This window comes from Neoarius graeffei, chromosome 25, assembly GCF_027579695.1.
Source record: "Neoarius graeffei isolate fNeoGra1 chromosome 25, fNeoGra1.pri, whole genome shotgun sequence".
In the NCBI taxonomy this organism is placed as follows: Eukaryota; Metazoa; Chordata; class Actinopteri; order Siluriformes; family Ariidae; genus Neoarius; species Neoarius graeffei.
Genome location: NC_083593.1, coordinates 18674791 through 18818969, shown reverse-complemented (window position 1 = coordinate 18818969; position 144179 = coordinate 18674791). Strand labels below are relative to the sequence as shown.

The following is a 144179-nucleotide window of genomic DNA, read 5'->3' as shown; positions in this document are numbered from 1 at the left end:
TGCATGGTTGGACACTTCTTACTTCAACAGATATTATGATTATTATGATAACAGGTAAGCCCATTGGGCGTTAGGTTATAGCACCACCACCTGGCCAAGCAGGAAATGTGCCAGAAATTGGCAGTGCCTTAACTGATTGATCTGACACTTTACAAAATATTGTGTATTATGATTGTGATGATATTCACATGTGTAATTCAGATGCCTAGCACAGTGCCACCATCTGGCCAAGCAGGAAATGGGGAAAAAATGTTCAATTAATTGATGGATTGATCTGAAACTTTACAAAATATTGGATATCATGAGTCTGATGATATAACATACAATTCTGTGCACACTCATACACACACAGTCATATGCATATTTATGCGCATACACATACACTCTCACAAGTATGCACTCACATGCACACGCAATATCTATGTACTCTCTTTCACACACACTCTCTCTCTCTCTCCCTCCCTCTGACAGACACACACACACAATAATAGCGGAGCTCCAGCGGAGCACCATACCTAAGAAAAAATGGTAAACCCATCGAGTTGATTTTTTGTGGTTTGTCCATGTCTGTGCACCACCAGTCATACATACCGCCTAGTGGTCAGTGTTAGTAATTATCAGTCATACACACCACCTGGTGGTCAGTGTTAGTAATTGGCAGTCATACACACCGCCTAGTGGCCAGTGTTAGTAATTACCAGCCATACACACCGCCTAGTGGCCAGTGCTAGTAATTACCAGTCATACACACCGCCTAGGCAAGGCAAGGCAAGTTTATTTATATAGCACATTTCATACACAATGGCAGTTCAATGTGCTTTACAGAAGTAAAAACAAAAACAGTAAACAATAGAGAAATAAAATTACATAAAATAATTTTATTTTTATTCTAAAACAATTAATTAAAATAATTAAAAGAAAATAAGAATTAAACAATAGTAGAAATAAAATAATAAAATGCCAAAAAGAAAAAGGAGAAAAAGAAAAAGAAACCAGCAGAATAAAATAGAATAAAGTTAAAGTAAATTTAAAACATGCAGAGAAAGTAAAGATTATAAAAAAATGTAAAAATATTAATTATTTAACAGAAAGCATCTGAAAACAGCTTGGTCTTTAACCTAGATTTGAAGCTGCCAACAGCAGGAGCATTTTTAATGTCCTCTGGCAGTTGGTTCCATAGCTGTACTGCATAGTAGCTAAAAGCTGCTTCACCACACTTTGTTTTAACAACTGGTTTTAATAGTAAATTTTTCTGTTGCGATCTGGTAGATCTGATTGGGTTAGGCCGCTGCAACATATCAGAGAGGTAATTGGGCCCTGTACCATTTAGAGATTTGTATACCAGCAGCAATACTTTAAAGTCAATTCTGTAGCTTACTGGAAGCCAGTGAAGGGACCTTAGAATTGGAGTAATGTGCTCTGTTCTTTTTTGTTCGTGTGAGAACCCGCGCCGCTGCATTTTGAACCAGCTGAAGTCGTTTGATGGTCTTTTTTGGCAAGCCTGTGAAAAGGCCATTGCTGTAATCAACCCTACTAGAGATGAAGGCATGTATTAGTTTTTCCAGATCATTTTTTGACACAAGTCCTCTTAGTTTGGAAATGTTTTTTTTAGGTGATAAAATGCCGTTTTAGTGATTGCTTTCATGTGACTGTCAAAGTTTAGCTCGCTGTCAATGAAAACACCAAGATTTTTAACCATTTCTTTAGTTTTAATCCCTTTTGTGTCAAGAATAGTGGTAATCCTGAGTCTTTCATCTTTTTTCCAAATAGAATTACTTCTGTTTTATCTGTGTTCAGCTGAAGAAAATTTTGTGACATCCAGCTATTGATTTGATCGATACACTGGTAGAGACATTCAAGGGGGGCATAATCATTAGGTGATAGAGCAAAATAAATTTGGGTATCATCTGCATAGCAGTGATACAAAATTGAATTTTTATTGATAATTTGCCCAAGTGGGAGCATATAAAGGTTGAAAAGTAATGGTCCAAGAATCGACCCCTGGGGGACACCACAGGTCAAGGGCATTGACGTTGAGGAACAATTTCCCAGGGTAACAAAGAAGCTTCTATCTTTTAAGTATGATTTTAACCAATTGATAACTTTACCAGTCAATCCAACCCAGTGTTCAAGTCGATATAGCAGTATGTTGTGATCAACAGTATCAAAAGCTGCACTGAGGTCCAGTAATACCAAGACCGATGTTTTGCCTGTATCAGTATTAAGACGTATGTCATTTATAACTTTAATCAGCGCTGTTTCAGTGCTATGATTGGCACGAAATCCTGACTGAAAATTATCAAAATGGCTGTTTGATATCAAGAAGGCAGTTAATTGATTGAAGACAATTTTTTCCAGGATTTTCCCGATGAATGGTAGATTTGATATTGGCCTGTAGTTATTTAACACTGAAAGATCCAGATTATTTTTTTTAAGAAGGGGCTTTACAACAGCTTTTTTTAGGGACACAGGAACAACGCCAGTCTCCAAGGATGTATTTATAATTTGAAGCACATCTGTAATTATAAGATGAAGAACAGACTTAAAAAAGTTGGTGGGCAGAATGTCCAGTTCAGATGTTAAGGAACTGAGATTTTGTACAGTTTTTTCAAGAGTCTCATAATCAATTAAACAAAATTCTGACATTGTGTTAAAGTTATCTATCTGTGTCATTGGTGATTGCAGTTTTTCAATTTTTTTGCAACTGAGATATATTATGAGAAATATTCTGCCGTATTTTATCAATTTTACCTTTGAAAAAGGATGCAAACTCATTGCATTTATTAACTGAGAGAAGTTCAGGTGCTAATTGTGGTGGGGGATTAGTTAGCTTCTCTACTGTTGAAAATAGCACACGGGCATTGTTCATATTTCTGCTGATGATGTTGGAGAAGAAAGACTGTCTTGCTTTACGAATTTCATAATTATAATTACAAAGCATCTCTTTATGGATTTGATAATGGATGTGAAGTTTAGATTTGCGCCATTTTCTTTCAGTCTTTCTACATTCTCTCTTTAGCAGTTTAACAGCCGGGTACTGCTTCCATGGTGCTTTCTGCTTATCATTGACTCTTTTTATTTTGAATGGAGCAATATCATCCATAATTTGGGTCATATTTAAATTAAAAAATTCCAGTAAATCATCTACAGAGTCTGACATTTTGGTTGAGTTCTGAGAGAGAGCTTGCTCAAAAAGAGCACGTGTTGTCTTTTATGACTCTCCTACCTATAGTCGTTGAGCTATTCTGAATGTGAGGAGACATAGAAACTTCAAAGAAAACACAGAAATGATCAGATAAGGCCAGGTCAACAACAGTATAAGAAACAGTAAGACCCTTTGTGATGACGAGGTCAAGAGTATGACCACGAGAGTGGGTCGGTCCCTGTACATGTTGTACCAGGTTAAAGTTATCAATAATTGCAAATAGTTCTTTGGCATAAATGTTATCAGTATTATCTACATGCAAGTTAAAATCCCCAGATATAAGACGACAATCAAACTCTAAGCAAATGACTGATAACAGTTCACCAAACTCTTCAAGAAAGACTTTGGCTGAATGTCTCGGAGGCCTATAAATAGTTAATATGTTAGGAGAGCATGTAACAAGTGCACATAAGTGTTCAAAGGACATAAAATCACCAAGTGAGGATTGTTTACATTGAAAAGAGACTTTGAATATATTTGCGATCCCTCCACCTTTCCCTTGTCGGGTAACATTCAAAAAAATTAAAATTTGGGGGAGCTGTTTCGATAAGGGTGGTAGCACTATTTGCTTGATCCAGCCAGGTTTCAGTTAGAAGCAAAAAATCAAGATTGTGTTTACAAATAAGATCATTAATTAAAAATGACTTGTTTAAAAGTGATCTAATGTTCAGAAGAGCTAGCTTTACAGAAATTCTAGAAGGTATATTTGGTTGTGCACTCTGATGCTGTTTTAAAACAGGAAGGAGATTAGATTGGTTCACCCCCAGGGTTAAATGTGCTCTATGTTTTCTGTTTCTTATCAACACAGGAATAGTGTCAACATCGGGTCCCAGCTTTTTTCAACACTACATCCATTTGCAGGGACCCAGAGTACATCAAACAAGACTTTCTAAATGTTCCATTTGGTTTGAGGGTGAAAGGATTGGAGATGACATGTATCTTTTGGATGGTGAAAAAGATTTGTAGCCAGCTGAAAGTCCTGGATGAACACAATTTTGATGAACTGGGTACACTGCTTGTCGCGACAGATTTGGGCTGGAAAAAGAAAGTGTAGCCATTGGGAGCAATTTTTTCATGCTATTTGGGAAATCCATCCGAGGAGAAGTGGAGTCGTCTGTCCTTGAATGTTGGGAGGTCTGCAAGTCAGATGTTTGTGTGTCCTTGATGACGACTTGCAAAGATGATTGTTTAGGCTTTGTAACTATGTCAGTCTGCGACATCTTATCAACTGTTTTCCTCGGTGCTGGCTGAGAAAAGATTGCAAGTTTGTAGTGATCTGCTAAGACTTTGGCTCCAATCCAGCTGAGTTCAGTGCTATTTGGCTTGTAAAATTCTTTGCGATTCCAAAAAAGGTTAAAATTGTCTTTGAAATTCATACCAAATGAAGAACAAGTTTTTCCAAGCCAGGTGTTAAGACTGAAGAGTCGAGAAAAAGCAAAACTTCCTCTCGCTGGGAGTGGGCCACTGATAAAAGATTGAATTCCAGTCTTATAGAGCTCAGAAAAAAGTTTTCTGAAATCATCTTGGACAAACAGCTGTTCTCTGAAAACATCATTTGCTCCCACATGCACAACAATACGTTTAATAGTTTTATGCTCGGACATGAGTTTCAAAATGCTGTCTTTGGTGTCAGAGATGGATGCATTTGGAAGACAACAAATAATCATCTCATAACCTTTTAATTGTCTTACAGTGGAATCACCAAGAACAAGGGTTGTGGGATCAGGTGGTGTTACGAGCTGCTTTTTGCCTTTTCTCACAGCTCTTCGATCTTGGTGTGATCTCTTTTTACTATGTGTTTGTCCGCTTGACAAATCCTCTTCCACATCCCTGAGGCATTCAAATTTGTTCTGAAGCCTTATGGGCTGTGGATTTTCCATAGGATTGTAGATCCTATTGTAATTTGTAGAACGAGCTGGTGTTGAAGTAATTACTCTTCTGTTTTTGTTTTTGGGCTTAGCATCCATCATTTGCCAGTTTTCAGTACTCACAGGTTGAGTTATGAATTCTTCCACTTGGTCTGCAATGTCCTCAGTCTGTCAGAGTGCAATCTCTGCATTCTCAGCCACTGTTGCAGTACTCCTTTCCTGAGATATCGCTTTTAATTCGTCCGTCTTTGGCAGAGCATTAATCTTTGATTCCAGAATAGAAATCCTCTGTTCTAATTCCATGCATTTTCTGCAGGATTTTTTGCTTCCTGGCATTAAAAAAAAAAATAGTGGAAATTAAATTAAAATTAAATTAAAAGCTTATAAAGATGAAAAATAAAAAAATAAAATAGTGGAAATTCAATGAGAAAGTAAAGTATAGAAATAAATATTAAGAAAGCAGGAGCAAAGCAAAGAAGCGTCCTACTCGCTTGAGTAGGAGGAGCAGAAGTTCCACTGGCCTAGTGGCCAGTGTTAGTAATTGGCAGTCATACACACCGCCTAGTGGCCAGTGTTAGTAATTACCAGTCATACACACCGCCTAGTGGCCAGTTTTAGTAATTACCAGTCATACACACCGCCTAGTGGCCAGTGCTAGTAATTACCAGTCATACACACCGCCTAGTGGCCAGTGTTAGTAATTACCAGTCATACACACCGCCTAGTGACCAGTGTTAGTAATTACCAGTCATACACCCCGCCTAGTGGCCAGTGTTAGTAATTACAGTCATACACACCGCCTAGTGGCCAGTGCTAGTAATTACCAATCATACACACCACCTAGTGGCCAGTGTTAGTAATTGGCAGTCATACACACCGCCTAGTGGCCAGTGTTAGTAACTGGCAGTCATACACACCGCCTAGTGGCCAGTGTTAGTAATTATAATTGGTAGTCATACACACCGCCTAGTGGCCAGTGTTAGTAATTGGCAGTCATACACACCGCCTAGTGGCCAGTGTTAGTAATTGGCAGTCATACACACCACCTAGTGGCCAGTGTTAGTAATTACCAGTCATACACACCGTTTAGTGGCCAGTGTTAGTAATTACCAGTCATGCACACCGCCTAGTGGCCAGTGTTAGTAATTACCAGTCATGCACACCACCTAGTGGCCAGTGTTAGTAATTACCAGTCATACACACCGCCTAGTGGCCAGTGCTAGTAATTACCAGTCATACACGCCGCCTAGTGGCCAGTGTTAGTAATTATCAGTCATACACAACGCCTCGTGGCCAGTGCTAGTCTCTTCTTCTTCTTCTTTAGCAGTCCGTCGATAACGACGATGACACGGGGAGGGGCTTGTGCCTATGGCGGATGTGGGAGGACATCCCAATTGCTGTCTTAAATGTCCTGTCGCAGATGACACACCTGTAGGTCGCTTCAGCAGGTGGAGGTGCTGGTTCTAGTTTGCGCTGCCTCTTTTTTGACAATAACTGAACATTTCGTTCCCTGATAGCGCCGGCAGCGCCGGCCACCACCTTCCTCCAGGTCACACGATCTTCAGCTTTCACCCTCCAGTTTTCGTATTCATTAATGTTCTTCAGGTGCCTCTTGAACACGTCTTTGTAGCGCAGCCGCGGTGCTCCTACTTTCCTTGACCCTTCTTTCAGTTCTCCATAGAAAACAGCTTTTGGTAGTCGGCTGTCTTCCATGCGTGTAACATGTCCTGTCCACCTTAGTTGACATGTGGTGAGCATTTCCTCAACACTCTGCATTTCTGCCCTTTCCAGTACTTCAAAATTTGACACGTGATCTTTCCATGAGATGTTCATTAGTTGTCGGAGATGTCTCTGCTGTACTTTATCAAGACTCTTAATGTGGCGTTTATAGATGGTCCAAGTTTCAGAGCTGTACAGAAGTGTTGGCATTATGATGGCTCTGTAGACTTTCATCTTGGTTTTCAGATGGATTCCTCTCTGGTCCCATAGACGACTTCTCAGTTTTCCGAAAGCTGATGCTGCAGATTGGATTCTTTTTGATATTTCTATGTCTATACTTCCACTGTTGGAGATAGTACTACCCAGGTAAGTGAACTTGTCTACTTCAGCCAATGGAGTACCATTCAGGAGCACTTTTCGAGGATTCAGCTTTGCGTTATAGGTGTCTTGGATTAAAACTTCTGTTTTCTTTATGTTGATTGTTAGTCCGAATCTTTTGGATGCTTCAGCAAAAGCTGTCAGTAGATCTTGCATGGCCTGAAGACTGTGAGTTACAAGCGCCGAATCATCTGCAAAGAGCAACTCCTGAATCAGTAGTTCCCGTGTCTTGTTCTTTGCTTTCAGGCGCCTAAGGTTAAAAAGGTCTCCATCACTTCTGGTTCGAATGTAAAGGTCACCAAGTTCTTCTGGCATACTTTGTAGGACTGCAGTAAGGAAAATAGTAAATAGAGTTGGTGCAAGAACACATCCTTGTTTCACGCCATGCCCCACACTGAATGGGTCTGAACAACCATCACCACAGCAGATGCTAGCAGTCATACCATCATGGAAACTGCATAACACTCTGATGAAGGTTTGTGGACAACCGTAACAACTTAGTAGCTTCCATAGGGTCGTGGCCAGTGCTAGTAATTACCAGTCATACACACCGCCTAGTGGCCAGTGCTAGTAATTACCAGTCATACACACCGCCTAGTGGCCAGTGCTAGTAATTAACAGTCATACACACTGCTTAGTGGCCAGTGTTAGTAATTACCAGTCATACACACCACCTAGTGGCCAGTGCTAGTAATTACCAGTCATACACACCGCCTAATGGCCAGTGTCAGTAATTACCAGTCATACACACCGCCTAGTGGCCAGTGTTAGTAATTACCAGTCATACACACCGCCTAGTGGCCAGTGCTAGTAATTACCAGTCATACACACTGCCTAGTGGCCAGTGCTAGTAATTACCAGTCGTACACACCACCTAGGGCGGCACGGTGGTGTAGTGGTTAGCGCTGTTGCCTCACAGCAAGAAGGTCCGGGTTCGAGCCCCGTGGCCGGCGAGGGCCTTTCTGTGCGGAGTTTGCATGTTCTCCCCGTGTCCGCGTGGGTTTCCTCAGGGTGCTCCGGTTTCCCCCACAGTCCAAAGACATGCAGGTTAGGTTAACTGGTGACTCTAAATTGACCATAGGTGTGAATGTGAGTGTGAATGGTTGTCTGTGTCTATGTGTCAGCCCTGTGATGACCTGGCGACTTGTCCAGGGTGTACCCCGCCTTTTGCCCGTAGTCAGCTGGGATAGGCTCCAGCTTGCCTGCGACCATGTAGAAGGATAAAGCGGCTAGAGATGATGAGATGAGATGAGACACACCACCTAGTGGCCAGTGTTAGTAATTACCAGTCATGCACACCGCCTAGTGGCCAGTGTTAGTAATTACCAGTCATACACACCGCCTAGGGGCGGCACGGTGGTGTAGTGGTTAGCGCTGTCGCCTCACAGCAAGAAGGTCCGGGTTCGAGCCCCGTGGCCGGCGAGGGCCTTTCTGTGCGGAGTTTGCATGTTCTCCCCGTGTCCGCGTGGGTTTCCTCCGGGTGCTCCGGTTTCCCCCACAGTCCAAAGACATGCAGGTTAGGTTAACCGGTGACTCTAAATTGACCGTAGGTGTGAATGTGAGTGTGAATGGTTGTCTGTGTCTATGTGTCAGCCCTGTGATGACCTGGCGACTTGTCCAGGGTGTACCCCGCCTTTCGCCCGTAGTCAGCTGGGATAGGCTCCAGCTTGCCTGCGACCCTGTAGAAGGATAAAGCGGCTACAGATAATGAGATGAGATGACACACCACCTAGTGGCCAGTGTTAGTAATTATCAGCCATACACACCGCCAAGTGGCCAGTGTTAGTAATTGGCAGTCATACACACCGCCTAGTGGCCAGTGTTAGTAATTGGCAGTCATACACACCGCCTAGTGGCCAATGTTAGTAATTACCAGTCATGCACACCGCCTAGTGGCCAGTGCTAGTAATTACCAGTCGTACACACCACCTAGTGGCCAATGTTAGTAATTACCAGTCATACACACCACCTAGTGGCCAGTGCTAGTAATTACCAGTCGTACACACCGCCTAGTGGCCAGTGCTAGTAATTACCAGCCATACACACCGCCTCGTGGCCAGTGCTAGTAATTACCAGTCATACACACCACCTAGTGGCCAGTGTTAGTAATTACCAGTCGTACACACCACCTAGTGGCCAATGTTAGTAATTACAAGTCGTACACACCGCCTAGTGGCCAGTGCTAGTAATTACCAGTCATACACACCGCCTAGTGGCCAGTGCTAGTAATTACCAGTCATACACACCGCCTAGTGGCCAGTGCTAGTAATTACCAGCCATACACACCGCCAAGTGGCCAGTGTTAGTAATTGGCAGTCATACACACCGCCTATTGGCCAGTGTTAGTAATTACCAGTCATACACCCCGCCTAGGGCGGCACGGTGGTGTAGTGGTTAGCGCTGTCGCCTCACAGCAAGAAGGTCCTGGGTTCGAGCCCCGGGGCCGGCGAGGGCCTTGTGGAGTTTGCATGTTCTCCCCGTGTCCGCGTGGGTTTCCTCCGGGTGCTCCGGTTTCCCCCACAGTCCAAAGACATGCAGGTTAGGTTAACTGGTGACTCTAAATTGACCGTAGGTGTGAATGTGAGTGTGAATGGTTGTTTGTGTCTATGTGTCAGCCCTGTGATGACCTGGCGACTTGTCCAGGGTGTACCCCGCCTTTCGCCCGTAGTCAGCTGGGATAGGCTCCAGCTTGCCTGCGACCCTGTAGAAGGATAAAGCGGCTAGAGATAATGAGATGAGACACCCCGCCTAGTGGCCAGTGTTAGTAATTACCAGTCATACACACCGCCTAGTGGCCAGTGCTAGTAATTACCAGTCATACACACCGCCTAGTGGCCAGTGCTAGTAATTACCAGTCATACACACCACCTAGTGGCCAGTGCTAGTAATTACCAGTCGTACACACCGCCTAGTGGCCAGTGCTAGTAATTACCAATCGTACACACCGCCTAGTGGCCAGTGTTAGTAATTGGCAGTCATACACACTGCCTAGTGGCCAGTGTTAGTAATTACCAGTCATACACACCGCCTAGTGGCCAGTGCTAGTAATTACCAGTCATACACACCGCCTAGTGGCCAGTGCTAGTAATTACCAGTCATACACACCGCCTAGTGGCCAGTGTTAGTAATTACCAGTCATACACGCCACTAGGTGGTGTGTATGACTGGTAATTACTAACACTGGCGACTAGGCGGTGTGTATGATTGTTAATTACTAACACTGGCCACTAGGCGGTGTGTATGACTGCCAATTACTAACACTGGCCACTAGGCGGTGTGTATGGCCTAGTGGCCAGTGCTAGTAATTACCAGTCGTACACACCACCTAGGGGCGGCACGGTGGTGTAGTGGTTAGCGCTGTCACCTCACAGCAAGAAGGTCCTGGGTTCGAGCCCCGGGGCCGGCGAGGGCCTTTCTGTGTGGAGTTTGCATGTTCTCCCCGTGTCCGCGTGGGTTTCCTCCGGGTGCTCCGGTTTCCCCCACAGTCCAAAGACATGCAGGTTAGGTTAACCGGTGACTCTAAATTGACCGTAGGTGTGAATGTGAGTGTGAATGGTTGTCTGTGTCTATGTGTCAGCCCTGTGATGACCTGGCGACTTGTCCAGGGTGTACCCCGCCTTTCGCCCGTAGTCAGCTGGGATAGGCTCCAGCTTGCCTGCGACCCTGTAGAAGGATAAAGCGGCTAGAGATAATGAGATGAGACACACCACCTAGTGGCCAGTGTTAGTAATTACCAGTCATGCACACCGCCTAGTGGCCAGTGTTAGTAATTACCAGTCATACACACCGCCTAGTGGCCAGTGCTAGCCAGTAAAGAAATAAAACAAAAGAGACTGGCTAGGATATAAGAAAATTCTACAACCCAGAAACAGATGGGAGCTCCGCTTTTAGGCAGTGCCTAAATCTACAGTATATATTAGTGACCTGCCATCATTGTGCATTTTGTTGCAGACATATGAAAACTCTGCATGTACACACACACACACACACACACACACACACACTGCAGACACAGGAAAGCTAAGAAGACTTAATATTACAGCATGAGATAGAGATAAGGAGACATATGTATAGTTTTGGACATATATAAATGTACATTTTCACACCACAGAAACACACACACACACACACACACACACACACACACACACACACACAGTCTTTGTCTGACTATCTCTCATCTGTCAAGCAGTCATGGCATTTGCAGCATGCACATCACCTTTGAACATTTGATGAATATATGACATGTGACTGTTTTGTTGGGTGGCGGGATGTCCTGGGTTGTGGAACCACACGTGCGAGGGCCCGTCAAGGCCGCTAGCGGCTTTAATTTTAGTTTAGATTTTAATTTCATATTTTAATCTCCTGGAGGATCCTGAGTTGGTCTTGTTCATCTCCTCAAGGGTGCAGCTGCTTCGATCCACAAACCGTGACCTTCCAACAGGAAGAGCTGCCAGTTGCACTCTCATACAGGTCACCAGCACAGCATAACACATCCACCAATTCAGTGCAACACATTGAAGAAATGCATGGGGGCCTGACTGGAAAGTGGTGTGCTGTCAGATATGATGGAGATGTATATCCAGGCATCATCCAGACTGTTGCTGCTGACAGCTGTGCACAGGTAAGAACGATGAGTCGTATTGGAAGCAATAGGTTTTTCTGGCCAATGCGGGATGATGTAACCTGGTACCAACCAGCTAATGTTCTTGGTCTCATCCCAGAGACTCTGCCAGTAACAAAACAGCATGTGGAAATCAGTGCCTCAGTTTGGCAGGATATTTGCCAGATCCTTGATCAGCAGAACTAAACGTTAAATCATTTTCAATAACTCAGAATCAGTTGAGTTCATGGAAACATTCCATTTCACATACACATTCATACAAACATTCAATCCTCAGAACATGCACACTTTTTTTTTTAAATCTGCTTATATGTTTTGTCTATGTGGATGACTTTCTCCTACCCACACACATAAGCATATAGCTGTTCAGCTGTTTCTGGTTATGACGTTACCAGTGGCGTTGTTAGGTCCTATCACTCGAGGCTATAGCCCTGGGTATTTTGAGCCCAGCCCTGGGTATTTTCACCCTCGAAAAGAGTAAGAGATTAATAGAAAACAACTGACTGAAACAGATCGGAACTTAACTAGCAGCATCCGAAGGGGGCTTTAAAAATGACTAAGGGCCAGCAAAAAATGAATTCCTGATGATGGAAAACACAATTCATGGCATTTTGCAATGATGAATAATAAATTTAGTTCATGAAGTCATATGATCTGTTATGTGGTATGATTAAGTAGTCATATGCATGGCAATTGAAACAATCAAATATAATGAGTTATAGTCTGTTATCTCAAAATAAGTTACATAAATTGAGATGTGGTGGAAATTACATTTTTTATGACACTTGAGAAAAATGGGAAAAGAAATAACAATATTCCTCAATCATGCAAATGTGCCCATTATCATATTTTGTTACAAGGCAAATTAATGAAACTAGGAAGAATGTTAAAAGTGTTTTGAGAGTATTCTTTTCTTAAAAGTTGGCAGGGCCAAGAGTTGAAGTAACACCCACACCTGGTGGGTGGGTGTCTGTCTGTCTGTCTGTCTGTCTATCTATCTACCGTATCTATCTATCTTGCTCTGAGGCAACAGTGCTAACCACTAAACCACCATGCCGCCTGATGTAGAGGTCAGAAAATAGAAATCTATAACAAAGTTTGTATTTTTTTTTAAAAAAGGGTGCCTCAGACTTTTGCACAGTACTGTATGTGCCTTTATGATTCATCTATAGCTCAGGATTACTTTGGCAAACCTTTATCAAGGCCCACAATATGGAGTTTCATCCACAAATGCCAGTTAAAATTTTACTGTGCAAAAAGGAAGCCTTATGTTAACTGTCCAGAGGCACCGTCGACTTCTCTGGGCTCGGAGTCATCTGAGATGGACCATCACACAGTGGAAATGTGTATTGCCATCAGATGAATCAGTATTTCCAGGTCTTTTTTGTAAGAAATGGACACAGTGTGCTCCAGATCAAAGATGAAATGGACACCGTGTGCTCCAGACCAAAAATGAAAAAGACCATCCAGACTGTTACCAGCAACAAGTCCAAAAGCCAGGGTCTGTCATTGTATGGGGTTGTGTCAGTGCCCTTGGCAAAGGTAACTTACACTTCTGTGATGGCAGCATTAATGCAGAGAAGTACATTGAGATTTTGGAGCAACATATGCTGCCTTCAGGATGGCATATTTTCCAGGGAAGTTTCAACAAGACAATGCAAAACCAAATTCTGCACACATTACAAAGGCATGGCTGTGGAAGAAGAGGGTGCCCGTCCCCTCTGTCCCCAATACAGAATGGGTGGTGAATTCTGAAACAAAAATAACAATGACAACCCCGTACTGTTGCACACTTTAAGATCTGTTTGCAGGAAGAATGGAACAAAATAACACCTGAAATGTTTCATTACTTGACATCTTCAGGCCCTAAACATCTAAAGTGTTGTGAAAAGGAATGGCAAACATTATAATGGTAAATGCTTTATTGTCCCAACTTTTTTTTTTAAATGTGTTTATTAAAAAAAATCAAAAACATATGAGGTAAAACATCAAATAATGTGCTGTTGTATTGTTTTGAGTGCAATACAGGTGAAAGATTGAAAACAGTGATTTGTAAATCATTTCAACATACCATCCCAACATGTTCTGATTTGCGGTTGTACGGTACATCGTCTCTTGGTGATTTTGAAACCCTGCCTCCTGGTGAGGAAATCACAGTTGATTATTTGATCTGGTGGAACAATGCAGTCAGTCAATGTTGCTGATGGATAATTTAAAAAGCAATATCATAGTCTAGAGCCACTGCCCTACCAGTCCCCCAAATGAAGGCCCCAGGCAATACCACACCACTTTCTAATCCCACAGTCAAGGACTACTGCATGGAACATCTAATTAACCTATTAACAGGTTTCTTAAACAAAGTACAAGCAGTTCAGCCAAAGAAAGCTGAGTAATTCCATTGTACAAGAACAATCAATGCCTCAGACCTCAACAAATCTAAATTCAGATAAACCTGTTGACTCGGGGACACACAGGTCACTGCCTTTTACTGCCAAGTAAACCCACATTTGGGGAAGGTGAGGGTAAACTAGAACAAAATCCCTAACAAATTGATGGAATTATTGTATCTTGAACAATTACATGCAGATAAATGCAAAGTTTTGTAGATAGCCATGTAGTACTACAAAACAGACAGAAAACACAACCGTAAGCTGGTTCATACCTCGGTCACCACTGGAGGTCAATATAATTTGCAGAGTATGCTTGATTCTGGTCCCATGGCTTGCAATTTTAGAAGAGAAGCTCTTGGAAGCAGGTGTCATCTCTGAAAGAAAACTGTTTAGTGAACAAATTTGTCTTAATTGCATGTGGCAGGCAGCAGTCACAGCAAAGGTACATTTATGATGGAAACAAAGCTCGAGGAGATGAAATGTGTCATTCTAGTACTGGTGGTGCCTGGGCATTCAGATGTGATTAAGCAAAAAAAAATTAATACTTTGTTTAGGGTTTCATGCTGTTTTGAGTTTGGCTCAGTAGGTAGGGATTTTTAATTAATTTTTTTTTTTGAGAGATGATAAAATAGGGTCGGGTTTTAGAAAATTTTTTTTACCCATATTTGTAAATCTCATCTCATCTCATTAATCTGTAGCCGCTTTATCCTGTTCTACAGGGTCGCAGGCAAGCTGGAGCCTATCCCAGCTGACTATGGGCGAGAGGCGGGGTACACCCTGGACAAGTCGCCAGGTCGTCACAGGGCTGACACATACTGTAGACACAGACAACCATTCACACTCACATTCACACCTACGGTCAATTTAGAGTCACCAGTTAACCTAACCTGCATGTCTTTGGACTGTGGGGGAAACCGGAGCACCCGGAGGAAATATTTGTAAATATTAGTAAAAATTGTTTTAAATACACAAACTTATATTCTGTGACATTCTACTTTAATATCACAAGTACCAGTGCTAAAAACTTTTTCTTTAAAGCCTTGGAGGTTCAGGATATCTAAACTAGCAATGAACCATGTCATGAAAAGATTTAACTGAGTTTTGATGCTGTCACAGTCCTGAATTAACTCTGATAAATTGCAGATTTTTTCTGTCCAAAAATAATATATGTTGGCATCAATAGACCACCTTACCTGGCAACTTTTTTGCTGGGCAGAGAATAATTGGCACGATGGGATGTAGCTTTCATCATGATATCAAATGCATTGGTTTGTGCTATCTTGTTTGGGGGTTCAGCAGCTGCTTCAGAATCATTTTGTATACATTTCAACTTCAAAACTTTTAGATTCTTGCAAACACCGAACACATTTTTGAGTGGCTGTCTGTACATTTGGTCAGTGTTATCCAACGTTGTCCATGGCCCTTTAGCTGATTCTGACATTGATATCTCCAGATTTGTTGTTGACAAACATGCAAAGTCAGATTCAATATCTTCAAATGTTTTACGGGTATCCAAAACATGACATATGTTAAATCCTCCTCCATGTTTGCAAGAATCTTGTAAAATATTGACAACAACATTCTTGGCATCCATCATGGCGTCCATCTTCTCGCGCTAGCAACTTCCCATCCCGTATGTAACGTGGACGCTGATTGGTTGGTGCGCTGGAACAGCCTCAATATGGCGCCGGTGATATTCCAGTCTAACTTTGGTGAAATGTTTGATAAGCATTTCGTTTTTATTTGTCAATGGTTATATGTTTTAGAAAATCTGATAAAATAGTTAGATTTGCCAGCTAATTTCAGAGTCAGTTGGGAAACCCGAAACAGAAATTTTTTTTCCCCCATATTTTGGCATTTAGACTTGCACAGTTGGCTTTATTTCAATGGGTCGGTCGAGAAACCCGAAACAAAGGTAATATTTTTTTTGGCCTTATGATGGCAAATTTTATGAAAGGAAATGATACCTACTGACAAATTTTCACACAATGGCCCTCCATCCTCACAAGAATGTGAGCAGTTTTTAGATATAATGACAAGTGTTACACACTGATGGGTGAAGAATGAGACACAAAATTGCCTCAATTCTAACCCTTTTACCCAGAAACGAGCATTTGGTTCCGAGAAGACTATCCAGTAACTCATCATATTACCAAGACAAACACAGACTGTCAAGCTTACCACAGTGAGATCTATGTCAGAAAATGTCCTTGTAGGAAAAGGTGATTGCACTAATGTGATGATTTCTTAATCATATACTGCAAAACAGTTACACTGTAAAGGAATAACAAATTAGCCAGTGTCTTGCAATGTTTAGCATGCAGACACTGTGGTAGACGTGCAGACATTTATAGCTAGACGTTTGTGTCTAGCCACAAACGTCTGCATTATTTCAGACAGAATGTCAGGGAGAGCAGCTAAACACAGCCAAACTAACTTTGCCTACAAACAGACCTGGGGCATGCCAGGTTAGCAAACAACCAAAGCAAGACTTTGTTTAGCTATTGACAGGCTATGAACATCCATCTATCCATTATCCATAACCACTGTGCAGGGTCACGGACAAGCTGGAGCCTATCCCAGCTGACTATTGCCCCTTTTCCACCAAAGCAGTTCCAGGGCTGGTTCAGGGCCAGTGCTTAGTTTGGAACCAGGTTTTCTGTTTCCACTGACAAAGAACTGGCTCTGGGGCCAGAAAAACCGGTTCCAGGCTAGCACCAACTCTCTGCTGGACCAGAGGAAAGAACCGCTTACGTCAGCGGGGGGGGGACTTGGAGGAGTTAAGACCGACAACAATAACAAGACCACGAAAGATCGCCATTTTTAAGCGATGAGAAGCAGCAGCTGTACAAACACGAAGTCATCCATTATTATTATTATTGTTGTTGTTGCTGCTGCTTCTTCCGCGTTGTTTTTGCTTCGATATTCGCGCCAAGGTTTATGCAAACGTAGCGACGTAACTGACGTATACAACAACGTAATGACGTATACAACGACGTAACTGACGTATACAGTGACGTAATGACGTATACAACGACGTAACTGACGTATACAGCGACGTAATGACGTGTCTTCTCTTAGCACCGCGAGCGATGGAAAAGCAAGCTGGTTCTCAGCTGGCTCGCAAGTTGAACGAGTTGTGAACCAGCACCAGCACTGGCCCCGAACCAGCCCTGGAACTGATTTGGTGGAAAAGGGGTATATGTGTGAGAGGCGGGATACACCCTGGACAAGTCACCAGATCATCACAGGGCTGACACATAGAGACAAACAACCATTCACACGTACAGGTCAATTGAGAGCCACCAATTAGCCTAACCTGCATGTCTTTGGACTGTGGGGGAAACTGGAGCACCCGGAGGAAACCCACGCAGACACGGGGAGAACATGCAAGCTCCACACAGAAAGGCCCCTGTCGGCCACTAGGCTTGAACCCAGAACCTTCTTGCTGTGAGGCGATAGTGCTAACCACTACACCACCATGCTGCCCAACTATGATGATGTTGTCTCAAAACATTCTTTAGATTGCGATGAGGCTAGGGGCTGTGTTCAGTATACAACTAATGGTAGGAGAAACCTCTGGCACATTCAGTAAGTGCAACTAACCCAGAATGTGATAATGCATTACCTTCTCTCAAGAAGTTCCTAAATTTTGCATTCTTGTTCATCTATATTTTTAATACCCATTCCTTTTGCCCATTAGACAACCCATTATACATATTTGCAAGTAAAACACTGTCACAGAAGAGATAGGCAGCCCATAGGCTTGAATTCTTGTTCAGCCACTGGTTAAAAAGCCATTCACAGTATGGATACAGTAGATAATGATTCGTATCCGTAACCTTATGGCATAGTTGGATGCTTGTGAATAAAGCTGTGAACTAAATTGGCACCTTATTCATTTGGTTTTAAAATGCATTCCAGGGAGCAAAAACATTGTAGCTCATACACTGAACAGGGAAACGCTTACCCAATAACTGAGACTAGGTAGGGAACAATAATTAAGTTTGCTTGATGAAGGAATTGAGGAAGATGGCATTCTAGTATGCCTTCTGTCTAAAAGGTTCAGTCACAACAGATTAATCTTAAGGTTTATGAGTTCCCACAAAATAATAAACAGAATTATTTTAATCCTCTTGCTGTCAAAGTGATTTGTAAATATACAGTGGAAGAAACAAGTGCAACCGAGCTAGTCCAGAGTGTACAGTTTACATCTTCAGTACATGATACACAACTTCCTAGTTCCTAGGAAGAGGAACATCCTGTTATCTCTTAAGCCCGGCACACACGGGCAACTGCTCGTCGCAAGCGTATTGCGATTTTTGGATGCAAGTTTCCCCTCTCGAGTAGCTGTGTGCGCGCGCGTTATCTATGACCAGTGAGCGATTTGGAGAGGGAGATGCAAGTCGTATAGAAATCACGTGACTACTTTGCAGGCGGGGATTGGCTTAGCCTTTGGAGGTGATCGCTTGGTTATCATAAAGACACCCACACGTGGCGATATCTCTGCAACAAGTCAGCGACTGGCAATTTTTTGTTGCAGAATATCAAGTATGTTTGATATCTGCTATCTGTCGTAAGCAACAAAAAAATCACCATCGCAAGTATCTGCACACAAAGCAATTTTTCGCTTGCATCAAAAAGTTGCATGACCAAGAGACCGAAAATCGCCTGTGTGCACCGGGCTTTAAGTGACTCCTTTTTCAGCTATTAAAAAGAAACCATGAGATGGAAGAAAGGCAAAATGGATTTGAAGTCATTAAAGTTAAACTGGACTGAGTGGTTTACAGAATGTTGGTATATTAGTTAACTATTTCTGCCACTGCTGTAAACACTGGGTTCACAAGAGGTGCACCAGTACCAGCGGCAGACTGACTCCTGACCCCGACTTCAAACGCAGCTGGTGCCTTGGCACGGCCCGCCCCATTGATGGCGGACCCATAGGCCATGTGATGGTTGATGAGCACAAGCTAGAGATGGTAGACTCCTTCTGTTACCTGGGAGACTCAATCTCAGCTGCAGGTGGCTGTGAAGCTGCTACTATCACTCAAGTAAGAATCACCTGGGGTAAATTCCATGAATGTCTACCCATCCTGACAAGCAAAAGCCTTTCCATGAGAACCTGGGGCAGTGTTTATAACATCTGTGTGATAGGCGCAATGCTATATGCCAGCGAGTGCTGGGCCCTGAAGAAGGCTGACTTTTATAGATTGCAAAGGAACAAGCGATCAATGGTCAGGTGGATTTGCAGCGTGAGAGGAGACAATGACATCCCAACCTCTTCCCTGCTTGAGTGGCTTGAAATTGTGGACCTGAAGACAGCCATTTCAGGCAGACATCTAAGATGGTTTGGACATGTGCAATGCAGCAATCCATGGATTGCCAAGGTGACCAGCCTTAGCATGGAGGGGCATGTACCTAGGGGCAGGCCACGGAAAACCTGGGCGGCGGTCATCCGGAGTGACCTCCGTGAATACAAGCTGGAGGCCTCTGACACAGTGGATAGACAGGGATGGTAAAGAAAAAACAAAATTGCCATGCAACGTCGTACCTACCTCCTGGTGGAAAAACCGACGTAAAACCGGATAGTAGTAGTGTTTAATAAGGTGTAGCCTATTTTATGGAGAAAGTTAAAAGACTCGGTATGAACAGGGGTACATAAATTATCTGGACACCAAGATCAGGCCAAAAAGGCAATCCTTTGTGGTTGGGCATGGAGCGTGAAATAAAAGAGTATGTAAGGTGCTGTCAAAAATGCATCTGATTGAAAATCCTGCTGCTTGAATTTTCATCCAAAGCATAAAAGATCTACCGGTATACACCTATGGTATTGCCATTGACTTCTGGACAAACAGCTGGGGATGTTTTGGTCATTACAGACCATTTTTCAAAACTGGCTCATGCATTTCACTCCCCTGTTCTGCATGTATGGATTTCTAGAACGTACACAACAGTGGTCAAGGTGTGAATTTTGAAAGCATCATCAAACTGTACAGGGGCAAAACGTCACAAAGAATCCATCATCATCCTGGGGGAATGGAGGAAATAAATGAATGAACAGTGTTGCAATGGCATAGTAAAGGGCCTCAACAAATGATTAAACATAAAACTGTCCATGAAACAACCAGTGATACTCCATTCGATTTCATGTTTGGACTCATCCCCAGACTCCTTGTGGATATTATGTTTCAGGAAACATTTAAGGATCCATTTGTCACTTATTCTACACAACTGAAACTTGGAAAAGGCAGTACACTTTGCACAGAGGACAGTACAGAATGAGCGCATGTAAAACAGGAACATTAAAATTTTGGCTCAAAAATATTTGGTACAACGAATAGGCTAAAAAATAAGAAAGTCTTAACTTGTATATACATGCAGTATTATATGGCTTATTTAACGTAATAAACTTTGTTCAGAGAAGAGATTTGCTCTTTCATACACACTGATACACTGTAGGATGTTCTCATTTCAATATGTAGAAGCCTATTGTGCCTGCACCATGAGGTGCTATATGAACGCAACGCATCTCTGCGGTTTAATTTGAATTACTTTGGCTTCTTGTTTGGGGTTTCAAATAGGATTTGGTGACAACACAGATGGCTACCCATCAGAGCCCGAGATGCTTTTTGCTTTCAGCGGACTCGCACCATTTTTCACACTTCCAAGTTTTCTGACAAACTGTGTCGCCCTCACAGAACATGATCTCACAAAAATCTTCATAGCAGTATTATCCAGCTCACTATTAAATGAATGTACAATTTTATGAATATTCAGCGGTTTCATGCCATTGATTTGCATGATTGAGCTGACCTGAATTTTATGAAAATCATTGCATGGTTCTGCACATACGTAACATTAGTGCCTGGTACTGTATTTATTTATTTTTTAATTAATTGCATGAAGTAGTAAGATAAAATGTATTGATTCGTTCTTTTTCAGTACTTCAATATATACAGTTGTGGTCAGAAGTTTACATAGTGACATGTCATCTTAGACATGAATGTCATGGCAATATTTGGGCTTTCAGTGATTTCTCTGAACTGTTCTTTTTCTGTGGCAGAATGATTGCACAGCATGCATCTTTAATTAAAAAAAAACACTAGACTTTGGTGCACAAGTTTTAATTTTCTTTGGGTTTTCTGAAATCAACACAGGGTCAAAATTATACATACCTGGCCAAAAATTTACATACTCTCACTTGGATTATTAATTCAGAGGTGCTGAAACTTCCAAAACGTCTATCTTGCCAAGGCCGAGGCCTCTTAACTTTCTGATCATGATTGACTACAGCTGGTAGCTTCTCTGTGCTTTCATAAAAAGGGTTTGTTTAGAGCACTCATTGGATTGACCAACACACAGTAAAATGGGAAAGTCCAAGGAGCTCAGTGCAGATCTGAGAAAGAGGATCGCAGATATACACAACTCTGGAATGTCTCTTGGAGCCATTTCTAAACAACTGCAATTTCCAAAATCAGTTCAAACAATTGTATGCAAGTTATTGTGAGGTGTAGTCACTTTGCCAAGCCACTTTGCTTCAAGAAAACCCAGACTGTCACCCTCAGCTGAAAGGAAATTGGTTTGGATGGTCAGGAACAACCTGGGAACCACCATGGCACAGCCCTGCCATGAACTGGAAGCTGATGGATCACTGTCTACAGTTCAGATCACCATGAACTAAGAGGCTGCTATCCAAGAAATAACCCCCTGCTCCAAAATTGACACTTTCAAGCTTAACTAAAGCTTGAAGCTGACCACACAAACAAAGAAAAAGCCTTCTGGAGGATAGCTGTATGGTCACATGAGACAAAGATTCAGTTGTTTGTCCACAATGATCACCATGTACAGAGAGACACTGGACCAACTGGTGGCGGTGGTGGTAGGATCATCATGCTCTGGGGCTGTTTTACTGCCAGTGGAACTGATTCATTGCACAAAGTGGATGGAATAATGAAGGAAGAGGACTACCTCAGAATCCTTCAGCATAAACCATCAGAAACATGAACACGACTTGGGACTTACAACAGGATAATGAACCCAAACACGCATCAGAGCTGATTGTGGAGGATAAAGCAGGCCAACATTAAGCTTTAAACAAGTCCTGACTTCAACCCTATCGAAAATATATGGACCGTGTTTATAAGTTGAGTCCATGCCAAGAAAAAAAAAATTTAATTGAACTCCACCAATTCTACCATGAAGTGTCATGAAATATCCAACCAGAAATCTGCCAGAAGCTTGTTCATGGTAAACAAAAATGTTTGGTCAAGGTGAATCTTGCGAAGAGACATTTTACCCAAATATTAGGTGTGCTGTATGTATATATTTGACCCTGTGTTGATTTCAGAAAACCTAAAGAAAATTAAAACTTGTGCACCAAATTCTAGTGTTTTTTTAATGATGTATGCTGTACATTCTGCCACAGAAAAAGAACAGTTCAGAGAAATCACTGAAAGCCCAAATATTGCCATGACATTCATATCCAAGATGACATTCATGTCACTGTATGTAAACTTCTGACCACAACTGTATACAAACACCATAAATGCCACTGCATAGCACACATTGCTTCCAATACGCATTCTCCTCATCAGTGTAGTATGGAAAAGAGTAACTTTTTTTTTTGTCGAGTGCACACATTTGCAACCTGAGCTGTGTGAACGTCTCATTTCATGGTTAATGAAAGAGCCACAGCCAAAGCAAAGGCAGATCGACTGAATTGATGGCTTCTTAAACGCAACAGGAAGTACATTAGAATAATAGCGGTCCTGCTGAATCTATAATGGGCCCCCTTTTTCTCAGTAATGAGTGGCAGGCAATGGGCACTGCTCACACACTGATTAAAACAAATGAAATATCCATTATGACAGGCCATTCAATACCAGACCCAGCTCTTAATGGAAAGTGCAGTGGGAACAACCAAAAGAAAAGAAATAACAGGAGAGGAGATTGTCTTTTACGAGATGACTGTGCATTTGTATGTCTTCATAAGGCATAGGTAGACCTTCAGCTGTAATGCACAGATAAACATTATGGATAAAAATGATAGACTACGGATGTACGTCCTACTAGAATTTAATACTAATTTAAGGATATTAAATTAGCTGATTAAAGATGAACATGCCAATAGTTTTACTTACATCATGAATAAAACTCATTACAGGATAGAGTAGGTTTGTCCTGTTTATAGTCACTGCAAACCCAAAAGCCTACAAAAAGAAATCTCTGTTGTGCTTACGTGTACTGACATTTTTTTTTTTTTGCATACTTTAAGCCCAGTAGAAATCTGACAATAGCATGTATGATTTTTGACAATACAGTGCCTTGCAAAAGTATTCCTCCCCCTTGGTGTTTGTCCTGTTTTGTCACATTACAAGCTGGAATTAAAATAAAACCAATTCACTTCATAAGTCACAATTAGTTGATTAAGATCCACCTGTGTGCAATCAAAGTGTCACATGATGTCTGTATAAATCAACCTGTTCTGGAAGGACCCTGACTCTGCAACACTACTAAGCAAGCAACATGAAAACCAAGGAGCCTCCAAACAGGTCAGAGACAAACTTGTGGAGAAGTATAGATTGGGGTTGGGTTATAAAAAATATCCCAAACTTTGAATATCCCAGAGAGCACCATTAAATCCATTATAGCAAAATGGAAAGAATATGGCACCACTACAAACCTGACAAGAGAAGGCCACCCACCAAAACTCACAGACCGGGCAAGGAGGGCATTAATCAGAGATGCAACAAAGACACCAAAGAGAACACTGAAGGAGCTGCAAAGATCCACAGCGGAGATAGGAGTATCTGTCCATAGGACCACTTTAAGCCGTACACTCCACAGAGTGGGGCTTTATGGAAGAGTGGCCAGAGGAAAAAAAAAAAGTCATTGCTTTAAAAAATAAATAAATAAATAAATAAATAATGTTTGGAGTTTGCCCAACAGCATGTGGCAGACTCCCCAAACAGATGGAAGAAGATTCTCTGGTCAAATGAGACAAAAACTGAACTTTTTGGTCATCATGGGAAATGCTGTGTGTGGCGCAAACCCAACACCCTGAGAACACCATCCCTACAATGAAGCATGGTGGCGGCAGCATCATGCTGTGGGGATATTTTTCATCTGCAGGGACAGGAAAGCTGGTCAGGACTGAAGGAAAGATGGATGGCACTAAATACAGGGCAATTCTGGAGGAAAACCTGTTTGATTAAGCCAGAAGTTTGAGACTGGGACGAAGGTTCACGCTCCAGCAGGACAATGACCCTAAACATACTGCTAAAGCTACACTGGAGTGGTTTAAAGGGAAACATTTAAATGTCTTGGAATGGCCTAATCAAAGCCCAGACCTCAATCCAATTGAGAACCTGTGGCATGACTTGAAGGTTGCTGTACACCAACGCAACCCATCTAACTTGGAGTTGGAGCAGTTTTGCCTTGAGGAATGGGCAAAAATCCCAGTGGCTAGATGTGCTAAGCTAATAGAGACATACCCCAAGAGGCTTGCAGCTGTAATTGTAGCAAAAGGTGGCTCTACAAAGTATTGACTTTGGGGGAGGATACCTATGCACACTCCAGATTTCTGTTTTTTTTTCACAATTTAAAAAAAGTGCACTTTTAAAGTGGTAGGCATGTTGTGTAAATCAAATGATGCTAACTCCCCAAAAATCCATTTTAATTCCAGCTTGTAATGCGACAAAACAGGACAAACACCAAGGGGGATGAATACTTTTGCAAGGCACTGTATACTGCGAAGGATAAAAACACAAACACTGTCCGATATGGGGATTAAACCTTTTTTTAATAATTATTTATTATTTAATTTTTTTTTATTCCTCTCTTAAAAGTGAATGATTTGAGCAAAGAATGTTTCCACAAGACTGCTACAATTTTATTGCAGTCATTTGCCAAGAGCTTTGAAATATAACAAAGCAAAAATAACTGATTGAATCTTACCAAATGTTACAAACCTCGGACATAAAGCGACTCTCAAAGTAGACATGAAAAGAGCAGTACAATTCACATACAGAATGTAGTATAAAATTAAGTGAATAATGTGCTAAAGCCAAGGTTAAAGCTGTTTGTGAAACAAAGAACTTGGGGTTATCTGAATAAACGAACAAACTGGAGTCTTCTGTCCGGTAATGATTCATTGAAGGGGACACATGGCTGGATGACCGAGATGGGTCTTTGCTGCTCCTGTTTTAAGGAACAAACTTGAACATCTCAGGGCTGGATAATAAATACACAAGCAGGTTTGTCATCCAAGATGAAGGTCGCTCAGACACTTGCTGGATGTCGACCCGCTCCAACTCTATCTCGGGGAATGATTCGAAGCTCTGATCCATGTTTTAGGAAAACATTTCCTATCAAATCGGAGACAAAAATAGAAAAAGATGATTCAAGACCATCATATACAGACCAAAAATAAACAAGAATCGACGTTAACAATATTTATCAACATTTGCATAATGGGGATTTTTAATGCAAATTTTCTATTTCAAAAAAGACTTTAAAAAATGAAACACCAGGGAAAAAAAATCCCCAAACAAACAAAAACAATTCAGTAGAGATGTATATGCCTAGCTCAGGTTAGAAATAAAAAAAAAAAATGAATACAATGAAAAGATTTTTTGCTTAAATGACAATGCACATGTTTCAGCCTCTAACGTATTTAGTGTTTGTCAATTCTCACATAACACTAACTGCCTAAATTATCAGCTGCAGCTCATGATCAACACATCTGTCTTCTTCTGAGTTAAACTTGCTGCTCCTCTAGTAGATAGAAACGCAACGATTTAAATTTATCATTCAACAGGATAAAGCGGCTAGAGATAATGAGATGAGATGAGAATTATTTAACATCATTTTGATTGGCTCAGCGAACTACAAATAATTTGGCAAAGTGCTTACTTGCTGCAAAGAAATCACGATATTTTGTTCAACCTCATACAATAATTGCGTATTATTTGCCAATTTTTTTTCCTTTTAGAAAATACAAAACATCTCAGCCCAAAAATCCAAGAATAATACAGAATGCTCTTCCAAGCAATCTTAGCTACACCGTGCTAAACACAGTGCTCGAGACGCATAGATCAGAGACTTCCCTTCAACCTTACAATCCTGAGCTGAAATGGATGTTGCAATGTGGGCTGAAATATTTACCAGAAATATTTACAGTGGTGCTCGAAAGTTTGTGAATCCTTGAGAATTTTCTACATTTCTGCATAAATATGACCTAAAACAACATCAGATTTTCACACAAGTCCTAAAAGTAGATAAAGAGAACGCAGTTAAAGAAATGAGACAAAAAAAAATATTATACTTGGTCTTTTATTTATTGAGGAAAATGATCCAATATTACATATCTGTGAGTGGCAAAAGTATGTGAACCTTTGCTTTCAGTATCTGGTGTGACCCCCTTGTGCAGCAATAACTGCAACTAAACGTTTGCAGTAACTGTTGATCAGTCCTGCACACCGGCTTGAAGGAATTTTAGCCCATTGCTCCATACAGAACAGCTTCAACTCTGGGATGTTGGTGGGTTTCCTCACATGAACTGCTCGCTTCAGGTCCTTCCACAACATTTCGATTGGATTAAGGCCAGGACTTTGACTTGGCCATTCCAAAACATTAGCTTTATTCTTCTTTAAGCATTCTTTGGTAGAACGACTTGTGTGCTTAGGGTCGTTGTCTTGCTGCATGACCCACCTTCTCTTGAGATTCAGTTCATGGACAGATGTCCTGACATTTTCCTTTAGAATTCGCTGGTATAATTCAGAATTCATTGTTCCATCAATGATGACAAGCCGTCCTGGCCCAGATGCAGCAAAACAGGCCCAAACCATGATACTTTCAAGGTGGAATGTCAAGTTTATTTGTATAGCGCTTTTAACAATAAACATTGCCGCAAAGCAGCTGCACAGAATTTGAACGACTTAAAACGTGAGCTAATTTTACCCCTAATCTATCCCCAGTGAGCAAGCCTGTGGCGATGGTGGCAAGGAAAAACTGCCTCAGACGACATGAAGAAACCTCGAGAGGAACCAGACTCAAAAGGGAACCCATCCTTATTTGGGCAACAACAGACATGACTATAGCATTAACAGTCCTAACAAAGTTAGCGTCGTTGATGCTATAAACCCCCTACCGACGGAAACCCGAGCGCAAAACCGTCCAAGACAACCACAGTCCCAAAGTCAGCAAGTCAACTGCAGTCCCCAGCCACAAAAGTACCACTGCAAGAGTCCAGAGCGTCCTCCAGGCGCGACCCCCAACTGTCCACATGGGGCCGCCCTCCACAGGAGTGATGCGATGAGACTCCAACCAGACACAGGGCACCAGGATGGATCAGGCAGGTCCGAGGAGCAGAAGAGGTCAGCATCTCGAGCCCAGGACCGACATGTAACTCAGAGGAACAGAATGCAGTATTTTCCTTTCTCCAAACGTAATGCTTCTCATTTAAACCAAAAAGTTCTATTTTGGTCTCATCCATCCACAAAACATTTTTCCAATAGCCTTCTAGCTTGTCCATGTGATCTTTAGCAAACTGCAGACAAGCAGCAATGTTCTTTTTGGAGAGCAGTGACTTTCTCCTTGCAACCCTGCCATGCACACCATTGTTGTTCAGTGTTCTCCTGATGGTGGACTCATGAACATTAGCCAATGTGAAAGAGGCCTTCAGTTGCTTAGAAGTTACCCTAGGGTCCTTTGTGACCTCGCCGACTATTACACGGCTTGCTGTTGGAGTGATCTTTGCTGGTCGACCACTCCTGACGAGGGTAACAATGGTCTTGAATTTCCTCCATTTATACACAATCTGTCTGACTGTGGATTGGTGGAGTCCGAACTCTTTAGAGATGGTTTTGTAACCTTTTCCAGCCTGATGAGCATCAACAACGCTTTTTCTGAGGTCCTCAGAAATCTCCTTTGTTCGTGCCATGATACACTTCCACAAACATGTGAAGATCAGACTTTGATAGATCCCTGCTCTTTAAATAAAACAGGGTGCCCACTCACACCTGATTGTCATCCCATTGATTGAAAACACCTGACTCTAATTTCACCTTCAAATTAACTGCTAATCCTAGAGGTTCACATACTTTTGCCACTCACATATATAATATTGGATCATTTTCCTCAATAAATAAATGACCAAGTATAATATTTTTGTCTCATTTGTTTAACTGGGTTCTCTTTATCTACTTTTAGGACTTGTGTGAAAATCTGATGTTGTTTTAGGTCATATTTATGCAGAAATATAGAAAATTCTCAAGGATTCACAAACTTTCAAGCACCACTGTAACTTTTAGCTGAACAGCATTCTTTTATGTGCATGCAGACCTCTCTCTCCCCTTCATATATGATCTCCTGGGATTTTCTCACACACGGTAGTCTCTAGAGTTTACACAGAATGGTGTGGAAAAACAAAAAACTACGAGGGCGCTTGGTAGCTACATATTCGGATTTGCATCAAAGTCTAAAATAGTTCCTTGGCTTATGGCCCACCTTTCCTCAAAATTTCATCAAAATCTGTTTATTACTTTGAGTCATGTTGGGAACAAACAAACAGAGGTGAAAACATAACCTCCTTCAACAAAATTGGCAGAGGTTAAAAAAAAAAAAAAAAGGTGTGAGCAGCCATTCTGTGGGTATAAATGCCTTGTTGATGAAAGAGGTCCGAGGAAAATGGCCAGACTGCTTCGAGCTGCCAGGAAGGCTATAGCAACTGAAATAATCACTCTCTACAACCATGGTAAGCAGAAAAGCATCTCAGCATGCACAACACACAGAACCTTGAGGTGGATTCATAACAGCAGCAGAAGACAACACTCCTGTCAGCCAAGAACAAGAATCTGAGGCCATCATGGGCACAGGCTCACCCGAACTAGTGCCGCTTTTCCACTAACAACGCGGCTGAGTTGGGCTGAGCCGTGCCGTGCTGAGTTGGGCTGGGTCGAGCTGAGTGGGGCTGTTGGAGTTGCATTTCGACTACAACCGCGCTGAACCGTGCTGGCTGGAAGTGGGTGGACACATTGGGTGGAGTTAGCGAAAGTGGGTGGACGTCACGTGATGTCGTTAGGCGGCGCAAACAGTGACATCAGTGACCTTTTAAGCGGTAGTCTCACGACCCGGATAGTAAACAATAAACATGGAGGACATGGAGTCATTAGTGTTGCTGGTCTTGGTGCTGTGGTTTGTTGTCACCGACAACGCCAACAGATACTGGCAAGAGCGTATAGATGAGGCGAGGCGCATAAGGCTTCAGAAATTCTCGTAATTCTTCTTCTTCCGGGTTTACGGTGTTTACAGATCCCAGCGCGCTCGCGGGGCGTGTGTGGGCGTGTGAGGACACTCCTCACCAATCAGTGCACAAGGGAGTGTCTCCTCACGCCCCTAGCCCCACTCGGCTCGGTTTGGCTCGCTTCAGCCCCACTCCAAAACCGTGCGAGTTTTGGATGCTGAGTAGGGCTGAAGCGAGCTGAGTCGCGCCGCTCTGAGGTAGTCGAAACGCGAGCCGTGTCGGGCTGAAGTGAGCTGAAGCGAGCTGAAAAAGGGTAGTGGAAAAGGGCCATAGGCAACTGAAGACAAGGAAAGGAGAGGGTTAAATCACCTGGTCATTTCCCAGTCTTCAAAAATGTCCAGTCTGTACTTAAGTCTTTTTTTTGCACACTATTCTGCGTGAACTCTAGAGACTGTTGTGTGTGAAATTCCCAGGAGATCAGCAGTATCTGAAATACTCAACCCAGCCCATCTTGTACCAAAATGCCACAGTTAAAGTAACAGAGATCACATTTTCCCCCACTTTGACGTGAACAATAGCTGAAGCTCTTGACCTGTATCTGCATGATTTTATGCATTGTGCTGCATAATTGGCTGATTGGATAACTCTACTATTAAAGCGTATGGTGAGTGTATACACACACTCGTCTCACGTTAGCCAAGCGTAACATGCGTCGATGTATTTTGTTTCACATTAACGAACTCGAAACATTCCCTTGCACTGAGAGGAATCGAGGGCACGACTTCCAAGCAAGAAAACTGAGACAAGATTGGGGGATTACTAACGCGAGATGTGTGAAGAGCTTTGACGGAGTGTACACTTACACGACTGTCAAATCATTCTAGACTATCATGTACCCTGATATTAAACTGTCAAGTTCATATATAGCACGTGAAAAATGTTGACAGCTTTTTGAACGAAATAAATCTTCATAAAGCATTCTACTAGAGTGGCGGCTACAATTAATCAGACACCTTTTCAGATTTACCAACAACAACAGAAATTTTTACAAAAGGTGAGCTTCAGTTACAAGCGTTATTATTGGTTAATTAATCAACCAGAAGATCCCCCCCCACCCTTTGATCTTGTCGTCTGATGACACAGCTCGTTACCGGAGATGGATTTATTTTTTTTTTTAAGCATGATCAGCAATTTGAGGAAAACCCGGACATTATCATCGCAGGTAAGCATGGTGGAAAGATCATGGACAAGTTTTTACTTATCAAATTCACTGATATTTCGTGATCTCCTTGTCGAAACCTACTTTGTTTCTTACTCTTTTATTTGACAGTCGCCATTTTGTATCTAAACGCGCGTTTGAGAAGTTACGTGAGGTGTCGATAATAGATCACTTTCACCGGTGTCCACCATTATCGACACCCTGTGGAATTAAGTGACATTTATAACTTATGGATTGATCTTTGTGTAACATTGCTGAAGTAGATCAAGTACTTTAAAAAAAAATAAAAGTGCTGTGATTTATAATACCTTTTTTCTGATTCATAACAGATTGGAATGTTTATAGCGTATTTGGAATCGGACTGCAATAAATAGAATTAAACCAGAATTAAATTCCGAGCATATAAAAAAAAAAAAAAAAATTGCATGCTTGAAATATTCAGATTTTTTTTTTTTTTGCAGTTTGTTGTAAATATCTACCATATATTACAATATCAGTCGACATTTTTGGATCAAGGAATGACACGCGACCTTTGACCTGGATTTTCATGTGGTTACAATGTCAATTGCCTGTTGATATTTATTGGTAAACTACAAAACGAGAAATTAATAAAAACGAATGATTAACAAAATGAGATCTACGAAAATATTTATAAAATGGGTAGAAAGTGGAACAAAAAGATTTGACAGGTTAAACATTATCAGTTCATTTGTTTACAAACATTAGAATTACTTCCTCATTTATGTAAACACCGACATCGATATATTTATATAAAAGATATTTTGTACTAAGTCTATGTAAAACAAATTTTAAATAAAAACTGTTTTGTTAACTTAATATCACATACCGATTATTTTTTTTATAAATAATCTGGGTGTCGATAATTGTGGAACGGTGTCACGTGATCTGATACGCTCAGTAATCGGGAATCAACTTTTTTTTTTTTCCAGTGGAAGTTTGAGTAATTATTCATGCACAATTTACATATTGAAAGTCTTTTGTACTTTTGCAACGGCCAAAAGATCGTTAAGGTGTCGATAATTGTAGCTGTCGCTCTATTACAAAGTTATAATATTGCAAAGAAAAAATATATTATATATTGCAAAGTTGGCGCATGCGCGAGCGGCGACACGGTCCTTGCACGTTTTCTCGTAACTGTTGTTTGTTTTGTGTTAAAACGCGACATAACAGTGATATTAGACTCAAATTTGCGAAATCACAATTATGAGGTTTAATCCATACTTTTTGTTGTTGATTCTGGTCACCCCTTCACTTGATTTCGCCACATATGTAGTTGGCTACAACTTCATTCATGGAGGCCAGACAGGCCGCACCATCTACACCCGGGACTTTCTGTTGAGTCTCAGAGCCCCTTCTGCGCGTATCCAGTTTAATGATACATCGCTATTACCAATCGAGGGTATCAGAAGTAGCAACAACTCTAAACTAAGGAAACGCGGAAGGAAGGGAGGAGTTCGGGAGCAGATCAAAAGGCAACCCTACAGGCAACCACTTCCATCGGTTATGCTGGGTAATGTCCAGAGTTTACGGAATAAGATGGATGAGTTGCGGGCCTGCACTCGATACCTTTCGGACTACCGGCAATCGTGTCTGATCTGCTTGACAGAGAGCTGGCTCACGGAGGCGGACCCGGACTCATCTATCGACCTAGAGGGCTTCACGTTGGTGAGGATGGACCGCAATCTGAACTCTGGGAAAAAGAGAGGAGGAAGTATGTGTGTGTTCGTTAACAATAAGTAGAGTAGAGTGGGGTAATACGCCCCCGTGGGGTAATACGCCCCCGGCCTGTTTTACCCAAAATAACCACCAGATGGCGCAAAGTTACATTTCTATTGTTGCTATGGACTGGCTTGACAACGGGGATATACAAATATCCACTGTGGATTGCATATCAGCAACGCAGCGGAGAGAAATCAAATTTCATGGTAAGTGATATAATTTTCAGATATCAGTAAAACTGTATTTAGATAGCTGCTATTTTGTCAGATATCACAGCTGTGTATGTGGTATGAGTAGACAAGTCAGTACGTTAAAAAAAATACATTAGGTATAAAAAGTTGAATCACATTTTGAAAGTAAGACCCTTTTTTGTAAAAGTGTAGTCTGTGGGGTAAAACGCCCCCTTAATGGCGGGGTAAATGGCCCCCAGGGGGCATCATTTCCTTTTATCATAATTACTGTACGGTATTTCATACATTTCTGAATAGCAGATACATAGTTTTTAATAACATCTCGCTTACCTGGTTGAGTAAAGCAAGTAATTTGAACTTAATATAAAAAATAATTGAAATAAAAAAATTTGAAATTAAAATGCAAAATGTAATAAAATAATGCATCTATTCATTAATTCAGGGATATTTTCTTGTTTCTTTCACATTATAGGCTTAAGTAAACACTTTTGCTATCCAAACAGCTTTTTTTGAGTGAGGGGGCCTATTGCCCCACCTCAGGGGGTCTTTTACTTGGCCCCCTTGGCACAATGTTTGTTTTTGTTAAAAAAAATAATAATAATAATAATAAGTATTAACTTTAGGCAAACTTTAGGTGGCATTATTGTTCATGTCACTGTTGTCAAAAACTATGATTAAAACTAAACACATGGTTCATTTCAACTTGGAGAAAAACTGAATTTTCCCTAAGGGGGGCTTTTTCCCCCACTCTATTGTTATCCTAACCATATCACAATAAAGCACCGTGTCTGTACAAAGGACATGGAGTTACTTTCGCTCTGTCTAAGGCCTTATTATCTGCCTAGGGAAATTCATCAAATTAGACTTTTTGTTGTGTATATTGCGCCCTCAGCAGATACACAGGCGGCCGCAACTATGCTTCATGAACTTGTGTCGCAGGCAGAGGCAGATGCTCCCGATGCGGCTAATTTTATAATGGGAGATTTCAATCTCTGTAGCCTAAAAGAACACCTCTACTTACGTACCAGCAATATGTCACCTGTCCCACTCGTGATAAAGCCTGCCTTGACCACTGCTATGGCAACATACAGGATGCATTCTACTCTAAAGCATTGCCTGATCTGGGAAACTCGGACCACAACATGATTAGACTAACTCCTGCCTATGTGCCTCGGCTTGGGTGCGAGAAGGTTAAAAAGCTGGAGGTTAAATGCTGGACTACTACTGCGACTGACGCACTTCGGGAGTGTCTTGCGCGCACAGATTGGGATGTAGTGACCGATGGGACTGACAATGTTAATGATGCAGCGTTCGCTATCGCTGGATACACACAATTCTGTGAGGACACAATTATACCCAAAAAGAGTATCAAACTGTTCCCGAACAATAAACCATGGGTGACTCCGGAATTAAAACACATTCTTAATCAGAAGAAGCACTTGTTTAAATTGGGGGGGAATAGGGTAGACAAAAAAAAATTGTACAGAGGAAGATTAAAAATTTGATTAGGGACTGTAAGGCAGCATACAAACGTAAACTTGAAGGGTTTTTTAAAAATAACACTAGAAGAGCATGGCAAGGGGGTACAAGCAATTATAGGTTACAAGCCTAAGAATGATCTTATGGCAGTGGAGAATGAGCTTGACATGGCTAATGAGTTCAACAACTTCTATTGTAGATTTGATACACATGATTTTAAAACAGGCGGCATGGTGGTGTAGTGGTTAGCGCTGTCGCCTCACAGCAAGAAGGTCCGGGTTCGAGCCCCGTGGCGGGCGAGGGCCTTTCTGTGTGGAGTTTGCATGTTCTCCCCGTGTCCGCGTGGGTTTCCTCCAGGTGCTCCGGTTTCCCCCACAGTCCAAAGACATGCAGGTTAGGTTAACTGGTGACTCTAAATTGACTGTAGGTGTGAATGTGAGTGTGAATGGTTGTCTGTGTCTATGTGTCAGCCCTGTGATGACCTGGCGACTTGTCCAGGGTGTACCCCACCTTTCGCCCATAGTCAGCTGGGATAGGCTCCAGCTTGCCTGCGACCCTGTAGAACAGGATAAAGCAGCTAGAGATAATGAGATGAGATTTTAAAACAGAACAGTGTTTGGCTAGCATGGAAGTTAGAGGCATGGTGGGTGTGGGTGTTGAGATTTCTACTGAGGAGGTCAAAGCATTTTTTAGACGTATAAATCCTCATAAAGCTAGTGGGCCTGACGGTATTAGCAGTAGAACACTAAAAATGTGCGCAGATGAGCTGGCACAGCCTTTTCAGAGGCTGTTCCAGCTGTCCATAGACACTGGTATGGTGCCCAGTCTATGGAAAAAGTCATTAATAGTGCCAGTGCACAAGAACAACAGACCTATAGAACTTAATGACTTGCGCCCAGTGGCACTTACATCTACAGTGATGAAATGCTTTGAGAAAATTATTTTAAAAACAGCTCCTTTCTGAGGTTTCACACCTACTAGATCCTTGCCAATTTGCCTATCGTGCCAAGAGGGGGGTTGAGGATGCGCTTCTTTCTTTGATTAATAATGTGTATGAGCACCTTGAACAAGCCAGGAGCCTGGTTAAGATTGTATTTATAGATTTTAGCAGTGCTTTTAATACAATCCAGCCCCATCTGATGGTGAGGAAACTATTACATCTTGGAGTAAATCCTAGAATTATTCTATGGATTCATGATTTCTTGACTGACCGTAGTCAGCAAGTAAAATTTAACTCACACATCTCCTTTCTCAAAAGTATTAATACTGGAGCACCACAGGGTTGCGTACTATCACCCATCCTCTACACATTGTATACTAACGATTGCCAAGCATCCTCTTCAGCTCATACAGTGGGGCAAAAAACTATTTAGTCAGCCACCAATTGTGCAAGTTCTCCCACTTAAAAAGATGAGAGAGGCCTGTAATTTTCATCACAGGTACACTTCAACTATGAGAGACAGAATGGGGGGAAAGAATCCAGGAAATCACATTGTAGGATATTTAATGAATTAATTGGTAAATTCCTCGGTAAAATAAGTATTTGGTCACCTACAAACAAGCAAGATTTCTGGCTCTCACAGACCTGTAACAACTTCTTTAAGGCAGCTGGGCCATAGAAGGTTCACGCTGCACGCTACACGCGTGTAAAGAAAAGTGGACAAACGTAGCATGACTTGCTCTGGGCCATAGAACGGCGTTCACGCTGCACACTTCACGCGTGAAGCGAGAAATGAACATGCACACTTTTTTCTAGGCGTGAAGATGGAAATTCCAGTCAATGCATGCGGTCACTGCCGCGCCAGCCAATCAGAACGGGTCTAGGGAGATAACTCTATGCTTTCAGGGGAAAACTTCAGAAAAAATATAATTGAATGGTATAATTGAAAAATAGTTCTTCATCGGGATTGTCAAGCAGATTATAGAATGTTCGGTGAAATTCACCACGGGTTTCTCTCAGAAGGAAGTGTTCTCGGCTCCAAATTCTGTTCCTTTTTCTCTTCCTCTGTCTCAGTAAAAGCAGAATGAGGCAATCGTCGTCATCCGAAGAGTCCATATTGTTGGTTACTCGGTCAAAGTAGAACAGACGCAACACGTGAACATCCAAGCATGAAGTTTAATGGCCCAGGGTCCGGTTCTTCACGTGAACGTGTAGCGTGCAGCATGCAGCGTGAACCTTCTATGGCCCAGCTGCCTAAGAGGCTCCTCTGTCCTCCACTCGTTACCTGTATTAATGGCACCTGTTTGAACTCGTTATCAGTATAAAAGACACCTGTCCACAACCTCAAACAGTCACACTCCAAACTCCACTATGGCCAAGACCAAAGAGCTGTCAAAGGACACCAGAAACAAAATTGTAGACCTGCACCAGGCTGGGAAGACTGAATCTGCAATAGGTAAGCAGCCTGGTGTGAAGAAATCAACTGTGGGAGCAATTATTAGAAAATAGAAGACATACAAGACCACTGATAATCTCCCTCGATCTGGGGCTCCATGCAAGATCTCACCCCGTGGGGTCAAAATGATCACAAGAACGGTGAGCAAAAATCCCAGAACCACACAGGGGGACCTAGTGAATGACCTGCAGAGAGCTGGGACCAAAGTAACAAAGGCTACCATCAGTAACACACTACACCACCAGGGACTCAAATCCTGCAGTGCCAGACGTGTCCCCCTGCTTAAGCCAGTACATGTCCAGGCCCATCTGAAGTTTGCTAGAGAGCATTTGGATGATCCAGAAGAGGATTGGGAGAATGTCATATGGTCAGATGAAACCAAAATAGAACTTTTTGGTAAAAACTCAACTTGTTGTGTTTGGAGGAGAAAGAATGCTGAGTTGCATCCAAAGAACACCATACCTACTGTGAAGCATGGGGGTGGAAACATCATGCTTTGGGGCTGTTTTTCTGCAAAGGGACCAGGACGACTGATCCGTGTAAAGGAAAGAATGAATGGGGCCATGTATCGTGAGATTTTGAGGGAAAACCTCCTTCCATCAGCAAGGGCATTGAAGATGAAATGTGGCTGGGTCTTTCAGCATGACAATGATCCCAAACACACCGCCCGGGCAATGAAGGAGTGGCTTCGTAAGAAGCATTTTAAGGTCCTGGAGTGGCCTAGCCAGTCTCCAGATCTCAACCCCATAGAAAATCTTTGGAGGGAGTTGAAAGTCCGTGTTGCCCAGCGACAGCCCCAAAACATCACTGCTCTAGAGGAGATCTGCATGGAGGAATGGGCCAAAATACCAGCAACAGTGTGTGAAAACCTTGTGAAGGCTTAGAGAAAACGTTTGACCTCTGTCATTGCCAACAAAGGGTATATGTGGCAGATCACAGAATCCAGGGACACATGTCGGCCCGGGGTCTTTTTGAGTTATTGACAGATTCAGAAAGTACAGTTTCTAAGCTTTCCAATGATGCCTTCCATGTGGAGATCTGACAATATTTGAAGAATGTGTGGCCTTTTGAAAGTGTATACTTCTTAAAACAGAAAAGAGAGAAAATCGCCCTCAAAGTTTTCCATCTCAGCTACTCTGGGTGTAGGGCGGGCACATAATGGTGCTCATTTGCATGACATTAAGGAAAGCCCTACCCCCTACGAGCTAGCACGATACTACTTTCATGTAAACAGATCACCACGTCAATTTTCCTTCCATGCAAAGTATGCCCAACACAATTATGAAGTACAAAAATAAGTCCTAAAGTATACTTTAACTTTTTGTGGTTGAAAAATTACTCACACCGTAAGAAAGAAAGATAGCACGATGATGACACAACTAACAACACTAGTTTCATGTAAAGCCTCGGTCACAACCGGCCGTACAGTACGCGCTCCTACAGCCGGTCTACATGCAAAAAACGCAAGAAACACACGGAGAGCGCGCATGAAACGCACGAGAGCGCGCGTGTGATGTGCTGATTTTCGAGCCGCAGAGGTTCTTTGTCATGTCAAACAAACTCCACGGGCGCTTACGTTTTTTTTCAGGTTGCAAGACAAACTTACGGCAAACGCGCGTCTTTCTCCGTGAACAAAAAAAAAACGCAGCGATTTGGGAAACGCCAAAAATCACACGGCCAAAAAATCGTACGTCCGGTTGTGACCTAGGCTTAACCAAACCACAACACTCTCCGTTACATGCAAAAATAACCACACAGCCTTAGATTAATAAACTTACCCCATCAGAAAGAGAAACGGCGCCTTGCACACACGAATGCCTCCGATGGAATGTAATCCTAGAACGGTCCGTGTATCATCCGATCATTCAAGTATTCCATTCAATCTGGAAAACGAGGTTGCGTTTTTTTTTGCTAGAAATGGTGATCTCCGATGTAAATACCGAGTGTCTGTTTGCTTCACGGTGTTTGCTCCTCTGCGCTCTGTTTAGTAACTCATTCCATAGTGAAATCACACGCCTGTATGCAGGTTAAGTAGCCATGCGCTCAGCCCGCATCATACAGCTGATTCGCGGAAAAAAAATAAACAAATGACTTAAATCTTCATGTGAATGGCCCATATGGTAATTTACCCACACCCCCCAGCAGGCTACAGTCCTGACAAAAACGAGACAATTTGCAACAAAAAATGTATGCTTTTCCAACAAAACAATCTATTATCTGAAATACTGATTGCATTCTTCAAGATCTCAACTTGCACATGATGGAAAAAAACAAAAAATCACAAATTTCGAAAAAAAAATGCTTCTTTCGCAATCATCTCGGATTCGTTTCGGCCGACATGTGTCCCTGGATTCGGTGAGCGGTCACATATAACAAAGTATTGAGATGAACTTTTGTTATTGACCAAATACTTATTTTCCACCATAATTTGCAAATAAATTCTTTAAAAATCAATGTGATTTTCTGGATTTTTTTTCTATTTTGTCTCTCATAGTTGAGGTATACCTATGATGAAAATTACAGGCCTCTCTCAACTTTTTAAGTGGGAGAACTTGCACAATTGGTGACTGACTAAATACTTTTTTGCCCCACTGTACCTATTTTAAGTATGCTGATGATACAGCACTGGTTGGGTTTTTAGATTCCAACCCTTCATCTCTTGAAGGGTTTGAAAAGGAGGTTCAAGGCTTAATTAAGTGGTGTACAAATAACTTTCTACTGGTCAATGTACAGTAAAGAAAACAAAAGAAATAACAGATTTCAGTAAGAAAGGAATAACTGTATCTCCATCTGAGATTAATGGTGAAAAGATAGAGTGGGTCTCATCTTACAAGTATTTAGGAATTGAAATTGCTAAGTTGTGTTTAAATCAGTGTGTACAAACTAAGTGTAAGAAACTGCAACAAAGGATGTTTTTTCTTAGGAAATTAAAAGTTTTTAGATTAGATAGTGGCATTCTCCAACTATTCGACAAAGCTTTTTTGCAGAGTGTCTTGTCTTTTGGCCTAATTTGCATTTTTGGAAATGTGGTACAGGACCTTAAGAAATTACAGCGCATTGTTAAATTAGCCAGTAGGGTTATTGGAGTTGACCAGGTATCTGTAGCTCAGCTGTATAATGGACTTATTTTACAAAAGATTGAGCAAATTTTAGATGATTCAACACATCCTTTGTTTCAGAAGTTTGTCATGAATAGCAGGTCAAATGGCAGAATTTTGCAGCGAGTAATCAGAACAACTAGGTACCACAAGTCATTTGTGCCTACAGCAATTAGACTATATAACAATAGATCTAGTATTTGCAGTGTTGTATTTTAAGTTAATTTATCTCTCTGCACATCCATGCAATTCTGTCTGGTACTGCAATGTAAGGTCATAGCTCTTCCATTTTTTCTCTGTTTTTTCTATTTTTTTCTCTATTTATTCCATTGATTTTCTATGATATGTCTCTGTATGTCTGCAATGTGGTATGTTTATTGTTTGTCTTGTTATCTGTTGTGTATTATATGTTTTGTGAGATGTGCAATATTGACCACATGAGTTTCCCCCTGTGGGATAATAAAGTTTACCTTGACCTTGATTATAGTTGTACAATGGGCTTATTTACAAACCATATGTTACTGTAAGGAAACTAAGGAACTAGCTACATTTTCCCTTTACCTTCAAGGCTTATTATGGATGACGCACGACTGGGCCCATTCAAAAATAATTAAAACACGTTTCAGGTGTCCTATAAAAACACATTGATCCATGCTGGTGAATTTCATGAACTTGAATTTCTGATGAACAGAGTGCTCAGATAATACAAGATGGGTTACTGTGCTTCGTAAGACACGAGTAAAAACTATATGTCTTTTCGAGTCAGAGGTCAAAATAACCTTAATGAATTTGCACCAGTGCTGAGTTAATGGTCTCAAGTTGGGCGATCCATCTTGCTTTTACTCCATAATTACATGGGTCAGAACACGGGAGAAAATAACACCACTGAGATCCAGGTGGTTACATCATGTTTCAAGCGCCGTTGACAGGATAATTATGTAGGAAAAATCATTCGGCTTTGCTTTCGTTTGTTTTTGTAAATATCACACCTGCTAATAAACACTCTTCCTGCACTTAGATCCGTCTACTGCCGTCCATCTTGTAGTATCTTGATCCCCAGATCTTTAACCCAGCCACCTATAAAACGTTATACGCCTCCATGCTCTTCCAGGTTTTCATCCGTGTAGAACGATGTCTACAGCACCAGGTAGTTTGAGATGTCGGGGAACTCAGACAGATAATTTTCCAACTAGTAGGAACAATTCTTCTTTGTTAGTGTGCAAGGATCTAATCCCATTGAGTGGTTTCTATATCCACTTCTTTTGAGTGGACTTCTTGGTTTTAATAACTTGCTTGTTTGCTGGACACAAACATGGCAATAAGTTCTTGTGTTAATGGACCAGACACCACTTTTGGATCATCAATCCCTTCTGACTGAGAATGCCCTGCATGCAGGGTTTGGCTTCTGGCACATCCATACAGTTTTAAATACAATACCTACAATTAAACACAGTTGGTTTTTATTGCATTTAATTAATTCCTGGGCTCCCATCTGTAACAGGGAGTGATGCTGCGTTCCATTAAACGAGAAATGAAGTCAGTCAGTCAGTCAGTCAGTCAGTCAGTCAAACTTGCTTTATTTCTTAACATGTTATTCAATTACATTTTCGGTTTTAGTAACTTTATATCATGACTCGTATTGGCAACTAATTGCAATTAAATATTATACTTATCGGCCTGGGCGGCACGGTGGTGTAGTGGTTCGCGCTGTCGCCTCTCAGCAAGAAGGTTCGGGTTTGAGCCCCGTGGCCGGCGAGGGCCTTTCTGTGCGGAGTTTGCATGTTCTCCCCGTGTCCGCGTGGGTTTCCTCCGGGTGCTCCAGTTTCCCCCACAGTCCAAAGACATGCAGGTTAGGTTAACTGGTGACTCTAAATTGACCGTAGGTGTGAATGTGAGTGTGAATGGTTGTCTGTGTCTATGTGTCAGCCCTGTGATGACCTGGCGACTTGTCCAGGGTGAACCCCGCCTTTCGCCCGTAGTCAGCTGGGATAGGCTCCAGCTTGCCTGCGACCCTGTAGAACAGGATAAAGTGGCTAGAGATAATGAGATGAGACTTATCGGCCTATTCGGTTTTTAGCCATGTTGAATTTAGTTCGTTTGGTCCACGACAGGTGTCGCTTATCCGCGCCATCTTCACGAGACTTGTGTGAGACTTCGAAACGTGAAGCGTCAGCCAGGTGCCAGTGCCGCCATTTTGAAAATGGTTTTCCAAATGAAATATTGCACAAAAACGAGTTTAAATGACGATTAGCCTACTGCCTACTTTTTTCAAACTTTCCTGATTGCTATCAAAACAAACAAAACTTCCGGTTTGATTACGTCAGCATTTGAAAGAGGGTGTGCACGTCTTTTGAGCACATTGGTAGATGTCGATCGATTTCCGCTGAACGTTTTACTTCCGCCCTACGATGTCTCACACAGGTCTCAACAAATCTCGTTTACAGCCACTGCTTTGACATATGGACTGATATATTACAGAGCATATTTCAAACACTCAACCTGCTATAGCAGTGACAAAATAGCTATCAAAAATGCATTCCTACATTTAATAAAATGAGATAAATAGAATTTTGATTATTAAAAATTTGCCTTCAGTTCTCCTTTAATACACTTTACTTATTAGGTTCTAATGGAATAGATGAACCAAAAAAATGGGAGATCTTTTTTAATGGGCCCCGACTTGATACAAGTATGGGCAAAGTAGAAAAGGCCCCAATTTATCACTCAAACCAATTGTTCAACAAAGACACCCATCAACTTTACACTGCTAACATTGCAAATAAAGATTTTCTGGAAGGACATGTTATGTGGGGTTCTATCAAATCAGAACAGGGGGGAAAAAAAAAAAAGTTAAATATTCTCTGACAGGGAAATTCTCATAACATGAGGAAAATTCACACTGCCTGCTCAGAGCACAGAATCAATATTCATTATGTAATATGTGAAATTTACATAATTCCCCATAGACAGGCACACTTTCAGAATATCATCTGGTGTTCCTATAGGCCAGTGGGGCGCGAACAGAAGCCTGTACCCAACAGATGAAACAGAAAACCTCATCTGTTTGCGTGGACTAAATACTCAAACAGACTTGAAGTTGGTTTAAAAAAAAAATTCTATATTGTTTCTGAGGAAGAACTTGGTCTGCAAATAGAAAACACACAGGGCTTCAGACTGTGCAACTCCACATTATGAGACAAACCTGCTGTTTGTGCTGGATTGATTCCGATGCCATCTGCAGAGACAGAAAATAAAATAGGAAATCATTACAATGGCGTATGTGTGTAAAAAAAAAAAAAAAGCTATGAGACTGGAAAGCAAACATCATCATGTCAGTGAAAGACAAACCGCTGAGCAACATTCAGACAACTGACTCAACCACTTCAAACATTAGGGTCAAGCCACGTCACAACAAATCACGTATTATTACATCGGTTCAGCGCCTGGGGCTCTGTAAAGGACTGGACTACATAAAGGGCCAAAACAGAACAAGACTTGTTATAGGGTTATACCCCGACACGTTAAACAAGCATTACTGTGCATATACTCACTTGTGCACCTCTTGTAGGATCAAAAGCTCTGTCCACTAGAGGGCAGGTCAGGGCCAAACATACCTTACCAGTACTGGAATAGCTTTTATGACCATCTGATTTTGCACAACAACGTAAAACAGTGAATATGCCAGGACATGAGGAACTGTAAATGTTTCCCACAAGTAAACCTGAAAGGAACACTGGGGTTGGCAGTGATGGTGAAGGTGGTTGTAATGATGGTGAAGGTATGGTTAATGGTAATGGAGGTAATGATGTGGTGGTTTTAAAGGAACAGTCCACCGTACTTCCATAATGAAATATGCTCTTATCTGAATTGAGACGAGCTGCTCCGTACCTCTCCGAGCTTTGCGCGACCTCCCAGTCAGTCAGACGCAGTCAGACGCACTGTCACTCCTGTTAGCAATGTAGCTAGGCTCAGCATGGCCAATGGTATTTTTTGGGGCTGTAGTTAGATGCGACCAAACTCTTCCGCGTTTTTCCTGTTTACATAGGTTTATATGACCAGTGACATGAAACAAGTTCAGTTACACAAATTGAAACGTGGCGATTTTCTATGCTATGGAAAGTCCGCACTATAATGACAGGCGTACTAACACCTTCTGCGCGCTTCGGCAGCGCATTGATACGGAGCTCAGATATCAATGCGCTGCCGAAGCGCGCAGAAGGTGTTAGTACGCCTGTCATTATAGTGCGGACTTTCCATAGCATAGAAAATCGCCACGTTTCAATTTGTGTAACTGAACTTGTTTCATGTCACTGGTCATATAAACCTATGTAAACAGGAAAAACGCGGAAGAGTTTGGTCGCATCTAACTACAGCCCCAAAAAATACCATTGGCCATACTGAGCCTAGCTACATTGCTAACAGGAGTGACAGCGCGTCTGACTGCGTCTGACTGACTGGGAGGTCGCGCAAAGCTCGGAGAGGTACGGAGCAGCTCGTCTCAATTCAGATAAGAGCATATTTCATTATGGAAGTACGGTGGACTGTTCCTTTAAGGATAATGGTGTTAATGATGGTAGTAAGGTTGATCGTGTAGGTAATGATAATGGTGATTGAGGTAATGATAGTAGTGGTAATGGTGGAGGGACAATGACGACAGTGGTCATGATGATGCAGGGGTGGAGCGGTGATGTGGGTTATGGTGAGAGGGGTGGGTGTTTTTAATTTTTAAGTACGTTTTTCAATATTCAATCGCAAAATCTTCTCCATAGCAAATCTTCTCCACCCCTGCTAATGTTTAAGGTTATGACAGGTTCTTTTCAGGTTTCCCCTCCCCTTTCCCTGTTCCTTCCCCATCCCCTTGCGCTGACCTGAACTACTTCACCAAAATCTGAATCTTTTTTCTGAAATGAGACAATATATTGCTGGGTTTCAGTCACGTGACTTTTCTTAGTGGTTTTACCGGAAGTGAAATAGCTGGTGGTCTAAAACAGCTGCCGTAGTGCAAACAACTAGTGATAATTTACCAGAGTACGCTCGTAATCTAGAAGCCACTGCTCACTTTAGACCTATTCAGAAGATTGCCATGTGCAATGGAATCGACCCCTACAGTCTGGGAAAGAAGGATTTGTCATACGATCTCAAAAACTACCCTTCAGTCGAGTTCCCCGACATGTCGAACTATCTGGTGTTGCAGACATCCTTCTACACTGCAAAACAGATAAAAGCGTGGAAGAGTATGGAGGCTTACGACTTTTTTGTATGTGTATAGGTAAAGGACCTCGGTATCAAGTCGCTGCCGAATGAATCCTGTATTGTTTTTGCCCGTGTAAGTATGTTTAAGCTTTTCGTTCACGTCTTTACAACGAAGCGCTGCAAGTGTAAACAAACAGTTCGCTTGATTCTCACTTGTGTCAGCCCTTATCTCTCAGGTAAATCATTCACAAAGATCATCAGAAACCCCTTTAAAGACCTGGATCTTAGTTAAACAAGACAGAGAAGTGATCACGGCGCATTGTAACTGTATGGCTGGGTAAGAATTTTGTCGCGACCTTCATGCATATGGACTTTGTAAGGAGTGAGGAGCAAACTAGCTGGGGACTTTAGTGCTTCATGACTAAAAAAGTCCTGTAAAATAACGGCACGTAGCAAGAAAAGTACTTGGAAAACTAACGCCATAGCTGAGAGGAAGATACGAACCTTTCACCAAGTGATCACTGCAAACTCGAACGTGCTTCAACTCGGCTCCCTTCGATTTCAGCGAGAGGTTCAAAAGCCACCTTTCTCGACGTCTTTTTGTGAAATCCTGTGTTTGTTCCCCCTTTTTTTAAAATTAGTTCACGGGGAACCCTGAAGAAACATCAGTTTCACGGTTTGATCGACTCAAACAACCTAAAACAACCCAAGGCATTTTTCATGCGAGCAGCGAACCTTCTCCGTACTTTGTCAACTAAGCTTTGGTAGACCACCAGCTAAAGTTTTGAATAACTAATGAGGCGGATGTGACGTCACGTGAAACCCAGCAATACTAGAGGGTTTCTCTGAAGTTTGACCTGTGTTATATGTGGGAAACAGAGCTTGTGTCATTATTTCCTATTGGACACTTAAGGGAAAACATTTCAACTCACCATTTGTAATAATGGCACTGGTAGCAGCAGGCACTTTAAACTTTAACAGGGAGAGAGAGAGAGAGAGATGTGAGAAAAAATTGTTACACATTCCAACAACCACTCACAACAGGATAAATACTGCCACTCAGCACAGCATGGCCTCTCTCAGACAGCAAAATGTGAGGTCTAATTTGAGGTCTCTGGTAAAACAACTGAATTGAGAGAAGGATACAAAAGAGGTTCTCAGGGTTTGAGAGAGAGAGAGAGAGAGAGAGAGAACAGGAGGCAGTTTGAGAAAGTGAGCCCTCACTCAGGGGTCCCAGAAAACACATCAGAAGTCACAATGACATTTTGGTGTGAAGCTGTGGCAAAACAAGGGTGATGACTGCCTGCTGTCTGCCTTTAGCAGAATCTGAGTTCAAACTAATGCATAATAATCTGCAGATAATAATGGTTTATTTTGTTTTTGTGCATGGTGGTGGTGGTGGTGGGGGGGGGGGGGAGTAAAAGTCTCATCACATTGTGTTACTCCTCAGGGAGAAAGAGCCTCCCCGCTCCACTGTGCGTTGTTCCCCGAGACTACTGTGATCCTGCAAACCTTGGGATTTGATTGCGGAGGCACTGGGGAGAAGTCATCAGAATAAAAGTGCTTCAAATACCGTGCAGAACTGTGGCAGTGCAAGAAGTCAAAAGGAAGTCAGTGCAGAACAGAACGGAGGTGCAGAAATGACGGGTGCAATCTGGGCTTTGTGGCTTATCACAGGATCTTTAAAAAGATCAAAAATCAGAGTGATGCTGGTCACTCAGAACTGGCTTTTCACACTCCCAGTGAAAAGCCAAACACTATTCAAAGCAGTGTCGAAGAGATTCAGAAAACTTCACGATGAATGCAGGAAAATGGATATGACCAAGAGGGGAAAGCAACAAAAGATGCGAGAGTGACGAGTTAAAAGGAAGAAGTGCACACAAAACACACATTTGCACTGATGAGACAGCTAGCCATAAGAAAAAGTGCACTTTTATTTAAAAAAAAAAAAGTTGTCCAAAAAAATAAGGTGAAAAAGGCAAAAAAAAAAAAAAAAATCAAATCACTGAGCAAGAAAGCAAAAGGACAAAAGAGCCACCGTTCCACTTAACAGATATCGACAAAAATCTAAATATCCTGATGAGGGGGAGATTTCCTGTGTGCGTGGAAATGTTTATTGCATTTCAGTGTTAGAGACTAATGTAAAAACAAGGCACTGGATCATTAGGCTGGGAGGGATATAATCAACATTCCTAGCAAACCCACTACAAACAGACTAAATCGAATTTCAGGATCAAAATGAAGGGTGGGACAGTATTATTTCTTCTTCTTCTCCTCCCCATAGCAAGCAAGGGCACCACTGATGACATTTTAACAGTCCATCATTGGTGGGTCTAGGGCATTTAAAGTGCATATCATGGGTAAATTCAGGAGCAAGATCAATGTAATTCTCCTATTTTATATTAAACTTTGGTCAAATATCTGTCACATTTTGCATTTTGTGCAATTTTTTTTTACCTTGCGCAATACCAGAAAAATTCAGTTGAAATCAAGCCATTTGAGGTGAATTGTACGGAGCCGTAGAGGGGACATGGTGAATAAAAAATAACAAAGCGTGGGAACGACTTATAAGGCGTGTGCACGAGATATTAATGCGCGCGCACGAGTTATAACCCGTGAGCACGCTTTGCGTTAAGGCGTGCGCTCGGGTAGTTAAAAGTGAGGGGACGAGTTACAAATCGTTCCCTCGCTTTCATTAAGGCGTGTGCACGAGATATTAATACGTGCACTCGAGTTATAAAGGCATGCGCATGGGTTATTAAAAAGTGAGGGAACGTCTTAAAACGCCTTCCCTCGGTTTATATCCAAGGCGTGGGAATGATATCCTATGTCGTTCCCTCGACTTATTAAAATATTCCCACAATATCCTTGTTTTTGTTGATTCCCACAAATAAAATATTCCCACAATATCCTTGTTTTCTGCTTTATTACAAGTCTGAGACACCTCAAGAGAGTTCTGAGAGAGAATGGGCTTCGCCGGGAGGTGTCTCAGACTTATAATAAAGCCATGTTGGGATGCAAGTGCATCGAGGATTTCTGTGTATCTGAGTCCAATATTAAAATAGAATAAAATAGCGTCTAGTATTTCCGGAGCTACCATGGTGAGCTACAGCCTGTGTGTACGTGTGTGTTTAGGCAACAAGATCAACGAAAACAAGGATATTGTAGGAATATTTTAATAAGTCGAGGGAACGACATAGGATATCGTTCCCACGCCTTGGATATAAACCAAGGGAAGGCGTTTTAAGACGTTCCCTCACTTTTTAATAACTCGAGTGCACGTATTAATATCTCGTGCACACGCCTTAATGAAAGCGAGGGAACGATTTGTAACTCGTCCCCTCACTTTTAACTACCCGAGGGCACGCCTTAACGCAAACCGTAAGCACGGGTTATAACTCGTGCGCGCGCATTAATATCTCGTGCACACGCCTTATAAGTCGTTCCCACGCTTTATTTTTTTATTCACCATGTCCCCTCTACGGCTCCGTAGAATTGGTCCGCCTCTGAAAAAAACTTGGCATTTGGATTTCCCGGCAAACACTGATTTTCGTGACGTCACGTGCGGGACGCCTCCTTCTGAATCCTATGTCAGCGCTGGTTTGTTTATGAGAAAACGATCTGGTGGTTTTCTGCAAATTTCTTCAACGTTATCATGTAATTATTAAAATGGTTAACAGATGTATCGTAGGAGGATGTAGCAACATTACATTCTTCATCCAAAGGTGAAGTAACATTGCGTTCAGGTGACAATTCCATATTTCAATGCAAAATCGCTAGCTGCTAAACTTGGTCTACATGGGCTGTGCACTGAAACCGTGCAAGCTCTCGCAGCCTGCTGGCGCTTCCGCAGGTGACGTCACGAATCTGGCTCCAGACTCCCTTGGGATTTTTCCAGACCCGTTTTATTTTTTTCTGCTGTAGACAGATGGCCTTGCGCAAAATTACCCTTCTGGGTGAGTGTGTAAAGGGACATTCTTTCATATAAAAAAAAATAAAACGAATTTGGTCCAGGATATGCACTTTAAACTTGGCGGAGTCCATCTGTCTCCAAGCTTGATCAATGGCCAGTTATGGCCCTTTTCCACTACCCTTTTTCAGCTCACTTCAGCTCGCTTCAGCTCACTTCAGCCCGACACGGCTCGCGTTTCGACTACCAAAACCCAGCACGACTCAGCTCGTTTCAGCCCTGCTTAGCCCCTAAAACTCGCACCGTTTTGGAGTGGGGCTGAAGCGAGCCAAACCGTGCCGAGTGAGGCTGGGGGCGTGAGCAGACACTCCCCTGTGCACTGATTGGTGAGGAGGAGTGTCCTCACATGCCCACACACGCCCCGCGAGCGCGCTGGGATCTGTAAACACCGCAAACCCGGAAGAAGAATAATTACGAATTACGAGAATTATGAAGCCTTATGCGCCTCGCCTCATCTATACGCTCTTGCCAGTATCTGTCCGCGTTGTCGGTGACAACAAGCCACAGCACCAAGACCAGCAACACTAATGACTCCATGTCCTCCATGTTTATTGTTTACTATTCGGGTCGTGAGACTACTGCTTAAAAGATCACTGAATCAGTGACATACAGAGCATCGTGGACGAGTTCGCGGAGCGCAAGGCTCGTCGTATGCCCTTCAAATAATGCGCGCAGTAGGCTATTGATGTTTTATTATGAGCCATGTACAGTATGTCGCCTAATGTTTTTTTGTTTCTGAGTTACATGTTCGTTTGAAGGACTTAATGTACAAAATAACATAGTTGCACCCCGTAGTGTTGAAATTGGTAAACACAGTGCATTCAGTGAGGTTTGCACCGCCCTCCTTTTATTTCTGACTCTTCCTGTCACCGTTGCAACCTCTGAGCGCTCATTCGTATGCCCTTCAAATAATGTGCGCAGTATAGGCTATTGATGTTTTATTATGAGCCATGTACAGTATCCTAATGTTTTTTGTTTCTGAGTTACATGTTCGTTTGAAGGACCTGATGTACTAAATAACATAGTTGCACCCGGTAGTGTTGAAATTGGTAAACACCGCAGTTGCGGACATTTTGTAGCCTAAAACGATGTTATGATAAGCTTTAATAAAGGGCCCGGTCATTTGCCCCGCCCCTGGCCCGGCTCTGACTTGTTCCGCCACTGTCACTGATGTCACTGTTTGCGCTGCTTAACGACATCACGTGACGTCCACCCACTTTCGCTAACTCCACCCAATGTGTCCACCCACTTCCAGCCAGCACGGTTCAGCGCGGTTGTAGTCAAAATGCAACTCCAACAGCCCCGCTCAGCTCGACTCAGCACGGCACGGCTCAGCCGCGTTTGTAGTGGAAAAGCGGCATTAGCCAAACTGCATGTCTTTGAACTGGGGGAAACTGGAGCACTTGGAGGAAACCCACACAGACACGGTGAGAACACGCAAGCTCCACACAGAAAGGCCCCTCGTTAGCCGTGAGTTTCGAACCCGGAACCTTCTTGCTGTCAGGAGACAGTGCTAACCGCTGCACCACCGTGCCACCCAGACAGTATTTAAAGAACAAACAAACAAAACATGCCATGATATATTCCTCTATCTAGAGGTGTTCATATTTCACCATTTAAAGGTAGACCGCCTTTCAGATTTTTCAAGTTTAGGTCATAAAAAGAATTTCCCCCGACACCCAATTATTTTTGTTTAGTGCACTGAAAGCTACTGAATTCAAATCAGACTTCCAATTTTATTAGTTTTTGTTTTAATAGAACAATTAATGAATTTAAGGCCACGTGGCCCTAAATTCTCCACTATTTTTTCCTGCTTCACCATGACCCAATACAAGATACTACTTCATGCATCACGTGGTGGGCTTTCCCCGTTTGCACAAGGCATTGTGGGATACAAATTTGAAACAGGAGAGGAAAATGGAGGACGTGAATGAAATATGAAAGACCGACTACAGTAATGGAACACGAGAAGAAAAGACATTATGTTGTGAAGGAAAGGAAACGCAGGACCAAATTAATAAATATCGGCGCTCAGCGAGCACCTCGGTGTGATCAGCTGTTCGTTTAGTGACAGAATGATGGAACTTTCAGTGCACGGTCAAGGTAAACCTGTAGATGGCAGTAATGCAACACTGGATGCCGGCTGCCATAAAAGCCAAAAGAAGAAAACGACGACGAAGGTAAACCCTGCACATGCGCACACGGACTTCCTCTGTCCGTTTAACTGCGTGAAGCAGGCGATTTCATGCACATTATTTGCGAGGAAATCCCCTCAAATTAAATAACTTCCCAGCCACAGAATGGCCACATATCACAATGGCCAAATTTCAAAGGGAACTAAATTTCACCGTTTTATGAAATTGAAAGGCCGTCTACTTTTAACCGATTAATACTAACAGTTAAACGGTTAATTAAAAAAAAAAAAAAAGTTTGCAGTGTGATAAACGCACAGAACGAATCCTCTCGACTGGCGGACAGCCACTCAGACATGTTTCCCGAGGCTGGCCACTCTCGCTAGGCGTCATCTTTGCATACCAGGGACATCAGTGCCATCTGAGCAGGTATTCTCTGCCACGGCTATCACAGTAAATAGACTGCGCACAAGTATATCGACATGTTGTTTACTGATTGTTATTCAGAAATAAGTTGTCCGGGTTGAAACAGGCCTTTTATTTATTTATTTATTTAGTGTGAAGATTAAACGACCTTCCACTTTGTTAAAACGTTGGTGACTGATCATTAAAGGAGAACTGAAGTAATTTTAAACATGCTTTATTTCTGAATTAAAGTGTTATTCAATTACGTTTTCGGTTTTAGTAACCTTATATCGTGACTCGTACTGGCAACTAATTGCAATTAAATATTATACTTATCGGCCCATTCAGTTTTTAGCCATGTTGAATTTAGTTTGTTTGGTCCACGGCAGGTGTCGCTTATCCGCACGATCTTCACAAGACTTGTGCGGGACTTCGAAACGTGAAGCGTCAGCCAGGTGTCAGTGCCGCCATTTTGAAAACTGTTTTCCAAATGAAATATTGCACAAAAATGAGTTTAAATGACGATTACTGCCTACTTTTTTCAAACTTTCCTGATTGCTATCAAAACAAACAAAACTTCTGGCTTGATTACATCAGCATTCAAAAGAGGGTGCGCGCGTCTTTTGACAACATTGGCAGATGTCGGTCACTTTGATTTCCGCTGTACATTTTACTTCTGTCCTACGACGTTTCGCACAGGTCTCAATGAATCTCGCTTACAGCCATCGCTTTGACATACGGTATGGACTGATACAGTATATTACATAGCATATTTCAAACACTCATAACCTGCTATAGCAGTGGCAAAATAGCTATCAAAAATGCATTCCTACATTTAATAAAATGAGATAAATATAATTTTGATCATTAAAAATTTGCCTTCAGTAATCCTTTAATTAAATTACATATACTGTATATAGCAGAGCTGGCTTTCATTACAGCACTCTCCGTGCTTATACATTAGAAAGTCTGCCTGCTTACTGTTCATTTTAATTGGCCAGGGTTTAAAAACATTTTCCGACACGGGAGACACAGGCTGTTGGACCTGCCGGTTAAGTGCACTTGGCGCTGGATGATTAAATGTTTGTTTCGTTAATCCGTTTTGTTCATTGCAAAGTCTGGCAATGGCTTGCTAATTATTTACATAAAAGTTATGAATTCTTTACACTTGGAATAAATAAATAAAAGCACTTCTTGTATTGGTGTCATGATCACGTATCCATTCTTAATAGGCCTACATTTTCTTAGTGGTTAACGTTAATAGTCGATTAAGGAGTGTCGACTATCGGTGATGGGGGAAAAAAAAAAATTCCGAAAGACATCTCTACCTATATCCCATTATTAGCTTTCATATTAATTTCTTCAGCTGAGATGATCAATCTAAGCAGAGACTCTGATTGCTTTGCAGGTCAAGGGGCCCACAGGGCCCCTCCTGGGGAAAAAAACGGGCCCATTTCTACAATGGGGGGCCCAGTGATTATCCTTCAGTTGAAGCGAACCTAGTGAGCGAAGCGAACCCAATGAACAGCTGGGGCAGCCCAGGGGCTGTTTTTTTTCTTCTCAATTCTGTTTTTTTTTTTTTTTGCTATTAGAAGCCATATGAAGCAATGTAGATGACAAAAATCAATGCTTCAACCAAATATATTGAGATATTGTTTAATCAGTGGCAATATTTTGGAATTCAATCACAGGCCACTATATATCACATCTATATTATCTCCTTGTAAATTATAATTTATTTTATTAACTTGTTTTCAGTTTGGTGTAGGTCTATAGTAGTAGTAGTCACCAGTGGCAGTGGTAGTAGTAGTAGTGGTTGCTGTTGTAGTAGTTGATGTTGCAGTAGTAGTAGTTGTTGTTGTAAATCTAGTATGACTAATTACCTTGGGTATCAGGGGTATCAGTTTTTTCAGGTGAATGTACTCTCCGCTGAAGAATGACAAAATAGATGTATTTTTCTTTTTTTTCTTATCCATGTTTTCTTGTCTCTTTCGAATATTCGTACATAGACCGTAAGACGCCACCTAGCGAAAGACCTGGATCAGGTTTTACTCGCTTGGGACGCTACAAACGGGGCGGCGTAAATACACGAACGGGTCCGACGTATATTCAATATGGCGGCGGTCAAAACAAATTCATCCGATGCTGAAATCTGTTGAATATCCAGATAATTATGTTGGAAGTTGCATATTTGTGCAAGATTTTCGATATTGAGACCATGAAGTCAAGTAATACCAGTCCCCCCAGGATTCTGTGGGCCTTTTTTGTGATTGTTGCGATTTTCTCTTTTTGTGATTAAAATTGAGTGATGTTAAATATTAAGTTATTACTGAAAAACTATTGATTAAAAAAAACCAGACACTGAGAAATGGTCCTATAAACAACTTTACCAATATAAAAGATTACCAGGACTACAAAAATGCAGAAAAATAGGCTTTACTTATCCAAATGCACCTGTTGGTTCAAAAGTTAAAGTGCATAGAACCTCACAGCACAACATGAAGTTACCTTAAAATATAATATAAATGCCTCAGCTTTCATGTAAGAAAAAAACCTATTATTAATACTAGTACTGTGTGCAGGCAGTCTCTCCTGAAGACTAAATTAAACAATAATTATAAGCTAATAAAATAAATGGCTCAGGCTTCATAGAAGAAAAAAAACATTTGAACAGAATCTCACAGTATGATGCTGAAGCTGCCTAAACAATGGAAAATAAAATACCATTTTGGTAAAAATATTGGCATCCATTAATTTATTGTATTAAGTAAAAAAATAAAGTGCACACAGTCCTTCACTGTAAACATAACACACTTTCAGTAACAGAATTTAAGCCTACAGAAACACTGACTCGCACATCATGCAATGTTGCCAGATATTGCTGACGTTTTCCAGCCCAAAATATGTTCAAAACCCGCCAAAATCCACTTAAAGCCGCCCAATCTGGCAACACTGCGCACATGCTGCTTCTCTTGAACGTATACACGGAAGTAAGGCGGAAGGTAGTTTGTCGACGTCACCTCAAGACGACGCCAACGATTGGTCAAATTTGCGGTAAAGTTGCGGTGATTGGATATAATTGCAACACCGCCCTGAATTTACGGGGATTGGTTGAATTTGCATTGAAGTTGCAAATCGCAACATCCTGGAGGGTCTGTAATACACCATGAAACGTTCCAAATAGGGTATAAAATGCTCGCGTCCATATTGGCCCCTGCCCCTCTCGACAATGCATTCATTATTCGAAATAGTGCGTCTTAGACACGGGCGCGCCAACAATCTGAGTCTCTGTCTAAGCAAACAGGAACTTTTCAAAAGTAATAAAGAAATACTTATTGCTCTTTAGGGGGAGAAAAAAAAACAAAGTTGCATCCTCACATCCAATCAAAATAAAGAAACTTCGACTGTATTAATACTGTAATAACGACATGGTTCAAAACTATCTTACCTCTTCTGCTGCAAACTTCAGCACAGCTGTGAATGGCGTGCTTTCAGGTACACTTAATCTGAAACACATAACGTGAGGAAGAACTATCAAATTGCATCTTCAGAACGATCAATGACCACTTCATGTAACGAAATTAATTGCTTAAAACAGCAGACATTAAATGAGCAAGGCAGGTAAAACTATTCATGAGAAAAATTAAAAGATTTAAAAGCACATAAATCTACAAGTAGACCATGAGGATATTTTTAACTGACCAAAATCCAGTTTACAACATGGCATTACCAGGAAGTGATTAAAAAGTACTGTGCATAAAAAGCAGCTGAAAGCTAGACGGCCTTTCGAGTTCATAAAATCGGTGAAATTTAGTTCCCTCTGAAATTTGGTCATTGTGATATTTACTTCTGCAATCTCTCTCTCAAAACACCTCCAAAACAAAACAGGCCATTCTGTGGCTGGGAAGTTATTTAACTCGAATAAAATTAAATAACTTCCAAGCCACAGAATGGCCATTTTTTTTGTAAGATACTGCAAAAATAAACATCTCACAATGACCAAATTTCAGAGGGAACTAAATTTCACCGATTTTATGAAATCAAAAGGCCGTCTAGCTTTCAGTGCAAGACTCTTCATGGTAATTGCAGTCCAAAGCCATTTCCACTCTAAGTGCATATGTCCATCTGAGGCCAAACTCAGTATCTTCACAATCTGCTCAAATGATGAATATCAACTCAAATATTTATAAATCAGCTCAAATAAGCACGTTAATCTGGAATAATCTTGATCAGATCAAGTGACTGTGATTTGGCAATTATACAATTGTGACGGACCTATTAATCTAACAGTGTAAGGGATTTTCATGACATGTAACAAGCACCTTTTTGGATTTTTCATAATGAGTTTAAATCAGTTTCTGCTCCTATTGCCCAGAGAGACAGGTATAGAATGACCATGCAATAAATGATAAAGAACCAAACTACTATTATTATTATTATTATTATTATTATTATTATACATACAGGCCATTTTTTCCATGGAATAAAAATATGGACTCTACTGGGTTTACTGATGGTATGTAATATCATATTGCTTATCCTCCATGTATTACGCCACTCTCCCCAATGGAGAATGAGCGTGCAATATTGTTTCAATATTGCACGTTGTCAAAACAACACATCACGCATCAGAGCTCACGCAAAGCTCCAATGACTAAACTTTTTCTGCTGCACATGCGCTAGAGCTGTGCAATATATCGTATTTTTATCACGATATCGATATTGGTGTCAAACGATATCAAAATTCATAATATCGATATGAAACGATTTTTTGTCATTTGTCGAAAGGGACGTGCACAATATTTCTACAATGGCAATAAAACAACAATAACATTGACGTGACAGTAAGGTAAAACGAACCCTTCTGTCCCCTAAGGCACACCGTAGCCTTGCATACGTCATCCATTCTACTCCCGCGATATCTCCGCAACAGTAAAAAATCAGTTCTGTTTTCATACGTGTCGGGTGATTTGATATATTGATTTCTTAATATGTTGTTTGATTTGCTTGCTAATAGTTATAATAATACAATTAACATATATTTACGTCATATTTTTGGATGTGGGACTGGGTAATGTAAAAATGGCATCTACGGAAGAAAACAAGCACAACAATATTAGCACATATCCAGCTTGCTAGCCGTGTTAGATGTGTTAAACCGTGTGGATTTAAGTGGAATAATTGCGAGTCGTCCTGTGGTCAAGGCAGCGTTTTAAGGTAAGGCAATTTGGTTATTAATGTTGCCCGCCGCGGCATGTTTACTTGGGTTCATTTGATTTTGACTTGTGCATCTGCAGCTAGCATCATGCTTTGAAGTAGGTTCTGCTAAGGACGGGTTTATTGCGCGATGTAGACGGACTCAGATGTAATTACATTGTTTTTAAAATTCCGTGCGCTTAAAACGGTGTCCCCCTGCTAATCATGTAGCCCTAATCATGTGTTGCTTTTACTTTTCTTAATGGCGAGTGAAATATCTCTGCAAATGGTATTTCAATGCTGACATGCCAAAAAGATAGCGGAGTCCACATTTGGAAGATGAAGGAAGAGAAGCCTATTTTCATGTATGTTAATTCTTAAGGACTTCTCTCTATATTGTGCGTGTTTAATGTTGGTGTCTTAACAACACACAAGCTTACGTTGTAGTGTGTGTGTGTGTGTGTGTGTGTGTGTGAGAGAGAGAGAGATTTTATCCTTGGCTGGCTACGAGCCAGTGTGGACGTTACGCAGTAATCACTGGTAATACCAGCGCTGGCTCCATCCTCTGTGATCGGAAATGTTGAGTGAGGAGAACGTGAGCCTTGTGCAGGCTATAGGACCTATGCAAAGTACGCGCTTGCACAGTAAATAGTTTAAGTAAAAGGCGTTTCAGGGTACAACGGGAAGGGTTGACAGGTAGCCTATGAGGCCTGTACTATAAAAATGTGGCCCGGTGCCTCAGGTGTTGATGATCAGGGCTTTAAAAAAAGGTGTATAAATATCGTTTTAAAAATCGCGATATCGATATTTACTGAAAAAATCGTGATATTGATTTTTTCCAATATCGAGCAGCCCTAACATGCGCACAATCATTTATTTGTCTGCCGGGAAAGAGAAGAGATGAGGCTAATCCAGTGCTAGGTTTAAGCACTGAATAAATAAACTGAAAACTGTAACTAAAGATGCGCCGAACACCTGAAAGGCTACCAAAACTTCATTATATATTCTTAACGCATATTTACAAGAGAAAAACAGACCAATGGACATCAAAAACCTGGAAAAGAGACACGCCAGAGATGTAAAACTTCTGCGCTAGCGAGTGACAGTTTGTAAACAAACATGACCACCAAGTTTGCTTCATTAAAAGTGGAAGATTTTGAGAGAATTTTGGCTGCCAGGTCGCTCTGTTGTGTGTAGTTGTCAATGTTGATTTTAAAAGTAACAGTAAATTACACGGTGGGGGGGAGGGGGGAGTATACAGTGGGGCAAAAAAGTATTTAGTCAGTCACCAATTGTGCAAGTTCTCCCACTTAAAAAGATGAGAGAGGCCAGTAATTTTCATCATAGGTATACCTCAACTATGAGAGACAGAATGAGAAAAAAATCCAGAAAATCACATTGTCTGATTTTTAAAGAATTTATTTGCAAATTATGGTGGAAAATAAGTATTTGGTCAATAACAAAAGTTCATCTCAATACTTTGTTATATACCCTTCGTTGGCAATGACAGAGGTCAAACGTTTTCTGTAAGTCTTCACAAGGTTTTCACACACTGTTGCTGGTATTTTGGCCCATTCCTCCATGCAGATCTCCTCTAGAGCAGTGATGTTTTGGGGCTGTCGCTGGGCAACACGGACTTTCAACTCCCTCCAAAGATTTTCTATGGGGTTGAGATCTGGAGACTGGCTAGGCCACTCCAGGACCTTGAAATGCTTCTTACGAAGCCACTCCTTCGTTGCCCGGTCGGTGTGTTTGGGATCATTGTCATGCTGAAAGACCCAGCCACATTTCATCTTCAATGCCCTTGCTGATGGAAGGAGGTTTTCACTCAAAATCTCACAATACATGGCCCCATTCATTCTTTCCTTTACACAGATCAGTCGTCCTGGTCCCTTTGCAGAAAAACAGCCCCAAAGCATGATGTTTCCACCCCCATGCTTCACAGTAGGTATGGTGTTCTTTGGATGCAACTCAGCATTCGTTCTCCTCCAAACACAACAAGTTGAGTTTTTACCAAAAAGTTCTATTTTGGTTTCATCTGACCATATGACATTCTCCCAATCCTCTTCTGGATCATCCAAATGCTCTCTAGCAAACTTCAGATGGGCCTGGACATGTACTGGCTTAAGCAGGGGGACACGTCTGGCACTGCAGGATTTGAGTCCCTGGTGGCGTAGTGTGTTACTGATGGTAGCCTTTGTTACTTTGGTCCCAGCTCTCTGCAGGTCATTCACTAGGTCCCCTTGTGTGGTTCTGGGATTTTTGCTCACCGTTCTTGTGATCATTTTGACCCCACGGGGTGAGATCTTACATGGAGCCCCAGATCGAGGGAGATTATCAGTGGTCTTGTATGTCTTCCATTTTCTAATAATTGCTCCCACAGTTGATTTCTTCACACCAAGCTGCTTACCTATTGCAGATTCAGTCTTCCCAGCCTGGTGCAGGTCTACAATTTTGTTTCTGGTGTCCTCTGACAGCTCTTTGGTCTTGGCCACAGTGGAGCTTGGAGTGTGACTGTTTGAGGTTGTGGACAGGTGCCTTTTATACTGATAACGAGTTCAAACAGGTGCCATTAATACAGGTAACGAGTGGAGGACAGAGGAGCCTCTTAAAGTTGTTGTTACAGGTCTGTGAGAGCCAGAAATCTTGCTTGTTTGTAGGTGACCAAATACTTATTTTACCGAGAAATTTACCAATTAATTCATTAAAAATCCTACAATGTGATTTCCTGGATTCTTTCCCCCCATTCTAGGGTATTAGGCAGAAAAAGAAATTTACCAGTCAAAAATAATATTTTATATAATCCTGATAAGCGCCGCAGGTGCGAAGACGAGCGCCGCAGGCGCGAAGTCCCTCTAGGGGGGTCTGGGGGCATGCCCCCCCAGAAAATTTTTGAAATTTAGACTTCATTTCCTGCATTCTAGGACATTTTCAGGGTGAAATGGCGTGTAATTTTTGATCAGAAATATTGCATATTTTTACTTTGTATTTTTTTCAGTTTCACTCCTGAATGTATCAGATGTATGTATGGTGTTTGATTTGGTAACAAAAGTGAAAAGAAAATAAACAACAATGAATTGTATATAATCTTTTGATCTAGTTACAGTATTTAATAAAAAAAAAAAAACCAACAGTATTCTATTTTACCATACCCCAATGAACCCCCCTTGTTAATCAATGTATCACACATACCTTTTCTGTCTTTTTGTGGAAAAACGAATCAGTTTTTGTCACATTCAATTTGGGGCGTTTGCTGGGATTCATCTTGATCCAGAAGAGTGAGTCAGCAAAAAAAAATGCGGTTCTCCCGCCAAGAAAGAGGAAACTACAACGCAGGGTGTTTGGCAATTTTCGACCAATCAGAATTCGCGATTTATTCAGTCCGCATGTTACAAGATTCAGTGCGGGCCAAAATGGCGGAAACGATGAAATATTCTGATTTTTCATTTCAAGTTTTCAGTATTTTTCGTATTAAACTGTGTTTCTTACGATTTGTAAATGATGGCGGAACCACACACGGACTGGCCATCGGGAGTAGCGGGAGTTTTCCCAGTGGGCTGGTGGTTCAGTGTGGGCCAGCGGAGAAAAAAAAAAAAAAAACAGTTGCGCGCTGGCCTTTAATATGATAAGCAATGTTAACAGTTTCTTTAACAAACTGTTAACATTGCTTATCATATTAAAGGCCAGCGCGCAACTGTAATAAGCAATGTTAACAGTTTGTTAAAGAAACTGTTAACATTGCTTATCATATTAAAGGCCAGCGCGCAACTGTTTTTTTTTTTCTCCGCCGGCCCACGCTGAACCACCAGCCCACCGGGAAAACTCCCGCTACTCCCGATGGCCAGTCCGTGTGTGGGCGGAACATAACTGGATTTATCGGATGACATGTGGGAGTATTCATGTGCGAAAATTTTCGGCATTATCGTCCGTTTCAGTATCCGTCTGTGTGTATACTTGCCCGTTGAAATCGGCAATTGCCCGTCAAATTTACGGGTGGACGGGTCTCTGCCTAATACCTTACCCCATTCTGTCTCTCATAGTTGAAGTGTACCTATGATGAAAATTACAGGCCTCTCTCATCTTTTTAAGTGGGAGAACTTGCACAATTGGTGGCTGACTAAATACTTTTTTGCCCCACTGTATATATTATATTTAACCTAGACTGTGCTACCATTGGGCTGCGCTAACAGTACACCAGCTAGAAGGTAACTGGACTGCCGCTCTAACAGTGCCGAGTCGTAGGTAAGCTCACATTAGCCTTTGCTAACGCTACTGCTACACTGACTGGAAGGCAACTGGACTGCCCCACTAACAGTACCGAGTCACGGGTAAGCTTGTGTTGTCATTCGCTAACGCTACTGCTACGCCAGCTGGAAGGTAACTGGACTGCTCCGCTAACAGTACCGAGTCGCGGGTAAGCTAGCATTGGCCTTCGCTAACGCTATGCTGGCTGGAAGGTAATGGGACTGCCGCGCTAACAGCACCGAGTCATGGGTAAGCTAACGTTGGCCTTCGCTAATGCTTCTGCTACACCGGCTGGAAGGTAACAGGACTGCCGTGCTAACAGCACCGAGTCATGAGTAAGCTAGCGTCAGCCTTCGAGAATGCTGATAAGAAGTGTATGAATAATAATAATAAAAAATGGCCTTTTCACGTGGTCCATCAGATATATTTCCATTCAGCTAGCATGGTATTGAACTTGTCTTCGACTCATTTAATATCATGCTAGCTGAATGGAATATATGACATACCACTCAAAGCCAGCCAATATTATTTAATTATTCAGTGATTATGTAAGATTAAAAGATGTTCTACTACACAACTGCTTTAGCTAATGTGTGGCATTATATAAAGGCCACTGGTTTCTGACAAGCACCCCCCCAGCTACTTTTCATTAAATTCACAGGTGCGAAATAAAAAAGTAAAATGGACCAAAAGTAAAATAGAAAGTTTGTACAGTTGCTCATGCTGGTTAATTCCCATTAGTTGAAAAAAGTCAACTAATTACAAAAAGCTGGAGGAGTTATGCTTTTACTTTGGTTTAACTGTTGATTAAGAAAAGTTGTGTGAATACTTTTCAGGTTTTTCATGACCTTGGAAGATTCAAGAAAGGTGTTTTTTTTTTGTGTGTACGTGCGCGCGCACGTGTGAGATTTCTCAAGAAATACAGGTATGTATTGCTTGCCAAGGATTCTCAATTTTAAATGATTGCACATCATGTGTACCAGGAGACAAGAAAGCAATGTTTACAACATTTTTTGCCACTGTAAGCACACCGTCTCAAATAAGAGGACTTGGGGGGGGGGGGGGGGGGGGGGGAATGGAGGAGTTTGGAAGGAGAAGAAAAGAAAAATCATCAGCAAGAGCTTCTACAAGGTGGTTTGAGAATGCACCACTGCCAGCAACCCCCCAGAATATTAGGGCTTACTGAACATTTTGATGAGGATGAAAGTCACGTAAATATTGCAGCTTGGCTGCAGGCCAAGCTTTGAAAAAGTTAATTTTGTCAATTCCTTGCAGTGAGCTACATTATTTTCTATATCCATGTCCAATTATTTCTGTTTAACTCTTAACTCGCAGGAAATATTTCAGGACTCAAATATAGACAGAGATCGAACCAGAGCTCTTATGATGCATCAAAAGAAAGCAGGCTAATCAGATTACTTCTTGTGTGGTGCAAAATTATAGCGGAAAGATGATTACACATGAATAGTAGCGCACCGGCGGCATGGTAGTGTACTGGTTAGCACTGTCGCCTCACAGCAAGAAGGAGCCCAGTGGCCTTTCTGTGTGGAGTTTGTATGTTCTCCCCGTGTCTGTGTGGGTTTCCTCCGGTTTCCCCCCCCACAGTCCAAAGACGTGCAGGTTAGGCTAATTGGTGGCTCTAAATTGTCCATAGATGTGAATGTGTGCTAGTGTGAATGGTTGAAAGGAGAAAACCTCTATAATAATCCAGTAGAAGGCAACGGGAAACCACTACTGTAATGTTCCCTGGAGACTTGGATGGCCGAAGCCATCAGAGCAGCCACGTCACTGTAGTGATCTGCCAAAATGGATGGATGGAGTAGCGCGCCATAGCTAGTCCCAAGCCAAGTTTGGAAAGGAAGAGGGTTGGGCAATGGTTTAGCAACCCATTCTTGTAAAACAGATGCTTGAAACAGAAACGAGGGACCGATCAAGATCAACAAGAGCTCCATAAGACCCTACCTTATGTTCCACAAGGAACTAAGAAGATGAAGAAGTAGAGCACCACAATCACACCTTTTACTGCAGAACTATCATCTTTTATCCTGCCAATTTCCAAGAAATGCACAAAATGCAGATGCCTTCGAAATTATACTGCAAGTTCCCATGGGATCAATTGGTCCATCCACCCACCTACAAACTACTTCCTCACGTTAACCAAGAATTTTTTTTTTCAATTTCCTTTGTTTTATACATGCAGTGCCAGTTGTTATGGGAGCAATGTAGTGAGGAAATGTACACAGAAGCAGTTCATTTACACTCTGAACTAGGGTATTAGGCAGAAAAAGAAATTTACCAGTCAAAAATAATATTTTATATAATCCTGATAAGCGCCGCAGGTGCGAAGACGAGCGCCGCAGGCGCGAAGTCCCTCTAGGGGGGTCTGGGGGCATGCCCCCCCAGAAAATTTTTGAAATTTAGACTTCATTTCCTGCATTCTAGGACATTTTCAGGGTGAAATGGCGTGTAATTTTTGATCAGAAATATTGCATATTTTTACTTTGTATTTTTTTCAGTTTCACTCCTGAATGTATCAGATGTATGTATGGTGTTTGATTTGGTAACAAAAGTGAAAAGAAAATAAACAACAATGAATTGTATATAATCTTTTGATCTAGTTACAGTATTTAATAAAAAAAAAAACCAACAGTATTCTATTTTACCATACCCCAATGAACCCCCCTTGTTAATCAATGTATCACACATACCTTTTCTGTCTTTTTGTGGAAAAACGAATCAGTTTTTGTCACATTCAATTTGGGGCGTTTGTTGGGATTCATCTTGATCCAGAAGAGTGAGTCAGCAAAAAAAAATGCGGTTCTCCCGCCAAGAAAGAGGAAACTACAACGCAGGGTGTTTGGCAATTTTCGACCAATCAGAATTCGCGATTTATTCAGTCCGCATGTTACAAGATTCAGTGCGGGCCAAAATGGCGGAAACGATGAAATATTCTGATTTTTCATTTCAAGTTTTCAGTATTTTTCGTATTAAACTGTGTTTCTTACGATTTGTAAATGATGGCGGAACCACACACGGACTGGCCATCGGGAGTAGCGGGAGTTTTCCCAGTGGGCTGGTGGTTCAGTGTGGGCCAGCGGAGAAAAAAAAAAAAAAAAAACAGTTGCGCGCTGGCCTTTAATATGATAAGCAATGTTAACAGTTTCTTTAACAAACTGTTAACATTGCTTATCATATTAAAGGCCAGCGCGCAACTGTAATAAGCAATGTTAACAGTTTGTTAAAGAAACTGTTAACATTGCTTATCATATTAAAGGCCAGCGCGCAACTGTTTTTTTTTTTCTCCGCCGGCCCACGCTGAACCACCAGCCCACCGGGAAAACTCCCGCTACTCCCGATGGCCAGTCCGTGTGTGGGCGGAACATAACTGGATTTATCGGATGACATGTGGGAGTATTCATGTGCGAAAATTTTCGGCATTATCGTCCGTTTCAGTATCCGTCTGTGTGTATACTTGCCCGTTGAAATCGGCAATTGCCCGTCAAATTTACGGGTGGACGGGTCTCTGCCTAATAACTTACTCTGAACTTTAGAACCTGATGGAATGAATATTACCTGGGGAGCAGTTGAAGGTTTGGTGCCTTGCTCAAGGGCACTTCAACCCAACCTCAGGCCATGGCTGCCCCATGTTAACCTAACCTGCATGTCTTTGAACTGTGAGGGAAACCGGAGCACCCGGAAAGAACATGCAAACTCCACACAGAAAGGCCCCCCATTGGCTGCTGGGCTTGAACCAAGAACCTTCTCGCTGTGAGAAGTGTTACATAGAAGTCAATTATCTGGTGTGAATAAATCATAGAGACGCAACATTACCAAACGTGAAAATGGGTCATTCCATGTCAGTTCAGATAAGAATATTTCTGATTTTTTTTTTCAGGTTTATTACGTCAAATATTTTGAAAATGTATCCATACATATGGTTCTTCACTACAGCCTGAAAAGCATTTTGCTTTCACAGCTGATGAAAGGTGGTAAAAGGTTTCAGAAACTGCTGATCTCCTGGGATTTTCATACAGCAGTCTGTAGAGTTCGCACAGAATAAGAAGCAAGCATCAAGTGAGTGACAATTCCATGGGTGGAAAGGTCCTACTGATGAGACAGCTCAGAGAAAAACGGCCAGATTTGAGCCGACAGGCTACAGTAGCTCAAAACCGTGATGAGCAGAAAAGCATCTCAAAACACACAACACACCAAAATCTGATGTAGACCATCAGGTTCCACGATTGTCAGCCAACAGGAGGAATCAGAGAGCACAGGGTCACCAAAACAAGACAAATGGAGCCTGGTTGTTTTCCCAACCTTCAACTGTCCAGCAAAATGCATGTATTGAATATTTGGTGTAGTAATCATGTGTGTATAGTGCCTTGCAAAAGTATTCATCCCCCTTGGTATTTCAAATACATGGTGTGACCAGTACGCCGAGTTCACACCAAGGCGTGTAATAGTCGGCAAGGTCACAAAGGACCCCAGGGTAACTTCTAAGCAACTGAAGGCCTCTTTCATATTGGCTAATGTTCATGAGTCCACCATCAGGAGAACACTGAACAACAATGGTGTGCATGGCAGGGTTGCAAGGAGAAAGCCACTGCTCTCCAAAAAGAACATTGCTGCTTGTCTGCAGTTTGCTAAAGATCACATGGACAAGCCAGAAGGCTATTGGAAAAATGTTTTGTGGATGGATGAGACCAAAAAGGCTGCTAGCCCTTTAGAACCCTTTAGAATTTTCTATATTTCTGCATAAATATGACCTAAAACATCAGATTTTCACACAAGTCCTAAAAGTAGATAAAGAGAATGCAGTTAAAGAAATGAGACAAAAAAATATTATACTTGGTCATTTATTTATTAAGGAAAATGATCCAATATTACATATCTATGAGTGGCAAAAATATGTGAACCTTTGCTTTCAGTATCTGGTGTGACCCTCTTGTGCAGCAATAACTGCAACTAAACGTTTCTGGTAACTGTTGATCAGTCCTGCACACCGGCTTGGAGGAATTTTAGCCCATTCCTCCGTACAGAACAGCTTCAACTCTGGGATGTTGGTGGGTTTCCTCACATGAACTGCTCGCTTCAGGTCCTTCCACAACATTTCGATTGGATTAAGGTCAGGACTTTGACTTGGCCATTCCAAAACATTAACTTTATTCTTCTTTAACCATTCTTTGGTAGAACGACTTGTGTGCTTAGGGTCGTTGTCTTGCTGCATGACCAACCTTCTCGAGATTCAGTTCATGGACAGGTGAACTGAATCTCAAGAGAAATATTCTTATCTGAACTGACATGGAATGACCCATTTGCACATTCGGTAATGTTGCGTCTCCATGATTTCTTCACACCAGATAATTGACTTGCAGAACTATCATCTTTTATCCTGCCAATTTCCAAGTTCACGCAGGCTAGCAGCTGCCAAAAGCAGCCTACTTTGAATGAAGTCTTACTGAAGCAGGAGAAAAATGTCCAAAGATAGCCCTCGGGCAAAAAAAATTACAGAGGCACTTACCCAGTATATTGCGCTGGACGACAAACCAATTTCAGTCGTCGACGATATTGGGTTTCAGCGTCTTATAGATGTTCTTGAGCCCAGATACGAGCTACCCAGTCGTCGCTACATCACAGATGTGATGTTGCCTAAAATGTTCGATGTCGTCAAAGCTCACGTGAAGTCGTTGGTGCATGAGGTCAAATCAATAAGTTTTACGACCGACATTTGGAGCAGCAGTGTCTGCCCAATGTCACTATTAAGTTTGACAGCCCAATGGATAGATGATGAGGCGTTTACTCGTCATCAAGTTATACTCCACACGAGACCATTTCGAGGCCACCACACAAGCTTGGCTATAGCAGAGATATTAATTGACATGCTACAGCTCTGGGGGATTCAAAAAAAAAAAAAATTTCAGTTCATGTTGTCCTCCACGACAACGTGAGAAATATGATTCGGGGCATGAGTGATGCTGGACTACCGAGCCTGTGTTGCGCCGCTCACTCTCTCCAGCTTGTGGTTAATGAGGGTCTACTGTCACAGAGGAGTGTAGCTGATGCGGTGGCAGTGGGTTGTAGGGTAGTTGGACATTTTAAAAAGTCTCCTCTAGCCCACTCCAAACTCGAAGACATCCAGTTGGCAATGAACCAGCCTACAAAACGCCTCCAACAGGACGTACTAACTCGCTGGAATAGCACGTTCTACATGATTCAGTCCTTGATTGAACAAAAACGGGCATTGGGGATTTACACATCCGAAAACGACAGACAACCTCAGCGCAAACCAGTGGACACTGCTGGAGAAAAGAGCTACAGTTCTAGGTCCGTTTGAGGAGTTGACACGCAGAGTAAGCTCATCCAACGCAATGGCGGGAGATGTAATTCCTGCCATCACAGTGCTGCAGCGATTCCTGTCTAGAGAGACGGACGAGGACTATGGAATCAAAACAATGAAGGCGACCTTGGCTGCTGTTGTCAAGACGAGATTCGCCGAAATCGAAGGAAACCCTCTCTACATAATCGCAACCTTACTTGACCCGAGGTAGGCCTAGTGTGTGCGTGTGCAAGAGAAAAGCTTCAGCTCTAACAAAAGTGACGTTACTTTGCAGAGACTCATTATGGATGTATATGCTACAGCTACATAAATACAGATTATCTAACTACCGGTAAATGTTTTCTTTGTTCAGGTAAAAAACTGGATTTTTCTCCAGAACCAACGCTTCCACAATAGCCAAGGATATGCTGCTACTTGAGTTGCAGAAAATTATGGAGGAGGGCGCGCAAGATGTACAGGAGCCACCCACCAAAACAGCATGCACAGACCAGACCAGCAGCAGCTGTCTTGACCGTAACTTCAATGAAATTGCAAACAAGCAGGCATTGTATGCTGTACTGCGCAATTAGAGACATACCTTGGGGAGCCTTCTTTGGCTCGTGAGGACAATCCACTACAATATAGAGGGATTTCACTGACGTCACCCGAAACCGGAAGTAAACAGACCCTGCGCCATATTGGAAGACCAACAAACTCGTGATTAGGGGGAAATAACGGCAGCGGTATGTGAACCCACGAGAATAAAGTGGAGTGGCAAACGACTTAAACAAACAAATCTGAGCTGTTTTATTTATGATTTATTGGCCCAACAGTAGACTTGAAAGAAACCTGTGTGAGACTTGGCAAAAAACTGTGGATATAATGGATAAGTCTGTGCATGATCTGTGGACACTGAGGTAAGCAAAGGCAAGAAATTCAGATTTAAAACATGCTAAATTGGCCCCAAGTTGATAACTGTATGAGGAGCAAGCCTCCCAGACTTCTACAATTTAATAATAATAAAAAATTTAGGATGGTTTGGGGCTTGCTCTCCCTCCTATTATATAAATAAAGCATAGTTGTTGTGTAGGCATACATCATAAATACATATGTATAATTTGGATAAATTAACCTAAATTATGGATACCTTAATAGTAACAAAGTATTAATTTTTCAACTGAAAAGACACATTATTAAAAGATAAATATCAACAAGATTACCTTGGCCATAACTATGTGTAGGTTATTCTTAAAGGAACAGTCCACCGTAATTCCATAATGAAATATGCTCTTATCTGAATTGAGACGAGCTGCTCCGTACCTGTCCGAGCTTTGCGCGACCTCCCAGTCAGTCAGACGCAGTCAGACGCGCTGTCACTCCTGTTAGCAATGTAGCTAGGCTCAGCATGGCCAATGGTATTTTTTGGGGCTGTAGTTAGATGCAACCAAACTCTTCCGCGTTTTTCCTGTTTACATAGGTTTATATGACCAGTGATATGAAACAAGTTCAGTTACACAAATTGAAACGTGGCGATTTTCTATGCTATGGAAAGTCCGCACTATAATGACAGGCGTACTAACACCTTCTGCACACTTCGGCAGCGCATTGATACGGAGCTCAGATATCAATGCGCTGTCGAAGCGCGCAGAAGGTGTTAGTACGCCTGTCATTATAGTGCGGACTTTCCATAGCATAGAAAATCGCCACGTTTCAATTTGTGTAACTGAACTTGTTTCATATCACTGGTCATATAAACCTATGTAAACAGGAAAAACGCGGAAGAGTTTGGTCGCATCTAACTACAGCCCCAAAAAATACCATTGGCCATGCTGAGCCTAGCTACATTGCTAACAGGAGTGACAGCGCGTCTGACTGCGTCTGACTGACTGGGAGGTCGCGCAAAGCTCGGACAGGTACGGAGCAGCTCGTCTCAATTCAGATAAGAGCATATTTCATTATGGAATTACGGTGGACTGTTCCTTTAACAACAGCTGTAATATCACGAACCAAGCCACTAACAACATAATTGTAAGCCTGTAGCCCTTTGTAGGCCTTCAAGTCATCAGCAGTGTAGGCACTGGGTGTAAACAACAAATAGTTTACAATGTCTGGGTAGCAAACATATGGCAGAATTGGTGTCAGGTCCTCATGTTTCCATTCTCCCTTGCCCCGAGTCTTATCATATGGGTCAAACCCATCAATCACAGCCAGTTTCTCCACATACCGTGCCCTTTCTGCAGCTGGTAAATGTACTCACATAACCAGACTTATCAGCCATCGTGTCACTTCACTCTCGCTCATAGTTTGTTTTATATTGTGAGTATGTATGTATGTATGTATGTACGTATGTATGTATGTATGTACGTACTTGCATATATGTGTACTTGGTCTTCCAATATGGCGCCCTAACAAAATCTCGCGGTACGGTGACGTCACGCGAAAGCCCTCTATTGGAAGGTTAACAAAGTTAGGTTCCCTACTTTGGCCAAAATGGCTTGCAGATACCTCTCAGCACCTTGCAGTAGTGTTGAAAGCGAGTGGCTGTTTAGTTCAGCAGCAAACATTGTGAATGAAAGTAGAAACAGGCTGACACCTGAACATGCAGAGATGATTTTGTTCCTTAAAAAAATCTGCCTCTTACATTCTTAAAAAAAAAAAAAAAAAGCAAAGCATAGGGCATAGTTCAGTGCGAGTTTAAAAGTTATTTCACAGCAATCCCTGATAATTAACATTTGTTTAATTTAAATATGGGCATGTAATTTACTTTGTTTAATTGACAAGCCCTTTAGACATGTCAGAATGTTCAAAAAAGTGCCTCTTAAAGAAAAAGCACAGGCCTGTGTCAGAGGCTGCAACGTGTGCTGTTAGTCTTTTGTTTAATTAAGATGGCAATAGATACCATTAAAGTGATTCCCTATTTGTTCAAAGCTGGATAAAGTGTTCAGTTGATACTCACTGTTTGGTAAGTGCTAACTATGCATAGAAATTCATAAAGAGAATAAAAAGAATAAGAATAAAATCTGCCTTTCCATTTATTTTCATTGTATGATCGGGGCAGGGGTAGTACCGGTATCGGCAAGTACAGAAATTACTGTACTCGTACTGGTTTTCAAAAAAGTGGTATCGGTGCATCCCTAGGTACAGTGGTGCTTGAAAGTTTGTGAACCCTTTAGAATTTTCTATATTTCTGCATAAATATGACCTAAAACATCATCAGATTTTCACACAAGTCCTAAAAGTAGATAAAGAGAACCCAGTTAAACAAATGAGACAAAAATATTATACTTGGTCATTTATTTATTGAGGAAAATTGATCCAATATTACATATCTGTGAGTGGCAAAAGTATGTGAACCTCTAGGATTAGCAGTTAATTAGAAGCTAAAATTAGAGTCAGGTGTTTTCAATCAATGGGATGACAATCAGGTGCAAATGGGCACCCTGTTTTTTTTAAAGAACAGGGATTTATCAAAGTCTGATCTTCATAACACGTTTGTGGAAGTGTATCATGGCACGAACAAAGGAGATTTCTGAGGACCTCAGAAAAAGCATTGTTGATGCTCATCAGGCAGGAAAAGGTTACAAAACCATCTCTAAAGAGTTTTGACTCCACCAATCCACAGTCAGACAGATTGTGTACAAATGGAGGAAATTCAAGACCATTGTTACCCTCCCCAGGAGTGGTCGACCAACAAAGCTCACTCCAAGAATAAGATGTGTAATAGTCGGCGAGGTCACAAAGGACCCCAGGGTAACTTCTAAGCAACTGAAGGCCTCTCTCACATTGGCTAATATTAATGTTCATGAGTCCACCATCAGGAGAACACTGAACAACAATGGTGTGCATGGCAGGGTATCAAGGAGAAACCCACTGCTCTCCAAAAAGAACATTGTTGCTCATCTGCAGTTTGCTAAAAATCAGGTGGACAAGCCAGAAGGCTATTGGAAAAATGTTTTGTGGACGGATGAGACCAAAATAGAACTTTTTGGTTTAAATGAGAAGCGTTATGTTTGGAGAAAGGAAAACACTGCATTCCAGCATAAGAACCTTATCCCATCTGTGAAACATGGTGGTGGTATCATCATGGTTTGGGCCTGTTTTGCTGCATCTGGGCCAGGACAGCTTGCCATCATTGATGGAACAATGAATTCTGAATTATACCAGCGAATTCTAAAGGAAAATGTCAGGACATCTGTCCATGAACTGAATCTCAAGAGAAGGTGGGTCATGCAGGAAGATAACGACCCTAAGCACACAAGTCGTTCTACCAAAGAATGGTTAAAGAAGAATAAAGTTAATGTTCTGGAATGGCCAAGTCAAAGTCCTGACCTTAATCCAATGGAAATGTTGTGGAAGGACCTGAAGCGAGCAGTTCATGTGAGGAAACCCACCAACATCCCAGAGTTGAAGCTGTTCTGTACGGAGGAATGGGCTAAAATTCCTCCAAGCCGGTGTGCAGGACTGATCAACAGTTACCGCAAATGTTTAGTTGCAGTTATTGCTGCACAAGGGGGTCACACCAGATACTGAAAGCAAAGGTTCACATACTTTTGCCACTCACAGATATGTAATATTGGATCATTTTCCTCAGTAAATAAATGACCAAGTATAATATTTTTATCTCATTTGTTTAACTGGGTTCTCTTTATCTACTTTTAGGACTTGTGTGAAAATCTGATGATGTTTTAGGTCACATTTATGCAGAAATATAGAAAATTCTAAAGGGTTCACAAACTTTTAAGCACCACTGTATTTGTCCTGTTTTGTTGCATTACAAGCTGGAATTAAAATGGATTTTGGGGGGATTAGCACCATTTGATTTAAACATGCCTACCACAGTAAAGGTGAATTTTTTTTTTTTAATTGTGACAATAATTAAGATGAAAAAACAGAAATCTGGAGTGTGCATAAGTATCCCCCCCCCCAAAAAAAAAAAAAAAATACTTCATAAAGCCACCTTTTGCTGCAAAGACAGCTGCAAGTCTCTTGGGGTATGTCTCTATTAGCTTAGCACATCTAGCCGCTGGGATTTTTGTCCATTCCTCAAGGCAAAACTGCTCCAACTCCAAGTTAGATAGGTTGTGTTGGTGTACAGCAATCTCCAAGTTATGCCACAGATTCTCAAATGGACTGAGGTCTGGGCTTTGATTAGGCCATTCCAAGACATTTAAATGTTTCCTTTAAAACCACTCCAGTGTAGCTTTAGGGTCACTGTCCTGCTGGAATGTGAACCTTCATCCCAGTCTCAAACCTCTGACTGAATCAAACAGGTTTTCCTCCAGAATTGCCTTGTATTTAGTGCCATCCATCCTTCCTTCAGTCCTGACCAGCTTTCCTGTCCCTGCAGATGAAAAATATCCCCACAGCATGATGCTGCCACCACCATGCTTCACTGTAGGAATGGTGTTCTCAGGGTGTTGGGTTTGCGCCACACATGGCATTTCCCATGATGACCAAAAAGTTCAGTTTTTGTCTCATTTGACCAGAGAATCTTCTTCCATGTGTTTGCCACATGCTGTTGGGCAAACTTCAAACATGATTTTTTTTTAAGCAATTACTTTTTCTAGCCTCTCTTCCATAAAGCCCCACTCTGTGGAGTGTACAGCTTAAAGTGGTCCTATGGACAGATACTCCCATCTCCACTGTGGATCTTTGCAGCTCCTTCAGTGTTATCTTTGGTGTCTTTTGCCCTATTCACACGGGATAAGTATTACCTGTGGACCTCTGGTAATTCGGAATAATTACAGAGAATGTCTGAGTTCTTAGTCCCGTGCGAATGCGCCATGTTCATAATTTGCCAAGTAATAATTCCGCCGCGACTTACCTACTGTGTTTCGGCAAAACACAGACGTCCAGTGGTAATACAAGTCCCGTGTGAATGCGCATGTCTGTGTTTGTAATTATTAAACGCGCGTCTCTTGTACTTTTCTGGAGTGAATAATGGAGGATATGGGCGAAATTTTGATAAACAGCATTTCAGGGGCAAGTGGTAGTAGGCCTATCCCGTATTTGAACCAGATAAGCAGAAACTCCTGTCTACAAGACGAAACAGGATGTTGTGAACTTACGACACATCCGGTCACAATGTCTGTAAATTCAGTGAATTACAGACTTTTGCTTATCCCGTCCGAATGCGCCACACAATAACACAGAGGTGCGGGGGTAATTGCGAATTACCAGAGGTCCATAGGTAATACTTATCCCGTGCGAATAGGGCTTAAGTTGCATCTCTGATTAATACCCTTCTTGCCTGGTCTGTGAGTTTTGGTGGGTGGCCTTCTCTTGTCAGGTTTGTAGTGGTGCCATATTCTTTCCATTTTGCTATAATGGATTTAATGGTGCTCTGTGGGATATTCAAAAGTTTGGGATATTTTTTATAACCCAACCCTGATCTATACTTCTCCACAGCTTTATCTCTGACCTGTTTGGAGCAGGGATGTGATTTGGGGCTGGTGAAATTATCTGAAAATTTTAGCTGGGGGGCTGGGGGCCACAGGCCCCCAGCTGGTCCAGGGCAGCGGCCTGGTGGGGGGACAAGGGGGGAAGCCCCCCAAAGCTCCTGGGTTCTGGGGTTTTCTGACTTAAAAATTGTACTAAAATGGCAAGCAAACACACAAAAAAAAAAACTTGTCATGATTAACAAATTCAAGCCAATTTAATGGTCAACATGCAACTCTGACACACACACTCTCGCTCACTCCCACACACACACTCTCACCCCCCCCCAAAGAACCAGCGCGAGCAGGGCCCGCTAGCCCCGCGCTTTGTGACGTAATTCGCCCCGAGGCGAGCCGCGGTTTTTCTCCAACCATTCCCAGCGGAACTTTTTTTTTCACTATTCTGTCGATTTCTTTAACTCGATTTGCATCTTTACGCTCGATCACGGAGGCTGCCATCTTTCAACTCTTTGTTTGAAGCGAGCTTACGTACAGCTATCTAACAAGCGCGTTCATTGGTTGTTACAGAGCGATGAGCCAATCACGTACCTCGTTTCATCTCATTGACGTAATTACGTCATTTACGCAATTACGTCATTGAGATGAAACGAGGTACGTGATTGGCTCATCGCTCTGTAACAACCAATGAACGCGCTTGTTAGATAGCTGTACGTAAGCTCGCTTCAAACAAAGAGTTGAAAGATGGCAGCCTCCGTGATCGAGGCGTAAAGATGCAAATCCGAGGCTGCCATCTTTCAAACAAAGTCGGAACGAATAGGATACGAATGTGGATAAGGGAAAAATTGGAAAAAAATTTTCTTCAAGTTTTGAGGTGAAAAAAGTGGAATTCCGCGAATTTGCAGAAAAATCACATCCCTGTTGGAGGCTCCTTGGTTTTCATGTTGGTTGCTTAGTAGTGAGAGTCAGGGTCCTTCCAGAACAGGTTGATTTATACAGACATCATGTGACAGATCATGTGACACTGATTGCACACAGGTGGATCTTAATCAACTAATTGGTTGGACCAGCTCTTATTTAGGGGTTTCATACGAAAGGGGATGAATACCTATGCACACTCCAGATTTCTGCTTTTTCATCTTAATTACTGTTTGTGTCATGATAAAACAATTTGCCCCTTTAAAGTGGTAGGCATGCTGTGTAAATCAAATAGTACTAACCCTCCAAAAATCCATTTTAATTCCAGTTTGTAATGCAATAAAACAGGACAAACACCAAGGGGGATGAATACTTCTGCAAGGCACTGTATCAAGAAGACATCCCCCCTTTCTATGAGTTACACAGAAAATCACTTATCTGGTGTGAAGAAATCATGAAGACGCAACATTACTGAACGTCCAAATGGGTAATTCTTTGCCAGTTCAGATAGGAATATCTCTGATTTTTTTTTCCCATTTGTTGCATGTGACCTAAATAGACGCATTTCTACTTCCCTCATTTTTTTTTAAATAATTTTTTTTAAAGTCTCGTCTGGGAAGCCATGTTTAGGATTTAACATCTTTAGACATATTATTCCCAGCCACATGGAATTTGGCAAACATAAGGACAACCTTTTTTTTTTTTTTGAGTGTGTGTCAAAACGCTTAGAAGGCAACACAGAAAGCCTTTTTTTTTCTTTAACTCCGCATAGGCTTGTAGTACCCAAGTACAGGACTCAGACTCGAGTCCGACTCGTGTCCTAATTTTAAGGACTCATGACTTGACTTGGACTCGTGCATTAACTGCATTCAGACTCGTAAACTGGAGACGAAAACTCTGATTTTTTCTTTATTTTTTGCAACATGCCATAATAATTTGGCATAAGATATTTATATCTACATTAATTTTTGTACTAATTTTGTGCAAGAGTGTCACACCTGCATGCCTCGGCGCGTGCATCAGATAAACTCTCACGCGCGCCAAGCGGACCCTCACGCCGTAAACAACTCGCACCTGCACAGGATTAAGGTGCAATCAGCACGCCAATATAAAAACTGTGAAAACGCACTTTGCAAAGTATTGAGTTGCATCTCTGACACATTACCGAGCCTTATTTCCTTGTTTGGTTTCCTGATCCCTGATTTCCTGTTTCTCGACTTTGATTCTGCCGAGTCAATGATTCGCTGCTGAAATCATTTACCGGATGCAGAAATCCGGTTTCTCTGCTGTCCACACCGACTTGAAGACAACTCTTTTTCGTCGGACTAAATCCATGCCAAGTACTGTATGTTTATATCGACTACACTTAACTTCCGGTACCCTGCCATCAACGACTTGATGTTACATCCTGGGCGCCATATTGATTGCCCATGTGCAATTAAGCTTGATATGTTTTTAGACTGTGGCAGCAGGGGCGTGGTCAAGCGTTGGTTTGTGAATCGAGGGCGGGGCCAGGGAAGGTGAGTGGCAAAGTCATTTCACCTGTTGTCAGTTAACATTGTGTGTGTCTGTTTCAGTGATGACCTGAGTAGGACTTTAAACTGCAACCGGTGGTGAGTCTCAGGTCCAGGAGGACTTGAATATTGGGGGAAAGTGGAGTTATCCCTTAATCACCATTACTCCCAGGTCCACTCTGACCCGGAGTGGTCACACCTGCCTGGGTTCTAGCTATGGGTTAAATAGTACATCACCAATCAGTCGGTAAACAGGAAGTCGATGTGCGACAGACCTGAAAACAGTATACATGGTATAGAACCTCAAGCTGAAGTTTGGTACCAAGTGGCTATGATTTGTGGTTGCTGATTAAAAGGGTGTTCCCAATGGACAGAGATACAGACAGACAGAGGTAAACCAGTATACTCCCCCCTCCTTTGGAGCAGGGGTATAAATAATAAAGACTGTGTTGGACATCGTTTCCCACCTGTCCACGCTTCAGTACTCCGCCCACCTCAGAGACATACTACATGGACTTTTAAGCATTTAAAGCTACTTCTGATAGCCAATCCAGTGGCTGCACATGTATGCATTATTATAATGAGTGCTATCGATAATATTGATCATGTTGAAATGCTGTAAAAGTACCCTTTGACTGATAAAGATGCTAAAAGTCACAGTTTGTTCTTAAAAAGTACTGAACAATGGAATCTATGATGCTGCCAAGAGACACATTTCATGTGGGGCCAAAAAAAAAAGTGTGCGTTTTTCCGGTTACCCGACCGACCCTAATCCGTACTGCTCGACCCTAAACTTTTTTTTCGTTTTTTTCCCAGTCGCGACTTTTACATATAACCCAACCGCGTGAACCGGAAGTTTGTGTCACTCACTGGGAAAATCAGGGCTTTCCACAAGCGCCGGCTGCCGGCCATACAGCTGACTACACAATTAAGTCCAGCCGGCTACTTTAATGACTTATTTTTGTAGCCCACAGGCTCTAAATATTAATTTTCGATTTTAATAAAATTAAATGTTTATCTAACGGACTGACAATAATGTCAAACTGAACCGTACTCATTTAAGTTGTGATTCACGCTGTTTGTACCGATAATAACCACAAATTCCCCACCGACTGCGTTGATCAGGGGAGAGTAACTCATCCGCGGCCCCAACATGCGGTGTGTGCACGTGCACTCGGCGGAGGCAGTAGTGTGTCGGGGCCGTCGGAGGGAACAGAAGCAGAGATAACGCTTATTTTGTCTTTCACCTAGAGACATGATTCAAACTTTAAAACGGAGACAAAATTCTCCTGTGTGGATCTGGCATTCAACTTTTTTCCTAGGTTCTATACTATTTGATCAGTCACAGATCAAACACCATGAGCAAATCTGGAGAAATTCAGGCTTTATAATGGGTGTCTATGGCGTTACACACCAGTGCAGCTCAGGAGTTTAGAGTGGAGGCAGCTTGGAAAAAAAAAAAAGCTCTAATTTTCTCATTTAAACTGTTTTCTCAGCCACAATTTTCACTCTACACACACAACTTTCTCAAAAGTTGTAGTCACACATTGTGTGAATCAAGACAAGTGTCTCCCTGAGCGATAGGATTTACAGTTTTTGAATGAGAAGCCTGAAAGTAAGGAGAGGACAGCCGCCCTCTCCCATAGGCTCACATTATAAACGTGGCAGCGCTTTTACTGCAAAATCAGAAAAAAAGTCACTTGTTTTTAACTCACTAGTGTCCACATTTTTTACACTAGGGACAAAAAAATTACATTTGTGTGTTCATGGGAGCCTTGAAGCACTCAATGTGAAAGAATTTTGTGAATAGCTCCTTTCGTTTCCGTGTAAATCAGCGTTGTTCGAGGAGAGGGAACTCTGAGAAAAAGCGCTCTTTGCTTGTTATATTGTGTCTTTTCCCTGCACCGTTACCAAGGCGACGAGCTCCACTCAGGGAGCAGAGAGGGGCGGGGCTGCTCTCTCTCTCTCTCTCATGGTGTATTGAGCTGCTGTTATATTTACAGAAAAATTCATGTTAAAAGGTGTCTCATGCTGTATCAGATTCATCAGAAGGTGGTAACTCAGGTGACCTGCAAAGAAATTCATTATATTTTGTGAAATTATTCCTGTCTAAATATAGGTTATGGCAGCCATCTTGAAAAAAAAATTCAAAAAAAAAAAAATGCCTGCCTACCGACCCTAGTTTTGAAATCTACGTAACCGGAAACACACATTTTTTTTTTTTTGGCCTGGCTGAGATTAACATTTCTGGAGATATTTATCCAAAAATACTTGATGAACTTTGGTTTTAGGTCACAAGCAATAAAACAAAACGTGAGTCAACAAAATCGGAGACATGCAGTAATAACTATCTGAATTGATACAGAATGACCCATATGTAACCCCACATATGTAATCTAATCCCACCCAAACTGTACAGAAGACCAGTGTTTTCCCCAGAAAAAAAATTAAAGCCCTAAATTCTGGCATGATAAAACACAGACAATTGAGCGCCAGCAGCGCAAAGTGAAACTAGGGGGGTGCGGGGGCATGCTCCCCCGGAAAATTTTTTGAAAATAGATGCTCTCAGGTGCATTTTCAGGGTCTCCGAGAGGTTTTAGATACATGATTATAGGATAGATTTTAAACAGTGCTTCAATGATTTCTGACCTAAATAATATTAATGTATACACATTTGAAATTTCACCTTAAAGTTCAACATGCAAGTTAAACTGTTTTGTTAAAGATTACTGAGGTATACGATAGATTTGAAAATCTACGGGAATCCCTTGCACTTAATTACCTATGATCAAGTAGTGTTGTAACAAAAATGTACATGAAAATATGAACAGTGGTTTGCTCCATCTTATGCAACCCAATGAAGAGAATCGATCATCATGACCTCCTGTTGATCACAAAGGGATCTGAACCTAAGACCTGCCACCTTAAAATAAGTTGCGGTATTACTATAACCGTAATGATTTAGAATGTTTCTGATGCAATTACCGTAATATATGTATAACTAAGATGCACTGAAAAGAAAAGTAAGGCAACTGCATATTATAAAGTTTAAATTTTGGCACTTTACTAAATGGACTAGATTAAGATTAAAACACATTTAAAGGAAAAGAAAACTTAATTCATACATTTAAGTTTGCAGAAAGATTATGTATTTATAAAAACATTCATGAAGAGATTGGGTTAATAAGTGTCAAATGTAGCATAATTGCGAATAATAATGATAAGCGTATTTGGCAGTGTGATGTCACTGTGAGCCTTTAACCAAATAATAATCCGGAGCCTTCTTTTGTTAAATGGATCTCAGTGACATCACACTGCCAAAAATGCTTATGATTATTATTTGAAATTATGCTGTATTTGACACATTTGGACAACACTTCGTGAGAGTGTTTATAAGTACATAATCTTTCTGCAAACCCAAACTAATGAATCAAGTTTTCTCCTCCTTTAAAGCAGATTAATTCTCCTTGGCTTTTGCTTGGCCCAATGTTGGGCAACCCTCTCATAGTCCATCTCGCTGTCATCCATGCTGATGTGGATTAATTTGTCCAGCGAGTCTTCTCCTAGCTTATTAAAAGCCTCGGTCACAACCAGCCGTACGTGCTCCTACGGCCGGTCTACGTGCAAAAAACGCAAGAAACGCACGGAGGGCGCACGTGTGACATGCTGATGTTCAAGCCGTAGACTGGCCGCAGAGGTTCTTTGTCATGTCAAACAAACTCTACGGGCGCTTACGTTTTTTTCAGGTTGCAAGACAAACTTATGGCCAACGTGCGTCTTTCTCCATGAACAAAAAAAAACGCAGCGATTTGGGAAACGCCAAAAATCGCACGGCCAAAAAATCGTACGTCCGGTTGTGACCTTGGCTAAAATCAGTCGGCTTTGTCCATCTGGCAGGGGACGACATCGGCAGCCAATGAGATCGCTTATAATGAATCGGAAACTTCCGGGATGTCTGACGTTTTCTTTCGATATTTTTATTGGACGGTTTGAACACATGATCTTGACGTAGCCAACAGATTAGTTTGTTTACATCATACCACACAGACATATTACTTTGACAGAATCAACACAAACGCTGGAAAAAAAGGCTGCTTGTTTAACACAAATATCAATCAGTATGTAAATGGATCTGTTATTTGCTCTCCTATGTATCTAGTTACTTGTGGGTAGGAAATTTTAACGTATCGGTATAAATCTAAGCGTATCGGATTTTAACTAAAGCGACTAAGCATATCGGCAGGCAGAGCAAGTGTATCGGGCCCGATACGGTAAAACGCTTTGGGGAAACCATGCAGAAGACAATGAAAAATATAGAGTTATCCAGTTTCCCTCTGGTAGCTAAACGTATTTTGAAAACATGGAGTGCACCAAATGTGCAGGGTGTCTCTTGATATAGGTTTTGATAATATAACAATTTTGTGACATCTCACAAGGACACGATGAGAGGTGTGCAACTTGCTGAGTTCTTGATCTCAGTTTAAAAGACAAACCAACATATACACATGGTTGTCGGTACCAGATGGGCTGGTTTGAGTATCTCAGAAACTGCTGATCTCCTGGGATTTAAGTCACTCAAGTTTACACAGAATGATGTGAGAAAACAAAAAAAAAAAAAAGTGAGTGAGAGACAGTTCTGTAAGTGTTGATAAGAGAGATCAGAATAAGAATCTAATACTATCATGGACACAGACAACAAATCTGAACAGTTGAAGATTTGACAACAACAACAACAACAACAATACATCTCTTCCAAGTCTTCAAATGACTAGTTTCAGTGAGTCTGTGCCCATGAGTTGGCCTAGTGGTTAGCGTTTTCGCCTCTTGACCGGGAGATTCTGAGTTCTACTAATAGTCAGGTCATACTAAAGACCATCATAAAAATAGTACCTACTGCCATCTGGCGATGTACGCCGCAATACAGATGCGAGTAGGGAGTCAAACTCTCACAGGTACCAGAAAACCAGCACCCCCTACTGCAACCCTAGCTATGTAATTGGCGAGAGGCTGAGGACTACTGAAACGGAGATTGGCGCCGCCTGATGTGCTTTGTGGCATGGGAAGGACTTTGTGCCCATGATAGCCTCAGATTCTTATTCTTGGCTGACAGCCGGGGAACCAGATGTGGTCTTCTGCTGTTGTAGCACATCCACCTCAAGGTGTGATGTGTTGGGTTCTCGAAGATGCTTTTCTGCTCACTACAGCTGTAAACAGTGATCATTTGACCGTTGGTGCTAAAGAAGGCAACTGGACTTGCTTGAAATTGTCGAAGACGTTTCACCTCTCATCTGAAAGGCTTCTTGAGTTCTGTCTGACTAGTGGCGAGTTCCAGGTATTTATCCTCTAGTGGACCAAAATCAACCCTAAGGAGAGTCGTTGAGGTCATATGGGTCGCTCTCAGTCATCCTGTAGGTGTTAGGGTCACTGGGGACCGGGTGTGAACGGTGTTAGCAGCCTCGAGGGTCATTAGGGTGATCTGTGGGTCGTTGGCTCGCTCTGCCATCATGTGAGTCATTGAAGTCAGCTGGGTCTTGGTGTGGATGTGTATTCAGTTTTCTGAGAAGTGTGCCAAGGACTGCACTGTAGGTGGCTGATAAGTGGTGTCTCAAGGCCTCTGCATGCTCTTGCGACAAGGCTTTCGCAGATAGCTTTTCGCAGACAGTTGTAATTTATCGTTGAGCGGGGAGTAATAGGCGTGCGCGATGTTATTCACTGCCACAATGCAAGGGGGCGCGAAGTCGCGCAATCGCTAGGAGTAGTTGATGGGTGTGGTTAGTGGAGTGTTTATCCTCCGGTTACTTATAATAACTAGAACTGGAGTCGTATAGATGTACATACTTCCTCGATCAACCGCTCTTCGTGCTGCTCCATCTTTGCTCGTGTTTTTAAAAATGGCAGTCGTGAAAAACAAAACAAACCAGGAAAGTAGGGAAGCAGAAGTGCGTGTACAGCGGATGTAGAATGGACCAATCAGAGCCCTCTTGTCTGCGATGCTGTCTGCAAGGCTTCTGCGGTGGTCACAATTTTTGGGAGGTGCGCGCAGAGCGTCTGCAAAGGTGGGGGGGCTACGCAGACACTGTCTGCGACGCTACTGCGAGGACTGGGTTGTCAGCATAAATCCACACGACAACGGCAACAAGATGTTATTAAAAAAAAAAAATATCGCATCCACATGGGCAACAGATCAGTAAAATATCAGGTACATATGGCAATGCAATGCTTGCTGAAAACGATGCAATACACATGCCACACCTCTACGTGCGCTGTAAGACGGTCCCATCGGAGACACCAGAACAATAGAAGAAGTAGGACGCATGCGCATAAACCCCTTCTTCTACCCGGCGTGAAGCACTCACAGGAACAAACACACAACAACAAGATGGCTGCGACTACGCGAGGAAATCGTGCCTTCTGTGTGTACAAATTAGTTTTATTAGTGTGCATAGTTTTATATAATTTAATTTTCTTGTGTGAACATTTTGAAAAGCATTTTTATATAATTTATATAACTTTTTATATTGTGTGTGAACATTTTGAAAAGCAGTCTTATCCAATAAAAAAAAGAAATTCAAAAATGGTTCAGTTACTTGTTTATTTAAAAGAAACGCTGTATACAAAAGTGAATGCAATGCAGTGGTTCATACAAAACAGCGAGAGTGCTGCTTGTTCTAGTCATGTGGTTGTGACGTCATCGTAAACAAATCCGTTCTACTCATCCAGACGACTTCGCAACAGCGCCGTTGCCAGATTTTTCCACTCTGGAACCCGTTCTCGTTTTGGGGTACCCAAAACGCCGGTGCCGTGTGGACACCAGGCCGAAACGATAAACAATTTTATCAGATTCACCTGAATCCGTTGCCGTGTGGACAGTCTCTCAGACCACCTCATCTGTTCAGTGACGGTTGTTCCAGGTTGACGAAGATGGCTTCTTTCAAACCACCGGTGTTCTCTGATGACAGAAGAGGTGGTCTAAGGTGGAGTTTACATTAGACCGCATCAGCGGATCATCAGATTAACGTTTTTAAAACGATTAGCGTGCACACAGCAACGCCAATACACGATTCGCGTGCACACAGCAACGCCAATACACGGATACGCTCGGCTCCGCAGGCATCCTGCGCTCCAAATCACTCCGCCCTGAACAGCGAGTGCCCTCTGGAGGGTGCGCACTCCGGCCCTGCGCAGCTCACAGAGCGCGCGAGTGAAGTGCACGAGCAGTGATTCGGGACTGAGCCGCTGTGTGTGTGATCCCAGTGCATATCGGGCATGCGCGTCACTTACCACTTGCAAGTGCAAGGATGGCAAGCCTAAAGACAATCATAACTACACAATGGGCAGTATTTGCATCAGTATTTGCAGTATTTTCATACTTTTATACTCTTTAATGAAAGGTGATACAAGGCGGAAGTCCGCGCCGTTTTTCAGCAGTCGCGTCACATGACCAACGCCAGCGAATCAGGAAGGTGGATGTCACAGTGACGTTGTCCAATGACGACGCCAGCTAGAGCTCAGCACAGCGCATCCGCGTATTCTCAATGTTTACACAGCACCGGACCAGACACAATCTGGATTGAATACGTGGACCCTGGCGGATTCCCGTTTCCCGGCGTTTCCAGGTGTTTTAATGTAAACGGACAGTGCATCCACGAAGAAAACGAGACAGATACGGTCTAATGTAAACTTGGCCTGAGCTACCACTAATCAGCCACCTACAATGCAGTCTTTGGCACACTTCCCAGAAAACTGAATACACATCCACACCAATACTCAGCTGACTTCAATGACTCGCATGATGGTAGAGCGAGCCAACAACCCATAGATCACCCTAACGACCCTCTAGGCTGCTAACACCGATCACACCCGGCCTCCAGGATGACTCAACAACTCTCCTTGCTTTTGATCCACGAGAGGATAAATACCTGGAACTCCTCACCATTTAATGATGATGATCTTTGCGTTACGATGCTTTTGGGAAACTCGGCACTGATCGTTCTCTGATCTCTCATCAACAAGGTGTTTCACCCTGCAGACTCTCCACTCACAGGTTGGTTTTTTTCACACCATTCTGTGCACGCTGGAAGGTAAAACATACAGCATACTGGAGCAGAGCAGTTGTCTCTCATCGAAAGTTACAGTTCTATTTTGACCTGCAGAAGTGTTTGCCTAATATTCATCTAGATATGGCACCTCGGTATAAACATTTAAACTTAAAACTCCAGTAAATTATAATCACCTGTTTAGCTACACCTGGCTTGCGAGCTATCTGCTTAAATCTGGGTAAAATCAGATACTGATACAAACAAACAGTCGCATCTATCATCGAACACAAACTGGTCAAGTCCATAAATATGTGACACCCGGAGAGACAGTCAGAACTGTTCACTCACTGACTGGAGTAAATGAATTGAGCTGAGTGCTGAGCTCACACTTACACTTTGTAGGGTAACCGAGGATCCGACGTCAGCGTAATTTTAAAAGTTACTTTAGACCTAAAACATAAACAGACATATATTCAGCTCGCCATACTTTCCGCAAATCACACAGTCAATGAATTGAATCTGTTGAATAATATATCTACAATTACATGTTTTAAACTTGAGAGCAGAGCACTGTTTCTGCCGAACCGGAAGTAGCGGGGTCCTAGTGTAACACGTCAACCAACGAAGAGCGTTATGATTTTTATTCTTCTTTATTATTTATCTCTTTTTTCTTCACTACGTATACATTATTTACTTTCTTTAAGAACATTTAAACGCACCGATACATAAAACAACAAATAATCTCTACAGCGTTTGTAATTACAGTCAGGCAAGTTCTGAAGACACCTAATCATCTACCGTAAATACAGTTACACTTTATTTTATACAGTTTATTTTACGCCTTAATAATAGACAATTCTCAAAAAAACAGCTTTTCAGAAATTCATCTTTAGATGAGATCCCTAGGGTTAAAAAAAGTCCAAATGCGTTTTTAACTTCTTCTTAATAATAATAATAATAATAATAATGATGATGATGATGATGATGATAGTTTATTTCGAACATGTAAACACACAATGAATAAATAAACAGAAAACAAGAAAAGGAAAACAGCATTTGCAACAAGAACACGTAAAAAGCCACTAAATTAGAAAATAAACCATAAATAATATAGGTAATATCAAAAGAAAACAAAAATACAAACAAGGACGCACTAAGCAGTTTTAAGTTTACATGCCCGAAAACAGCAGAACACAGCAGTGCTGTTATAATAATAATAATAATAATAATAATAATAATAATAATAACATATATTATATATTGTATATATAATATTAATATCTCATCTCATTATCTCTAGCCGCTTTATCCTGTTCTACAGGGTCGCAGGCAAGCTGGAGTCTATCCCAGCTGACTACGGGCGAAAGGCGGGGTACACCCTGGACAAGTCGCCCGGGTATCACAGGGCTGACACATAGACACAGACAACCATTCACACTCACATTCACACCTACGGTCAATTTAGAGTCACCAGTTAACATAACCTGCATGTCTTTGGACTGTGGAGGAAACCGGAGCACCCAGAGGAAACCCACGCGGACACGGGGAGAACATGCAAACTCCGCACAGAAAGGCCCTCGCCGGCCACGGGGCTCAAACCCGGACCTTCTTGCTATTAGGCGACAGCGGTAACCACTACACCACCGTGCTGCCCTAATATTAATATATAATATTATATATTAATAATAATAATTTATTATTATTATTATTATTATTATTATTATTATTATTATTATTATTTACTGTATGTATGTGTATACACACGTGTGTGTGTGTGTGTCTGTAATAATAATAATAATAATAATAATAATAATTAGTAGTAGTAGTAGTAGTAGCAGTAAACTGATTACACTGTAGGGTTTGTGAAAACATGCATTTAGATAGATAGATAGATAGATAGATAGATAGATAGATAGATAGATAGATAGATAGATTATTTATTGTCATTGCACATTACTATACAACGAAACACTGTTTGAGGGCTCAGATCACAGTAGCATATCAATAAAATAATAAATAAATAAATAAAATTTTAAAAAGCAGCATATTGGCATATAAGCAGCAGTATAAATTGTAGCAGTTGCATATAATTTATTAAATTATATGTCTAGCTATTTGTGTGGGGGGGGGTTGTGAAATGTTGTGTATTCTGGTTATTTTGTGAGGAAAGTAAATAAATGTTTGCTTTTCGGTTGTAATAATAAACCTTTTTGGTTCGCCTGACGTTATTATTTTTAAATTCCTCCTGTGGTTTTAATACAGGGCCATTCTGTGCATAAATGTGTATTCATAAAAGGTTGGCCAGTATTTAGTATGTCTAAAAACAAAATGACAGAATATTATTTCCCAGCTGCTAATGAATCACACAGAATTTAATACATAATACATCTATAACAATATTTTTAGTTGTTCCCCTCTTTTTGCTAAAGATACAGTCTGGCACTGTTAGACACTGTCATTTCTACATGGGTGATTTTTTTTATTATTATTAAAATGCATAGCATATGTGATTTATGATATGCATTTTTACATCTGGATGTATGTTTCAGGTCACAATGCAAATGTCAACAACAAGCATGTGCCATAAGCCAGTCTTATCATGTTAGCTAAGCTGTGCTCCATGCAGCACAGTTACAGGGAAATCCATGGGTGAAGTGGCCTTGAGCAAGGCACCTAATCTCCAACTGCTCCCCAGGTGCTGGGCATGTGTGCTCATTGCAATCCAACCTGCAAAGTTTGAGAGCTGCATAAAGCAATGTCCAGAAATGTGCAAGGAGTTGTGCCAGTCAATGCTCGATTGATCTTTGTTCACAGATTCAGACCGCAAATGACACAGGGAACATCAGAGCAATGTATGAAGGCATCAAGAAAACTCTTGGACCCACAAAGAAGAAGATGGTGCCTCTGAAATCTGCAACTGGTGAGATTATAAAGGACTGTGATCTACAAATAAAACGCTGAGTGGAACACTATTCAGAGCTGTACTCATGCAAGAACATGGTGGCTGAAAGTGCTTTAGATGATGTACAAGACTTAGACTTGTTGGCTACTGGAAAAGCACCCAGAAAGGATGGTATTCCTGCTGAAATTTACAAATGCTCTACAGGGTCAGGAGTAACGCAAGAACGTCATGAAATTCTTTGCCTATGTTGGAGCGAAGGTAAAGTCCTACAGGACACGAGGGATAAAAGGGTCTGCATTTCACCATCGGCACTTCAATGTCCGCACAACAGTGTTTTTCAACCACCTGTACGTCCGTACACCATCTGTTGTTAAAGGAACAGTCCACCGTATTTCCATAATGAAATATGCTCTTATCTGAATTGAGACGAGCTGCTCCGTACCTGTCCGAGCTTTGCGCGACCTCCCAGTCAGTCAGACGCAGTCAGACGCGCTGTCACTCCTGTTAGCAATGTAGCTAGGCTCAATATGGCCAACGGTATTTTTTGGGGCTGTAGTTAGATGCGACCAAACTCTTCCGCATTTTTCCTGTTTACATAGGTTTATATGACCAGTGATATGAAACAAGTTCAGTTACACAAATTGAAACGTAGCGATTTTCTATGCTATGGAAAGTCCGCACTATAATGACAGGCGTACTAACACCTTCTGCGCACTTCGGCAGCACATTGATACGGAGCTCAGATATCAATGCGCTGCCGAAGCGCGCAGAAGGTGTTAGTACGCCTGTCATTATAGTGCGGACTTTCCATAGCATAGAAAATCGCTACGTTTCAATTTGTGTAACTGAACTTGTTTCATATCACTGGTCATATAAACCTATGTAAACAGGAAAAACGCGGAAGAGTTTGATCGCATCTAACTACAGCCCCAAAAAATACCGTTGGCCATACTGAGCCTAGCTACATTGCTAACAGGAGTGACAGCGCGTCTGACTGCGTCTGACTGACTGGGAGGTCGCGCAAAGCTCGGAGAGGTACGGAGCAGCTCGTCTCAATTCAGATAAGAGCATATTTCATTATGGAAATACGGTGGACTGTTCCTTTAACATAAACACGCACACCACCACCTTTGTTTTTACCGGAAGCAGATGTGCGGTCTCCACTGTGCATGGAGTGGGTCTGTAGTTCAATGGCCGGGTCTGGCAGGCTTGCAGTAGTCCAGGTTTCTGTAAAAATCAGGGCACAACACACTCTGATCTCACATTGGGATGTTATCCTAGTTCTCAGTGTTTTTCATCCAGTTGAAAAACATTGTTGTGCAGACATTGAAGTGCTGATGGTGAAGTGCAGACCCTTTTATCTACCCTAGGATCACCTACAGCAAAGACACACTTCTGGACATTGGCAAAATTCACTACGAGCCCAGTCCAGTCCTTCTGGACTGTAGCTTTCTTCTCCTCGCTGACACCGACCGGAGCCACACCGACACCATCCAGCAGGCCGCATCACCACCAGACTCAAGTAGGTGAAATGGCCGACAATCCACACACCCAAGACGGAGGCACAGTAAGAGAGGCGGGCTACATGCTAGGCTAAAGGCTAGAGCTACAAGACTACCGCTACCTAGCTTTCTGCTAGCTAACGTTTGCTCGCTCGAGAAAAAGATGGATGAGCTGAGAACTAGGATAACATCCCAACATGAGATCAGAGAGTGTTGTGCCCTGATTTTTACAGAAACCTGGACTACTGCAAGCCTGCCAGACCCAGCCATTGAACTACACACCCACTCCATGCACCGCGGAGACCGCACATCTGCTTCCGGTAAAAACAAAGGTGGCAGTGTGTGTGTTTATGTTAACAACAGATGGTGTATGGACATACAGGTGGTTGAAAAACACTGTTGTGCGGACATTGAAGTGCTGATGGTGAAGTGCAGACCCTTTTATCTACCAAGGGAGTTCAGTGCTGTGTTTATGCTGGCTGTTTACATCCCGCCACAGGCCGACCGGACTACAGCACTAGGACTACTACACAACATCATCGGCAAACACAAGACCACACACCCAGATGCCATGTTCGTCGTGGCCGGGGATTTTAACCATTGCAACCTCAGGACTGTGCTACTGAAGTACCACCAACACGTGAGCTTTCCGACAAGGGACAACAACATCCTGGACCATGTCTACAGCAACGTGAGGAATGGCTACAAGGCTGTGCCCCACCCCCACTTTAGACAGTCTGACCACATCTCTGTGTTCCTCTACCCAGCTTACAAGGCCCTTCTCAAATAAGCTCCCCCAGTGAGTAAAACTCTTAAAGTTTGGAATGAAGGGACTGATCTGGTGCTCCAGGACTGCTTCAGTTCTACAAACTGGGATGTGTTTAAGACTACTGCTTTGAGAGAAGACTGTTCTGTGGATTTAGAGGAATATGCATCTGTGGTCACCAGCTACATCAGCACGTGCATTAATGACATTGTCCCCACCAAGTGCTGCAAAATATATCCAAACCAAAAACCTTGGATTAACAGTGAAGTACACTCCATGCTATATGCATGCTCCACTGCTTTTGCCTCTGGTGACGCAGATGGATATAAAAAGGCCAGATATGACCTACGTAGATCCATCAGGGAAGCCAAGAGGCAGTACAGACTGAAGCTGGAAGGATATTACAACACCTCAGACTCCAGATGCATGTGGCAGGGCCTGCAACACATCACCAATTTCCAGCAGAAAAACAGCAGGGTCACAGCCAACCACAACACATCACCAGATGAGCTGAATGAGTTCTATGTTCGCTTCGACACCCTCAACACCAACCAACGCAGAGGGATTCTATCAGCAGAGGCAGCACAGAGCTCTTCACCCACTGTGACCATAACCGAGGTGAGCAAGGTCTTCAGGAGGACTAACCCCCGAAAGGCAGCTGGCCCTGACAACATCCCTGGCCGTGCTTTGAGGGCCTGCTCCACACAGCTAGCAGAGGTCTTCACAGACATTTTCAACCTGTCCCTCTCCAGGTCGTCTGTGCCCACATGCTTCAAGACCACCACCATAGTGCTCCTCCCAAAGAAGAACAATATAACATGCCTGAATGACTATCGCCCAATTGCACTCACTTCAGTTGTAATGAAGTGTTTTGAGAGGATAGTCATGTCCCACATCAAAAAGGACATCCCAGACACAATAGACCCCCTTCAATTTGCATATCACCAGAACCGTTCAACTGACGATGCCATCAATGCAGCCGTCCACACAGCCCTGTCACACCTGGAACACAGGGACACCTATGTTCGAATACTGTTTGTGGACTACAGTTCAGCCTTCAACACTGTCATCCCCAGCAGACTGACTGAGAAGCTCTCCACCCTTGGACTGACCTCCTCCCTCTGCTGCTGGGTCCTGGACTTTCTCACAAACAGACCCCAGGCTGTCAGAGTCGGTACCAGAACATCCAGCACCAAGATAGTGAGCACAGGGACCCCCTAAGGCTGTGTGCTCAGTCCACTCCTGTACACCCTCTTCACCTATGACTGCACCCCCTCCCAGAGCAACACTTCCATTATCAAGTTCGCTGACGACACCACTGTCATTGGGCTGATCACTGGCAGAGAAGAGAGAGCCTACAGGGAGGAGGTGGCTCGGCTGGTCTCCTGGTGCTGGGAAAATAACCTCTCCTTGAATGCTGAGAAGATCAAGGAGATGATTATTGACCCGAGGAAGAGGAGGAGAGACCAGCACGCCTCGCTGCACATCGACGGGACACAGGTGGAGAGGGTGAAAACATTTAAATTCCTCAGAACTCACATCAGTGAGGATCTCACCTGGACACACAACACACAGCAGACCATCAAGAAGGCTCAACAGAGACTCTTCTTCCTGAGGAAGCTGAGGAAATTTGGACTGTCCACCAAACTCCTCAGCAACTTCTACAGGTGCACAGTGGAGAGTGTCCTAACAAATTCCATCACTGTGTGGTATGGGAACTGCACAACTCAGGACAGAAAGGCTCTCCAGCGTGTCATTAAAATGGCACAGTTCATCTGTGGAGCTGTTCTCCCCCCACTACAGGACATTTACAACACCTGGGTCACAAAAAGGGCACAGAGCATCATCAGGGACCAAACACACCCACAACACAGACTATTCACACTCCTACCATCTGGCAGACACTACAGGACTGTGAAAGCAAGGACTACTAGACTGACAAACAGTGTTTACCCCCAGGCCATCAGGCTTTTGAACCAAGGATTATAATCACCATCTACCTCTATATTTGCAATTTTGCACAAGACATTGCACATTATATCTGTCCTATTGCATATTGTTTGATTGCTGTCCTACTGCACATTGATCGGTTATTTGTTATTCTTTATTCTTTAATTATGTTTATTTTCATTCTACTTTTATATTTTGCATTGCATATGCACTTTATATTTTATATTTCGTATTTTATATATATTTCTTTTTATATTAGTAAGCATAGTTTGGTCGGGTAGTTGCAAAATAAGAATTTCATTACCCAATAATAACTGCTGTGTCTGTTATTGTATATGACAAATAAACATCTTGAATCTTGGATGCAAATGTTGTTATGCTGTACAAGAACAAAGGTGACCGCAGTGACTGCAACAATTATCATGGAATATCCTTGCTTAGCATTGCAGGAAAATTGTTTGCTCAGGTTTTGCTGAAGAGACTTCAAGTGCTTGCAGAACAACTTCTCCCAGAATCACAATGCAGCTTTCGTCCTGGAAGATCCACAAGAGACATGGTATTTTCGCTGAGGCGGTTACAAGAGAAATGCAGAAAGCATAAACAATCATTGTTTCTAGCATTTATCGGACTCCCCAAAGCATTTGATCTGGTCAGCAGAGAATGGCCTCTTCAAGATTCTGCCTAAAATTGGATGTCCATCAAAGCGCCATCAAATTATCAAATCCTTTCACGAAAACATGAAAGGAACAGTTGTTTTCAATGAGTTGACTTCTGAAGCCTTCAACATTCGAAGTGGAGTGAAACCAGGTTGCGTTCTCACACCGACACTTTTTGGCATCTTCTTTGCTGTACTCCATCCATCCATCCATCCATCATCTGTAGCCGCTTATCCTGTACAGGGTTGCAGGCAAGCTGGAGCCTATCCCAGCTGACTATGGGCGAGAGGCGGGGTACACCCTGGACAAGTCGCCAGGTCATTGCAGGGCTTACACATAGACAAAGACAACCATTCACGCTCACTTTCACACTTGCTGTACTCCTGAAACATGTTTTTGGGACACCCACGGAAGGGATCTACCTCCATGCAAGTTCTGATGGGAAACTATTCAACTTCTCAAGACTACGTGCAGCTTCCAAAGTCCGTACTACATGCTTACGCGACTTCCTCTTCATAGATGATACAGCTATCACTGCCCACACTGAGGATGGACTCCAACTACTCAGCAAAGCTTGCACGGATTTTGGTCTCACCATCAGTCTCAAGAAAACACAAGTAATGGGTCAGAACATTGAGAACCCACCTGCCATAATGATCTCTGATCAAACATTAGAAGTAGTCAATGACTTATTTTACCTGGGTTTGACCATCTCTGACTCCCTCTCTCTCGATTCTGAGTTGAACAAACACATTGGTAAGGCCGCTACCACAATGTCAAGATTAACGCAAAGACTTTAGAATAACAGAAAGTTAACTGTATGCACAAAGATCAAGGTCTACAATGCATGCGTCGTCAGCACTCTACTGTACGGTAGTGAGACATGGACCCTTAGAGCCCGTCAAGAGAAAAGGCTAAATGCATTCCACATGCAAAATCTTCGACAAATCCTCAACATTAAGTGGCAGGATAAAATCCCAAACACCTCAGTGTTGGAACGCACAGGCACAACATCAATGTTTAGTATCTTGAAGCAAAGACGTATGCATTGGATGGGTCACGTGGTTCAAATGGCAGATGGTAGGATCCCCAAGGATCTTCTGGGCGGCAAGCTTGCTAAGGAAAACAGACTTATTGGTAGGCCATACCTGCACTACAAGGCCGTTTTCAAATGCGATCTCAAAGAAACGCACGTTGACATGAACTCCTGGGAAGAGTGCGCAAGGGATGGGGGCTCCTGGAAGCAAACAGTGAAGCGCGACCTTGCTACCTTCGAGAATGTGCAGGCCTAGGCAACAGAAGAAAAGCGGTCGAAGCAACACACTCAACGGCAGCCTGCCCACCAGCCCACAAACTAGGCTATGACAGCTCCTCATATAGGACTTTACAGTAACAGCAAAAAGTGCGGCTTCACCTCCAGAAATCAAATAGTCTCTCAAGACTGAACTTGCCTACTATTGTACATCACTCTGGATAAGAGCATCTGCTAAATGCCTGTTATGTACAAAACCTCCTTGACCATACACGATACTGTCTTTATTGTGGTCATTCACCTGTACTGTGTACCAAACCAAAATTGTTTCAAAGCAGCTCATTGAAAGAGTTAATGAATGATACACACACATACTTTTCAAAATCTTTAGTTCATATCTGATCATTTGATGATGTAATTTACTAAAATAATATGGCAATTTGTTTTGAAGGTGTCTTGATATTTTATGTTCATTTTGTCGTGGCGTCCATTGTAATGACCATTAGAAAAAAAAGAATAAAAACACGAGTTGGTAATATTCAGACTTCATTTCTACACTGAAGAAGATAATCAGCTGTGGGGGTTTTTTTGTTTTGTTTTTTGCTTATAGAAAAAAAAAATCAGGCCTGAAGGGGATAAACCATCCTATAAAAGAGGCCAACCAGTCTACTCCTGTCAATGCAAAGTTTCATTCATTAAGTTCAATCTTAAAAATTAATTTCCTTAAAAACTGTCCTGCTGTTTCATGTCTGGACCAACTAGTCCAACCCAGAAAGTGCTGAGGATCTTGGTGTTGTTCTGAAAAGAAGAGGCCTACTATGGGAACTGGGGCAATTGAAGTATCTGGCTTTGATAACAACAGAACAGTTGCTAAACACGTTATCTACAGGGTCATTTACAGTTTCATTGCCAAGCACAGGGGTCCACTCCACAATGGTACAAGATCCAAGCCAAGTTATGATACTGACTATATGGAAATACTGTATATACTAGAAAAAAAATGGCAATAGAAATGGACCACGGGACCTGATGAGGTTGGCTTGAGATATTTTATTCGAAATAAAAGGAGGTGGAATCTACTCCATTTGAGATAGATTCCAAAAAAGTTGGAACACTGTGTAAAGCATAAATAAAAGACAGAATGTGAAGATTTGCAAATCATGGAAACTCTATACTTCATTGAAAATAGGACAAAGACAACATATCAGATGTTGAAACTGAGAAATTTTATTGTTTTTTGAAAAATATATGCTCATTTTGAACGTAATGTTAGCAACATGTTTCAAAAAAGTTGAGATGGGGCAACAAAAGACTGAAAAACGTGTGTAATGGAAAACCCCCCCAAAAACAACTAATTTGGTTAATTGGCAACAGGTCAGTAACATGATTGGGTTTCAAAGGAGCATCCCAGAGAGGCTAATGCCGCTTTTCCACTACAAACGCGGCTGAGCCGTGCCGTGCTGAGTCGAGCTGAGTCGAGCTGAGCGGGGCTGTTGGAGTTGCATTTCGACTACAACCGCGCTGAACCGTGCTGGCTGGAAGTGGGTGGACACATTGGGTGGAGTTAGCGAAAGTGGGTGGACGTCACGTGATGTCGTTAAGCAGCGCAAACAGTGACATCAGTGACAGTGGCGGAACAAGTCAGAGCCGGGCCGGGGGTGGGGCAAATGACCGGGCCCTTTATTAAAGCTTATCATAACATCATTTTAGGCTACAAAATGTCCACAACTGCGGTGTTTAACAATTTCAACACTACCGGGTGCAACTATGTTATTTAGTACATCAAGTCCTTCAAACGAACATGTAACTCAGAAACAAAAAACATTAGGATACTGTATACATGGCTCATAATAAAACATCAATAGCCTATACTGCGCACATTATTTGAAGGGCATACGAATGAGTGCTCAGAGGTTGCAACGGTGACAGGAAGAGTCAGAAATAAAAGGAGGGCGGTGCAAACCTCACTGAATGCACTGTGTTTACCAATTTCAACACTACGGGGTGCAACTATGTTATTTTGTACATTAAGTCCTTCAAACGAACATGTAACTCAGAAACAAAAAAACATTAGGTGACATACTGTACATGGCTCATAATAAAACATCAATAGCCTACTGCGCGCATTATTTGAAGGGCATACGACGAGCCTTGCGCTCCGCAAACTCGTCCACGATGCTCTGTATGTCACTGATTCAGTGAGCTTTTAAGCGGTAGTCTCACGACCCGAATAGTAAACAATAAACATGGAGGACATGGAGTCGTTTTAGGTTGCTGGTCTTGGTGCTGTGGCTTGTCACTGACAACGCCAACAGATACTGGCAAGAGCGTATAGATGAGGCGAGGCGCATAAGGCTTCGTAATTCGTAATTCTTCTTCTTCCGGGTTTGCGGTGTTTACAGATCCCAGCGCGCTCGCGGGGCGTGTGTGGGCATGTGAGGACACGCCTCCTCACCAATCAGTGCACAGGGGAGTGTCTGCTCACGCCCCCAACCTCACTCGGCACGGCTTGGCTCGCTTCAGCCCCACTCCAAAACGGTGCGAGTTTTAGGGGCTAAGCAGGGCTGAAACGAGCTGAGTCGTGCTGGTTTTTGGTAGTCGAAACGCGAGCCGTGTCGGGCTGAAGTGAGCTGAAGCGAGCTGAAGTGAGCTGAAAAAGGGTAGTGGAAAAGGGCCATTAGTCTCTCAGAAGTAAAGATGGGGAGGGGTTCACTGCTCTGTGAAAGACTGTGTGGGCAAATACTGCAACAATTTAAGAATAACATTCCTCAATGTAACATTGCAAAGAATTTGGGGATCATATCATCCATGGTACATAATATCATTAAAAGATTCAGAGAATCTGGAGAAATCTCTGTATGCAAGAGAAAAGGCTGAAAACTGACATTGGATGCCTGTGATTTTCAGGCCATCAGGTGACACTGCATTAAAAGCAGAGACGTGTCTGTAGTGGAAATCACTGTATGGGCTCAGGAACACTTCAGAAAATCATCGTCTGTGAAAACAGTTCATTACTGCATCCAGAAATGCAAGTTAAAACCAAATATAAACAATATCCAGAACCACCGCCACCTTCTCTGGGCCCAAACTCTTTTACAATGGACTGAGGTGAAGTGGAAAATTGTCCTGAGGTTTGACAAATCAAAAGTAGAAATTCTTTTTCAAAATCATAGACACCACATCCTCCTGGCTAAAGAGGAGAGGAATCACCCAACTTGTTATCAGTGCACAGTTCAAAAGCCGGCATCTGTGATGGTATGAGGGTGCGTTAGCGCACATGACATGGGTAGCGTGTACATCTGGGAAGGCATCATTAATACTGAATGATATATACACGTTTCAGAGCAATATGCTGCCATCCAGACAAAATCTTTTTCAGGGAAGGCCTTCCTTCTTTCAGCAAGACAATGCCAAACTGCTTTCTGCACATATTAAAACTGCACAGCCCTGTAGTCCAGGTGTTAAACTGGCCTGCCTGCAGTCCAGACCTGTCACCCATTTAAAACATTTGCCACATTATGAAACGCAAAATACAACAAAGGAGACCCCGAACTGTTGAGCAACCGAAATTGTATATCAGGCAAGAATGGGACAACATTTCTCTTTCAAAACTACAGAAATTGGTCTCATCAGTTCCCAAATGTTTACAGAGCATTGTTAATAATCTGCCACCACCATCTGGGCCCCTAGCCTATGGACCACCTCGACTATGCGTCCGCTGCTACATATAGTAATTCAGAGTCAGTTTTAGCACCTGGGGTTTTCACAGAATGTGTGAAAGGTGCCCAAGAGCCGTTGCAGTGCTTGTGTGTGGGTGTGTGTGTGTGAATTCCCATATCTGGATGACTGGGTGCTATGTGGACAGTCCTAACAGCAAATGACACATCAGCCAGAGCACCTGATCTAACACGTGCAAGCTCTAGGTCTAAAAGTTAAGTATGAAAAGTGTTATTTAACACGTGTGCAGCTTGTATGCATGAGGCTTGATTCGATTCAATCCATGTTTATGTACAATATATAGTGCTTTTAACAGTGGACACTGTCTCTAAGCACCTTTACAGAAATCTGGATGAAGATAGATTTGACAGAGTTGACAGAGGCAAGGAAAATCTCCTTAAGATCGCATGAAGAATAAACTGTTAGTGGATAATGTGATTATTTGTAATTCAAATTTACGAGTTTGACTTATGGGCCATGCAAGAATTTTTGAAAGAAGATTAAAATTTGTTGATTATAAATGCAGCCAGAAATTGTCACAAAACCCGTATAAAGAGTTGTCCACCTAGCAGGGATGGTGACAAAAGCAATGACAGTGGTAAAGCAGGGGATGCTGAAAGAAGGCGGGGTACACCCTGGACAAGTCGCCAGATCGTCGCAGCGCTGACACTTATGCCGCTTTTCCACTACAAACGCGGCTGAGCCGTGCCGTGCCGAGTCGAGCTGAGCGGGGCTGTTGGAGTTGCATTTCGACTACAACCGCGCTGAACCGTGCTGGCTGGAAGTGGGTGGACACATTGGGTGGAGTTAGCGAAAGTGGGTGGACGTCATGTGATGCCGTTAAGCAGCGCAAACAGTGACATCAGTGACAGTGGCGGAACAAGTCAGAGCCGGGCCGGGGGCGGGGCAAATGACCGGGCCCTTTATTAAAGCTTATCATAACATCATTTTAGGCTACAAAATGTCCGCAACTGCGGTGTTTACCAATTTCAACACTACCGGGTGCAACTATATGTTATTTAGTACATCAAGTCCTTCAAACGAACATGTAACTCAGAAACAAAAAACATTAGGATACTGTACATGGCTCATAATAAAACATCAATAGCCTATACTGCGCACATTATTTGAAGGGCATACGAATGAGCGCTCAGAGGTTGCAACGCTGACAGGAAGAGTCAGAAATAAAAGGAGGGCGGTGCAAACCTCACTGAATGCACTGTGTTTACCAATTTCAACACTCCGGGGTGCAACTATGTTAGTTTGTACATTAAGTCCTTCAAACGAGCATGTAACTCAGAAACAAAAAAACATTAGGCGACATACTGTACATGGCTCATAATAAAACATCAATAGCCTACTGCGCGCATTATTTGAAGGGCATACGGCGAGCCTTGCGCTCCGCGAACTCGTCCACGATGCTCTGTATGTCACTGATTCAGTGAGCTTTTAAGCGGTAGTCTCACGACCCGAATAGTAAACAATAAACATGGAGGACATGGAGTCGTTAGTGTTGCTGGTCTCGGTGCTGTGGCTTGTTGTCACCGACAACGCCAACAGATACTGGCAAGAGCGTATAGATGAGGCGAGGCGCATAAGGCTTCAGAAATTCTCGTAATTCATAATTATTATTCTTCCGGGTTTGTAGTGTTTACAGATCCCAGCGCGCTCGCGGGGCGTGTGTGGGCATGTGAGGACACTCCTCCTCACCAATCAGTGCACAGGGGAGTGTCTGCTCACGCCCCCAGACTCAGTCGGCACGGTTTGGCTCGCTTCAGCCCCACTCCAAAACGGTGCGAGTTTTAGGGGCTAAGCAGGGCTGAAACGAGCTGAGTCGTGCTGGTTTTTGGTAGTCGAAACGCGAGCCGTGTCGGGCTGAAGTGAGCTGAAGCGAGCTGAAGTGAGCTGAAAAAGGGTAGTGGAAAAGGGCCAATAGAGACAAACAACCATTCACATTCATACCTATGGTCAATTTAGAGCCACCAATCAGCCTAACCTTTGGACTGTGGGGGGAAACCGGAGCACCCGGAGGAAACCCACGCAGATACAGGGAGAACATGCAAACTCCACACAGAAAGGCCTTCATTGGCCCTGGGCTCGAACCCAGGACTTTCTTGCTGTGAGGTGACAGTGCTACCCAGTACACCACTGTTGTCACTCCAAATACTCATCTCATCTCATCTCATTATCTCTAGCCGCTTTATCCTTCTACAGGGTCGCAGGCAAGCTGGAGCCTATCCCAGCTGACTACGGGCGAAAGGCGGGGTACACCCTGGACAAGTCGCCAGGTCATCACAGGGCTGACACATAGACACAGACAACCATTCACACTCACATTCACACCTACGGTCAATTTAGAGTCACCAGTTAACCTAACCTGCATGTCTTTGGACTGTGGGGGAAACCGGAGCACCCGGAGGAAACCCACGCGGACACGGGGAGAACATGCAAACTCCACACAGAAAGGCCTTCATTGGCCCTGGGCTCGAACCCAGGACTTTCTTGCTGTGAGGTGACAGTGCTACCCAGTACACCACTGTTGTCACTCCAAATACTAAATTATTATTTTCTACTTCTTTTGAGGACATTAATTTACACACAGCTTTATTAAATCCTGCCACATCATCTGAATAGGGTTGAGATCTGGACTTTAACTTTAGCGATTTGCTAATATGCTTAGGATCATCATCCTGTTCCATGACCCAATTTTGGCACAGCTTAATCTACTGGACAGATAATCTCACATTTGTCTTAAGAATATTCAGGTATAAAGTTGAGTTTATCAATGCCTCAGTGACTGCAAGCTTCCACCACCATGTCAACCATGTCAATCACCATGCTTGACAATTCCAAGTCCAAATCAGAAAAAAAAATGGGACAGTATGTTGAAATTGAAATTAAAACTGAAAACAATGATTTGTAAATAATCTTTGACCTGTATTGCACTCAAAAAATACAATAAATTTAATGTGCTAAATAAACACATTTCAGTTGTCATTCTTGATTTGAACACAGGCAGCACAGTGGTGCAGTGGTTAGCACTGTTGCCTCACAGCAAGAAGGTCCTGGGTTTGAGCCCAGCGGCCAACGAATATGAAATCAATTTTGTGCATCTTTCTCAGTTTTGTTTGACATAATTTATTTTGGTTGCGATTCCAGCTTTCTTGTTTGTGCTCCCTGACTTTTTGCTTGCAGTTTTGGCACAAACTTCACGTGTGGGTGGGCTGTCCAGGAATGCATTCCCATTGGGTAACTTGTGTTTGACTGACAGCTACGCTCAGCCATTCCCCCGGAGGCTGTTGCGGCCATTTCCTACTCGGATTCTGGCAGACTGTTTGATGAGTGACCGATCCATTGACGGTAAACAAGGGTCGAGTGGACTTCAGTGGCGACTATGATATTGAATTTACACTTTGTTGAATTAATTCAATATCATAGTCGCCACTGAAGTCCACTCAATCCTTATTTACCGTCAATGGATCGGTCACTCGTCAAACAGTCCACCGGAATCCGAGTAGGGAATGGCTGAGCGTAGCTGTCAGTCAAACACAAGTTAGCCAATGGGAATGCATTCCTGGACAGCCCACCCACACGTGAAGTTTGTGCCAAAACTGCAAGCAAAAAGTCAGGGAGCGCAAACGAGAAAGCTGGAATCGCAACCAAAATAAATTACGTCAAGCAAAACTGAGAAAGACGCGGAACAAAAATAAAAGGTTTCTGAAGAGTAATAGACTGATATTTTGCACGATTACACAATTTGTTTGCCAGTCTAAAAAAATTGACTTTTTTTCTTTTTTTGTATTTTGACTTGTCGTTTTTGTTTGATATTTCAAAAGTATTGTATGAACATTCTGGCACAAAATTGATCAATTTTGTGCCAAAATGTAATTGACTTTTTTTTCTTTTTTTGTATTTTGACTTGTCGTTTTTGTTTGATATTTCAAAAGTATTGTATGAACATTTTGGCACAAAATTGATTCCATACAATGAGGGCCTCTCTGTGTGGAGTTTGCATGTTGTCCTCATGTCTGCATGGGTTTCCTCTGGGCACTCCGGTTTCCCCCACAGTCCAAATACATGCAGGTTAGGTTAACTGGTGACTCTAAATTGACCGTAGGTGTGAATGTGAGTGTGCAGGGGTTAAATTGGGATTGGTTATGTGGGGGGGCTCTGCCTCGTACCCGCCCCTGCCCCCGCTGCCCTGCCCCAATATACTTTTTGGAAAATAACCCTCTAATTTGATAACCATATCATATTGCACAGAGATATACACCTTATCTGTGTGTTGTAGGCCTATGTGTGTCTTGTAGTGCCCCCCTACACATTATGGCAGTTTGAATGTAGATTGGTTGGCCAATGTAACAGATTGTACAGGTTGTTGTACATTGGTTTGAAGGAAATGATTAGTGGGGGGTCTGGGGGTCCTCCCCCAGAAGTTTTTTATTATCATACATGTTATTTGCTGAATTCTGGTGCATTTTAATAAGTTGTTAGCTGACTTTACAGAGGTAGGTTGAGCAATATCATGTTAAATCTTGTCACATGCCTACAGGTGAAAAATGTGAAGGAGAAATGTTCAGTGAGAAAATTTGAAGGCTTGCACAATCTTAAACCAAAACAGTTGATTTATTTTGGAGGATAAATGTTAAATATGCCAAAACACTGTCAGTCAAATTGTCAATCAAATATATTCATGCAGTGAATGCAACCAAATACAAACAACACTATAACATTGGAAGCATTTATTATTATTGTTATTATTATGTATTCAATTATTTATTTGGCATGTGGTGCTTTTTGTATTGTCTAGAACATACATAAGATGAGCATATTATAGCAGCAAAATAGAAGCACAATCATTTGAATGCAGCAAAAGTTTTGCTGCATTCAAATGATTGTGCTTCTATTTTGCTGCTATAATATGCTCATCTTATGTATGTTCTAGACAATACAAAAAGCACCACATGCCAAATAAATAATTGAATACATAATAATAACAATAATAATTACACTAATAATACACTAATAATATTAACAATAAATAATAATAAATTAACATTAAATTAAATATTAACAATAAATAATAAAACACTAATAATATTAACAATACAGTGAACATAATCATTATCATATTTTTTATTATTAAAAACAAAATATCAAATAATACTGAAGAGGGGAAAAAATAATACTGATCTAAATATGTTGTGTTTTTATTTTTAGACAGTATGTGTTTTGCTAAACACATACTGTCTAAAAATAAAAACACAACATATTTAGATCAGTATCATTTTTTCCCCTCTTCAGTATTATTTGATATTTTGTTTTTAATAATAAAAAATATGATAATGATTATCTCCCCCTTCCCCCTGGCTAATTTCTGTCGATAACTGGGGACTATGGAAATTGAACTCGCCAAATGCACAGACAGTTCGTTCAAGCACCTCTGATGGATTAGGATCGTATGCAGGTAAAAGGGGAGACGGTGTACGGAGAAAATTATAAACAAGTCACAACGCTGAAACACAAGCCCAAAAACCCGCAAACCACGACTTCTGATTTTTTTTTAAAGCGAGCTCACAAAAAAAGAAACCCCAAAGTCGCTTATAAAAAGCGGAATTGGCAACCCAGGCAGTGTTCCAGAAACCAGAATCTCTGATCGCAAGTTCTGTTCTAAATAGCTTTGACAGGTCGTCTTGTTATCAGGAAAACTATGATCTATCTCATAAAAGTCATGGGTTTATTGATTAATAAAACGATATTTAATTATTCAGAACTGAAAATCGTGAAAAGGGTTTGTTGCTTTTGATGTGTGCGTGATCATATGCCATCCGCTCCGAGCTTATGTGCCGGGGCTCAGCCCCGGACAGCCCCGGCCCAATTTAACCCCTGTCTGTGTCTATGTATCAGCCCTGTGATGACCTGGCGACTTGTCCAGGGTGTACCCCGGCTCTCGCCCGTAGTCAGCTGGGATAGGTTCCAGCATGCCTGCAACCCTGCACAGGATAAGCAGCTACAGATAATGGATGGATGGATGGATTTGAACACATTTCAAAAAAGTTGGGACAATGAAGCATATACCATTTTATAATGTTGCCATTCCTTCTCACTACACTTAAAATACGCTTGACTGAAGACGCAAAGTGAGGAAGCATTTCAGGTGTTATTTAGTCCCATTCTTCCTGCCAACGGTTAAGGTGTACAACTGTATGACGTCATCATTATCATATTTTTTTAATTTCAAAATTCGTCACACAATCTCTTTTGAGGACAGAGTGGACCTTCTCCTTCTGCAACCATGCCTTTGTAATGTGTGCAGAATGTGGTTTTGTATTGTCTTGTTGAAATAATTCTGGAAAAGATGTCATATTGAAGGAAGCAAATGTTGCTCCAAAATCTCAACGTACTTTTGTGCATTAACGTTGCTATCACAGAAGTGTAAGTTACCTTTGTCAAGGGCACTGACACAACTCCATACCATGACAGACCCTGGCTTTTGGACTTACTGCTAGTCAAAGTCGAGATGGACCTTTTTGTCTTTGGTCTGGAGCAAACGGCATCCATTTCTTATAAACAAGACCTGGAATACTGATTTGTCTGACCACAAGACACATTTCCACTGTGTGATGGTCCTTCCCAGATGTCTCCAAGCCCAGAGAAGTCGACGGCACTTCTGGAGACAGTTAACATAAGGCTTCCTTTTAGCACAGTTTTAACTGGCAGTTTTCCCTTATGAAAATTAACCATGGTTTTACTATGAAAACTAACCATGGTTTTACCATGGTTTATAGTTATTCATGGTTTTCATGGTTTTTTTGGGTAACCATGAAAACCATGGTGCATTTTACCTCAATGTTCACTTAAATTTTTAGGTTCTAAGTAAATGTTAATGTATCTGGGCTGTTAATCGAGATCCTTCTCTACAGCATTGACTGTTGGACGAAAGCATGGTAATACTACAGTTAGTGCATCCTTTTAAAAACCATACTATCCCTTTTTAAAATAATTTCGTAGTTACTATGACCTATTACACATACAACTATGATGCTACCACAGCTACTGCAGTACTATGGATAAACCACAGTAATGCTATGGTTGGTTCATAGTACTTAGAATCACCATGAAATACCATAGTAGATCCATGGTTACTACCATGGATAAACCATAGTAATACTATGGTTGTTTCATAGTACTTAGAATAACCATGAGATACCATGGTAGAATCATGGTTACTACATAAAAACCATGGTAAAACCATAGTAAACCATGGTAGATTTTCGTAAGGGTGGTTCATAGTACTTAGAATCACCATGAAATACCATAGTAGATCCATGGTTACTACCATGGATAAACCATAGTAATACTATGGTTGGTTCATAGTACTTAGAATAACCATGAGATACCATGGTAGAATCATGGTTACTACCATGGATGAACCATAGTAATACTATGGTTGGTTCATAGTACTTAGAATAATCATGAAATACCATAGTAGAGCCATGGTTACTACCATGGATGAACCATAGTAATACTATGGTTGGTTCATAGTACTTAGAATAACCATGAGATACCATGGTAGAATCATGGTTACTACATAAAAACCATGGTAAAACCATAGTAAACCATGGTAGATTTTCGTACCTCTGGACTGTAGTGCTTAATAAAGGTTTTCTGAAGTAATCCTGAGCCCATCTGGTTATATCAGCTATAGACGAATGACGATTCTTGATGTTTCGGAAATCATAAGTGTTCAGCTTAGGCTTGTGCCGATTCCCTTTACACACCAAAACTCCTCCAGATTCCTTGCATTGTTTAATGATATTATGCGTTGTAGAAGGTGAAATATCCAAACCCCTTTGTATCTTTCTTTGAGGAACATTGGTTTTAAACATGTCAATAATTTTCTCACACATTTGTTGACAAACTGGAGATCCTCTGCCCATATTTGCTCCTCAAAGACTAGGCCATTCCTGGATACTAGTTTTGTACCAAATCATGATTATAATCATCTGTTGATGTCACCTGTTTCAAATCACATCATTATTTAATTGTTTTCTTCATTAGTACCCCTAAATTGGCCCCGTCCCAACTTTTTTTGGAATATGTTTAAATCTCTGAGCATTAAACATTCTGAGGTGGGTTTCCCAAAAGCCTCTTAAGGCTAAGAGTGTCTTTAACTGCCTCTTAAGAACCATCGTTAAGCTAACGTGGTTTTCCCAAACACTGTCGTAGCCAAAGTAGTACTTTATTTCGCTCTTAACTTACAATGGACCTGGATCACTCTTTCGCAGCAAAGAATGCCTCGCTCACACCCAAATACACAGAATGCGCATGCGCCTCTGTGGGACTCTCACAATCAGTGGGCGGAAACTGGTGTTGAATCTGCTGCCGGTGCCAAATTATTTTTCTTGTACGTTGCAAGTACATTGAGTTAATTATTAAATAAATATAGACAAAATATTATGAATATATTTCAATATGTTATGGAATTACATATGGATATCTTAATGTCACATTGATAACGCCACATTATAATCAAATTGAACTCCATTAGGCAAAAGATTATCTAGTGTCAATAATGAGACAAATTGCTGGACCTGTAACCTCATCCCTCCTCCTCATTATCTCTAGCCGCTTTATCCTGTTCTACAGGGTCGCAGGCAAGCTGGAGCCCATCCCAGCTGACTACGGGCGAAAGGCGGGGTTCACCCTGGACAAGTCACCAGGTCATCACAGGGCTGACACATAGACACAGACAACCATTCACACTCACATTCACACCTACGGTCAATTTAGAGTCACCAGTTAACCTAACCTGCATGTCTTTGGACTGTGGGGGAAACCGGAGCACCCGGAGGAAACCCACGCAGACACGGGGAGAACATGCAAACTCCACACAGAAAGGCCCTCGCCGGCCACGGGGCTCGAACCCGGACCTTCTTGCTGTGAGGCGACAGTGTTAACCACTACACCACCGTGCCGCCCTGGACCTGTAACATTGTATATATATAAGGGAAAACATTGCAAACTTGGCATTGTGAATAACAGGTGAAATAATAATGGCTGCACTCCAGTGAATCCACCCTGAAGTGTCATTTGTCTGGCCAGCAGGTCATATTTTGCCTGTTTTAAAGGCCATTTGATCTTGATAGTGCCACTCCCTTTGGTCATGCAGGTCTTGGAGCAACTGGAGCCACTCCTTCTCAATGTTGAGCAGCTCCTGGCTACACGGACACTCTTGGCCAGCTGAACTCTGGTTTTCTGCAGCCTGGGAAGTAGTCAGCTGAGAGGGACCAGGGGATGAGGAGGCAGTGGGGTGATCTGGGGAGGGGGATAGGTGATGGGATAGATACCTTCTTCATACGCTAAATACTTCTCAGCTGCATGCCAATTTGTAAGGGAAATGAAGCACTTGATTGGGTAACAGTGAAATGAGGGACACAGGGAAAACATTGACTGAATTATTTAGCTGATTATTTGCTCATTCTTTTGTGTCAAAGTTTGTTCACTTAATTTAAAAAAAATTTTTATTGTCCAAAAATGTAAAATAGTTTCAATTATTAATTACCATATTATATATGTAATTCTTAATAATGATACAATATATTAACATATTTTAAGCACTTTATATTTCATTGGTTTTGGTTAAAATGAATTCCATGTGACCTCACTGACTGGATTTAGCAACTACTAATGCCTTTAGTGAGGATGTGCACTGCAAAGACGCTCTTAGCAAAGTTGCTCTTAAGGGACCTTCTGTGTATTTGGGAAAACCGTGTACAGAGACAGCATTCATTGCTTAAGAACGTCTTTAAACTTGCTCTTTAGCCCTAAAGTGCAACGTTATTGGGAAACCCACCCCAGATCTTGGACTGAATTTGCTGAAACACCCATTCCCAGGAAGGTTGGCAAATGTCTTAAAGGCTCTCCATTTGTAAACAATCCTTCTCACTGTAGAATGCTGAATTTCACATTATTTGTACATTTGTACCTTCTAACCCTTCCTAGATTGACGAGCAGCAACAATTGCTTCTCTGAGGCAGTGGTTGATGTCCTTTTCTTCTTGGCATGATGTAGAAACACATCTGAGTGCTCCAGAACACAAAATTGCCAAAAGCATTGCTTTTATTAAGTTTGTCACACTTATTGATGATAACTAATCTGGTGCATTTCATTAGTAACACCCAGAAGTAGGAAGCGGTACTTATTTTTCCCAACTAATTTTTCAATGTTGGTTAACATTGTGGGGAAAGATTGACTATATATTGAAATATCTTGTGTTTCTGGTGTCACCTGAGGTTATTTGTTCGTTTCTAGAAGTTGTTGAGGACCACACAGTTTAAATAAATAAGCATTTTTAAATAAATAAATTCAACATAGAATTGAATGAGGTTATGCTTTCTTTTCCCCATGACATATGGGAATGAGAAAGCGTCACTCATTAATGACCTAATTATCCAAAAGACCCTGGATATACTTCTGCTGGTGGAAACATGGCAACAGGCTGAGGACTATCTACATTTAAATATGTCTTCACCATCTGGATACACATATATTTCAAAGCCCCGTCTCACAGGGAAGGGTGGAGGTCTAGCTGCAGTTTTCCGATGTGTTTTGAAACTTAAAGAGATTCTCATTATTTCTAGCCGCTTTATCCTTCTACAGGGTCGCAGGCAAGCTGGAGCCTATCCCAGCTGACTACGGGCGAAAGGCGGGGTACACCCTGGACAAGTCGCCAGGTCATCACAGGGCTGACACATAGACACAGACAACCATTCACACTCACACCTACGGTCAATTTAGAGTCACCAGTTAACCTAACCTGCATGTCTTTGGACTGTGGGGGAAACCGGAGCACCCGGAGGAAACCCATGCGGACACGGGGAGAACATGCAAACTCCACACAGAAAGGCCCTCGCTGGCCTCGGGGCTTGAACCCAGGACCTTCTTGCTGTGAGGCGACAGCGCTAACCACTACACCACCGTGCCACCTGTCTAAAACATTATCATACAAATGTATGATGAAGTTCAAGTTTGTATGATCATGTTGTGGATTTCTGTCCACACGATCATACATTTTGTATGTCACATGACAGGCAGTGTAGATCACATGACCCGAATTAACAATCTGATTGGTGGATGACCCAAAATGTTGTAAGATGTTGTGAACATTTGTTGGAAAGTAGAAACATGATTCTAAAAATTTGAACAACATCATACAACGTCATACAAGTATGACGTTGTTCAAGTTTGTTGGGAAAACCATCCACATGATTATACATTTGTCCATGAACATCATCATACATTTGTATGACGATGTCCATGGATAAATGTATGATCGTGTAGACGGGGCTTTACATCCTGTGAATATCTGGCTTTGAAAACTTCCACTCCCACACCGATGTTGCTGATCTTAATCTATCGACCGCCCAAATCATCACCATCTCTTTTTCTGTCTGAACTGAATGAACTGCTAACTGTAGCCTCATCTGTCTGTCCTGCCGTCATTCTTCTGGGTGACTTTAACATTCATGTTGATAGTTGCTCCCTTACTGATGAGCTCTTGACTGTCTTTGAATGTTTCGGTTTAACTCAGCATGTTGAATTTCCCACACATTATCATGGTAATATACTTGACTTGCTTTGCTCTACTGGTACAAAAATTGTATCTGTATCAGGTTCTGATGTAGGTTTTACTGACCACAAGTTGATTGAGTGTTGTCTCAGTGTGCCTTCTTCTAAACTTCCTCTGCGTTCTACTGTCTCTTTCCGTAATCTTTCTTCTATTGATGTGCATTCTTTCTCTGCCTCTCTCCTCTCTTCTTTTTGTAAATTTGCTGAGGTTTCCTCTCCTGATGATACAGTTGCTATTTACAATAATACTATATCTAACACACTTAACACTTTCAGTCCCCTTAAAACTAGACAGGTCTCTGCAAATCGCACCTCTGAGCTTACGGCCATGAAGGCCAAGGGAAGGCGGCTAGAGCGCCTTTATAAGAAAACTGGCCTTACTATTCATCTTTCACTCTTCTCTGAACACATCACAAAGTATAAGGATGCTCTTAATGCTGCTCGATCCTCCTACTATGCTAACATTATTAAGAGTGGCAATCATAGACCCAAAACTCTGTTTAATACAATAAATAAACTTCTTCAGCCTCCTTCCTCAACCACTCCCAGTTCCCCTGCTCAGTGTCAGGCTTTTTTGGATTTTTTCAAGGATAAAATTGTCAGTATTTACCAACACTTTCATTCTGAAATTCATTCTTCTGTCCCGCTAGTAGCTCTTTCTCATAAAGCTGAATGCTGTCTCTCTGCTTTCTCTCCTGTTGATTCTTCTAAAGTATCAAATCAAATCAAAATCAAATCAAGTTTATTTGGATAGCGCTTTTAACAATAAACATTGTCGCAAAGCAGCTTTACAGAATTTGAACGACTTAAAACATGAGCTAATTTTATCCCTAATCTATCCCCAATGAGCAAGCCTGTGGCGACGGTGGCAAGGAAAAACTCCCTCAGACAACATGAGGAAGAAACCTCGAGAGGAACCAGACTCAAAAGGGAACCCATCCTCATTTGGGCAACAACAGACAGCCTGACTATAATATTAACAGTTTTAACAGGTATAACCCTCAACTGTCCTCATGGGGCCGTCCTTCACAGGAGCAGTGCGATAAAACTCCGACCAGACACAGGACACCAGGATGGATCAAGCAGGTCCGAGGGGCAGAAGAGGCCAGCATCTCAATCCCAGGATCAACATGTAACTCAGAGGGACAGATGGGGGGGGGAAGAGAGAGAGAAAACACGTTGTTAGGTATGCCCTAAAAATGACAAGTATTAAATCTGTGTGGTAGGCTCGCAGAGACGAGAGTCTTTACATCAGGCATAACACACAACAATGGCATGTTAATATGGTAAAATATATCATGACCTGCTCTGGCTGGATGCTTGATTGGGTGATGGGAGCACACTCCTCAGCAATGATGAGATGCAGATGGGACCCTTAGGGCTGGCCAAGACAATTCAGTTACATTTCACCGGGTCTGGGACATGCGACAGAATGTCTGACGGCCGATTCCCTGCAGGCTATGATAGCCAGTCGAGGTCTCCACCCTCTCCACCAAAAGATTTCCTGTTGACTCCATGTAACTTAGAGGGACAGATTTGGGGTGGGGGGGAGGGAAAGAAAACACAGGTGGTTAGGTATGCCCAATGTCACCTGAATAAGTAGGAACAGTATACATATTGCACCGAGTACAAGCAGGGACTCTGGCAACTAACTATGACAGCATAACTAAAAGGAGAGAGCCAGAAGGTAACACAGGCATGAGGGAGCCCCGGGACATAAAGCAGCCAGCCACTACACCGTCAACAAACTCGAGTGAGCAAGCGAGTGGGGACTGACAGCATCCATACATCCCAGTTTACCAAAACACTCTATGTCTGAGGACCCTCCAGATCTACTCCTTTACCTCATAAACACCATTAACAAAAGGCTTGACTAAACAGATATGTTTTCAGCCTAGACTTAAATGCTGAGACTGTGTCTGATTCCCGAACATTACTTGGAAGGCTGTTCCATAACAGTGGGGCTTTGTAAGAAAAGGCTCTGCCCCCTGATGTAGCCTTCACTATACGAGGTACCAGCAGATAGCCTGCACCTTTTGATCTAAGTAGGCGTGGCGGGTCATAGAGGAGCCAGAAGTTCACTCAGGTACTGTGGTGCGAGACCATTTAGTGCTTTAAAGGTCAATAGTAGTATTTTATAATCAATACGAAATTTGATTGGGAGCCAATGCAGTGTGGATAAGACAGGCGTGATGTGGTCATATTTTCTAGTTCTAGTAAGGACTCTTGCTGCTGCATTTTGAACTAACTGGAGCTTGTTTATGCACTTATTGGAACATCCAGACAGTAAGGCATTACAATAATCCAACCTGGAGGTAACGAAAGTATGGACTAGTTTTTCTGCATCATGCAATGACATTAAATTTCTTATCTTTGCAATATTTCTGAGATAAAAGAAAGCTATCTGGGTGATGTTATCAATGTGAGTTTCGAATGAAAGACTGGGGTCAATAATCACTCCGAGGTCTTTTACTGCTGCACGTGAAGAAACAGAAAGGCCATCCATAGTTACTGTGTAATCAGAAAACTTACTTCTAGCTGTGGTCCTAGTACAAGTACTTCAGTCTTGTCAGAGTTAAGCAGAAGGAAATTAATAAGCATCCAGTGTCTAATGTCCTTAACACATTCCTCAATTCTATTAAGCTGGTGTCTCTCATCAGGTTTTGCAGAGACATACAACTGTGTGTCATCAGCATAACAGTGGAAACTAATACAATGTTTACGAATAATATCGCCCAGAGGTAACATATATAGAGAAAAAAGCAGTGGACCCAAGACAGAACCTTGTGGAACACCAAACTTTACCTCGGTACGTCTAGAAATATCACCATTTATATCAACATACTGATAACGATCAGTTAGATAAGACCTAAGCCAGGAGAGGGCCATTCCCTTAACTCCCACAACATTTTCTAGTCTATCCAGAAGAATGGAATGATCAATGGTATCAAATGCTGCACTAAGGTCAAGCAACACAAGTAGCGAGACACAGCCCTGATCAGACGCCAACAGTAGGTCGTTTACTACTTTAACCAGTGCTGTCTCTGTGCTATGATGAGGTCTAAATCCTGACTGATACATTTCATGGATGTTATTCCTATGTAAATATGAGCATAACTGCTGTGCCACAGCTTTTTCAAGGATCTTGGAGATAAAGGGGAGGTTTGATATTGGCCGATAATTGGACAGCTGACAGGGATCAAGGTCAGGTTTTTTAATCAGGGGTTTGATAACTGCTAGTTTAAAGGATTTGGGTACATAGCCAATCATAAGAGAAGAATTTATTATTTTTAGAAGCGGTTCAATTACTCCAGACATTATCTGTTTGAATAGATGTGTCGGTAAGGGATCTAGTACACAAGTTGAGGCTTTTGATGTAGAGATTAATGAAAGTAATTCAGTTTCTTTTAGGGGAGTAAAACATTCTAACTGATGATCTGATACAGTTATATTGTTAACTACAAGGTCACTTTCATTGTCTAACCTTAAATTAGTAGTTTGAATTTTTTGTCGGATATTCTCAATTTTGTCATTAAAAAAATTCATGAAGTCGTTGCTACTACATACTGCAGGTGTGCATGTGTTGATAGTGGACTTATTCCTGGTTAATTTTGCTACAGTATTAAATAGGAATCTAGGATTATTTTTGTTATCTTCTATTAGGGAGGATAAATATGTTGATCTCGCAGCACTAAGAGCTTTTCTATACTTCAGGAAGCTCTCCTTCCAAGCTAATTTGAACACTACCAACTTTGTTTGACCCCATTTACGTTCCAATTTTCGAGTGGTCTGTTTTAATGTGCGAGTGTCATCATTATGGACCCTTTTCACGTGATGTCACGACAAACGCGGTCGCCATTTTGGACATGTACTACCAGTAGTTTACCACAGCCAACATTGAGGAACGGCAGCAAAGAAAGTGTTTATTTTCAGCAAGACTTCCATCATGCCACTATATTGTTGTGCACCTGGATGTAGTAACCATCAACAAACAAGGCAAGGGTTATCATTTTATCGGATCCTGGTAGATGCTGACCAACGGAGAAGATGGATAGCGGCATACCAACGCTTGTGTAGTGACCACTTTGTTGGAGGTAAGACGAATAAAATTAGCCAGAAAAGGCATTACATTGCTGTTAACATTCCATTCTAGTTTACTGTAATTATGATCTGGCAGCTATTTACACCGGATCCAGTGTAAATAGCTGCCAGAGCCAACGTCCGAGGTTCCGGAGCGCGTGCGCGCTAGCTCGCGGCTCCGGCTCCGTGTCAGCAAAAACATGGCTGAATCCTGAATGACTCCTATTTGTATAAATAGGGCACTACATAGGCAGCAGTGGTAGTTTCTTTTTCCCTGCCATGGAAGCGCACTTGTATACTGAGGAGGAAAGCAATTTGCTGCTGCTAAACACTGTCGAACAACTAATGAAAGTTGTTGGCTAGCTCGCACACAACTGTTAACAGTGACAGCGCGCACTGATCACTATTGAGAGAAAGTAGCCCCAAGCAATTACAAGGTGTGACTTTTTGGACTACAAGGGTTTTGTTATGCTAATAAATCACTCATTCGAACACGAGCTGTTTTGAGAAGAAAAACGTGTTACTTTGCAGACCCCAGGAAACCTGCCGGAACTACTTGTGCACTGACCAACACTGTACAATATCTAGGCTCACAGAACACTGTTGGGGGTAAGTCAGTGTGGATGCACGACACTGCTGACGGGGATACCATATAGATTCATGTCAAAAATCCCGAACTATCCCTTTAAGAGAGCAGATTCAGTGCTATGCATATTGCGAAAGCCTGACTGAAATGGTTCATAGAGATCATTATGAGCAAGGAAAGTATGAAGCTGAGAGGCTACAACTCTCTCCATTACCTTAGCTAGGAAAGGGAGATTTGAAATGGGTCTGTAATTGGACAGTGAAAGAGAATCTAGACCAGGTTTCTTTAGTATTGGTGTAACTGAAGCAATTTTGAGGGAGATGGGAACAGTGCCTAAAGCAAAACACTGATTAATCAAATGAGCAATATAAGGGGAGATAGCAGATACACAAGATTTAAGAAGTGCAGTGGCTGCAGGGTCCAACAGACATGGGGAGGAAGAGGACTTAGTCATAATTTCTGATACTTCTACTATCTCAAAGATAGTTATCCATGCAGGAGCTAATGATATACGCCTTCGTCAGTCTGAGGTTACTAAGAGTAACTTTGTAGAGGTGTTTAAATTAGCGAAGGCAATGTCCGATGCTGTAGTATGCTCTGGCCCCATCCCAATGCGGCGTGGCGATGTAGCTTACAGCAGGTTATGGTCGCTGAACTGCTGGCTGTCCAGGTGATGCTCTGAAAACAGTGTGGGCTTTATAGATAATTGGGCTAATTTTGAGGGCACTGCTGGCCTGTTAGGGCGGGACGGTATCCATCCCACTCGGGAAGGTGCTGCTCTCATTTCCTGCAGCATAGGTCATAGTCTCAGAACAGGCCTAGTTAATTTCTGACAATCCAGAGCCAAGGCCAGGGAGCAGACGAACAGGCTAAACCGACTGTCTGCTAGCTGCACAGAGTCGTCACTCAGGGCCCACTACATCGAGACTGTGTCTGTTCCCCGAGCTCAACAAAAAGGTAGAAATTTTCAGAGAGTTTGTTCCAGTAACCTAATCAATATAAAATTAGATCATACTGACTGTACAGCTGCTGCCAGCACCTTTGATCTAAAGGTGGGGCTATTAAATATTAGATCTCTTACATCTAAAGCGCTAATGGTTAATGAACTCATTACTGATCAGGAGTTTAATGTACTGTGTTTAACAGAAACATGGATTAAGCCAAATTAATATATAGCATTAAATGAAGCGAGTCCTCCTGGATACAGTTATATACACCAGCCTCATCTAACTGGCAGAGGAGGAGGCGTCGCGGTTATTTATAACGATTATCTAGGTGTAACACACAAACCTGGTTATAAATTTAATACATTTGAAGTTCTTCATACTCATATAATGTATGTAGCCTCGAAAAATAAGTCTACCCAGTTAATTCCATTGCTTATTATTTACAGGCGCCCGGGGCCATATTCTGAGTTTCTTTCTGAATTTTCAGATTTTATCTCAGATCTGGTTATTTCCTTAAACAAAGCTTTAGTTGTCGGAGATTTTAATATTCACTTCGATAACCCAGAAGACCCTTTAAAAACAGCGTTTGTGTCCATCTTAGATTCAGTCGGGATTAAGCAGAATGTCATAGGACCGACCCATAATGGTGGTCACACCCTTGATCTAATACTAACATTCAGATTAAACGTAGACAATATAGTCATACTTCCACAGTCTGAAGTTATCTCAGATCATTATCTCATCTCATTCAAAATATGTCTGAGTAATAATATATGCACCTCACCATGCTACTGTATTAAATGTACTTTCACGACAACATCCCCCCCCCCACCCACCCACCCCGAATTTGGGAAGTTACTACATTATACCAAACAAAATATAAGAGAAATTGTATGTCGTACTAACAAATGTTTATTTATTTGTGAGTAGAGCATACCATTCTTATTCCACTTCATGTTTTTTAAGGCAATTGGTTTACATGCTTTTTTTAAATTTTTTAAAAGTAAGATTAACTAATTACTAACCCCATTTCCACAAAAGTTGGGATGTTTTCCAAAATGCAATAAAAACAAACATCTGTGATTTGTTAATTCATGTGAACCTTCTTTTTAATGAACAAAAGTGCAGAAATTTTCAATAGTTTCACCGACCAACTTAACTGTATTTTGTAAATATGAATGAAGTTAAAATTTGATACCTGCAACACACTCAAAAAAAGTTGGGACAGAAGCAAAATAAGACTGAAAAGTTGACAGGATATTCAAGTAACACCATTTTGGAAGATTCCACAATAAGCAGGTTAATTAGTAACATGATTGGGTATAAAAGGAGCAGCACCAAAGGCTCAGTTTTTGCAATCAAGGGTGGGTTGTGGCTCACTCCTTTGTGCCAAAATTTGTGACAGAACTGTTAGTCAATTCAAAAAGAACATTTCTCAATGAAAGAATTTAGGTCTTTCAAAATCTACAGTACATAATATTGTGAAAAGAGTCAGGGAATTTGGACAAGGTCAGAAACCACTGCTGAAAGGTCGCTGTTGACCTTTGAGCCCTCAGGTGGCACTGCTTGAGAAACTGCCATGCTGTTGTGACAAATATAACCATTTGGGCTTGGGAGTATTTCTGAAAACTATTGTCACTTAACACGATCTGCCACTGCATACAGAAATGCAACCTAAAACTGTATTGCACAAGGAGGAAGCCATACATCAATTCTATGCAGAAATGCCACATATTTCTCTGGGTCTGAACTCATCTCATATGGACAAAAAACAGTGGAAATGTGTGCTATAGTCAGATGAGTCCACATTTCAGCTTGTTTTCAGGAAACCGGACGTCGAGTTCTTGGTGCTAAAGGTGAACATGACCATCTAGTTTGTTGTCAGAGAAAGGTGCAAAAGCCAGCATCTGTGATGGTATGAGGCTGCATCAGTGCCCATGGCATCGATGAGCTGCATGTGTGTGATGGTACCATTGATATATTGGGGCATATATTGGGATTTTAGAGAGACATATTCATCAAGACAATGGCTCTTCCTCGAAAGTCCATACTTATTTCAGCAGGACAATGCCAGGCCTCATTCTGCATGGGCTACGACAGCATGACTTTGTAGACAGATTGCGTGTGCTTGACTGGCCTGCTGCCAGTCCAGATTTGTCTCCTACTGAGAATGTATGGTGCATCATGAAGAGGAGAATCAGACAACGGTAACCACGGACTGTTCAGCAGCTGAAGAATGGACAAAAATTCCAATTGCAAACCTGCAACAATTAGTATCCTCAGATCCCGTACGATTAAAAAGTGTTATTAATAGGAAAGCTGATGTAATAAAATGGTAATAATGTCTCTGTCTCAACTTCTTTGAGTGTGTTGCAGGCATCACATTCTAACTTCGTTTATATTTACAAAATACATTTAAGTTAGTAAAACTATTGAGAATCTTTTCTTTGTACATTTCTCAGTTCAATAAAGGTTCACGTGAATTAACAAATCACAGATTTTTGTTTTTATTGCATTTTGGAAAAGATCTCAACTTTTGTGGAAATGAGATTAGTCAAATTTAGAGTGTATACAGGTATTAACAGTTGTTTGTAGAAAATACCCGAACACCTGCAGCACCTGGAATGCAACACACCTGTTATCTGTAGATAGAACATTACTACTCCCTGTAGGGAATATATTAATGCACCATGCATTATATTTTCAAAGAGGATGGTCTCACATAAGCCCTGCGATAACCTGGCTGCTTGTCCAGGGTGTACCCTTCCTCTCGCCCATAGTCAGCTGGGATAGACTCCAGCTTGCCTGCAAGCCTGTAGAACAGGATAAGCGGCTAAAGATAACGGATGGATGGATGGATGGATGGTCTCACATAATAGTGTAACACCATCTGATAACATAGCAGTGGCAGTCGAAGTAGTAAATTGTTTGGTTTGAGAAACTGCTTGAATATATTGTATACAAATAGGCTGCATAATTCTAAGGACATGTCACATATGGAAATATAATTTTTATTGATGTCACAATTTATACTATTATAGCCTCATATTGATTCTATAACCATGTCACATTTCCTTATCAAATTATACTATAATGCCAGTATATTGTCAATCCTATGACCTGCTGTCATATTTCAGTGAAAATAAAAATGGGTGTGAATCTTCAGAGGCAGCAGAGAGATTAACAGTAAGGGATTTTGGAAGCTCAATCATAGTGAGTCATACTTTAAAGGCAAGTGCTGCTGCCAGAAACATCAGGGATCAGAGCCAGGAGCCTCCCTGAAGGCGGTTGAGAAAGACATTTATAATAGTGATTTTAATCTCAGTTGTATTTGGCATTGAGAGTCATGCACTAGTTTATTATGGATATGGTATGTAAAATTTCACTGAAGTGGATATTAAATCAACCAAGACTTATAAATTATAAGTGCAAATCTGTAAATGTACAGGTATTTCTATGCTTTCCATACAAGTAGAGGAATTTACCATTTTAATACATTAACCAGACACCATAATGCCTATGAGGGAATTAATAGTGCTGTACTCTGTGTGTGTGTGTGTGTGTGTGTGTGTGTGTGTGTGTGTGTGCGTGTGTGTGTGTGTGTGTACTGGAGTTAAATCCTACATACTGGAAGCCTTCATACAGTAGGCGGTATGGTATTATGAACACAACTGAACATTCATCACATTATCATTTAAAGAATTTATTGATTACCATGATTACATGCATACGCATCCAAATGAAAAAGGTGCAGCACTCATAACTCGACACAGGAACTCATTTCTCAGTTGAACATCTCACACCATATCAATGTGTTCTGTGCTCTAACAAAATAGCACCATTACCACACATCTCCCTTTCTTTGAGTCTTTTAAGAGATGCAACATAAATCACCAGACTTGTAAACAATTAAACTTGGCTAATTCCATTAACATATTCTGATTTCATCCAACACAGGTAATTAATATATATACACTACGTTCAGACTGCAACCTGAAACGACCCATATCCGATCTGTTGTGAAATCCGATTTTTTTGTTAGGCCGTTCACATTACCAATTATATGAGACTTGTATGCGATCTCCAATATGAACGGAAAACGACCCAAAAGTGTCCCGCATGCGCAAATTGACACGCAATAAGCACATCTACATAATACGTAAACAAAAAAAAGCGCACTCTTCATGTTTAATGATTTCTTTTTTTGTTTGTTTGTTTAATTATCTGGTTAGTGTTAAAGTGTGAGGTCTCGCGTGTGTTTTTGTTTCTGAACTGAAATGAAAACGTGTAGCCTGGTAACGAGGGTTGACTCCTAAATGTCTCTCTAATTTCTATATAAGTGCACTACATGTTACTAGGAAGTAATGGATTTTTAAACTCTATATAGTGCACTCGAGCTTCAGTAGGCAGTCATTTGGGATACGGCCGCTGTATTACCAAACTCTTAATTCAGGCTTAATAATTTGCACATATTTATTTCGTCATATTAATAAACTTTTTCTACATTTTTATAAATATTTATTTAGATTGTTTATAGCCAGCTGAATTCTGCAACATCTCTCAGCGCTGGCTCAAGGTGCATAAACACCAGTGCAGTTTGCTATGGAGATGAGGCGAGACCTGGCGATCTGGTTTTTGTGACGGTGGCGGAACTCGCACAATAATCTGATTAATGTGGGCAGCAGACTAATGAGACTGAAGGTGTCAAATTACTGGAAATTTCCAGAACAATCTTATAATTTTGTAATACAGGATGGTTTAAGTTATAAATCCGTTATAGAAACTGTTTTATTTAATCAGGCTAACAGATCAACATCCAGGTCCAAATCCACCATTAGCTTGATCAATTCTATAAAAGTCTATTTAAATTCTGAAAACTGTACAAATGTTGTTGTTTTCCACCAAAGAGGCGGGATTAGCCAACGCAGAATAATGACGTTTGTCTCTTGTTGATGACGTGTAGGTCGCATGAATGCGACCTGTCCGGTCAGACTGCAGTCGCATGTGAAAATATCGGATATGCATCGGATTTAGGACCACATATCCAAGTGGCCTGGGTCGCATGTGAAAAAATCGGATCTGTGTCGTTCAGATTGTCAATAACAAATCGGATACAGGTCGCATATGGGCAAAAAAATCGGATATGGGTCGTTTCAGGGTGCAGTCTGAACGTAGTCATAGATACACAACCCTTGAATGAAAAGATCACCTTCCGTATCAGGCATGCTTCTTCAGCATTTGGCCACCTCCGTAAGTGCGTCTTTACGGACCACAACCTCTGCATCCACACGAAAGTCGTGGTCTAGTATGCAGTCTGCATCTCAACCCTTCCCTAAGGATGTGAAGCCTGGGCATTGACAGGAAGCAAATCAAGTGCCTTGAAGCCTTCCATATGTGTTGCATTCAATAGATCCTCGGAGTGACTTGGGAGGACAGGATCTCCCACATGCCTATTCTCAGCAAGGCTAACTCCACAAGTGTGGAGTCCATGATCCTCCATCGTGTCCTCCGATGGACCAGATATGTCATCCGAATGGCCCCCAACCGAATACCCTGGATGGTCCTCTATGGAGAACTCACAGAAGGGACCTGCTCCCGTGGAAGACCCAAGAAGTGTTGGAAGGACTTCTTGAAGTGGTCTCTGCAGTCCTGCAACATCCCTCCTGCCGACCTTGAGATCCTTGCCAAGGACTGCATGAACTGGAAGCGGACTGTGTCCCAGGGAGTTTGCCACTTCGAGGAAGAACAGACCAGGCTGAGAGAGGAGAAATGGAACAAGCGACACCTTTGGCAATTCCTTCCCTCTGTTCCCGCACCTGGTCCCTTCGCCTGTCATCATTGTTCCAGGATCTGCCAGTCCAGGATTGGGCTTCTCTCTCATAAGCAGGTGCATAAGAGACGGTGACAGACAGTGACAACTCCAACAGCAACAGCAGCAAGACCTGGGAAGGCAAAGAAGACAACGAAGAGGAGGACCTCGTCATTGTCAAATATTGATGGACAGCGATAACATAACAGCAACATGACATACAACCCCATTTCCATAAAAGTTGGGAAACTGTGTAAAATATGAATAAATACAGAATGTGATGATTGAAAATCATGGAAACCATATATTTAATTGGAAATAGTACAAAGACAACATACGGTGGTGCTTGAAAGTTTGTGAACCCTTTAGAATTTTCTATATTTCTGCATAAATATGACCTAAAACATCATCAGATTTTCACACAAGTCCTAAAAGTAGATAAAGAGAACCCAGTTAAACAAATGAGACAAAAATATTATACTCGATCATTTATTTATTGAGGAAAATGATCCAATATTACATATCTGTGAGTGGCAAAAGTATGTGAACCTCTAGGATTAGCAGTTAATTTGAAGGTGAAATTAGAGTCAGGTGTTTTCAATCAATGGGATGACAATCAGGTGTGAGTGGGCACCCTGTTTTATTTAAAGAACAGGGATCTATCAAAGTCTGATCTTCACAACACAACAGGGGAAATTACGCTCCCTTGTGGAGCCCCAGTGTTTGTTAAAATTGGGGGCGACACCGCCTTGTTTACCCTAACACACTGTATCCTCTCAGTAAGAAAGGACTCAACCCATCTTATTATGTTTGCATTTACACCCAAGTGCAGCAGCCTCTCCATCATAAGGTGGGGCCTGATCGTGTTGAATGCAGATGAAAAATCTATAAAGAGAACCCGAGCATATCGTTTGGGCCTGTCTAAATGGCAATAGAGGTTATGGAGCATGTACAATAGAGCATCATCTGTGCTCCTCATAGCCCTATAAGCAAACTGTAATGGATCAATATCGTGTTGCACTTCATCAAGAACATGTTTCAGGACAATCCTCTCTAGGCTCTTCATAATGATTGATGTAAGGGCAACGGGACGATAATCATTTAAAACACACGGTTTTGACACCTTTGGAACTGGTACTATAAGTGAGGATTTCCAGACCTTGGGAATGTAATATGTATCCAGGGACATTTGAAAAAGCTGTGCAAAAATGGGGCTTAATTGTTCACTGCACTCCTTCAGAACCCTTCCCCTCACATTATCAGGGCCAGCTGATTTTTTGGGGTCAATTCTGTTAAGAATTCTATGCACCTCATCAGCAGTTACTCTTATTGATGGGGTATCATATACTAGTTGTTGTCTGATTATATTTCGTTCTAATGAGAAATCTGATGTTTCAAATCTGGCATAAAAGATATTTAATTCTTTTGCAAAAGATAGATCATCTCCATTTGTGGTGATGTGTGTTTTCTTATCCTCCTTCCCAATCATTGTATACATCCCTTGCCATGCATGCCTTAGATCATTCCCCTTCATTTGCGCCTCAATGCGCCGTTTATATATCTGTTTGCTGTCATGTATTATCTGTCTAATCTCCTTCTGAGTATCCTTCATCTTTAACATGTCCCCCTGTGCAAAGGCCCTCCTCTTCCTTTTCAGCGCTAGTTTTAATTCTTTATTGACCCAGGGTTTATCATTAGGAAAGACTCTAAAAGTTATATCTGGAATTACGCTGTCCACACAAAAACCTATGTAATCAGTGACAACCGAGTTTAGTTCTTCTAGGCTGTCACTTATGTCCACAAAAATGTCCTATATTGTACAGTCGAAGCAGCCTCTGAGACGCTCAATGGATTCATCAGTCCATCGTTTAATTGTCTTAATCTCCGGTTTGCGCAACTTCAACTTTTGTTTGTACTGCGGGACAAGCTGAATAACATTGTGGTCCGAATCCCCAAGCGGTGCTTTTGCGTAGCCTTTGTAAGCGTCTTTAATATTCCCAAAGCATAGATCGAGTGTTTTCTCCCTCCTTGTCAGGCACTTGACATACTGATAATAATTAGGCAACACACTTTTGATAGAACACGCATTAAAGTCTCCGAGAATTAACTTTGGAGCGTCAGGAGCAATGTTTTCTATTTTGGCCACAGTGTCGTATATCCTGTTTGCAGCAGCCCTTGTGTTAGCGCGTGGATGTATATACACAACGGTGACAAACACCTGTCCAAATTCCCTAGGCAGGTAGAATGGCCTAAGCGAAAGGGATACCAGCTCAATATCCTCGGAGCAATAAGAGTCTCTGAGTGTATAGCTATTGCACCACCCCTCGTTAATATAGACACACACTCCACCACCGAGCTTTTTACCGGTTACTTGCGTATCTCGGTCCAGTCTAATCGGGTCGCAAAATCCTGGAATTCTAAGGGATGAATTGTCTATCGTGTCTTTAAGCCATGTCTCCGTAAAACACAGCAAACAACTTTCTTGATATTCTGAAAGGTACCTCACTGCCGTTCGAAGCTCTGTCAGCTGTTTCAACAGGGAGCGGGTGTTCGCCAGGATAACCGTAGGCAGAGGTGGTTTTCTCCCCTGCGCACGTACCCTGTAACGTACTCCACCGCGTCGGCCTCTTTTCCTCCTCGATGCCTTTGGCCGCCTTGCACACTCATCAGGCAGGTTGTCTGGAAAGATATTAGTTTGCAAATTCCTTAATTGCAGCAGCTGGTCTCTGCTGTAGCGAAGAATCCCATCCGCTGCAACAGTGGTATTCTCAGGTGTATAGCCAGTATTCAATGAGTGAATGGCCGCCAGCAGCAACAGGTAGATTATCAGGATAATGAGCAGAAACACCTTTAAATGCATTTTGCTCGACGCTTGTTTTGGTCCTAGCAAGAATCAGAAAGTCCAAAAACGTGTGTGTGGGGGGGGTTTGTGAAACAAAAAACAAAATTAAACACAAACTATAAAAAACAAACAAATAGTTCAGACGCACTGACTGGCACTCGTCGCCGCAGTGCAGCGCTGGAAGTCAATTACCATCATTAACCCTCATTTGACTTTCAGTGGCTGTCATTGGCTGGTTCCTATCACCTGCTCCCTTCCCTGTGTATATTTAAACTGCAGTCCTCCCAAGCTTCAGTGTCAGATCGTCTTTCAAGGCATCGACTCCGTCTACTCTTCAGCCCTGGTAACCTGACCCTGCATTTCTGTCCCCTTTCTCACTACCTGACCTGTGACTCTGTGTTTCAGCCTGTTCCCAAACTCCTGTCTGTCGTGCTGTCCTGTCTGTCTGCTGAGAGCCTGCTCACTGGGAGACTGCCTGAATACCAAGTGCTGTCAGCTTTCTGACTACGCCTGATCCCATCTGATCTCAGAAGCTAAGCAGGGTTGGGTCTGGTTAGTACTTGGATGGGAGACCTCAGACGTCACCACCACGCTCCCACCAGCCATCCCTGTCTCTCAGTCCTCCTGCCACTGAACTTCACACACACACATCCTCCCAACTCCCTTTCCCCTGCTATCAATAAATTCAACATTTAACTTGCGCTCTTGGGTCCTCATCTGTTTGTCCTGACAGAACGATCTGACCATCATGGACCCAGTGCCCTTCCCGACCAGCATAGGGATTGAACCCGAAATGACCGCCCTGCAGTGACTGGAACGCACAGAGGGAGACATAAACCGGATGTCCGGCGACATTGTATCTCTGCTCCAGCTTGACCACCAACAACGACAGCAGTTCAACCAGCAGCAGCAACAGCGGCAGCATCAGCTAACTCAAGTCATGCAAGTACTCGCCAACCTCACCACTCCATCCGCTTCTGCACCACCAAGCCCCTCTGCCATGGCTTCTCCTCGTAATCCGGTTACTCCAGTCCTGGCGGCACAGCCTCTAGCTCCCGGTGACCCGGAACCGAAGATTGGTAATCCGGAACGTTTTAATGGTGACCCAAACCAGGTCCGGCCGTTCCTGACCAGCTGCCGTATCCAGTTTTCTCTGCAGCCCAGGACCTTCTCGACGGAGGGAGCCAAAGTGGGGTATGTCATCACTCACCTGACCGGCCGGGCTCGGCTGTGGGGGACAGCAGAGTTTGACCGGCAGACCCCGGCCTGTGCCCCCTTCAGTGCCTTCGCCGAGGAGATGTTAAAGGTGTTCGACCTGGGCTCGTCAAGAACAGAGGCGTCACGAGCACTGATGAGTATCCGTCAGGGCAACCGGATGGTGGCGGACTACTCCATTGACTTTCGTACCCTGGCGAGGCACAGTTCGTGGAACATGGCAGCACTGGTGGACACCTTCCTCCACAGTTTGGTGGACTACGTCAAAGACGAGCTCGTTTCCCATGAGCAACCCCCGACACTCAATGAGGCCATTGCCCTTGCCATATGCATCGATCACCGTATCCAGATCCGCAGACGAGAGAAGGGCCACCGTGTCACCACCTGCCCGGCAAAAGCCAGAGCTCACCAGGCGTAGGGGAGATCCTGGTGAGCTCGACACGTATCCAGTCTCCCTCCATCCGAAAACCCCTGCTTCAGCTCCGCCTTCAGCTTCCCGACACCATTCGTATCCTGGCCGCCCTGGTGGACTCTGGAGCCGAAGCTAACATCATGGACACAGAGTTCGCACGGCAGCTGGGTGTGGGCTGTCACCATCTCACTCCACCCGTTCCTGTACGAGCGCTGGGTGGACATCGTCTCAGCACAGTGACACACATCACAGCCCCCGTGACTATGCTGCTGTCAGGAAACCACCAGGAGTCCATCCAGTTCCACCTCCTACACTCACCCAGCCAACCACTCATCCTAGGCTACCCGTGGCTCCGTCAACACAACCCCCAACTTGACTGGGAGACTGGCACTATATGAGAGTGGGGAAGGGGCTGCCATCAGACCTGCTTAAAGGGAGCCATCCTGCCAACCAACCAGGAGATCACCAGCTCCGCCCCCAACATATCCAAGGTTCCTGTCTGCTATCACAACCTGAGAGAGGTGTTCAACAAGTCGAAGGCTATGTCTTTGCCCCCGCACTGACCATACGACTGCGCCATTGACCTCCTGCCAGGCACCGCACCCCCGAAGGGCTGTCTCTACTCCCTCTCAGCCACGGAAAGAAAGGCCATGGAGGACTACATAAACGACTCTCTGGCTGCTGGCCTAATCCGTCCATTGTCCTCTCCTGCCGGAGCTGGATTCTTCTTCGTGGGTAAGAAGGATGGTTCTTTTCGCCCATGCATAGATTACCGGGGCTTGAACGACATTACAGTTAAGAACCGCTACCCTCTGCCACTACTCTCCTCCGCCTTTGAACTGCTGCAAGGGGCCACAGTATTCACCAAGCTAGATCTTCAGAATGCTTACCATCTGGTGCAAGTGAGAGAAGGCGACGAGTGGAAGACTGCATTCAACACGCTGACGGGACATTATGAATATCTTGTCATGCCATTCGGTCTCACCAATGCCCCAGCAGTGTTCCAGGCACTGGTAAACGACATCCTCAGAGACATGCTCAATAAGTTTGTTTTTGTTTACTTGGACGATATTTTGATCTTCTCAAAAACCCTGTCTGAACACACTCACCATGTCCAGTTGGTCCTGCGCCGCCTGCTTGAAAACTCGCTGTTTGTGAAAGCAGAGAAGTGCGAGTTCCATGCTCAGTCAGTCTCGTTCCTGGGATATGTGGTGACCGAGGGCAGCATTCAAATGGACCCTGCGAAGGTGTCGGCAGTAACATCGTGGCCGGTTCCAGAGAGCCGTAAGAAACTGCAGCAGTTCCTGGGGTTTGCCAACTTCTATAGAAGATTCATCCAGGGCAACAGCACCGTGGCAGCCCCACTCACCGCACTGACCAGCATCAAACAGCCGTTCCAATGGACTGCAGCAGCTGACAAAGCCTTCGAAACCCTCAAGGCCCATTTCACTTCAGCTCCCATCCTCCGGATGCCTGACGCCGAGCAGCAGTTTGTGGTGGAGGTAGATGCTTCGGACGTGGGAGTTGGGGCTGTGCTTTCCCAGCGAGCAGCAGAAGATGGCAAAATGCACCCCTGTGCCTTCTACTCCCGAAGACTGACCCCAGCAGAAAGCAACTACGACATCAGCAACCACGAGCTATTGGCTGTCAAGCTCGCCCTCGAGGAGTGGCGCCACTGGTTGGAGGGGTCTAGGGTTCCGTTTGTGGTCTGGACTGACCACAAAAACCTGGAGTATATCCGGACAGCCAGAAGGCTAAACTCCCGCCAGCGCCGGTGGTCATTATTCTTCACCCGATTCAACTTTGTCCTTTCCTACCGTCCTGGCTCCCGCAACATCAAGCCCGATGCACTCTCCCGGATGTTTCAGAGGGATGAGGCATCCAAGGAGGAATCTACACCCATCCTCCCAAGCCCCTGTGTCATTGCTGCCCTGACCTGGGACATCGAGGAGCAGGTTCGAGAGGCCATCAGGGACCAGCCAAGCCCCAGCGCTTGCCCCTCCAACCGTCTCTATGTCCCAGCCAGTCTGAGGTCTCAGGTCATTCAATGGGGACATGACTCCCACCTGGCCTGTCACCCCAGGGTCACACGCACCCTCCATCTGATGTCTCAGCAGTTCTGGTGGCCGTTGATGAGGAAGGACATCCAGGATTTTGTGAGAGCCTGCCCCACTTGCAACCAGCACAAATCCCCCAGTCAGCCCCCAGCCGGGTTACTCCAGCCCCTGCCAGTACCTATGGGTCCCTGGTCCCATGTCTCCCTGGATTTTGTTACTGGTCTTCTTCCGTCGGAAGGTAATACGGTCATCCTCACCATTGTGGACCGTTTCAGTAAGATGACCCACTTTGTGCCTCTCCCTAAACTGCCAACTGCGAAGGAGACTGCCCGGGTCGTCTTAGAACACGTCTTTCGACTCCACGGCCTGCCCAGGGACGTCGTGTCTGACCGGGGACCGCAGTTCTCCGCCAGTTTCTGGAAGGAATTCTGCCACCTCCTCGGGGCCACTGCCAGTCTGTCATCTGGGTTTCACCCACAGTCAAATGGCCAAACAGAGCGTATGAACCAAGAACTGGAGAAGGCACTTAGGTGTGTGGCTTTATGCAACCCCCACGCCTGGGCTCAACATCTGCTCTGGGTGGAATATGCCCACAACTCCCTCACCAGTTCTGCCACCAGACTCTCCCCCTTCCAGTGTGTCTATGGTTATCAACCACCTCTGTTCGCCAGCCAGGAGGGAGAAGCCACCTGCCCATCTGCTCTCGCCTACGTCCGCCGCTGCACGTGGGCCCAGGCCCGCACCGCACTCCTGAAATCCAGTACCAGCTATGCTATTGGGGCTAACCGGCGGAGGACCCCTGCACCTGTTTACCATGTCGGCCAGAAGGTATGGTTGTCTGCTCGAGACCTACCACTGCAGGTGGAGTCACGCAAATTGGCGCCTCGCTACATCGGACCCTTTCCCATACAGAAGGTCATCAGTCCAACGGCAGTTCGGCTGCTGCTGCTCAGGACCATGAAGATACATCCCACCTTCCACGTCTCCAAACTCAAACCGGTGCACGAAAGCCCCCTGGTCCTGGTAACACCGCCACCCCCTCCCCCATGCTTCATTGATGGTGGACCTGTCTACACGGTCTGGTGACTGCTCCACTCGCGACGAAGGGGTAGGGGCATCCAATACTTGGTAGACTGGGAGGGTTATGGTCCTGAGGAGAGGGCATGGGTCCCTGCTGGAAGGATTCTGGATCCGGCCCTCATCGCCGACTTCCATCGACTACACCCTGACCAGCCCTCCATCCGACGGGGTCGACGTAGGGGTTCTCACTGTGCGGATCCACTTCCGGACCCTGCCTCTGCTCCAGTGTCCGAGTCTGACACTGAACCGAATCCTGTGCGGGAGCCCTTGGATGATGAGTCTTCTGACAGTGAAGATGGTGCGGAGGCTATGGACACTGACCGGTCAGAGGAATTCTGACCCTCCACCGGTATTCCCCCTCCTCTCGCCCGTTTTGGTGGATCTATGTCTAGGGACTTCTGGAGCCGTCCCTTGAGGGGGGGTTCTGTCATGGTCCTACCTGTGGTTTCCTCTCTTCAGGTAACATTCCACTCCTCTCCACTCTGTATTACCTGCCACGCCTGCATGCTCCTTCCCCATCAGGCTCACCTGCTGTCAATTACCATCATTAACCCTCATTTGACTTTCAGTGGCTATCATTGGCTGGTTCCTATCACCTGCTCCCTTCCCTGTGTATATTTAAACTGCAGTCCTCCCAAGCTTCAGTGTCAGATCGTCTTTCAAGGCATCGACTCCGTCTACTCTTCAGCCCTGGTAACCTGACCCTGCATTTCTGTCCCCTTTCTCGCTACCTGACCTGTGACTCTGTGTTTCAGCCTGTTCCCAAACTCCTGTCTGTCGTGCTGTCCTGTCTGTCTGCTGAGAGCCTGCTCGCTGGGAGACTGCCTGAATACCAAGTGCTGTTAGCTTTCTACTCTGACTACGCCTGATCCTGTCTGATCTTAGAAGCTAAGCAGGGTTGGGTCTGGTTACTACTTGGATGGGAGAAGTCACCACCACGCTCCCACCAGCCATCCCTGTCTCTCAGTCCTCCTGCCACTGAACTTCACACACATCCTCCCAACTCCCTTTCCCCTGCTATCAATAAATTCAACATTTAACTTGCGCTCTTGGGTCCTCATCTGTTTGTCCTGACACTCTCTGATCATCTGTAATTCTTTGGTAAATCCACCTTTGCGAAAAAATCAATCCTATCTTGCTCTGAGAGTGGATTGAGCTGTGAAGAGTGTAACTGCTTATAGAATGTTTTAAAAGTGTCATTGATTACTCTATTATCATAGTTGAATCCTTGATATATGAGATTGTGGCAGCGGGGGCGTGGTCAAGCGCCGGTCTGTGACAGGAGGGCGGAGTTGGGGAAGGTAAGTGGCAGAATCGCTTCACCTGAGTGTCATTAACCTGTGTTTTGTGTGTGTTCTCCCCAGTAAACCGCCCTACTTAAGGAGGGAAAGGGAGAGCGGAAGAGAGGTTCTTCCCCGGCAGAGCCGACAGTGTGTGTGTGTCTCTCTCTGCCTACTTGGTTTAAAACATTGTTAGACTGAAAAGTTCGGCAATAAAGCCTTCTGAAAACCCTTGATCTCTGTCCTGCCATCCTCTGTGCTCCACCCACACGCTATTCGCGCTACAGTGGTGCCGAAACCCGGGACAAGGTGGAGCATCAGTCCTGCAGCCCCATGGAATCCTCCCCGTTCGCGGACTTGGTCCACGCCCTCGCCACGGCTCAGCAGAGCCAGCACCAGGCACTCGTCACGCTCCGGAAGGAGCAGGAGCTCCGCTTCGAAGCCCTGGTGCTGGCTCAACAGGAAGATCGAGAGGCGTTCCGGCGTCTCCTCGCGTCAGCGGGGTCTACCAGCGCCCCGGCCGTGGGCCCGTCTCCCCTCACCTTAACTAAGATGGGCCCGCAGGACGACCCCGAGGCTTTCATCACGTTGTTCGAGCAGGTCGCAGAAGCCTCGGGGTGGCCGGTGGAGCAGCGCGCGGCGCGCCTCCTCCCCCTCCTGACGGGAGAGGCGCAGCTGGCCGCACTACAGCTCCCCGCCGATCGCCGGCTGGCCTACGCCGACCTTCGCCGGGCTGTCCTCCAGCGCGTGGGGCGCACGCCGGAGCAGCAGCGCCAGCGCTTCCGCGCGCTGCGGATGGAGGAAGTCAGCAGCCCGTTCGCGTTCAGCCAGCAGCTCCGGGACGCCTGCTGGCGGTGGCTGAGGGCCGAAGATCGCGACGCCGAGGGAATCATCGACCAGGTGGCGCTGGAACAGTTCACCGCCCGCTTACCAGCCGGAACCGCGGAGTGGGTCCAGTGCCACCGCCAGGCGTCGCTGGATCAGGCCGTGGGACTGGCAGAGGATCATCTGGCGGCTGTTCCGGCGGCAGGACAACCACCGACATCGTCTTCTCTCTCCTCTCCTCTCTCTCTTTCTCTCCCCCCTCCTCCCGTGTCTCATCCTCGCCCCATTCCCCCACCACGGAGGCGGGGGCCGGCTCCACCCCAGCCGGCCCGCCGCACCCGTGGTGCCCTCCCGTTTCTCTCTTCTGTGTCTGTCTCTCCCCCCCCTCAGGTGAGTGAGCCTCAGAACACAGCTGCAGAGGGAAGGCCTGGGCCGGTTTGCTGGCGCTGCGGGGAACCGGGCCACCTGCAGCAACAGTGTGCAGCGATGGAGGTGGGGGCGGTGGTGCGGATCCCCGACGCGCCAGAGGCTGCCCTCGATCGGGCCGGAGCGTATCGCATACCGGTAAGTGTACAAGGGGCTACATATCAGGCGTTGGTGGATTCAGGTTGCAATCAGACCTCAATCCGCCAAAGCCTGGTGCAAGACGAGGCATTGGGGGGAGCACAAGGGGTGAAGGTGTTGTGTGTGCACGGGGATATTCACAGCTACCCATTGGTGTCGGTCCACATATATTTCAGAGGGGCAAAATCAATAGTGAAGGCGGCGGTTAATCCTCGCCTTACCCACTCTTTGATCTTGGGGACTGATTGGCCGGGATTTCGGGGTTTGATGGCACGCCTAGTAAAGAGTGGGTCCTGCCGGTTGATAGGGGAGGGTCCCGGTGTCGCTTTGGCTGGAGCGGCGGTCGCAGAGCCGTCTACGTCATCTCCGCGACAGAGTGAGGAGCCCCCGGCCCCTCCTCTTTCTATTGGGGAATCCCTCGCGGATTTCCCACTGGAACAATCGCGAGACGAGACTCTGCGACACGCGTTTGACCAAGTGAGAGTAATCGATGGTCAAATGCTCCCGCCGAACGCCACCCCGCCCTTCCCCTATTTTTCCATTTTGAAGGATAGGTTATACTGAGTGACACAGGACACTCAGACGAAAGAGCAGGTCACCCAGTTGTTAATTCCAAAGAGCCGCCGGGAATTGGTATTCCAGGCGGCTCACTTTAATCCCATGGCTGGACACCTCGGGCAGGATAAGACACTCGCCCGGATAATGGCCCGATTCTATTGGCCGGGGATTCGCGGCGACGTCCGTAAGTGGTGTACGGCGTGCCGCGAATGCCAGTTAGTAAATCCAGCGGCCATTCCAAGAGCGCCCTTGCGCCCCCTACCATTAATTGAGACCCCGTTCGAAAGAATTGGGATGGATCTCATCGGGCCATTAGACCGGTCAACACGTGGGTACCGCTTTATATTGGTTCTAGTGGACTATGCAACGCGATACCCGGAAGAGGTGCCTCTTCGCAATATCTCAGCACGCAGTATTGCAGAGGCCCTCTTCCACGTCATCTCCCGGGTTGGAATCCCGAAAGAGATTCTGACTGACCAGGGCACCTCGTTTATGTCACGAACACTGAGCGAACTGTATGGGCTACTGGGTATTAAGCCGATCCGCACCAGCGTTTATCACCCACAGACGGACGGTTTAGCTGAACGGTTCAATCGCACCCTCAAGAATATTATCAAAAAATTCGTAAGTGAGGACGCATGTAACTGGGATAAGTGGCTCGAACCCTTGCTGTTTGCAGTGCGAGAGGTCCCCCAAGCCTCCACGGGGTTCTCCCCATTTGAATTATTATATGGGCGTAAGCCGCGCGGCATCTTAGATGTACTGCGGGAAAATTGGGAGGAGGGACCTTCACAGAGCAAAAACGAAATTCAGTACGTTATGGATCTGCGCGCAAAACTCCACACGCTCACCCACCTAACTCAGGAGAATTTGCGCCAGGCCCAGGAACGGCAAACCCGCCTGTACAACAAGGGCACGCGCCTTAGAGAGTTCACTCCGGGAGATAAAGTACTCGTCCTGTTGCCCACGTCGAGCTCCAAATTAATCGCCAAGTGGCAAGGACCCTTTGAGGTCACACGGCGAGTCGGGGACGTCGACTATGAGGTTAGGCGAACGGACAGGGAGGGGGCGCTACAGATCTACCACCTCAATCTGTTAAAACTATGGAAAGAATAGGTCCCCGTGGCGTTGGTGTCGGTAGTTCCGGAGAAGGCGGAGCTGGGGCCGGAGGTCCAAAAAGGGACATTGGCATCTCGTACCTCTCCGGTCCCCTGTGGAGACCACCTCTCCCCGACCCAACTCACGGAGGTCGCCCAGTTGCAGGCCGAGTTTTCGGATGTATTCTCGCCCCTGCCCGGTCGCACTAACCTCATAGAACACCACATAGAGACGTGCGCAGCTGTCCTTATAGATTACCCGAACACAAAAAAAAGGTAGTTCGGGAAGAACTTCAGGCCATGCTTGAAATGGGCATCGTCGAGGAGTCCCACAGTGACTGGAGCAGCCCGGTGGTCTTAGTTCCTAACGCCGACGGCTCGGTCCGGCTCTGTGTGGACTATAGAAAAGTCAACGCGGTGTCTAAATTCGACGCGTACCCGATGCCTCGTATTGATGAGCTGCTCGATCGACTAGGCACGGCTCACTTTTACTCGACACTGGATTTGACGAAGGGATATTGGCAGATCCCCTTGACTCCATTATCCCGGGAGAAAATGGCCTTTTCCACACCGTTCGGCTTACACCAGTTCGTCACACTTCCGTTTGGGCTGTTTGGGGCGCCCGCTACGTTTCAGCGGCTGATGGACCGGGTCCTCCGGCCCCACGCCACCTACGCGGCCGCTTACCTAGACGACATCATTATTTATAGTAATGACTGGCAGCGGCACCTGCAACACCTGAGGGCCGTCCTTAGGTCGCTGAGGCGGGCGGGGCTCACTGCCAACCCGAAGAAGTGTGCGATTGGGCGGGTGGAAGTACGGTATCTGGGCTTCCACTTGGGTAACGGGCAGGTGCGTCCCTAAATTAATAAGACAGCAGCGATTGTGGCCTGCCCGAGACCCAAGACCAAAAAGGGGGTGAGGCAGTTCCTGGGGCTGGCTGGCTATTATCGTAGGTTTATACCTAATTATTCGGACGTCACCAGCCCGCTGACTGACCTCACTAAAAAGGGGGCGCCAGATCCGGTCCAGTGGACGGAGCAGTGCCAGCGGGCTTTCTCTGAGGTAAAGGCTGCACTGTGTGGGGGGCCACTTTTGCACTCCCCTGACTTCTCTCTCCCTTTTTTGTTACAGACGGATGCGTCGGACAGAGGGCTGGGGGCCGTTTTGTCCCAGCAGGTGGGGGGAGAGGACCGCCCAGTGTTATACATCAGCCGGAAGCTGTCAGTGCGTGAGGGGCGCTACAGCACTATCGAGAAAGAGTGCCTGGCCATCAAGTGGGCGGTCCTCGCCCTCCGTTACTACCTGCTGGGGCGCTCTTTCACCCTCTGTTCGGACCACGCGCCCCTCCAGTGGCTCCACCGCATGAAGGATGCCAACGCGCGGATCACCCGTTGGTATCTGGCGCTCCAACCTTTCAACTTCAAGGTGGTCCACAGGCCGGGGGCGCAGATGGTCGTGGCGGACTTCCTCTCCCGTCAAGGGGGGGGGGAGTCGGCTGCGGGCCGGACGGGCGCCCGGCCTGAGTCGGGCGGTGGGGGTATGTGGCAGCGGGGGCGTGGTCAAGCGCCGGTCTGTGACAGGAGGGCGGAGTTGGGGAAGGTAAGTGGCAGAATCGCTTCACCTGAGTGTCATTAACCTGTGTTTTGTGTGTGTTCTCCCCAGTAAACCGCCCTACTTAAGGAGGGAAAGGGAGAGCGGAAGAGAGGTTCTTCCCCGGCAGAGCCGACAGTGTGTGTGTGTGTGTCTCTCTGCCTACTTGGTTTAAAACATTGTTAGACTGAAAAGTTTGGCAATAAAGCCTTCTGAAAACCCTTGATCTCTGTCCTGCCGTCCTCTGTGCTCCACCCACACGCTATTCGCGCTACAGAGATATTCTGGGCTGCAGCCCGGTTTTAAAGATTAGCCATATATCGGTTAGGTTTGTTAGCATATTCATACATCCTTTGTCTCATGAAAAACATAGATTTTTCAGCCATCTTTGTTAGTACACTCTCTAGTGCCGCCTTAACCACAAGTGTATCATTTCTGAGTTCTTCTGATGGAGATGAGCTGTATTTAGTTTGAAGTTCGTGTAGTTCTAGCTCAAGTTTCCTTTGCTCTGTTCTACTGTTCTTTTTAAGTTTAGAGGTGTAAGATATAATGAGACCTCGACCATAGACTTTCATAGTATCCCATAGCAGACCAGGTGACACATCAGGAGTTTTATTCTCTTAAAAAAATAGTCTAACTGCACTTTTAAGAATTTCTCAAAATTGGGGTCATGGGTCAGGGTCGGCTTTGACATGCAGGATTCAAATTATTTAAGGTTATATAAATGGGTGCATGATCTGATATAATAATGTCTCCAATAGTGCAGCTCTTAATGTTACTCAATGAAATTTTAGGGGTAAAAACAAAGTCAATTCTACTGGATGTTTTGTGTACACCAGAATAAAATGTAAATGCTTTATCATTAGGATGTAAAACATGCCAGGTATCCATTAGATTGAGTTTGTCACAAGTATCTATTATGGCTCTAGCTCTTCTAGACATTGAATTTTGTACTGACGGCAATTTGTCCATTACTGAGGAGAAGTAGCAGTTAAAATCTCCCGCAACGACTGTAGTCTCATTAATCCAATCAGCAAACAAGGAAAACACTTGTGAGATAAAGTCATTAGACTGGCCTGGGGGAAAGTAAATATTCAAAAAAGACACCAGTTGGCCATGTACAGTGGTGCTTGAAAGTTTGTGAACCCTTTAGAATTTTCTATATTTCTGCATAAATATGACCTAAAACATCATCAGATTTTCACACAAGTCCTAAAAGGAGATAAAGAGAACCCAGTTAAACAAATGAGACAAAAATATTATACTTGATCATTTATTTATTGAGGAAAATGATCCAATATTACATATCTGTGAGTGGCAAAAGTATGTGAACCTCTAGGATTAGCAGTTAATTTGAAGGTGAAATTAGAGTCAGGTGTTTTCAATCAATGGGATGACAATCAGGTGTGAGTGGGCACCCTGTTTTATTTAAAGAACAGGGATCTATCAAAGTCTGATCTTCACAACACATGTTTGTGGAAGTGTATCATGGCACGAACAAAGGAGATTTCTGAGGACCTCAGAAAAAGCGTTGTTGAAAGGTTACAAAACCATCTCTAAGGAGTTTGGACTCCACCAATCCACAGTCAGACAGATTGTGTACAAATGGAGGGAATTCAAGACCATTGTTACCCTCCCTAGGAGTGGTCGACCAACAAAGATCACTCCAAGAGCAAGGCGTGTAATAGTCGGTGAGGTCACAAAGGACCCCAGGGTAACTTCTAAGCAACTGAAGGCCTCTCTCACTCACATTGGCTAATGTTAATGTTCATGAGTCCACCATCAGGAGAACACTGAACAACAATGGTGTGCATGGCAGGGTTGCAAGGAGAAAGCCACTCCTCTCCAAAAGGAACATTGCTGCTCGTCTGCAGTTTGCTAAAGATCACGTGACAAGCCAGAAGGCTATTGGAAAAATGTTTTGTGGACGGATGAGACCAAAATAGAACTTTTTGGTTTAAATGAGAAGCATTATGTTTGGAGAAAGGAAAACACTGCACTCCAGCATAAGAACCTTATCCCATCTGTGAAACATGGTGGTGGTAGTATCATGGTTTGGGCCTGTTTTGCTGCATCTGGGCCAGGATGGCTTGCCATCATTGATGGAACAATGAATTCTGAATTATACCAGCGAATTCTAAAGGAAAATGTCAGGACATCTGTCCATGAACTGAATCTCAAGAGAAGGTGGGTCATGCAGCAAGACAACGACCCTAAGCACACAAGTCGTTCTACCAAAGAATGGTTAAAGAAGAATAAAGTTAATGTTTTGGAATGGCCAAGTCAAAGTCCTGACCTTAATCCAACTGAAATGTTGTGGAAGGACCTGAAGTGAGCAGCTCATGTGAGGAAACCCACCAACATCCCAGAGTTGAAGCTGTTCTGCACGGAGGAATGGACTAAAATTCCTCCAAGCCGTTGTGCAGGACTGATCAACAGTTACCGCAAACGTTTAGTTGCAGTTATTGCTGCACAAGGGGGTCACACCAGATACTGAAAGCAAAGGTTCACATACTTTTGCCACTCACAGATATGTAATATTGGATCATTTTCCTTCATAAATAAATGACCAAGTATCATATTTTTGTCTCATTTGTTTAACTGGGTTCTCTTTATCTACTTTTAGGACTTGTGTGCAGAGGTGGAAAAACTGGATTGACAAAGTAAAAGTCCTGCTTAGGTTTTCCTTCTGCCTGTGCTCTCAGCACAGGTGATTTCACCAATTAGCTCATCAACCTGGCTTAGGGGATGTGGTAATTAGGATCAGATGGTTCATTGAATTGGCTGGAGCAAAAATGTGGCAGGGTTTTTACTTTCTGCACCCAGGTTTTTCCACCTCTGCTTGTGTGAAAATCTGATGATGTTTTAGGTCATATTTATGCAGAAATATAAAAAATTCTAAAGGGTTCACAAACTTTCAAGCACCACTGTAGATGGCCCCTTAACATGACATATCTCCCAGATTTATCTGAAATAGTTTGGACGTCAGATAAAGGTAGATGCTTATGTATTAGAATGGCGACACCTCTGCTCTTACTAGTAAAAGATGAGCTAAACACCTGCCCCATCCAGTCACGCTTCAGCTTTAAGTGCTCATTAGCAGTTAGGTGTGTTTCTTGCAGGAGAGCTATGTGAACATGTTCTTTTTTTTTTTAAGAAAACTTAAAATCTTTTTACGCTTAATAGGATTATGTATACCCCCCACATTCCAACTGCACATTTTCAGTGTAGGTCTGTCACTGACCATCTTGTATTAAGGAAACCATCCTGACGACTTGTGCATATAAATACTGAAAGCAACCAGAGCTCCCTGAAACTAGACTCAAAAACAAAACATAAAAAGAAAATAAAAATACTTGCCTTGCCAACATTTAAAAGATAACTATGTACAAGGAAAACCAAGCAAAGAGACATTGGGGTCAGACTTTGGTCTATTACATCCATCAGGGGTGTGAGCTAACCTCCCTACTCAAATAGAGGAAGATGCTGGACCAGCTATTGAACTCCTTTCAAACCTTGAATTAGAATTAGTAACACACCTCAACTGCTGGCCCACAGCTCTGATCAGGAAAGAAAAATGATTACGAAGCCATCAGTGAGCTTGTAAGCGACTGCTAATGTAACAAAAATGAAACAAAGAAAAGGATCCATAATCTGGAGAGCATAAATGTACAGACCATGTAACTAGGATGTCCATATAGCACATTCAGTGACATAAACAAGTCTCCTCACAACATCAGAAAAAAGACAAATATAGAATGAAAAAAATAGGAGATACAAGTTAACCACTCTCAGTGCCATAATAGGGTTTTATGCTCACCCACTCCTCTTACAGTCAAACCTGACATTTCCAGAGAAGATCAGTAAATGACCACAGCAACGTGTGCAGTGTGTGAGCTGAAGAAAAAAAAAACCTCTCACTCATCAGGGAACGTGGAGGAAAGCCCTCCATGCTGTGATTCTTTATCCAAGAAGGCAGCCACTTCTTTAGGATGTTTAAAGACTTTTTCCTGCCCATTGTGTTTAATCCTGAGCACGGCTGGATGCATCGTGGCAAAGACAATCCCTCTCTCCTTAAACTGTTTCATCGTGTAGAATTCCTGACGCTTTCGTATAACAGCGGCAAAGAAATCCTTGAAGATCATGATCGGGTGCTGTTGTATGCCAGGGACTGTGCTTTCCTTGCCGCTTGCATAATCTGGGCTTTATCTTGGAAGTTGTGGAGCTTTAGGATGGCTGGCCGGGGAATGGATGACATATGAGGGTGCGGTGGCAGCGGTCCACCTTAACAGATCCTCCTTTGAAGCTAATCTCCAGTAGCTTCAGCAGCCAGGTCTTGAAGAAAGCAATGGGGTTAGCACCTTTGCTGCCTTCAGGGAGCCCGATGATACGTACGTTGCACCGCCGGCTCCTGTTCTCCAGGTCATCGATCTTGTCCATAGCCGCCACCAGCTTGCTCTCGACCTCGGAGAGCTTCGTGATGAATGTTGCTGCTGCGTCTTTGGAGTTTGAGATGCGGCCTTTAGCCTGTCATTCGTGTGTTCAGGTTGGCGATTTCAGACGAGCAGGCTTCAAGTTTCTTCAGAACCGGGTCGATCTTTTTATCAAAGGAAGCCTCTATGCCTTCAAGCACTTTAGCAGTTATTCTTTCCACCAAGCTGTCGGCGTCAACTTGACCCAGGATTGGCTGCGTGTCGTCTGCCATGTTAGCCTGGCTGCACCGAGGCAACTGATTCCAGGCTGGTTTTGCAGAATTTGCTGCAATATTAAGTTTTCTCTGAGTGCAGGCATTCTCCAACTTATAAACTCCGACGTCTGCTCACTGTGACTATGTTTTTTTGGCAGAAAATAAGCTAACGGATACCAAGTTGCGGGAGCACAAACAATGAGCTGCTACTCTGCCATTGCTACTTCGCCACATGACCCCCCCTAGGTGCGTCCCCAAATTAACAAGACTGCAGCGATTGCGGCCTGCCCGAGGCCCAAGACCAAAAAGGAGGTGAGACGGTTCCTGGGGCTGGCTGGCTATTATCGTAGGTTTAAACCTAATTATTCAGACGTCACCAGCCCACTAACCAATCTCACTAAAAAGGGGGCTCCAGATCTAGTCCAGTGGATGGAGCAGTGCCAACAGGCCTTCTCTGAGGTAAAAGCTGCACTGTGTGGAGGGCCACTTTTACACTTCCCTGACTTTTCTCTCCCCTTTATTTTCCAGACTGATGCATCGGACAGAGGTCTGGGGGCTGTTTTGTCCCAGAAGGTGGAGGGTGAGGAGTGCCCCGTGCTGTACATCAGCCGGAAACTCTCGATGCATGAAAGCAAATACAGCATGATAGAGAAGGAGTGTCTTGCCATCAAGTGGGTGGTCCTCGCCCTCTGATACTACCTGCTGTGGCGCCCTTTCACTCTCTGTTCGGACCACGCGCCCCTCCAGTGGCTCCACCACATGAAGGATGCCAATGCACAGATCACCCGTTGGTATCTTGCCCTCCAACCATTTAAGTTCAAGGTGATCCACAGGCTGGGGGCACAAATGGTGGTGGCGGACTTCCTGTCCCATCGGGGGGGAGTTGGCTGCAGGCCGGAAAATGCATTATTTGTGGGGTGTGTACACTTTTTATATCCACTGTGTGTGTGTGCATGTGTGTGTATGTATACCGTATATATATATATATATATATATATATATATATATATATATATATATATATACACACGGGGGGGGGTCAGCTTCAGGCTGGACAGCTCCCCGGCCTGAGTCGGGCAGTGGGGGTATGTGGCAGCGGGGGCATTGCCAAGCAACAGTCTGTGAATGGAGGGTGGGGTTGGGGAAGGTAAGTGGCTAAGCCATTCCACCTGCTGTCAATTAATGTGTGTGTGTGTGTGTGTGTGTGTGTGTGTGTGTGTGTGTGTGTGTGTGTGTGTGTATGTTTGTTACAGGGACGGAGCATAAAAGGAGGAGGAGAGCAGAGAAAAGAGGCTCCCAACCAGAATGCATGTGTGTGTGCATGTGTGGGAGTGAGGCTGAAAAGATATATATCTTTAAAAAAATAAACGTTTGTAAGAACTTCAGGTCCCGCCTGCCGTGCTTCTGTACTCCACCCACATCAGGGGTTTGCTACACACATATATATACATCTTTTTATTAGAAACTGGGCTGAATGGATCATTAAACTACCCTGATAATGAGTTTGAAGTTTCTCCCCATGCATCTTTCTCAGGCTTGTTGCCGTAGTGATTGGGAAGGCACTGGAGACACACATAAATAGAAAAGGCAAACAGCTGTGACATGACTCAGCTATCTACCAAACTAGGGACCAGTCTTCAGCTGTGCATTCTAGCTTGTCTAAAAATAGGCTCCTTCAAGCCTACACATTTTTGTTATAACTCGCTTTCATTTCATATTTCCTTTGTGTCTTGAAGCACACCCTTAATATTTACTTTAAGCAAACAGATAGAGTAGAATAGCTTTAGAATTAATGGTGAAATGCCTGAGAACTTTGAATTTAATTCATTCCAAGTTCCAACTAATTGAAGTCTTCCTACTCTTATAAGCAATTAATTACACCAGACAGTACCTTAACATCACAGTTATCCAACTTGCATTTGTTGTCTGTTTCATACCATCCTTCTGTTTGTTCCCAAAAGCAGATGATTATAGCTAATATTCCTATACAGGAAGGGGAAACTGGTGGACAACATGTTTCAGCCTGTGTCCAAACCACTTGCACCCAAGTTGGCCATCCAGAACAGAAATTTGATCCTGAAGCTCCAGAAGACCCCAACTGGATCAATAATAAGGTTCAGAGTGGAATACAGGATAATACAAGCCACTGATTCAGAGGCTGATGAGGAATAATGGGGAGCCACAGAGACTCCAGATACTCAGGAAACCTTCATACTGACAAGTCAATATTGGATCTAGTACAGAGCAATCAGTGAAGTTAGAGTGAGTGAAGCCAACGTCTCTGCCCTCTCCTCAAGGAGAATTCAAATTTTCTTTGGGCCAGATATGGATCAGTTAACTTTCCTTTCTTTTCATGCATTTATGATTTTGGACCACTCATTTTCATGTCTTAACAAGTGAATATATCTGGAATATAGTCATTCATCTAGGATTTCATAATATAAGATCAGAATTAATTAAATATCAAATTATTAAGCCTATTTCTAGCCACTTTTTTCAAGCTTGAAATTTTCTCATTCTACTGGCAGATGTTTTGCTTCTTTCTCTAGAAATAAATGCTTAAATTTAGCAATACTTAAGTATGACTTTGGAACCATTTTCTGAAACGATTGTAGACATCGTGAAAACAGGATTGTCCTCCAAATAAATATCAATAATGTTTCATGATTATGTTGATTACTATGACAAAGCAAAAAGCTTTCAATACATATATTAGGAGATGAATATTCACAGCATTATTTAAGCTAACTGTGACATCTTATGTCACAGTTGCTGGTTGACAATGGCTATCTGCCCTGAGTAAGATCCAGTCTTTAAAAATACCTTAATACAAATGCCTAACCAAGAGATTAGAGTTCATCTGGTCTAACAAATATGTACAATTGGTGGCAGAGTAGCAGCATATGTTAATACCAATGTCCTAATGTCACATGAACAAAAGTTCCTAGGATAGATCTTTGTGGCACCCCATAATTTGCTTGTCAGAAAATTGCTTTTTTACACCTACATAATTATAGTAGCCTGTCTGTGAAGTAAGAGATAAACCAGCTTCTCCACAAATCCGAGTGAATATTCGTTCTACAGAAAATGGGGTCGTGATGTCAGCTGAAGTGAGCAATGCAAAGCTTTGTGGGATTTTAGCACATGAAAGCTGTAGTAGAGACTGAGTAGGAATAGTAGTGGAGATTATCCAACTTAAAAACACAGTGGAATGGTGAACACTTGCTGTATTATTCACTGCCATAACAGATCTCATGACAGATGTGGAAACCATATCATAAATGGAGTGTGATTTTTCAGCTTTCCAGCTTGGAAGCAACAATGGAATGCATCTTGGAAAAAAAAGATGAATGAACTTGAATGTTACAAGATGTTGAAATATCTCACAAAACTACTATTTTCTTTCTCCCCAGCTTTACTTCTGAGAGACTCAGACTCTCTGGGATTTTTTTTTAAAATCCACCCATGTTGCTGACCTGTTGACAATTGATCGTGGGTTTTTTTTCAACATATTTCTCTGAGTTCAGAAAATAATTCTGCATTGCACATACTACTTTGCATTAAGCAAAAAATAAAAAAAATGCAGGTGTTAAGCAGCTCCTGAAGTTTATTAGTGCTGAGTGAAATAATCATGTTTTTTTCAGTGTACTCAAAATGCTCCATTTTAAAGTTTAAAGATCACCAAATTCTTTGCAATTTTAAATTGAGGAATGTTATTCTTAAATTGTTGCACTATTTGTCCAAAGACATGTGATTAGGTTAACATGAGGGCGGCCTTGGGCTGAAGTGCCCTTGAGTGAGGTACCTCATCCCCAACTGCTCCCTGGGTGCTGTAGCATGGCTGCCCACTGCTCTGGGTATGTGTGTTTGCTCATTACTCACGTGTGTGCATGTGTGTGTTCACTGCTTCAGATGGGTTAAATGCAGAGTGGAATTTCACTGTGCTGAAGTGTATGTGTGATTAAAAAAGCTTCTTCTTCTTCTTCTTCTTCTTCTTTTTCTTCTTCTTCATGCAGTCTTTCATAGTCACAATGTGGTGACCCCCTCCTCATCTTTACTTCTGAGAGACTCAGACTCGCTGGGGTTGTTTTTTAAAACCCAACCATGTTGCTGACCTGTTGGCAAATTTTTTTTTTATATTACACAACTTTTTCTAGTCTTTTGTTGCCCTTGTCCCAACTTTTATTTTTGATGCATGTTGCTGGCATTAATTCAAACTGACCATATATTTTCAAAAAATAAAACGCTTTCTCATTTTCAAGAGAATTTAGGATACACCTTGAAGAGTCAGGGAAGGTAAGTGGCAGAATCACTGCACCTGATGTGAGTTAACCTGTGTTTGTGTGTCTTCCCCAGTGACCGCGCCCTATAAAAGGAGAGAGAGAGTAGAGAAAGGGAGCTCTCTCCCGACCCGAATGCACGTGTGTGCATGTGTGAGAGAGTGAATGAGCTGAAAAGCCACATATATCATTAAAAAATAAAAGAGTTTAACAGAACTCAGTTCTCACCTGCTGTGCTTCTGTGCTCCACCCACCTGCTCTGGTTCTACAGTGGAGTCCTCCCCCTTCAAGGACCTGGTCCATGCCCTCGCCTCGGTCCAACAGAGCCAGCACCAGGCGCTGGTCACCCTCCGGAAGTAGCAAGAACAACGGTTCAAAGCCCTGGTGCTGGCACAGCAGAAAGATCGCCAGGCATTCTGGCACCTGCTTGCGTTGGCGGGGTCCACCATCACCACTGCCGCGGACCCTCCCCACCTCACCCTAATGAAGATGGGTCCGCACGATGACCCCGAAGCCTTCCTCGCTCTTTTTGAGCAGGCAGCAGAGGCATGGGGTTGGCCGGTGGAACAGCGCGCAGCGCACCTCCTCCCCTTGCTAACGGGTGAGGCGCAGCTGGCCGCGCTACAGCTCCCCGCCGAAAGCCGGCTGGTCTACGCTGACCTCTGCAGGGCCGTCCTCCAACGTGTGGGGTGCACCCCGGAGCAGCAATGGCAGCGCTTCCGCGCGCTGCGCCTGGAGGAGCTTGGCCGGCTGTTCGCATTTGGCCATGTGGCTGAGGGCCGACAACCGCGACGCCGAGGGAATCATCGACCTGGTGGCGCTGGAACAATTCATTGCCCGACTTCCAGAAGGAACAGCGGAATGGGTCCAGTGCCATCGCCCGGCGTCGCTGGATCAGGCCATCGAGCTGGTGGAGGACCATATGGTGGCTGTTCCGACAGCAGAACAGCATGTCTCCTCTTCTCCCCTCTCTTCTCTCTCTCTCTCCCCTTCTGTTTCTCATCCTCAACCCATTCCCCCACCGTGGAGGCGGGGGCCAGCTCCACCCCAGCCGTCCCGCCGTACCTGTGGTGCCCTACCGTTTCCTACTTCCATGTCTGTGTCTTCCCCCCTCAGGTGAGTGAGCTCTGAAACACCGGTGCAGAGGGAGAGCCTGGGCCGGTATGCTGGCACTGCGGGGAGCCGGGGCACCTCCAGCATCAGTGCTCGGCGATGGAGGTGGGCGTAGTGGTCCAAATCCCCGACGCACCAGAGACCGCTCTTGATCGGACTGGAGTGTATCGCATACTGGTGAGTATCCAAGGGGATATGTATCAGGCTTTAGTGGACTCCAGCTGTAATCAGACCTCAATCCACCAAAGCCTGGTGCAAGACGAGGCATTGGGGAAAGCACAATTGGTGAAGGTGTTGTGTGTGCACGGGGATGTTCACAACTACCCTTTAGTGTTGGTCCACATTCTATTTCAAGGGGAGAAATTTAGAGTAAAGGCAGCGGTTAATCCTCGCCTTACCCACTTGATAATTTTGGGGACTGATTGGCCGGGATTTCGGGAATTAATGTCACATTTAGTGAAGAGTGGGGCCTGCCATAATTTAGCGGGGGGAGGTCCTGGTGTGGCATTGGCGGGAGCAGCTGTCACAGAGCCTTCTACATCATCACCGCATCAGAGTGAGGAGCAGCATGCTCTTCCTCCCTCTCTCAGGGAATCCCTCGTGGATTTCCTGTTAGAGCAGTCGCGAGACGCGACTCTGCGGCATGCGTTTGACCAAGTGAGAGTAATCGATGGTCAAATGCTCCAGCCAAACGCCACCCCGTCCTTCCCCTATTTCTCCATTATTAAGGATAGGTTATACCAAGTGACACAGGACACTCAGACAAAGGAACTGATAACACAGCTTTTGATCCCAAAGAGCCACCTGGAATTTATATTCCAGGCGGCTCACTTTAATCCCATGGCCGGACATTTAGGGCAGGATAAGGCACTAGTCCGAATAATGGCCTGGTTCCATTGGCCAG

General features: G+C 43.2%; 1 protein-coding gene across 1 annotated transcript; it reads right to left on the bottom strand.

The window, feature by feature from the left end:
* Nucleotides 1-25053: 25053 nt before the first annotated feature.
* Nucleotides 25054-84490, bottom strand: ufm1 (ubiquitin-fold modifier 1). Its single transcript, XM_060909445.1, has 6 exons — nucleotides 84420-84490; nucleotides 84268-84324; nucleotides 54700-54757; nucleotides 45677-45716; nucleotides 42754-42786; nucleotides 25054-25550 (listed from the first exon to the last, which is right to left on the bottom strand). Coding segments are annotated over exons 1-6 (276 nt in total). The 5' UTR covers nucleotides 84422-84490; the 3' UTR covers nucleotides 25054-25464.
* Nucleotides 84491-144179: the final 59689 nt, after the last annotated feature.

Coding starts and splice junctions, on each gene's coding strand:
- ufm1 (XM_060909445.1), bottom strand. Junction 45,717..54,699: donor TGAAGTTTGCAGCAGAAGAG/GTAAGATAGTTT, acceptor TCCCTGTTAAAG/TTTAAAGTGCCTGCTGCTAC. Junction 25,551..42,753: donor CAATCCAGCACAAACAGCAG/GTTTGTCTCATA, acceptor CCGATTTGATAG/GAAATGTTTTCCTAAAACAT.